The sequence below is a fragment of the Cynocephalus volans genome, chromosome 5 (genome assembly GCF_027409185.1).
Source record: "Cynocephalus volans isolate mCynVol1 chromosome 5, mCynVol1.pri, whole genome shotgun sequence".
Lineage (NCBI taxonomy): Eukaryota > Metazoa > Chordata > Mammalia > Dermoptera > Cynocephalidae > Cynocephalus > Cynocephalus volans.
In genome coordinates this window covers 88,697,039-88,841,217 of record NC_084464.1, presented here as the reverse complement: position 1 = coordinate 88,841,217, position 144,179 = coordinate 88,697,039, and the positions used below count along the sequence as shown (strand labels likewise).

Here is a 144,179-nt window from a genome sequence, read left to right as displayed (position 1 = left end):
TTAAAAGAATAATTGTAATCATATTAAGGAATATTTCAGATAAGGGGACTGAAGCTTAGAGAGATTAAGTCCCATACCAGAGGCCCCCCAACTTCAGGTGACACAGCTGAAATTTGAGCCCTAGAAGTCTGACTCCAGAGCAAGTTCTACCTCCAAAGTAGATGTTCAACAAATACTATCTAATGGAGTTTTTTAAAAAAACAAAATACCTTTTGCCTTCCTATTTTCTGTTCATTCCAACATTCTAGATGAAAAAAAAAAATCAATTATATTTGTTTGAGTTGTATGCATTATATCAAATCGATATCAATAGTACACTGTATCACATCAAACATAATATATGAAATCAACATTTAGTAATTTTCAAAAAGTATCATAATCCCATGTACAGTGAGTGTTTGGCTCTGATAATTAAAAAAAGAAAAGAAAAGAAAAAAGCCCATTCTCAGATTTCCAAACCTTAGGAAAGTCATTTACTCTCCCAAAGCCAGCTTCCGCATCAGCTTCCTTCAATTTCCCAGTGATTCTCTTGATTCATACTCGATAAACAACATGAAATGGACTCAAAAGACACTTGGAAGAATCAATAATCATGTTGATCATTTTTTTAAAAAAATTCAAGTGCTTAAAACATTAAAAATAAAATATTTTTCTGTTTTGGCTACATGTATACATTGTTTTAGTATCAATATGAATCTTGACACAGGTGATTTTCATAGTTTTAATCGATTATTGGGGTATATACAGGAAGTCAATATTGGATAGAAAAAATAAAGTAATTATTTTTATTAAATTAAAAACATGAAACTTTTGAGCAGGAGCATCTTGAAAAACTGGTCTACTGAAAACAGCATTTATTTCATTGAATTTAACCCTAGGTGTTCTAAGCGCAATTTATATAGACTAGATTATTAGATAATGTACTATCCAGAGGAATGAAGACTGTCGAAATATCTTGATTTGCAGTTGTTTAAAGATAACGGTATTACTGAAAATGGTAACCCAAGGAATTATGAATGTAAACACCTGAATTAACCTCTTCAATTAATAAATGGTTGGTGTTTTGTCTTATTATGTTAGAGAGGGAGAGGAAGAGGCAGTGGTAAGAAAAATTCCATTCTAATAAAAGCCAAACTTGGAATTATGAGTTGACATTGCAATATCTGAATTTCAGTAGAATATATGATTTTAATAAAATTGTACATGGAACACTACTTTCCAGAACCTCACTACTTTTAAGGACACTTTTACATTTTGCAATTTTGGAATCCACATAAATATCAAACGGTCTTTACTTCACAATGAGGTGGTTATGTTTCATTATATACTTGCTATTACAAATATTATTACTAACCTCATTAGAAACAAATTGCTTTTTGTTGCTGTTGTTGTACTGGTTTATGCCTAGTAATGTTTTGTATGAATTTTGTTAACAGCTGTTGTTTCCTGATTCTGGATCAGTTTAAAAATTAACTTACCCAGTAATATCAACCTACCACTCTGTCACACCTTGATCTTTGTTCCTCCTTTCTTTTTTTCCTCCCTTCCTTTTCCTTCCTTCATCCATTGAACTAATAATCATTGATAGCCCACAATATACCAAAGCCTATGTTAGACAAACATCCTGCCCTCATGTTGCTTAACCTAGAGGTGTATGTGGCTATCATAAGATGCAAGATTTGCAAAACAGAAATAAGCACTGCATGGTTTGGAAGCATAAGGAGGAAGCTCTGAGCTCGAACTTGGAGGGAAGATGGAGAGTAATACACTGCTTTGAACATCAGTACCATGAACAATGAGGGAAACTGTTCAAAGGCCAGTAGATAGAAGCCAATCTTTTCCCACAGGATTGTCTGCAACCAGACCCGTTTCCTTCCACAGCCCCCAACTCATCGCTCTCCTGAGCTTGTCTCCCCTATTTAAAGCACCACTTAAAAAATGTTGCCCTTAAAGGACTAAGATCAGGAAACTGACAGCTCACAAAAGCAGTCTGCAGGCACAAGGGCTCAAAGGAACAGGCCCTAAAAGCAGAGGCTCTACTCGTTAGCCCAAACACAACTTGTTATAATCCCTTTCTGCCTTCTGTGCTTATATAATACAGGCCTTCTTCGATTACAAGACACTTTGAAGATCTCACCTTCTCCCATTACTTGTCTTCTACATAAAATGCCCACAGATGTGAGACTGTTAGAATGTGTGAGAACTGCAGCTGATAATTTATAAACCAATACTTCCTATAGTTTGAAGTTTGATGGATTCAGTGGAGTTGAAAGAGAGCCTGTTGCTGCAGGAGCACCCCCTACCGACCGCAGGAGAGGTGTTGTTAAAACCGGGGGTGGAAACTGACAGGTCTGGAAATAATATTCAACACTTATTATCTAATAACAAGTATTTGTTGACTGATGTTCTAGGATACCAGAAGACTAAGATTGTACATTGAAGTAGCCAAAACAATTATCTTTTTTTTTAATTTTTAAAACTAGTACATTTAATAATTTGTCTTCTTATAGAACAACAATCACAAGAGAAACTTGTGGTTTGGCTGAATTCAGGCATCTTGGAGGTGTTTTTTGGTGTTTTGGTTTTGTTTCTTCTCTAAATGTATCCAGATCAGGTCGTGTATCAACCGAGCAAGAATGGAATGATGCAAAGAAAGACCTAAATAGACCCTGTTCTTGCACGGGGGGAATTCAAAAGTATGACAGTGCCAGATACATCTATAAATTTAGCATAATCTTAATCAGAATGTAAATGGGATTTCTTAATAAATGTGACAAGTTGATTCTAAAGCTCACCTATAAAAGAAGACAGGATATTTTTTATTTGATCTACCAAATATCAGAACACAATACACAACTGCAGTAACTAAAACATATGATACTGGCAAAGTCAATGCACCAGAAACAGATCCAGGTGTTTTAGGGAATTTAGAATTGGATAAAGGTATCTCGTAAATTAATTGGAAGAGGATTAAATGAAAGATGTTGAGACAATTGGACAAAATGGCTATCTTAAGACATACACAAGAATAAATTACAACTAGGTTAACAATCTAAGCAAAAAAAAAATCATAAAAGCAATAGAAGAAAGAGTAGGGTGACATTTTTATAATATTAAGAGGAAGGAGGCTTTCCTAAATCTGGTATAAAGTGAGCCATAGTTTCAAGCTCCAAAAAATATGCATCTTACAATTTTGTTTAATATATTCATAGTTTATTTCCTCCTATTCTGCTTTGATCTCTTTCCTTGCATCACATATTTTGCTATTGTTACTGATTAGATATCCTTTTCTTTTTCTTTTCCTTTTTTTATTTTTAAAATTTTTTTGGAAATAAAAAAGATGAGGCACATGCAAATTCAGTTGCTTGACTAACAAATGTGGAACCATAGGCCTAGTTTCAGGAGTTCAGAGGCATTAAATGTCCTTTCAAACACTTGGACTTCCTAGAGCGCTGCCTTGTAACACCAAAGTCAAGGGTTCAGATCCCCATAATGGCCAAAAAAACCAAATACTTTGACTTCCTGACTTCCCTCAAACTAGTTCAAAACTCACAGATACCAGCTGGAGTATCTAGGTGTCTTGGATTTGTTTTACCTACTCTATTTTTTCCTCCAAAATTTATATCCCAGTCCAGAAAACTAACAATAACCAACAAAAAAAAAAAAAAAGGGAAGGAGTAAGGACTAAATCATCTTCATTTCTAAAGAGAGAACAGGTGAGAGGTAAAGAGCTTCAGCTGCAAGAAAACTCACTTTAAAGCTAATGTGAATAGACACATTAATGACCATGCTAATCTATGGAAGAAGACCACTTAAAGCACCACTGTCGGACCTGGGTAAGGATTCTGTTGAAGAAGCCACTACTTGCAATTTAATGTTCCAGTAATCACTCCATAAAAGGACCCTTGAGCCACCGTGTGAAGGAAATGGTCTAGACAGCCACACTCCAAGAATGTGCCATTGTGTGCGTAGCAGATTGAGTTCACACTCTACTCTGATTCACAAAGAGGAGCGAGTGTGCCAGTGGGCCACAGGCCAGGACGTGGCTGGTGCTCTTGGAGGGAGTGGTGGTCTGGCAACCGCAGCAGCACACCAGCTGATCCACAAATGGAGAAGTTTTGAATGAAATTAGACAAGAAGATAAATTGGACATGCTCTTTCCAATATGTGAGTGTGGACATCCACCAAATGTCAAAATTTTTCCAGACTGTCAAATTTCCAGACAATTCTGAGTCACTATCAATGTTTCTGTGAGAGATTCATTTGAGGAAGACTGTCTACACCAATTACATACAGGAATTTTGTGACTATATACACTACTACATTTTCTAAACTAAGTTTTATGACTACATTCCATTTACAGTCAGATGGGAGGGTAGAAAATGGGGAAAGGAAAAAAATCTAGATGCTTCTAGTGGATTTGTAATACATTAGAGAAAAAGAGCCTCCTGCCAATTTTTTTCCCTTAATTCAGCACAAAAGAACCTTAAATCCCCTTGTTCATGAAGAATTTAACAGTTTAATGAAACAGAGTTGGTCATTTGTCCCACACCCCAAGTTATTCAAACTCATTTCCCATGATTATCTGTTTGCTTAATACTTAAAGGAATATATTATTTGCCTACGAGTAATATAAATGCTTTTATAATTAAGGTGTTTAATCTCAATATCCCTTTTATTTTTCACATTGAGCTTGAATTTTAAAGAAGAAAATCATGAAAAATGTTTCTATAAAAATTTTCCCAAAAATTTCCCTTTTCCAGCTGTGACAGCAATAATGCTGCCATCATGGGCTTCACTAACACAAAATTCTCTTCTCCATCAGAACAAACAAAGGATTAAATAAAAGATGGTGATTTGGCAGCTTGCCTCTTGCTGGGACTGTGAGGAGAGAACCAAGCAGAGCTCATCTTTTGCAACTATTCCTTTTGTCTTCCATCCATTGCCCCTCATTTCCTTCTTTTCCACTTTTTTCTTTCTTACCACTCTTGTGGTAGACATTATACTATTTATCAATATTAACTTCTCCTTTATTTCCAAGAACAAGGATTACATTTCTCACACTTCCTGCACCCTGGAAATTAGGCATGACCATGTTACTAGTTCTGGCCAATGCAATATGAACAAGTATTAAAAGACATTAGAGATGGCCACTACAACAAAAATGATTCCAAACATAGACCTTTTGCGCTACACTAGCTATAAACTCCAACAGCCATGATGACATCAGTGGGTTTCTCTTATGCCTACACCTGCCTAAGGATGAATTATACAGTGTATCAGTAGGCAAATATGCTAGGGATTAGGTAGGTAGTTAGGTAGGTAGGTAGGTAGGTAGGTAGGTAGGTAGGTAGGTAGGTAGATACATACATACATACATACATGATAGATACATAGATACATAGACAGATACATAGATAGATAGATGTAGAGAGATATTTGTTACAGGAAATTAGCCTTAAGCAACTATGGGACTGATTAAACAGTCTTTGAAAGGCTGTTGTCTCTGCATCTGATGCTGGATCCTGAAGTTCACAGGATGGGCAGTCAGGAAGAGAAGATGGATGTAAAGTGAAGAAGAACAAAAGCAAACTGGAACCCACAAGCACAAGCTAGACCCCCACAAAGATAATTAAAACCCTTGTAGATTCTTGTTGCCTCTGACCTTGATAACAAGAGTGTAGGCAGAATGATGACCCACCCAAACATGTCCACATCCTAATCCCTAAAACCTATGAATGTGTTTTTTATGTAGCAAAGGGGGATTAGGGTTTCAGATCAAATTGAGGTCACTAATCAGCTGACCTTAAGAAGTACCATTGCAAAGCCATTGCTGGTTTTGAAGACAGAAGGGAACCATGAGCCAAAGGATGTGAGCATCCTCCAAAAGCTGGAAAGCCAAAGGAAATGTATTCACTTCTAGAAAGCCTCTAAAAATGAATGTATCCCTGAAGACATCTTGATTTTATCCCAGTGAGGTGTATGTCAAACATTTAACTTGCAGGACTGTAAGATAATAAATTGTTTTAAGCCACTATGTTTGTGGTAATTTGTTACAGCAGCAATAGCAATACAAGTGTCCTACAGAAAGTAGGGCCTTTTGTCACAGAGCTAAACATACCCACCGGACCCAGGAGTCAGAGAAGCAGAAGGAGAATCCAGGGGAAGATAGAACAGTTGGAGGCCCACCTGCTGCTTCAATGCCGACAGGGTGAGGCAGTAGATGAGCAGTCATATGTGGGAGCTGCAAAATAGCTACTGCTTCCCTTCCACCTCCCAAATGTCCCAAGAATTTCCCCTGTGTCCCACGCTATACAAGAAAGAGGATTCTGGGAAATTTAGTTCTGTCTAGCCAAATTGAGACATTACAAAACCATTATATAGTCTTTCCATGCCATTGACTTCACCTCTAATTTTCTTTCCTTCTTCTTCTTGTGAAAATTAATATCAAATCAATTGATTTTGAAACTTAATATTAAAATGTTTCAGTACACTCAGAGTATTTTGTTAGAACTTATATACAAAACAAAAAATTCCCCATGACCCTAGAGTACTGTGCATAAACACTAATATGAATCTTACAAACAGATTTACTTGTTCAAAGACTCAGAAAAGGTGAGCTTTGCCCAAACAAGTTCCTAATTGGATCTATGCAATTTTATAATGAGAATTTTATTAAAAAGCATAGTTTCCTGCAAATTATCACTCATATAAAAAAATTTTTTTACCCAAAGATGCAGTACGCCTGTATTACAACATGGGACTATGAATAAAGTTATAAAAAGTAAAAAGTATCTAAGTTCTAGCATCCTCTCTCCTCTGTCTGACCTGAGTGAACTTGAAAAAAATCACCTTATTTCTCTGAAATTTAATTACCTCATCCATAAAACAGGAATGACCTTTTCAGCTACCTTCAGGTCCATAAAACTTATAACTGAATTATCTATGATTTTCTGAAAGCAAAGGGAATGTCATGGAAAGAATTGTTACTATGAGGTGGTTGTTCTGAACAGGTATCTTAACTGCTTGATATGCTCACCCTCTATCCATGAAGGAGACAGCCACAAGAGTGACTGGCTAGGTAGCAGACATCAAGACCTATTTCTAAAGAATTTAACTGAAAAGAATAGTAAAATCCTCGAACATGCTAAGGTTGTAATCCCTCTATTTGAGGCAATTGTAAATCTTTGAAACACACGGAAAGGAAACTGACCTTACTTTACCCTGAAAAATTACATAGCAATATTAAGAGAACCACAGGTATGTAGTAGATCAAGAGAATGACCCTTTGAATCTTTATTGTTTTACAATGAGCTATAGTGACCTCAATCAAGTATGTGCTTTTCTGATCCACACTCTGAAAAAGCAAATTTGGACTGTAAAACATATTACAAATTTAACTTATTTGCCATATGTGTTGTCTGAAAGCAGGGGGAAAAATGCTGTGAAAACATTTAAAAAAGAAGAAGAAGAAAAAGTTTGACCACATTAAAAGAGTAAGGCACAAAAGGACAAAAGGATAATGATTTTTTTTCCCCTGAACTCCTGGCCTGAACATAAGTACTCCAAAAGTCCCCCTTACCAGATGGCTAACCCAGCCAAGGGAAAACAGCCAACTTGATTTCAAATGTGAGAGTGATTTTTTATTTAAATGAAAGGTAGAAACTGTCTCAACTTCATTATATCTAAGAGGGGAGCTCAAGTGTTCAGCATGTGGGTCTGGTTTGAGTAAAAGTTTGTCTTTTTTGAATAGAAATCATATGTAATCCCAGGCAGTGGCCTGAACCATTTGCTAATACTAATTGTTGTTGGTTGAAAGCAGAGTAGGAGATTGTTAAAGTCTTCCCTGGCAGAAACCTGATCTGTGGAAATGTACTTCACAGGAACTGTGATGAGGTTTGCAGCTGGCAGAAGAGTATGACAATGTGGCCACATGCGTCTCCATCTTCTCTTTGGCAACAGAATCAAGACTCACATGAAACAACTCTGGGAGTTAGCTGATGGTCCCAAATGCAGACTTAGCATTCTTTTCCTCCCAACCCCCACCCCCGCCCATGATTTGACAACAAAAGCTGAAGTGGGTGTATGTACCGTTTCTAAGAACATATATTTTTCAAAAAATGATTATTTAATGATGTGGCTATTTTGAACAATGATTAATATAAGTACATTTAAGATATACCATTGGCAAGTTAGAAAACCACCAAGTAAGGCCAGATGTATAAACTGACTTGATGTTTTAATTTAAAACACCAGCATCGAGTTGAAATTTCTGTCATAATATGAGACAAATCACATAGAATTTAAACACAAATTATGTTTACCCATTATCCCCAGTACCTAGAAATAATTTCCTTTTGTGATTATTATCAACTAATCTATGCATGATCAAGGTAAGTGGATTTCATTAGTTAAAACATTAAATTATAAAAGTGAACTTTTAATCTTCTGTTAGTCGTGGCAATCTTTGAGAATCCAATTATGTTCTGTGAATTATATAAGTTATCTTATGTTTTGAATGATTGTGGGATGTGTAAAATTGATGTAAAGTTACTGTGACATTCTTTTTTTTAATAGAAGTATTACAGAAATCAATAGAAATTGCTTAAAAACAATTTAGCTTTTTTGTCAATTTACTTGATTTAGCTTCTGTTCACTAATGCAAAGAAATTCACCCCAACCCCTCTCAACACTGTAGGAAATATGTATGAATCTGTCATTTCAGTTTTATTGGACATTACCCTGGCTTCATTCCAGGCAATGGAAAATGGTATCTGGGCAAAATTCATTTCGGAAAATCAACAGATAATATCAAGGAGATATTCTATAGATACTTTAGAGAATAAAGAGTGATGGGTGTATCCACTACTCATACATTTATTAAGCATTTATTTAATAAATATAAAAACCTGCATGTGGTTCTTTCACATTTGTTGGAGTTAATGCTCCCAATACTCTAACTTTTCAACCAGACATTTACTATCACCATCTCACAGAGAGGAACACAACCCAGAGATCCTGAGTAGAATTGGGACTCAACACCCATGCTCTCTCCATGACATCTAATCATCTGATAAAGAGAAAAGAAATCACAATTGCAGATCCTGGTTTGGGAATGGTCTGGAGTAATCCAGCCCGTGAAAGACATACAAAATAAAGAAATAAGAATCAGATTGTTTGTCAGTCACTTATCAAGTATCAGTCAAAGATACCTTAATATCTTTGTAGTACTATAGATTATAACCCCATGAGAATGTTGCCACTGGCTTATAAGAGAAAACCTTGTCCTGCTGCCTGGCTAGAGCTCTTTAGCTATAAACAAATAAGAAAAAAATAGTCTGTCTTTTCAAGCTACTGTTCTTTTTCACCAGATATTTTAAACAAATTATATTGTATAACTTATCCAATAAAAATATAATGTTGTTTTTAAGCAATTTTATGAAAAGGGCTTCTTGATTTGCCTTTTAAAAAACGTTCTTAGTAGAGGCAAGAGTAGATAGGCAAAAGTAATGGTCTACTCTACACAAGCATGGAAGCCAGTTCTATGGGTTTCTAATCTCCATCTAATATCAAATTTTTCCTCTAGTGAGTCCTTCTAGATTTATGGCCCAGTTTCTCCATCTACAGAATATGATTATTATCAGATATTTACCATGATGTTCCCCCTCTTCCTTTTTTTTGATGCATATTTGAACCAAGGTCCACACTCAGTCTACATGTCCTGTTGCGGGAAACTTGCCCAGACAATGGTAGCCCTTACCACCTCCTACTCCTTCAGCCCCACTAGGCTCAGCCCCTCTCCTAGAGTGGGATGTAGTTGAAGCAGGGCCCATGTTTTAGCCCCAAGGACCAACCAAGCACAGTTTCTGACATGTGATTTAGATAAATTGAGTTGATTAATTGGAACTTGCTGTTTCCATATGGTAGGTAATCCTATGTAGTAGACCAGTGCTTCTCAAACTGAATTGTGAATTGGAATCACTTGGGAGCTTTCAAAAATGTTGGTGTCTGGGTCCCACTTCTGGAGATTCTGATTTGGTTGAAGTATGGCCTGGGCATCAGAATATTTTAAAGTTCTACAGGTGATTCTAACAAGTAGCCGCAGTTGAGAACCACTGTAATGGCCAGATACTTCACAAACTGAGAAATGCTCTAAGAAATCCTATATGTAAATGGCAACTGCTATATCCTGGGTTATATTGTACAGATAGTTATTTTCCCTTCCTTTAAGGTCCCAGTCTCTGCTTTTTCAGAAGAAATAAATTGACTATTCTTTCCATGTGGGCTGCTGAATCAGTATTTAAATCAATGCAACACGGAATGCCCCCAGACTTTAAATGGGATGCATTTAGATTGTACTCTAAGCTGGTTTTGAGAAACTTACCCTTTAGGAAAAAAAAAAAATTGTTTTACAAGCCTAGAGGGCACAAGGAACATAATTTGCAATTCTCACCTACTGCCTCTGATATACAGAGAACTTCCGTGCCAGTAATCTGAAAAATGTTTGTATGTCCTAGAAAACACCACACACACACATATCAGAATTCTAAACAAATTGTGCATATATGATTTAATAGAGTAAGACCACACAGAGATGTTTTGGGAAGTCATTTACACAACTAAATTGGCATGATTCTTGAATCATAGATAACATTTCTCTGAGCTCCCTGGGCTTGTGCACCAGAGTGAGATTAGCACCTGTGGAAGTCAGCTGTAGGGTAACAGCCAAACCCCTTGATGTGGCTTACAAGATCCTCTTGTGCTGTGGCTTCTGCCTACCCAACTCTCTGTTCCTGACCAACCTCCTCATTTACCCCTTCTCCCCTCTGCTCCACTCGCAGCTCTTCTTACTCTGAGATGCCATCACCTTATGAACATGCTGCCAGCGCTGTGCTAATCCCACTGTGCTGTCATTACTTATTTATATTCCTGTCTCTGTCACTGGACTGTAAGCTTCTTGTGGAATGATCCCATGTCTTATGTATCCTTTCATCTCTATTACCTGGAACATAGTAGCACCTCAGAAAACCTTTGACATGTTGAAGTGTTGAGACTCCAAAATCCAAGGTGTTCCTGAGACCTTTCACAAGGTCAGTCAGGGAAGGTGGGAATGTGGATCCCTAGCCTAATCAACCACAGCTCTGGGTGTGATTTGAACATCCAAATCTCGAGCCAGTTTGTTAAATAATTGAAAGAAAAAAGAGAACATGAAAAGTGACTATTTGTGTCTGTAGACAGCACCAGTACATTAAAATAGCTGAAGTTAATTTATATTATTAAGTTTGACATTGTTTTAAACATTTTTGTGATGGAGAAACTTTAAAGAATCATTATATTTATGCTTTAATCTACTTCAAAAACTGTTTAGTATTGATCTAAATACTAGATCATTATTTAGTATTGATCATCTTTTTCATTTCTGACAGAGAAGGAGAACGAGGGTACATGTTAAGGTTTATGCCAAAATACTCAGGCTATTATCTTATTTTGAATTCTCTAGTATTCATTCAGCTTGATTTGCTTATCTTGAATTGTGGTCTGGTGTGGGATTTTTTACTTAGAATTTCTCACTTGTGAACAGTTAGTACCAACAAACAGCTACTTAGTACCTTTACCCCCATCCGTGGCAGAAACTGCTAGCTGACCACCAAAACTATTTCTGGTTCCTCTTGGGCAGGCGGCAACACTACACTTTCCAATCCTTTGAGGTTTGATGTGGTTTTGTGATGCTAGCCAATGATCTGTAAATGGGAATATTATGAGCCCCTTCCAATCCCGATCCATAAAAATCTCTCATACACAATCCTACAATAGCACTTTTTCTTCCTCTTCCACCAGCTTGATGCCAAGTGGTGAAATAGGCAGAGCCACAAGACTGCAGGAACCTATATCACTAAAACACCATTAGAGGAAAGTTTCCTGAAGGACTCCACATGAGTGTGAGCAAGCATTGAACTTCCACAGTGTCACACAACTGAGACGTGGGCGTACATCAGTTACAGCGCAGGTACACAGTCCAGCCCTGGTTCCCTTTCTGATCAAGCTGCACATAGTGTTGATGCAGAAGTGGATGCTGCTTCTGCCACTATTGTCAGGGAGCATCAGCACCTGTGAGCCTTCACTGCTCCTCTCAGGAACTGGTCACTCAGCAGGGAAACAAACCCACCAGAGGCTCTCCTCAGGTCCTGAACCCTTGTCCTGCCCCATCAGTGCCCTGATCACTGCAAGAACCCCTCTCTACCCCCTACTCCTCCTTATAGTTTGGTGCTGGTGGGTGGGTGGGGAAAAGGATTTGGAGTACCCACCATGTATGTACTGTGCTCTGTGCCCCTTCATACCTCCTCTCATCTTACACAACACAATACCCCATAAGGAGGTACCATTATCCTCATACCTCATGCATAAGGAGAAACTGAACACTCACACAAGGTTGCCAGCTTGTAAGTGGCAGAATCTAGATTCAGACTTGCTCTTCTGACTAGAAAGAGGGTCCCCTCATCACAGAACCTCCTGTGCTGACATACACCCATCCTACTTCCCTCTGCTGTCTCAGGAGCTGCCTTGGAACGAGCACTTCTGGGACGGCCAGTGTGGGAGCTTCCCTGTGGAAGCCAAGTCTTTTCACTGAGACCAGAGTGGGTGGAGGATGTGTAACTAGCCTCCGCATTTAAAACTTGGAACACATTTTTTCCATGGAAAAAATGTTATGCACAGACGTTCCATTTTTCAAAACGTATGCAAAAGCACTTTGCAAACCATCAAGAAGTATATAATATGCCTATAAGGAATTACTATCCTGCAGTACATTAGCACTATAATTCCGACACTTTGTGGATTAAATAGCCTTTTGTAAAGTAGTTTGAAAATTTAACCACTGAGTTACGTTGTCTCAAAGGAAAAATACATTCCAATGGCCAAACAACTGACTTACAACAGATTTTTGGAACCCAATGCATTCATAAACTGGGAACTGCCTGGATTAACATGAAGAGGACACATCATCACCATCTTCATCAAGCATTATTTATTAAGGGCAGTGCATGGGGTGAGGGCTTTAGGGTAAAGGAAAAAAAGAAGGGAAGTGTTAATCTAATTTTTTTAATGGCTCCAATTCCACATCCCCAGTTTGTGAATGACTCAAGCTGTTCTAAAATATCCCTCTCATCTTTCTCTTTACTTCCTCCCTCCCCATTTTCACTTCTCTTTTACTGTCTTTTACTTTTCTCTTGCCATTTCATTTTTTGCCTATCTTCCACATTTATTCAACATTTATTCTTACATTAGGCAAACTCTTTTCAAGGGCTGACTATACTCAGACTCTGAGATAGAGTCTAGAGATACCAAGATGAACAAAATACAGTCTTCAGCAAACTCCCTTACCAGTAGAAGAGGTGAGCATGTAAACAAATAAAATTCCTTCTAGTGTGATGAATACAGAGACATGTAGGGAATTAAGCGAGTGCTGTCTGCGCAGATATTAAAGAAGGAATTCCAGTTTCCTTTGTGCTCACGTCACATCTGCATGTCGTCTTCCTCTGTTCTTCCTGCCATATTAGTTCAACCCTTCATTACTTCTCTTCTGAACTACTCTAAAAGTGTCCTGGCCAGTCTCCTGACCTCCACCTCTCCCCACTGTAATGCAACGAATACTTGTGTACTGCTGCCAGACAAATGTTCCTCTGGGACAACATATCGTGCCCAGTACTTATCCCCCTGACACTGATACCTTTTGCTCACAGAATTTTATAATTCTTCACATTGCATTTGGAGGCCCTACAAGGTGTATCTGTAGCCATCCCCACATAAACTTCCCTCACTTGTATGCTATTGTTAGTCAAATTGACCTGCATGTTTTTCGCCAAAAGTGCTTCCTTCCTTATGCCTTTGCTATTCTGTCTTCCTCTACGGTGCTCCTCAAATCACTAGTACGAAATTCTCTGCTTCCTTCAATACTCCACTCAAAGGCCACTGACTTGCAGAGCATTTCCTTATCCCCTTAGTGATGGATCCTCTATTACTTCATTGGAGGAAGGAACCAATGTTTGTTGAACCTCTTTTATATATCAGGCACAGTGCTGGGCACTTTTCATGTAGGATCCTATTTAGTGCTCAGTACATCCAATTTTCCCACTTCTCAGATAGTGAAATCAAGAGGTAAAGGATGTGCTCCAGTGAAGGAAATGGCAGAGCAGAATTTAAACCCATGTACACCCAGACTGCAAAGCCCATGTTTGTCTCTTTCCACCAAGCCTCGTTGACTTGTTCAAGATTTCTCTTAGAGCAACAGACTTGAAGCGTGGTATGTGTACTCAGCACTGTATCTATAATATTGTGCATACTTTCAGGTCAGACACTTGGTCTTAAAGATCTTTGCATCCCAGAGTATCTACTGCCATGCCTTGAAAGCGGAAACTTAAGCAATGTGATACTGATGTGAAATTGTACAATCAGGCATGACACATGAAAGGGTTCAATAAACAAGCTCCTATCTTGTTGCCATATACAACTTAACTCATCAGTAAAGAGCCATGTAATTATATATCCATAGACACATTAATACAAAGAATTAGATATGGGATTCTCACCAGTGTAATTCTCTAAAGAGAATCTGAACAGAAATTAAAGAAATTGGCCCCTGGTGTTTGCATCTGGCAAAGTTTGAAAAGGATAGTATACTAAGTGTCAGCAAATCCTGAAAAAGTTTTGTTTATTTGTTTAGATATTCAAAGTCAGCCATTTGCCAAGACCCAAGTAAAAGACTGATAAACAAGTGTTTCTTCTCAGCCAATAATAACTTCTAATAGCATCTGGAAACCCACACCAGTTAAGAAAGAAACAAATATGCCTTTTTTCTTTCTTTCTAAGACCTCAAAGCTTGTAAATCTGGGATCTGTTTGGTAGGAAGAAAAGAGTTCCAAAAATGGGGGCCCTCCATAAAATGCAAGCCCCCTGGCAACCAAGACTTCAGATCACATACACAATCAGAGATCATGTTTATTCTTATCTCAGTGGCACAGGAACAAAATAAAGGTTGCTGCTATCTCTGTTCACATTGAAAGAACTCCATTGTGATCCAATTTTGAGTTCCGTTCAACCCTGTAAATTACTGTGATATTTTTATTGATACCATGAAAACGTACCCTCGCTTCTCTATTGTCACAAAAGCATGTTGTTGAAACACTTAAAATGCCTTGGCACACTTTAAAAGTGCTTTTTACAAAAGAGACATGAAATTAATGGTGCATTTCAGTCAACACGTCTTGCACAGTGCTTTCTTTCCCCTTCCTCAAAGCCACAGAATAAAACAAAGTAGGCCCAAACAAGACCTCTGAACATTTCTCTGATGGTAATAACATCTGGGTAGCAAGGAATGGAAATCAGTGTTACAATCTCCTCTCGTACCCTAATGTACACATGAACAGCATTACTCTAGTTTTATCATCAGAATTCACTTTTCACTGAAGTTTTAATTACCAACCCTTACTATGGCATTTCTGTGAGGGAGTTTGGTAGTTGACCTCCCATTTTCCTGCTTCTTGAAGCTTTCACTTGGTGGGCTCCAGCCTGCCCCTTTCCCTGCCTCCTCTTTTCATGTCCCCACTCAGAAAGCTTCAGGTCCAGTGTGACTGCTCACCACTCCATTGGCAACATTTTTTGAACCTACATTATCCTAACCACACAGCAGTTTCCAGCCATCAAGCACATAATCTTAGTTGCGCATTAGCCTGGAAACGGGCTTTCCCTCCCTTTGGTTATCTTATCCACAACATGTGCAAATATTACCTCATTCATCCCTGTGCTGGTTTCAGAGATTAACCCCCAAACTGTCATGATAAACGTACAATTTTAAAAAATAGTCAGTTTCCTCAAATTTTATTTTGTCAGTCATTTTAAATTTCATCCCCCATTATGACATGGCTACTAGAACTTGTCATCTTTTTTACAGTTTCATTTCCAAACATTGGAGCCAAATATGATGTCATATGTTCTGGTAGCACAGCACTTATCTAAAGGAAAAAGCTTACCCAGGGCTTTTTATAATGTTTTTATTTGTTATAATAGCACACAGAACACAAGATGGAAAACATATTTTTAAGGGAAATCAGTAAGAAACCTTTAACATTTCACCATGGAAATAATTCCTTAAATATTTCAAAAGAAAGAAAAATTTTATTCCTCAGACAGATTAAGCATTGGTTGGCAGAGGTTTTTTCATCAGCATTCAATACTGGCAAAACCATGTCATCTGTTAGGCAAGTAGCAATTTTGTCACTTTGTCATAAGCACATGCAGATATTATGGAAAGTGTTAAAAAGTGAAAGATTGTATTCCTATCCAAAGAAATTAATATTTAATCTTTTTTTAAAAAGGAAAATAAAACCAAACTAAGATTATCTTATTTTCTAATTAACACCAGTGGTGTCATATTTAAATGGCATAAATGGAAGATGATGTCGTGGGAAATGTTATGAATTTGGAAACAGAAGACCAGGGCATAGACCTCATAAAATGATATTGAGCAAATCTTTTACTTTTCCTTATTTATTAGGGATAATATTTTCTCCCTCAAAGTGCTTGGGGAACAACAAACAAATAATTCACGTGACATGCTTTGAAACCATAAAATACTATACAAACACATGGGATCACCTCTGCCAATTTTTATTCCTCACTCTTAATTTTTAGCATTATCAGAGTCAGTGCTCTGTACTCATTTGCTCTTCATACCCGCTTCTCTCCTGGCGCTGACCACATTGTAACTGCAACTACACTTACATGATTATTCCTCCTACTAACCCACAAGCTTCTGTAACTCAATTCTTCTTTGTATGTCCAGAGTCTAGGACAGTTCTGGTATATATATCGATGGAGTGATTTACTTGCTAACTGAATACTTATACAGGGTACCCAATTTTACATTAATTCATTTCCTATTTTCTTTTTTTCCATTAAAGCCCAAAGCTCTTGTCTTTGCCTCATTACTATACTGTCTATACAGAATAGTGTTAATTTTTGTTCTGCCTCTCAAACCTTCCTCTACTGTTACGGTAAATGAGGAAGCCACCAGAAGCAACAAATTTCTTTGAAATCTTAGGAATTAATATTTAAAATTTATGCAAATTTTGAATGGAAAGCTATAATATACCTGAATTTATACTGATAAAAACAATATTTTTCTCCTAAATATTTGAGTAAAATTAGTGCTCCAGATAAATGCACCTATTTGTCCATATTTAGGCTATATTTGTCTTATTCAAAGATCCAACAGAAACAATCTATGTTAGGAGTTTTATTAATGTATTAAAATTAAGGAAATTTGACCTCAAAAGTAAAGATAATTTAACTGTATATTGTGAGCATACCAATACCATTAATTAGAAATTAACTAGAAAGTCCAGAGAACATCACCATTATGTCCGGATATTGAAGAATATAACATACAATGGAGTAAGCTGATTTTTATATTTAAATCACTTAGGGAGGTATTTGTTTATTTAACATAGAGTCTAATCCTTTTTTTGCATTCTTATTTCATTGGTCTGGTGTTAGGCCCCATAACAGTATAAGAGCTCAATACCTGTGGCTATTTTTATCATTAGCTATTATAGGTTGGTGACAAAGTTATTAAAGTCATTCAGTTCACACTCCTTCCTTTGTTTTCATGCTTACCAAGCAACTTTCTCATTATAATGTTGCTTCCCATATAGACTTTTCTATCGGGAAAGAATGTAATGATCAGTGGACAGAAGTGGCTGGTCTACTAAATAGCTCTGCTTCTCATTATAAATTAATAAATTGGAATTATTATTCTTATGCGTTCTTGTGTGAATGTGATTAGTGATTCTCCTGGATTAAAATTATCTGTACTTATTTTAACATCAGATATTTTGGCCTAATGTTGAGAAACAGCCCCTGGGATGTAGAAAACTTACCAGAGACCTACTGTAATATCATTTGGCCTGTCCTAGGCAGTGACTCTTCTCTTTCTAGTTGCCTACTTCTCCAAACGGCAACACAGAAGCTTAAGGAAAAAAAAAATGTGTTTTTCCTATTGTTTTTTCTTAAAAAAAAAAAAAATAGGTCCTGAGCTTTCTCCCTCATAAAATAAGGATGACAAATAAGGATTTGGGATGAATTAAATAAAGCAATAAATATGAATGTACTTTGTAAACTGCAAAGCAGTGTTATGTATTGTTTGTTCAATGCATTTAATAAATACCTACTGGGTGCCTACTACATGCTAGGCACTGTCCTAGGCATTGAGCAGTAAACAAAACAGAGCCCTTGCCCTTACATTGATAGGAAGAGACTAATAATAAATAAATAGATCATTAGAATGGGATGATAAAAGTACTATGAAGAAAAATGAAGCAAGTCAAGGGGGATATGAGATGATAGAGTGAGAAGACTAACTGGAGATTCAATTTGATCAGAGACCTGAAAGAAGTAAGAAAGAGAGCCAGGCAGGTAAACACAGGGGCAAAGGGAATGACATGTGCAATGGTCTTGGGGAGAGGGCTTAGCATGCTTGTTAGCTAAGGGTCCTTTTGGGAAAAAACTGAAGCAAGATTTGCCTATATTCAAGATAAAAACTTTATGACAGTGGGGCCCTCTAAAAAAGAGGAAGAAGAAGTCTGTGATGGGGATCAGGGACTCCGGGGCTGGGGATGTGCCTGCTGATATCATGTGCTGAATCCTGGAAAGCAGGCATAGTTGGGAAAGAGATGACACACAGGGCGAAGCAGCAAGACTCTTATCTCCATCCTCCTTCCTGACGTTGAGGTCACCCCTGTCCCAGGGACTATGGGACTCTCATCCTGGAGAGGCAAAAAATGTCAGGAGAATGCTATAAGTGGTCCCAAGCAGCAGGAAAGGAAGGAAGGAAGGGCACAGAGGAAGGAGATGCCAACTGATTGTCACAAAAAGAAAAGAGAATTCTTGGCTAAAGGGCTGCAGATAGCACCTTCTGAGTGGATGTTCATTTATAAAAGATACACATAAGCTGCAAAATCTCTGAATTATGATTTTTGAGGATTTCCGTAGATTTTGTTGGGAAGGGTTACAAATCATTCTTTAATTCTATCTTGGTGTACTTTTCATCTTTATCTTTAAGAACACAAACAGCATTTTTTTAAATCCCAATGTGGACAATCACTTCAGAATTTGATTTAATTTCGTGACCTGAAGTAGCTATTTATGGATGATGTGTGAATCATTTGAAATGCTTTTTCTATAAATGTCATTGAATATGTTTCGTTTCCAGTTAAGAAACAACTGAAGAATCCTATGCATACTACACACTTATTTTATGCATTCTTCTGAGTTTTGCTATGTTAATCTTTGCACATGAAAAGGAAATAGACATCTCCAGATTGATACATAGCACCCTCTGCATGCAAAAAGGATAATGTTATCCATGAGGGAAACTTTTTTTAAAAGGAAGTTTTGTACATGTGTTTCTTTTGTTGTTATGCTGTTTTCATCATTTTTCATTCTGCCTGAGAGAAAGAAGGTAATGCGAAAAAAAACCTTCTATGCATCTGCCAGTCATCTCTTTTTGGAGGTCATAAGTCCTTCACCAACTCTGATGAATGTTATGGTCCCTTTCTCTCACAATTAAGACACAAAATTTTACATTCACTTTCAAGGGTTTATGGACCTACTGAAGTCTAACTATGTGCTACAGACCCAAGGTTAAGAATTTCTGCTCCAGAAGATTTCAGAATCTGGCCATGGGGGGGGGGGGGCGGCTCTTGACCCTCTATCACAATGGAGTGACATTTGCATGACTTCACTTATTTGCATTTGCTGGATTCCATTTGTAGATGAAGTTACATTAATATCTACCTTGTTAAAGAGGGAAGGTAAGACACTCTATAAATGATGATTCCTTCTAAAAAAGACAGTTGGGGGCACAAATCTTATGGTGCCCCTGAATTTGGAAAGTAATTCAAACTAGCAGGAGCCATATTGGCAACGTGTACATTTGTATTCACAAAACAATATGGAGAGTACCTCTAAGTGTATATTTCATTATATTTGATCATTGTACCCTCAAATTGCTAGAAAGCCCCATAACATAAAAACATCTACATAGGCAATTATTGAAATTTTATTTCTCTGAGACCAGAACATTAAAAGCTTGGATAGTGCTACATTTTCTCTTTAACTGACTGCCATATGAACTGTGTGATGCTTTCTGCACTGGTCCCTACTTGTAGATGATTATAAGTAGCTAGGTCCAAAGAGATACAGTTAGAATTACAGAAAAGAATATTCTGAGAGTATGGATTTTTACTTCCTGCCAAGCATTCTATTCTCATACACTCTTGTGACCTTATGGAAATGGGAACCATGAAAATATTTTCTGGCTTGGGGGTTAATCTATAGTTCACCTTCTCCAGTGTGCTCCACCAGAGACCAGATGGGATTCTAAAATGAACTAGGTTCTAACTACAAAGCACCCTTATTGCCTGAGGCAGGAGAAGGCATTACAAATATGTGTGCTATGTGGAGTCCCAGCGGGATTTCCACAAAGAGCCTGTCTGAAGGCGCATGTCCACTCTGGGAAGCTAACCACTCTGAACTTCTGAATTCTCTCTAAGCACTGACCTTGCAGCATGGGGAAGGAGGCCAATTTGAACCATGTGTACAGGCTACAGTTCAGGGCAGACTGCAGTGCCCTTGCCACACTGCCTTATGGTCATGGTCCCTGAGCCTTCCCAGATCCATGCTTGTAGGACATGTTCTCTAAACGCGTTGACAGCCTTCTAGCAAAAGCATACCTATTGTGATGGGGAAAACATGAGCTTTGGCATCACTCAGTCCTGGATTGAATTCTCACTGTACCACTTTCCAGCTGTGTGACTTTGGGCAATCTTGGAGCCTCCAGTACACCCATATATAAAAGGGGATGATTATACCTATCTTGCAGGATATTACAAATATTGAGTAAGATAATAGAGCAGTATAGTGAAGCAATCTAGTACAATGGTTAGGAGTTCTGCATTCTGTCATCTTCAGTTTCCTCATCTGTCAAATGGAAATAACAAAATACTTATATAACAGGATCCTGGTGAGAATTCAGTGACTTAATCTATATAAAGGGCTTTAGCCAGAGTTTGACACATATTCATATAAAATGCTCAGTAAATGTTCATATCATTGGATAATGCATACAAAATATTTAGCAGAATGCTATAGTAAAGTAGGAGTTCACAAATGGCAATGTTATTATACTTTTATTTTCTCCCTAAACATAGTAGGAAAGGAAAACTGTAATGTTTATTTCTATTGTCCTCAGGCAAATTAAGAATGTTTAGTGTCCTCAAAAGCATCTCTTTTAAAAGCCCTCACAGCTTCTTCCACCACGTCCAGATTGTCTCACCAAACTTTGTGTCAATTCCCAAATTTTCTGAGAATATAAGGCATAGGTTAAGGTAAACTGATTCAGTGAAAGTGAAAGAAAACACACAGGAAAGAATATCAGGCTAGGATCAAAGATGAATAACAGAAAAAAATGGAAATAGCTACCAAAACTATCCTGGTACTTCTTGAAAATCGCAACAAGAAAAAAATATTTTTTTAGTCACCAAATGAAGGATTTGTATGGTACTTCACTCAAAATAGCAATATTCATCCTGCAGCCAGGATACTTTAAAGAGGAGAAAGCCCAATTGTACACACTACCATGAAAATGATTCCAGGTGCAACGAGTCCTCAAGATTTATATAACTCAGCTCTTAATTTATTTCCTTTAATCCACACAATTTTTCCCAGCTTCTCAATTGCCAGCCACATGTTTCTCAATAAAGACTAAGGTGGCACCAAACTTTCAAATTAGATGCTGTGAGTGTGTTTCCTGAGTGCCCAATGTAGAATGAGTAGTTAGTGTTTTTAATAATCATTCTTCTTCCAATATTTCCATAGAGGAAAAAGTAAGTGTTTAATGCCAAACCTTGGTCTTCTGCATGAGACTGCTCAATGTGCACATAGTTACTAGAAAGCTGGGTTTTCAAACTCTGCTGTTAACGTCACTACCTGTATTTCAGACCATGGCAAGGAGCAGCACTGGAATAATAAGCAGCTGTCTCATGGGTGTAATCCATGGAGCATGTGGAGAAGGCAGCTAATTAAAACACAAATCCATTGCAGTCTCAGTATAGAAACATTCTTTTTAAAAAATTGTTATATAGGAATATTACTCAATGAGGAATGTGCTCTTACTATCTATGTAATGAGGAAAAACAACATGAATCTGTGTACATAACTGCAAGGAAACTAGGTCTATAATATAACAAGGTTCAGTGAACAAAACTCAAACTCAGTTATGAAAAATCAATCTTTTGATAGCAAGAAATAAGCTCTTATCTATCAGAAGTTCTACTTTTTACACTTGCCTGCTTGTGCTTCTTTACATGCAAAAATGATTTCTTATAGCCAATTAAGTAAACAGAGATGAGAAAAATCTCTATTATAATTGTTTTAAATTATATCCATAAAAAATAAACTATGTGACAGTTCAACTAGTGTACACTATTAACGCTTTCCTCTAGGAGTTTTACTGCATGTTATCAAATGACTATAAGAGAGGAAATCAAATGTCACATCACAAAGAAATGATTAAGTTTTGTAATGATGAATATGCTAATCACCCTGATCAGACCATCACACATTGTATACATGTATTGAAATACAACTCTGTACCCCATAAATATGTACAATCAATTTGTTTCAGTAAAAAATTAATTAGAAAAGAAGAAAAAAAAGAAAAATCTGGACAAGAACAGCACCAGATATTGTTGTAAGTGATCATCAAATAAGGCAAGAGATTCCATATGAACTGTAGGCTAAAGGATGTGGCTCAGGAAGTATTTCTTGGTACAAAGAGGAGTGGAAGCAGTAGAGGAACAGCTAAGTTAACCCTGCAGGGCTGTGCCACTTAGAACGCTTTTGGCTGCAAATGACAGAACATTTGGACTCATTTGTATTAAATAATAAATGCATCTAGTATCACACACACACAAAACGAACTCTTTAGACTGTAAAGGTAGTTTGTGAAAGTTTCATATGAAAAACAATAATATGAATTTCCTCCTATAACGTTAAACATTAATTTATGAAATCCTCCCTTAAAATAGCAAAATCTATTCTACATCATCAGTTCCCACTGAACATTCCAGAAAAAAAAAACATCTTGTTACCTTCTTTTTGATGTTTTTGAGATGTTTTGGTAATATAAGCAGCAGTCATTTCTCATTGTGCAATCTGTGATGATAATTTATTTTTTTTAGGGTAGAACATCCATCTGAGCAACTTTTCACAGGCTGTGTACGTGCTGTCCATGTCAATATCAGGCAGAACAAACATGGCTTATGAGCAGAGGTTAAATGAGAGATAAATCATTTCATGAACAACATACATAAAACTCTCTATTCTTCACGTATATTACTGCTTTGGCATTGTTTTTAATCTTTGCTACAGCTTAAGTTCTTTTTTTCCCCTTTCTTTTTAATATGATTCCCGCATTTTGATGTCATATGTTTTGCCTTATTCAGCCATTTGGAGTACAGGTGTGCCACTGTGTTTTTGATGGACTGTTGCTATTCCAGAGAACTCCATCTAAAACACAACTCCACACGTGTAATCCAAATCCAGAGATGAGTCAACCTTTGTGTCTTTCCTCTGGTACTTAAGATAGCTCCTTAAATAACTCTACAAAATATGGAATTAGTAACACATAATAATAATTAAAGAATAATCCTGAACTTTAATAAACCTCGATCTTCCCCTAGGAATTTTCAAGGAAAATTGTTTTTTAAATTCTGTGTGCAACCTAAGTTACAATCAAGGTTGTTACAATCAAGGTTGTCAGATTGCAAAAGTCCTTTCTTAGTGAATAAACCATCTTACCCGGGCCTTATACCACCTCTAAAATGGGAACATTTCACAATACTGATTGAATGATTTTCCAAGTCAGAACGAGAAGCTTGAGAGAATTTCCTGCAACAAAACTATTCCCTGAAGTGCAGGTCAAGCTTCTATTGATCCTGACAAGCACACAACAAAATTCTTGTTTCTTTGAAAATGTTTCAGTTTTTATCACATTAAGGAAATGACCGCTTTCAAAAAGCTTGCAATGACAAAGGAAACAGCCTGGTTTGGGGCTTAATCTGGGTATTATTTTCAAGACACACTTTGGAGAGAGTCTTTGAGTGCTAAAGCAGAGACTTTTCTCTGCCTGTGTTTATTTTTTGAACTGATGCAGTTAAGAGGTGATTAATGACAAAGATGCTGAAAGAAAGGGAATAAACGGAAAGACAGGTGTCATATTCCTTGTGCTCATGTTTAGCGCTTGCACAGCCAATTCCATGCTGGCAAATTTGGCACTATGTGGGTGGCTGCCTGACTTCAAATGCTCAGCTGCTCTGGCTCCTGGGGCACTGACAGATTGTCTCCTCCACTTCAGAACCCTCAGATGATGAGTCTCTAACCCTTTAAACAAAAAAGGCTGAGCACCACGTGGTGATTTAAAAGTGCTATCAAAAAACACAAGGACTTTATGAAGAGCATCCATACTTCACTCCGTTGCACGGTGACAGCTCCTTCTATTGTTTTTGTTGTTAGAAACCTCCTTGCAGTCTGTACCCTTTAATAGAAGTACAGCCCCAGACTAACAGAAGTTTAAAGCTGGGAGGAGTTTACAAACTATCAAGCCCAAACTTCTCAGAGGATCAAAATAACACATGTGAAAACACTTTGTAAACTGAAAAATCCTCCCTAAAAGTAATGTGTTTTATTTTGGAGATAAGGAAACCAATGGCTAAAAAGTTATGATTTTTCTCTTATACTTGTTAGATAGGTTGATAGCTAACTGCATGATCAATTTTAACACTTTCATGCAAAGTTTTTATTACATAGTTTCTATAATATTTAAAATTAGTTCTTGAGTTCCATGACTTTTATTTGAATTAGGAATTCAGGACTTAGCACAAACAGTCTATCTTACTAGCAATACATGATGATATTTCAAACAAACAGGTGTTGACCACAGCCAAAACATTTCTATATAGGAGACCACAGAGTCTGGCCTAATGCAAGTGGAAATTAGTAGCCAATATTATATATTTCATAGGACAAATAGACACATTTTTGGCAAGCTGTTTTCCTTAGGTAAAAATGAGAGTCTGAGGTAAAATGTTGGATAATATTTAAATACCAGAAGTCTCCCAATGCCTTTGTCTAAGAGTATTTGCAATCCAAAAAGCAGAAAGCCATAGGTGGCTTCCCAGAGTGGAGCCATCAGATTTCTGTGCTTGACTCTCTGGGTCCCTAACCTGACAGAGCCACAAGGTACTGAGAAGCAAGTGCCAGGTCCCCTTCCCACAAGGCACCACACAGGGAGGCACAAGAAAGAGATAGAACTGCCCAGCCAGCTTGGTCTCACACCAGGCACTTGATACTGCCGTGGCAGGGAAGCCAGAAAGCATCTCTACCTCTACACTTTGGGCCTATCCATGGTGCTCTCAGGTTTGAAGGAGTGGAGGTGAAACCATTGTTCATTTATTTCTGGAGACCCCGCAGCATCCCCAACGTCATAGAACCTAGGACTATACTAGAAAAACCTACTTGTGCCACAGGGACCAGCTCAAAGAGGTCTGGCTAACAAGTGGAGCCTGTAGAGCTGCGGGACCTGCTGGGGTGTCAGCCGAGCCCACCATTCTGTCTCCCTCCTCATCTATGCGTGGAATGTCACCCAACCCTCTGCATAGACAGTAGTATTCTCAGCCCAAATGCACTCCAGTTCTCCACTAAAATCCCTCCCACCACTGCCACAGAGCCTCCTGGCTGCTTATGACATGTTAAAGAAGAATCAGAGTGTTGATAAGTGAAAAGAGAAGTTGAGAAAGTCAGACAGAAAAAAGGAAGGAAGTTTAGCAGAGTTGACTTCACTTGTACCTAAGGAGCAAATTATATGCCATATTATAATTTGACTCTGTAGCTTCTCCACAGTTTTAATCATGGACATTGGCAATATAAGAGGAAATGGGGGGAGTGATTTTCAAGTTATCAAATGAATGTGAAATGTAAGACAATCCTCACATTTTAAACAGTGAAACTGAAATACAGGGTGCTGCAGTGACATCCAGTGCACCGAAGACGCCAGATGTCCACGATCTTGGATTTCAGTACCTGGCCCCCTTTTTATTTGTTTTCTTTTACAATGTGGTGATGCTGGGGATGCATAATGACATGTATTCAAGCTCTGTCAAAAGCTATTGATGACTAGTGTCAGTACATCAGCCACCCTCACCTTCCCAGTTAGACTCTGCCTGGTATTCACCAGGCTAAGATCTGGCAAACCCACCCCAGGAATCAAGTGGCAGAACTGGAGTAGACTTTGTCTCCTAAGTCCACCTGGGGGGACTCCACCCACCCTCTGCTCCCACAATTCTCCTCCGTTTTAATAGCTGAGGGAAAAGACTGCATTAAATTACTCCAGTGTCATATTGGGAAACTTAAAACAAATATCCTCTTTTATAACTTAAATTTTGTCCTGATTTACCTTCTAAGCTCATAAAAGGGATGGAAACTGGTTAAGATGGAGCTCACACATTACTAGAGAGCGAATATCTCTCTCAGTGTGGTGCTCGGGATAAACATACATTCACATTCTGTTTATTGTACTTCAAAAATTTTTTTAAAAGTTTAGCGTGGGGAAAATTTTTCTAGCTGTATTTAGAGAGTGACCTGAGATGTGGGAAAGTTGTCTATTGCTTATGTTATTTTTTTCACCCACTTTTGAATTCTTTGAGGCTCCATTTCCCCTGAGCTAAGCAGAGCTTGCCACCCACCTTGGCTCTTCCTGCCTCTGCCCCAACAGAACCTCTTTGTTGTTTTATCTAATCAGATTCAGAGGCCCTGCTATGGTTGGCCCGCTTGGACTTTTCAAGGAGGTTATATTTCTTATTTCCCAGGCTTCAGAAGAACTAAAAATAACTGGGTAAAAATCTTAAAGGCAAAGCTGCTCTATCTGCCAGCATTATAAGGAGATAGGATCAGGTTTAATCAAAAGAGAGCATGTCTCTGTTCTTCTGTGACAATGAAAGCAAACTTGTGTCTGATACCAGTTTGTTAGCTAGAGCCTCTGGTTTACTTTATGTTCATATTTAATACACATTTTTTTTCTTATTTGCCCATTAAAAATATCCATACTAACACCTATGTTTTCATGAGCATCTTAAAAATGAAACTGTCCTTGAGTCATGTTGGCCTTTGCCTTTGTGTGTTTAATAATAATAATAATGATAATGATAATAAATTTTAAATGGCACCAGTAGAGTGTGTTCTGCCTATTGAGAACATTTGGCCATTATCACCATTTGTATACTTACAGCCCATTTCAGTCTTAAGCTAATTCTTTTACCATTTAACGTAGAATCTCATCCAGAAACTTGAATAGTATATGGCCCTAAGACTCATTATGAAGGATTTGCTAATCAAGACAAGCAGTCTTCTTTTCAGGGGGCTTTGCCAACAGCAACCTCCGTCTTTATGTCTTCTGAAGATGGATTATGACCATGAAACATGGGTGAGGGAACATCTGTCATACATGAAAGATAAAATATATCTGCCTTTGCTTTTTCGTGTTTTATTTCTTGGAGCCATAAAATATTAAGAGTCTAAGTCAGGGGAAAAAGTTCAAAAAACGGAGTTTGTATCATTAACTTTGCTGCTAGGGCATCAGAGGAGATATAGGATTTCACTTCTGAACTTACAAATATGTGAAACTAGAGATTATGAAAATAAATATTTAGCCATATTCCTAGTTGTCTTTTTGTAAAGGTTAACAGTTTCATACTGAATCAAAAGCAAACAAACAGTGGTGAATTAAGAACTTTGTTCAAACTGCTTTCTTTGTCCTGTTCATAGTGATAATCTCGTCTTAAAAAACTAAGCAATAAAAAAAGATAAAAGGCTCTCCAGGATAATACTAAAAAGTGTCATTGTTATTTGAAAGCATTTACATGCACCGTGGAAGTTTTAGTAATAAGAAAGTCATCTTGAATTTAACATATAAATATAAATATATTTATATATAACACATAAATATAAGTAGCTGAGTTCAATCATCAGGTTTTCCAGATGAATTGGTTCATATATCTGAGCTAAATCATAGTCAATAAGTCAGAATAATAAAATTGTCTTCTTAAGTGGAGAGTGAGACAGCCATGAGTAAGAGTGTCAGTGCGCAGAAACATCTTTTGAGCTTCCCACACTAAATCACAAAATCACTGGTAGAGATTCTGTGTTCTCTATGTGGTTTTGCAAACATTTTTCCAATTTTGACCAATTTTAAGCCTGGTTAGGGCAAGGACAATCTCTACTCTATTCACAGCTCTCCTCCAGATCTTATCAGTTGCAGGCACATAACAGATGCTCACAAAATATTTGTTGAATAAATGAACAAAAGGAATGAATGTATGAACAGCCTGAGTAGAGATGATCTCATTTCCAGTGATATTTTAAGTGAGAAATATGAGAAACATGCAAAACTTATTGTTAGCAATGATAATATTTTACTTTCCTCTCATTCTAAAGTATTTTTCTAATCTAAAACTTTGCAAACAATGAAATAGAAAATTTAAGCTGTTATGTGCAAAACTGAAGCCTTCTGTTACTAAATAGTTATTCTGGACAAAGTTTTGTTTAAGAGAAAGAAAGGATCAACAGATTAGCGAGGAGCAGGAAATCTATTTGAGGAACTTTCTGTATCTGATATAAAGTGGGATAAAGAGAAGAGCACATGGTACAAAAAGGCTGCAAGCAACTGAGAAAATGTAAAGAAATGAGAATAGTCAACATCTCCATTATTTTGCCTCATTCAATAGCCATAGTGGTTATTTTCATTCCAAAAGTTTGTTTTACTGGAAAATGCTTTTAAAGCATAAAAGTTTGTTCCAACCATGCTAGGTGTTTGGGGACAAAAGGTACAAACACTTTTGCAAAATATTTCCATAAGTCCACTCGTGCTCTCAGATTGTTAGCTGAGAATATTCTGAAAATATTTTATGTAATTCATGTCACTTTGAAATGGAAATTTCACACACAAAATTTTTTAAACACTTGATTCCCATAATAGAGAAAATATTATTTCTTAAATATACTAAATGATTTCACATATTCAAAATCTCTCTCTTCTGTGTATACGTACCTATCTCTTCTGTATGTACATGTATACAGAAGAAGTCAATTTTGAATGGAACAGACGAACAGGACAAAGTGGCAGGTCACTTCAGAAAGTATATGCTAAGTAGGCCCATTTTAAATATCTAGGAAAATAGATCAGACCTATTTTCTTAATTACTTGCCAAGCACCTACTAGTGCCAAGTACATTAGCAATACTATCTTGTATCTTAACAATCCTGAGATAAGTAAAAAATAAATAAATAAACACATAAATAAAAAAGAAAGAAAAATACAACAATCATAATAGTTTATTTAACTTTCAAGAGGAGAGAACAGAACTAAGGCCACCAGATGTGGGAAAGGGGGAAGGAGAGGGGAAAGGATATTAACGAGAAATTGGTATAGGGCCACAAAAAATTATTACATTGTGTAATGATAAATATAGTAATTATCCTGATTTCAGCATCACATATTGCACACAGGTATTGATATTCAATGCTGTATCCCACAGATATGTGCAATCAATTATGTTTGAATAAATAAATAAAATTACATATTATCCTTGACAATTATGTCACTAATTGTAGCAAAGAAAAAAATGTAATTAGTTTTCTGTTAGCCAGGATATAGCATGTTATGAATATTAATACTATATTTAATTACAATAAAAAACACTTATACACACAAAAAATACTGTTGTTATTCTTATATTACTGATAAAGAAATTAATGCACAAGAAGGTGAAGTAACTTAAAACTCAAACCGCACATCAATAAACAACGTAAATAAGATTTTTACCTTGTTCTGGTGACAAAGACATTGTTCTTTTCACAGCAGTCCCCATGGTTTTTAAGCTGTGTGCCATGTGTAGCAGAACATTTCTGGCTGGATACCGATGAGATACCCCCCACCCACTCACTCACGCACACACAAACACACTTTTACAAATATATCTCTTTGATCCCATTTATTTGCTTTTGTTTTATATCAGGGTGAGGGACAGTAAAAGAAAGTTTAGATGGAAGGGATGGTATGGACTCATTCCCATCTGAATCAGTAGACTGGATTTATTTAAAGGGCAACAGTCAAGGCCAATGGAAATATTCAAATGTGCTTTGGGCTGTGGGGAAAATTATGGGAGAGAAGGCCCTTATGCCTACCTGTGTTGGGCACCCAGCACTGTCTGGCACCTCAGGTTAGGGAGCTTTGAGAGTGCAGCACCCTTGATGTGGACATTGGTGTCTTCATGATGGACATCATGGCAGCCATGTACCTCTTCCATATGGCTTTGCAAGCAGCTACGAGATGAAAGAGAGCCAGAGCAGCAAAGGAGAAACAAGGCAGTCCCACTGGTGAGCACAGGTAAGGAATTGGGGGGACACTTTGGAGGAGCTATATGTATCTACTAGATAAACTGATAGATGATAGATAGCTAGATAGTTAATGTATATTATACCTGGAGACTCAGCATTCCCAGGAGAATAGCAAGGGTTATCTTGGGAATTGGTGGGGGAGGCTCAGCAAGTGCACTCTGGACCTCCATGCTTGTTTCAACCAGAGCCCTTCTATTTTCAAATGTTTTATAAATTGGAGATCCATAGAACACATCATTTGAAAAAAATATTCTGCTGCTTAAAAAATGTAAATTACAAAACTAAACCAAAACACCTCTTTGTTTTTTAATTAAAATCAAATACACTTTCACAATTTATTTAAAAAAAAAAAAGAAGAAGAACCATTATAGATGAAAGAAGTTTTGGAGTAGTTTAGAGAGTGGTAGCTATTGATAGCCCTGAGGATTTTTTCCTTAGCCAGCTATCTATCTGTAACTTTCAAAGGTGCTTCACCTGAAAGAAAGTCCATATCTTTCCATCCTTCACTTCTCTGCTCAAAATCAGCTCTGTATGTGCACCTGCCTGGTGGACATCTCCAATTGCAACTTAAATTCACTAATTCAATGTATCCAAAACCTCTTTAGCTTACTTGGGCAGTGGTCCTATCACCCATCCATCTATCTATCCATCTATCCATTCATCCAAGCTAGAAACCTCAAAACTATTATCTCCTCCCTCCACCCCAGCCCGTAGATAACCCAGACCAATACATTTTGCTTCTGGACAGTCTCTCAGATCCTATTCTTTCTCTTCCTCACTGCTTCTTTCATTTAAAGCCCTCATTATTTCTTGCCTGACCATCACAATAGTCTCCTACCCGGACTCCTTGTCATGATCTCTCTCCTCCTTACCAATCTCATCACAAATAACAGATATTTTTTCATACACAAATATGATCATATCATAACATTTTTTTTCACGAAAAAAATATTTAGCATGGCATATAAGACCCTTCACACTCTAACCTTTCCAACACAAACATGAATATCTGTTGACCTGGACAGGGTCATTAGTTGCAAGAAGTATGGCTGAAAAAGCAGGAAAAGAATTTATGACAGAGTATATTGAGTAGCTCTCAGAAATCTTGGGAACAGTGGAAAAATCAAACTCAGATAAGGCAGAAAGAAAAGAAGGTTATGCAGAAAAACCACAGCCAAAAGCAAATTACAGAACCACATCAGTTAAGACCACCATTAATACCACCATGGTACTGCCACCAATGGTCCTGTGCCTTGGTACCACCAGTGCTGCTCTCTGTGGACACTAGCTCTGGATGCTGGATGTGGCGCTGGCCTCACAGCCACTACTACCCCTGGAAACATGATGCTGGGAACACTAGAAGGATTCTCCACTCAGTGTATTTTTCCACTTCTCTTGCCCCATCAAGCTGGCAGAGCCGAAGTTAGATGTCCACTCCTTGCCCAGAAAGGGAAAGGTGGTGCAGGTTGCAAAACCAAGAGGCAGCCTTTCAGCTTCATAGAGAGAGGCCAGTCATAAAAAGTGGAATCAGATGCTGGACAACAAAGAATCGACAGCAGTGCAATCCATGCTTCAGCTACTCAGGCTACGCAACACTCACCAAAGATGACGTGTTCCTTTTGCCTCTTCAAACATGGAGGTCTCAACATTTGAAAACATTGTTCCCTATTTTCTAATAAGGGGGCACATATCTATCCCTGGTCTAATGCCACCTCCTCTAGGAAGCACTGGCTTGGTACCCCTGGGCAGAGCCAGTGCCTCTTTTGTTTGTGGTCACAGCACTTTGTTGTAGCATATCTCATAGCGTGTTGTAATTATTATGTCATTTTGCCATTCTGGTTCTCATCACAACAGTGAGTTTCTCTTGGCAGGGACTGTCTTTTATTTATCTCTGTGCCTTCAGAGCCTGGCATGGTGCCTGGGACAAAATATGTCTTTGGTAAAGTTTGTTGAATAATTTTTGTGGCTCCCTTTGGAAGAATGTGTTGGAGTCTATGGGAAACCCCCAGACGACACTGGCCTCTACCGTAAGTAGCAGAAGCACCATCATCTTCCTCTTGCCCAGTGACAGGAATTTCACAAGACAGTGGCAAGCTGGAAGGTTCTCCTGGCATGGACATTGGTCATCAGCCTCATAATCAGCACTTCTCAACTCCTCAGTACTAACACTCATTATGGTGGGTGTGGCCATTGGCATCTTACTAAAGTTACATTTGTTAAATTAAGTTTGGCCTAAAGGTTTCTTCAGACATAGTGAACTGTGACCTAACTTGAAGTGTAAACAGTCTGTAACCTACTCTTGTAACAAGTAGCCGAGTCTCAGCCAATTACAGGCAGCCAACGGTTCTGTACATCACTTCCATTTTCTGTATGTCACTTCCCTTTTCCTGTCTATAAATCTTTTTTTTTCCCCCCCTGACCGGTAAGGGGATCGCAACCCTCGGCAGGGTGTGGTCCACACCACGCTCAGCCAGTGAGCACACGGCCGTCCCTATATAGGATCCGAACCCACGGCCTCTGCGCTCCCAGTGCTGCACTCTCTTGAGTGAGCCACCAGGCCTGCCCTCTGTCTATAAATCTTAACCCACCACGTGGCAAAAGTGTAGTCCCACTCAATATGTTCTGACTCTAGGGGCTGCCCGATTAGAGAATCGTTTTTGTTTTTTCTTTTCTTGCTCAAATTAAACTTTGTTAAATTTAATTTGCCCAGTTTTTAACACATTTATACCAAAGCTTATGTGCAGTTGTTTTGCCTGAACTCGTTATGAGCTGGGTAGTGTAGCAATCTGGTGAAACATTTTGCATTATTTCATAGATGAATATTAAAGCCATTTAAAAAGTGCTTAAATCCTAAAATTAATATTGTCTTTCCTGTGCTCTAAGTCAGTAAAGAGCCATTGTCTCTACCTAGATTTCACAGATTGAAAATGAGATAAAAAATTTCAAGCTCTTTAAAATAATATTGCACGATATGTCAGTATAACAATATAAAAATATGATCATTTTCAGCATGTATTATAGTTATTAAATTTCTGAAGACAATAAATTACATGCTAATTACATTAATGCTAATTACATGCTTTTAAAATTTTGATCAATAATAGAAGTAACATCTAATTTGTATTATAGAGATTAACTGAGAAGTTACAGAAAACATTTGTGAATAATATTCTTTGGTTTTAGGGCTGAGATTTTTAAAGCAATATGATTCTTCAAGGAACACGCTTGTCAGTTTTCAGCTGGATGCTTCTGGGAGACAGAGAGGACTATTATTCCTCAGGCATTTGAGAGATAGTGGGCATGAAAATTATTACACCAACATGATCCAAACTTGCTAAAAGGAAATTAAACTGAAATTGCTAACTTTGGAAAGAGAAATGACTAATAGTTGAAATGAGAAAATTGTGTGAGGAATAATTATGTATAAATTCAGGGGGAACTGCAATTCCATTGTTGTAAGAGTCAACGATATACTGTTTTTACAAGAACTTAAACTTATTGTTTCAATGCACAAGTTCCAGCTTTCATCAGTGTGCCTGGGAAGCTCTGATACTCCAGCATTCCTCAGAAATTTATTTTGATAGAATTTTTTAACTTGGGTTTTTGAGAAACTTTAAATTCCAAAAAGTTTTGCTTGGGTTCCGTCATAATGTGTTCTGCCAGTCCAGGTGTGAGAAGTATTTCTATGAAATTATTAAGATGTATGATCTGCTTGAGTACCTTAATGACTAATCTGTCTCCTTTCTCTGCTTCTATAAATTGCATTCTCATCCTCATCCAGGGCCCCTCCATTTGGTCCAGTACACCAAAAAAATCAAATACGTGAGTTCCAGCCTTAGAAAGAAATATTTTGATTCACTGTAACCTAGATAAAGAAACTACAATGGGGCCGAGCCCGTGGCGCACTGGGGAGAGTGCGGCGCTGGGAGCGCAGCGACGCTCCCGCCATGGGTTCGGATCCTATATAGGAATGGCTGGTGCACTCACTGGCTGAGTGCCGGTCACGAAAAAGACAAAAAAAAAAAAAAAAAAAAAAACTACAATGAAAGGAGGAAATTTTGTTACAACTCTCAACCCGAATCTCTGCCTTTCCTATTTTGACACTTACTTTATTATTAGAGCATTATTACTTTGGACCCCTTTCATAACATGAAATATTTATTAAAACATAAAACAACGTACTTTATTTTCATTTAAACTATTATATATCTTTAAAAGTTTACTAATTGTTCTGTATTCTGGGTTTTTTAAATATAAAACTCTCACATTAGAAATTATCCATGGAATAGGCATAAACATGTATGCAACCACACTGACAATAACTTCTCAGAAAATTAAAGCTTTTATTGCTTTTATATGATTATAAATCAATTAAAAAACATAAATGAAATGGATAATTTTAATTTTGTCTCCAATAATTTCTTTCTTCAAAAATAAATCTCTCAAGCAAAAATAACAAATTGTGAGCAAGAGTGGTACATACTTTGATGTTTCGTATGTGAGTCTTTGTACTTTTTTTTTCAAATTTCAAAAAAAGACTATATGTTTAATAGAGACAATTGGAAAATATCATAAAGTATAAAGAAAATTAAAGAAACCAAATATGTCCCCCAACTCAGATATTTTCGATGTATACCCCGTGAATTTATATATATATTATATATATAAATTATATTAAATTACATAAAATCTAAATTATATGTATTATATGTAAATTATTATATATAAATATTTGACAGAATTTGAATTACAGGTCTATATTTGATTTTTAAAATTATATCATATCCTAATATTTTAGTCTATAAAGACTAGGGAACTTTTCAAAAAACAAACAGAAAAAAGAAAATAGCCTTTTGTTCTTGAAAAGTTGCCAGAACTAGAAATAGAAAACTAACTCAGATTAGCAATGTATTCTGGTTGTATTATCCAGACTTTAATAGGCTGTTGATCTGAGCCAAAATTATACAATTCTCTCTTAATGCTCAGATGCTACTGTTCTCAGTAGCCTGTTCCTAACTGGCTTTCATTCTATTTCCTGCCAGCCCTTGCCAACTCTTCCTCCCTACTCCTGTGATTTACCAGGCTAAGGCTCCACTGCAGGGAGGGCTGGGAGTTCTCAGACCTCCCAACTTAATCCACCATGACGGTAGACATCTCTGGTCACTCATCTGCCATATTCCCAGTGTCAAAACAATCCACTAGATGTTTTGGTTCAAACAAAGCATATTTATGATAGTGACATTCTACCTCCACAGTTAAACTCTTGCTCGGACTCCTCGATGAAATATATTCTCCTACACAAAGAAGTGTGTTTTAAAAACCCAGAGTTAAAGTTAGTAATGTTAATATATAACTGCATGTCTTCTTCATTTCTTGCAATATTCTTGTTACATATTTTTAAATAAAAAAATCAATTTCAGTTCAAATTAAATAAAATCTATACCTTTAAAAGAGTATCAAGACTCAGAAACAACCTCAAAATATGGAGGTCAGAATCTCCTGGGTTTCATTCTCTCTTTTAAGAAAAAGTAAAGTATTAACATCTCTCTTTCTCAGGGGAAAAAGTAGAGGGGAACATAAATGCTACATCTTTACCTGTGCACTGCAAAACTGCTTTTCAGAGTAGGTGAATATGTTTATTATAATAAGAGGAAAGAAATTAAACTGCTGAAGAAAGCTACTTTAACTCAAGTTACATTAACTTATGAGAAAAATGTGGTAAAAACAGCAAGCCTTCTTTGGCTTTCCAAAAACATTAAGACAGGTACTTTATTCCAAAGGTCATCAACAATAGTTACCCTCACTCTATCAATTCTAAGGAACCCTATTCTGGAGCAGTAGGCAATTAGTGAAGACTTTTTATTTGTGCCAACCTCTTCAGAATTGAGATCCAAAATGAAAGAATTTTCCCACTGATATATTTTTCCATATTGAAGAATCATCCATTACTAGACCCTGGGAGGCAAGAGAACATGTGGGTTGACACTGAATATGTTAGCATGAAAGAGATTCCACACTTGCACATCCGTCGTGGTACTACCTTACGTATTTGGTCATCATTGCTGTCATTGAAATTAAAGAGAGTAATAAGGGATTATAATTACTCCTGCCTAGAGATAATATACTTGCCCATGCTCAGACCAGAGAACAATCTCTCTACCTAATACACTGGGGTGGATATGAGGTGGCAGTAGTGGGGAGCAGGAAAAGGAAGCATCATCCCCACACGCATGACACCCATTCAAGATGTATTAACACTTACAAAAGTTTTAAGTTGTAACTTAAACCATTAGATAATAAAATTGAACAAATAGACAATAAAGCCAATAGTTCTCACCACCACACACTGGTATGATACACAAATTAGTAACATAATCCCTGACATTTCTCCCCTCAAAAAGTTTATGATCTGGTGAGGAAAAGGAGATAGAGAAAGATCAATAAACAAAACAAAAAAAAACCAAAAAAGTTTTTAAAAGTAAATAAATAACTTTTCTACTAGAGATATAAACAAAGAAAGCTATTGTTTCCAATTTGAAGTATCAGAAGGTCACTGAAAGCTAGAGCGTGAGCATGAGATAAACATGAACTGGATTGTTCTTTAGTTCCTTCTGCAGTTTTCCCAAAGTAAAATGGATTCCTTGAATAAGGCAGCGGTGTTACAGAACTGATGCTGCTCTCAATATTCCTGATGATTATATGTGGAATAATGCAGGTGGTGGATTATTCAACATTTTCCTTCCTCTGGCTTTCACCCTCAGAACCAGTTCATTGCTCATTAAAACCTCCTGCAGCGGGCAAACAAAGGAGGAAGGAAAGGAGATGAAATTCATTTTGGAACTTGTTAGAAGCACTGGTGAAAGGTTTGGTAGAATTGCAGAAACAGTCTCTTTATATTTTCTTTTTCTTTCAAAGAAACCTTGTTTTTCATCAATGAGATTTATATGGTGACTAGAAAATGTACGTGTGCTTTGACTTTCTGGATAAAGGAATTCTTCAAGAAAAGACTTCATGAAAAAAAATCAAAATTTTCTTCCATTTTATATTAAATATAATTTATATTTTTCCTGTTACAACTGATTATGTAACTAAAAACAAGCAAAAAATTGAGTAAGATATTTCTCAGCTAACAGAACATAACAACATTTGCCTAGGTAGCAGAATCTATTTTCGTGACTAAATGCCATGTTTTCAAATCAAAATTGATGGGCCTCAAATATTTTAATGAATTGAGCAAGTATGAGCAACAGAAGTGCAAAGCTATTTTTAAAAATACCCACATAATTATTTTAGAATCTTTATTATTATCAAGAAAGGAGCATGAATTAAAGTAATAAAATCTCTGGTTAAGATTTCTCAAACCCCAGATCCTGATAGGTGCTCCTTGGCCTCCCCCTCTTTCTATCCCCCACCACCACCCCTCCATGGTCACCGCAGGTAAAGAGACTGATACCAGACAGGAACAGGCTGCACCTAGAAGCAGAATGGGGGCGTCCAAAACTTGAGAGCCACTAGAAGATCAGAGAGTCCACCCCATAAGGCAGAAGTGACTCAAAAAGAGGACAGAATTGAGCGGCGGAACAATTGCATGAACATTTGTGAAGACTAAGGTTTGGCTGTTTTAACAAATAGTCAATTAAAATGGATTCCTCTACTTAGTTGCATAGTTGTGTTTTTATTATTTTTAAGGCTTTTTGGGAGCTGAGGCTCCAAGAGAAAAACAAAAAATGCCTTTTTATATCCTATATTGGAAGAAAGGTCCAAATAATGATAGGTATCGAATCATCGTTTACTGATACACTGCAGGATGTGCCCACAAAGAACCACCACTACACAAGAGTGAATCTATATTGAGTATTATTATGTACAAGGCACTGTTCAAAATTTTTACATGTTTTAACTCATTTTGTCCTCACAACACTATGGTGTAGATGCTATTGTTTTATCTGTTGAATCAATGAGGAATTTGGGATGGGCAGTGTCACATTTAAATCTAAATTTTTTTGAGTAAGTTAAATATAATTTCTCTCAACTAAGCCCACCCACCACAGGGGTTCCCCTTTTGCCCTCTGGTGGCCCTGCTGCAGGCCAGACCCAGAGCTGCTGAGAGGCAGCTCAGCAGGCCACAGGTGCTGGTAACACCGCACTCCAACTCAGTGGAGAGGATTTTAATCATCCACTGTCAACTCATGTGGGGTTTTTTTTCCTCATTTATTTTTTAATTGTGGTAAAATACATCTAACTTAAAACTTACCATTTTACCCATGTTTAAGTGTACAGTTTAGTAGTGTTAACAACAGTCGCATTGCTGTGCAACCAATCTCCAGAAATCTTTTTGCCTTGCACAATTGAAACTCTACACTCATGATATAACAACTCCTCATACTCCTCTATGCTAAGCTCCTGGCAACCACTGTCTCTATAAATTTTATTACTCTGGGTACCTCTAATGAGTGGAATCAAACAGTATTTGCCTCTTTGTGATTCACTTACTTCATGTGCCACAGTACTTTTGAAAACATAACAAACTATACTAATACAAAACTATTAACAATCATTTTACAAAGAAGTTTTAAAATTATTATATAAAAAAGAACAATGACAACTGGTAATTTTGTTTTTGTAACCCAAATGCAAATTATTTTAACTTATTGGTTTTTTGCTTTTCTAATAATTTAGAGAAAGAAAAGTTTTAAATCAATATATGCTGCTTATGTCTTAACCAAAGTACGTATCAATAGTAGATATTTAAAATACAATTTATTATTATCAGTAAGAGAATTGAAACATTTTGCCTCATCAGTTTCTCAGATGTAAAGTTTATGTGACACAATTTATTATGTTTAAGCATATGCTGTGTTCACTAAGAAATACATTCCAAGAGACTTCTAAGTTTTAATTTCATTTATCTCCTTTCTTTTTTTAAATAAGTGGAATACTTTTGTTGACTATAGACCCCACAAACCCAACTGAAATTAAATATAACATTTATATTTTCAAGACAAGTGGTGAATAGTACTTGCATTTTAAATTTTATTCTCAAAATAAAAATGGAGAGCACCAAAGACAAAGCCCGAGGTAACTGTAACTCACCAGATAATTTTATTCTCAAAAATTATATTTCATCACTCAACAGAAAACCTAAAGTATATTGTGACTTTTCTTTTTTTTTAAGCCTTACTTCTTAGTAAGAATAAGTTACAGTTCAAATTTCAAACGAGTTTATTTTCAACTAAGCTCAAATTTTCTGTTCTACGTTGTCCTTTCATGACCTCTGATGGTGAAAGTGTAAACTGACATTACACATACCAACAGAAATAATGCCACAAATTCCATTTACCTTGTTATTGAAGAAACTTTCCCTTCTTTTCATATGTATTTACCTTGAGAATGTAATAGCATCAATTATTCCACAATATAAAAATAATGTTGGGCAACTTCATACTACTTAAGGTGTAAAAAAGGCCCTCTTATTCACAGCCTGTAGATCTCTAAATATATGTGCACTTTACATAGCCGAATGAACATTTTAGTGATAGAGCAGCTTACTAGTATGCCTACCAGCTCTTAAATGTAAATTGAATAAAGAACAGAGCTTAGATAACTTGAAGCAATTATTTTAATTTACAAAATCACCAGTCTTCCCAGATCTCTATATGTATGAATAATAAAGCAAAATTGTATAATAAAACCTGAATTATTTATTTATTATTTCAACTTAGTTAATAAGATTACTGTTTAGGACTGAGTTTCTCCCCAAAAGGCTTTCCCACAGGTAGTTTATTTAGGAATATGATCCCAGACAGCAGGAATAATGAATGGAAGGAGTAAAAGCAGGAAAGAAAAGAAAGCTAAAACAAGAATGCCTTATCAAATGACTATGGATATGACCAACCTGTGCTGGATTCAAAGATCTTCTAAGTCACCTTAATGAAATTCATAAGGAAAAAAAGAGAATATCATTTCTCCATGGGCTTTTATCCCTCCTGAGTGACCCCTGGGACATTGACCATTGCATGACCACTTGTATGTTGCACATGTGTGGCAGTTCAGTGGACATTCCACAGTTCAGTATCAGAAAAGTTCCAGGCAAGGAAGGGAGAAACTCACACCTTGGCCAGCGGTGAGGATCCTTCTAGCTACACCTGCAGAAAGCTGGTCACAGTCTATGAGAACTGGTTGTTGAAACATTGAGTATGCACAGTAAGAGACGAAGCCAAACGGACTTGAAGTGATGCATAGAGTGGTATCTGATACAGTATGGACTTTGCACTACTCAGATCCATCCATGCATCATTAAGTCCAATCTATCACAGAGTCCTCTTCAAGGTGGTGGCCAGACACAATCTCTGCAAGAGGGTTGTGAGAATACCTACAGTCCTTTCTACTATAGCTGGTCTCAAGATCTTGAGAGTCATCAGAGCTCTCTTCCACTCCCCATTCTAGACTTCTCTCACCACTGACAAGCATCTCAGCTGATCTAAGGTTGCTTGCCTGGTAGAGTGACCCAGACCTTCTTTCCCCAGGCTTGTTTTGCCCTTATCAGTTGTACTTGCCATATTTGCCCATTCACCATTTTTGCCTTGCACAAAAATACCAGGAGATGCACCAATAAAGTCCCTGGATATTCCTCCCTGCCTCCATTATGTAGTAGTAACACTGGCTCTTTACATTAGTAAGGGTAGATTAACCTTGCAAGTTTATTAATGTTTCCTTTTACTTGCTGCTCCAGGAATGAGGAGCCCAAAGCAACGAGATTATAGTCAAGTTCTGTGGAACTTTTACCATGTCCTCTGGTAGGAGTGCTGAATTAGAGGTCCTGATTCCTAGACAACTTCTAATCCAGCAGAGCCTAAATTTTTAGGGACAGGAAGTACAAACCATGAAAATGTGTCACTAGGAGCAATAGTGAAAGGGACCAATTGTGCCCCTCTGTTTCTGAATCCATATACTCTAGCTACAAGGGACACAGAACCATATGTCCACCATTGATACAGCTCACATATCTCATCCTGTCCCCAAACTAGGACTTTAGCTGAACCTAAATGGAATGTCAACAGGACATTCCACTATTGTGTTAGGTCATCTGCTTCCAGGTTATGAGGTGCATGGTAATCCCAGTGGACTCTGCAGTCATGCACCCATCGTTGCACCACCTTTGCCATAAAATGAACTCCTTGGACAGAGGCAATGTTGTGGGAGACCCCATGCCAATGGGTAAGCCATCCAGTAAACCCTCATTTGGGGGTTTTGGTGGAGGCTTTGTTGGCAGAGAATACAAACTCATTGTCATATGAGGTTTTAATTCCAGCAAAGAAGAATCGTTGCCATCTCCAGGGCAACAAGAAGGGATTCAATAAAATTAATCTGATATTAAATGGCTGGCTGGTCTTTCTGAGGGATGATATATCAAGGACTCTTGCTGACAGGTTGGGCATTCAGAAGGGGGCAGTGGCTAGGTCAGCATTAGGGAGAAGGACCCCATGCTGCTGTGCCTATGAATAGCCTCTTTTCCAGCCATAGTAGCATCTCTGTTCATGGGCCAATTGTCCAAGCAGTGGGGTCTCTAAAGGTTAAGGAGAGAGTATAGCTCACATCCACAGAGCAAACTAGCCCTTCTACTTGGTTGTTGAGATCCTTCTATTTGGAGAATGCTCTTTGGTGGGCATTAACATGAGACACAACCATGTGCATGCTATGTGCCCACTCCCATAGATCCATCCACATGCCTCTTTCCTCAAATTTCCTTGTCTCTGATCTTTTGATCTTGCTTTATCAAGGTCCCTGACTAAAATCCAAATCATCTGTCACTGCCTAGTAATCTATGCATACACTATATGCAGTGTAATATCTCAGGCCACTTCTACATCCATATAAGTAATTAATAAAGTGTTCTGCTTAGAACCTTTCCCACTGGGAGGATTTCCCTTTATCACATTCCTTCAGGGATAACTTTGAGTATGGCAGTAGAGTGACAACAGTCTATTTATGCTGGCATCAATATATCATTCTAATGCATATGTGAATCAGGCCAGAGTTTTTTCTCCTTTATCAATTGCTCATAGAAAATACCCACGAAGAGGTAGGAATAGGAATTTTTATGAGAATTGGAAAAAGACATTAGAGCAAAAGAGGTAGTTGTCATGGGAGTCTTGCCCACCCATTTGGGTGAAGTACATTACTTGTGCATTCTGTGCCTGCTCAGGCATAATCCCAAATGTACGATTTCCACAATACAGTGGGTTTCTGCTGTGCCCATTTGATGTTAGAATTGATGAAGACAATAATTCTTAGCTCAATATTGATATCTCTAGTTAGGTAATCACTTGGTCATTTAATTTCAAGGCATTTATGGTCAGGCCCTCAGTCTCTGCCAAGACTCAGTAGCAGACCAGAAATATTTGAACCGGCAAGTAGTTTTCAGTAGAAAACACGACCTTCTTCTTAAATCCTAGTGATCTGTCTTGTGACTGTCCAACTGGGACTTTCCAGGGAATGTTCAAAACATCCTTATTCACCACATGTATTTCCAGTCACTCTCAGATCTGCTGGGTCCTATGGTGCAAGCTTCCAGCAAGCTTGCATTACTGCCTGGACTTGCTGCAAAGCCTTCTATTGTTCTGGGTAACATTCAAGTCCAATAAGTGGGTTGGTATAGTACTCTCAAGTACAATACATGCTGCCCCTAAAATCTAAAGAGGTCCACCGAGTGCCATGCCTCTTTCTTGGTAGTACGTGCCAATGTGTGACAATTTGTTCTTCACCTTTATCTTTTTTATCACCTAACATCTCATCAGTGTCTCTAAAGACATCTTAAATCCAAAATATTTATTCTACTTCGTTTGCATATTTTAATAAAATAAGCCTGAGTTCTAAGAAGTCCGTTCAGTAAGCTAGTGATGTGCCACACAGCCCTGTCAGTAAAATTATTTGGAGGCAAACACCCTCAGCTTATGAATATTTATTTTTAAATTAATACATTTACAGCAATTAGTCTACCAGTATTAGTCAAATTTTAATTTCTTAATTTTGAGACAAAAATAAATTTAAAAGTTCCAATATTTTCTTCATTCGCCCTATGGATCATCTTGCTCACCACCTGAGGTGTATGAGTGCAAATTTGGAGACTCTAAAAAAATTGATTTTAGACTAACATTGTTACATAGGCATAGCCTAATCATTTTCTAATAATTAGATGAGTCTAATCTACATTTAGATGTGCTGAAAATCACAATTTTGTATATATATGAAGATAAACACATATTCATACTTAACTATTTCTCTAACATGCTGGTAAACTCATATATATCTATTACATTGATATATATCTATTAATATGCATATGTAGAAATTATGCGATCATCTGGGTTAAAAGATTATGGTCTAAAACAGCAGTTTTAGACAGCAGTCTGGAATTTTGGAGAGGTCAATCAGAAGCCAAAAAGTGAAGGGAGAGGGCTCAAAACCACCAGTTACCCTTATCTCAATGATAGCAAACCTGCTTTTATCTGTTTTACATGTTGTGCTTCTCACAAGATTTTCCTAGAAGAAAGGGTTCTGAGGCTAATATATATGTGTGAGTTGACATGAAGGAGATTTAACATACAAGAAGCTTATTAGTACAGACGGGTGGGAAAGCAACCTACTAGGCTATGGAATTGAAATCCCTCATTATCTCGTACCTAGATAGAACAGGGGTGAAAACATCTTGATATTCACGTGCATACATTACCATCTATATGTCACAAGGAAGCATTCATTCAAGATCACAAATAAAAATCATGTATCTTTTAGAAAGGCAACAAATCTCTACTAGCAGTTGGGGGAATTGTATACTCGGTCATTGCTCTGCTGGTACTCAAGCACAGGCTAAGAAGCAAAGTCAGCAAAATGCCTTCATGAGATAAGAAATATAAAAATTTTTAAATGTAGAGGGTTAAAGGAAATATACTATTACCAAAATAATTTTCTAATTTATTTTTAGAATTAACTATTGTATACTGAATTTACTTAAAATAAGAAATTGTGTATTATAGATTTAAAGATGATTTCACAAGAAATTATTTTCTCTTTAATTTTTCATTATTATATCAAATTTGACACACAAGTGAGTAATCACTATAGATAAAAATGAAAGATTACTTTTTTGTTTTAATTGAAGAAACGTGGGCTCTTCTTTATAGTATTTTGCAATTATTTTTTTACTTTTTATTTGTAAATAGTAATAGGCTTGCAGATAGTTGGAAAAAATAATACAGAGGTTATTTGGCTTTCACCAATTTTACATGCACTCACTTGTACGTGTGTGTGTAATTCTGTGCAATTTTATCACCTGTGTATCTTGCTGTAACTGCTACCACAATCAAAATACAGAACTACTTCATCACCACAAAGATTTCCTTTGCTAACTCTTCATGTCTACACTCACCCAGTGATATTTCATTGTGGTTTTAATGTGCATTTCTGTAATGGCTAGTGATGTTGAGTATCTTTATGTGTGCTTATTTGCTATTTTCCTACCCTCTTTGGTGAAATATCTGTTCATGTCATTTTCCCCTTTCCTAATCGTATGGTTTGCTTTTTTTGCTATTGAGTTTTGAGTGTTCTTTATATATTCTAGATAGAAGATCTTCGTCAGATATGTGGTTTGCAAATATTTTCTCTTGGCTTTTAGTTTTTTTCATCTTCTTTAAGTATCTTTCATAGAACAATTGTTTTTCTTTATCTTGATGGAGCCAAATTTATCAAATTTTGTGGGGTTTTTTTGCATTTAAGTAATAATTATAAAACTATGTTGTTAATTATCTTATTTAGAAGCATTTCCAGATTGTTAGGATTACTGACTTATCCTCTGTGGCCATAAACTGGGTTATTGGAGAATTATTTTTTAAAAGTTTTATAACCTAAGTCACCGTCCATGCCCTCATAATATGATTTGTAAACTGCAGTTCTGCATAGCCTAGGGAAAGATAAAATACATACATCTGCCTATGTTTCAGTAACATTTCAATCCTTATAAAGATGACTGCATACTTTCTCGATATTCTATTATGGATAATTATTCTTATTTTGCTTGGGGAAAAATTATAACAGCTAAAACTTTGAACATTAGACTTCATATGTAAAAGAATTTTTTAAAATTTTAAGTAATTAAAATAAAAGTAGGCAGGATATGGACAAATGGGAAAAAGTAAACAATAACAATGACAGATCAGATGAAAAACAGAACAGGGTAAGCCATTAAATTTAATTTTCATATGGCCAAAACAACACAATTTCTTTTGTGTCTTCCCCATTATCTACATTAATAAAGCAAATCCCCCCATCTGGAAAAAAAGGTAAAGAGGCAGGATTTTGTTAAATGGAAATACTGTGTAACTAGGTCTGATTCAGTTTTTCTCCTTAATCCAGTCCCACAGTACCCTAGGTTTTCACCTGTCGGGCAAAATCTCAGATCCTTCTGCCCCTTCCTGTGCAGGTCGCAAGTCAGGTAATTAAAAGAAGAATTGGGCAGCTTTATGCATGGTAGACATACTTTTTATTCTTCAGATGTAAGCCTCACAGACATGCTTTATTCTCCCAAGACAAACTCAGGCTCTGCCCTGCTGACCCTCCATGATCTGCCCACCAGGAGTTCAGAGCAGATGTCTCTTTAGACTCTTAGTACACGATAGCGGCCACCAGCCAAGCATTATATAATTACAGCAATTATACTGAATCAGTAAATGGGCACACAAGCACAGTTACACTACTTCTACAACTTACTACTCAATGTGCTGAATCTTGCCCATTTGTAACAGATGTAAGGTGAGAGATCTTGACTAAACTTTTTCTGCTTTCCTTACATCACCCCGTGTCACACTGCAGGTCTTGGCTGCAACTATGTTGTCAATGTTGACTAAGCTGTACTGTTTGCTATGAGAAAATGCCATAAAGGCTGGGGTACAGTTCTCATCCCCTAGAACCTCACTGGGGAGCTGAAAAAATGCAAAATGTGTATCAAAATTCATATCATTCCAGAAAACAGAAAAACATAAGAACAATTATGTAACAGTTATGAAGAACTACCAAAATATGAATCTTTGATCTTATTTAAAGTGAGTTAATTACTAAGGTAGCCAACTTACTTTACCATCTCATTGACATTTTAGCTAGATACATATTTACCAGGGGAGTTAGTATTACACAGTGTTTAAAATTACGGGTCACGAGGTCAATACATCAGAGTTGGAATATTGGATCTGCTACTTCTAAGTTACTTAAACTTCATAAAGTTACTCTCTAAACCCTACTTTAATTTTTCTCAGATGGGGATAATACTATCTACTTCAAAAGTTAGTTAGGAAATTAAATAACATTGTAAAAATGTATACAACAGTGTCCAGCACAAAGTGTTGCTTTGCCTTCCACGGATTTGTCATCCCTTTTCCCCTGGGTGACGGAACCACCAAAGATTACTCAAAGCCCGTCTCTTCTGAGCAGTGAGAAACCCTGAAAAGGGGTTAATCTCCCAGAACCCTCAAGACAGAGGCATTCCTTCCATTTGGGGAATTAACCACGAATTGGGGTTCTCTTTCTGAATTTATTTTCCAGCCCAGGAAGTTACAGGAAGAGACATAGGTGAGGTTATAGTTTTAACAAGTTTTAACAATAGAAGCTGGTAACATTCAGTAAAAACAAGCCAGATGATATTCCATAAGGCAATTAAGTGATCCACTAAAAAGGCTTGATCTTAGCAAACATTCCTTCTCCCCACACAGCTTCCAATATCTTTACATATCAATCAGTAACTTGTCTGTCTTTGAACCAGCAGCCTTGCTGTGTTACACGTCTTTATCTTACATCAGAGACTATATAGCCTGGGGAAAATTTCCTGTTTTTTGTAAGGTCAATATTTGAAACTGCAAGGCTTTGGAAAACCAGGCCCTGTGAAGTACATTTGCTTTATGCATACTCTACATCAAGGGTATGCACCTGTTCTCTCACCCACAGGCCGGCTATGGATTCCTGCTAAGGCTGTTAAACCTTATGTGGAACCCCAAACCAGACGAGGAATTGAATCTGATCCCAAAATCTAAATGCCTTGCCATGGCACCTTAATCTATCTCACTGGGGATGGTACACATCAGACCACCAGTAATGAAAATAATGACAACAAACTCCAATTGACCTGGGGTAAATTTAAAAACTTCAACAGTCAGTAGCTTTCAATAGTTCAGCACTTAAGCTCAGTAATTCATTTGAGAAACAAAACTAACCTAATATCTACCTGTTTAACTAGATGGTCTCAAATTTTCTGGCATCGACCTGGTTATCTTAAACAGACTTCTAAATTCTCTCCTAGTCTCATCTGTGTATTTCTTCACAAAATGCTATGGTAGAAATCTATGCTATTTTCTTAAAAGGAAGAAAGTCTTCTCTGCATCTTCTTGAAAAGGCTTGCATACTTTGCTTTACAATGTAAATTTGTTATTTTGCCTTCTTTAAGACAGGGTGAGGCCTCACCAATAAGTCTTTAAAAAAAAAAACACAATCTAAACCTGATTGTCCTTTTTACTATTGAGCTTTTTTTTTTACATCTTGAACAAAACCTATAAGATCCTTGTTTGTTCTTGTTGTTTATGTCTGCATATATCCATGTGTAAGATGTATGTCATGTCTATATGTTCATGTCTGTATGTGTAATCATGTTATGTACAGGGTACCAAATTGGCTTATATTGCACACTCATTAAATAAGTATATTTTTCAAGTTTATGTGACTTAAATTTTCTAAAGTTTTGATAAATATATTTTCAAAATATGATTTATACCTTTTACCTAAATTTGTCTCTAGGTCAACATGTCTGATTGTTATCTCAGCTCTGCCTCCTGGCCATGCTGGTAGAAACAATATCTTTTAGACATTATCTTTGTAAATACCGCCCTCTGTCTTAAGCTCCATGTGGCTCTAAATGCCTCATGGAAACCTGGGACCCAAAATAGCTAGTGAAAGGAGACCTATGCCCAATATCACATAGGCCCTAGTTAACATTAACAATAAGGGTATAGATCTAATACAGCAAGTTTTTGTCTGGGAAACCATAAATATGTATTTGGTAAAAGTAGCTAAAACTCAAACTGGGCTTTGTATGATTTGCTCTGATAAATGGATGCCTATTTATTAACCTGAATGTATAAAAATGTTCTTATCAGCACACATCATTGCCTGGGTTTACTAATCAAATAGGATTACTAGAGGTCTTTTCACTTGACTGCTCTTAATACAAAATTGTAAAAGGTTTTCTTTGTCCCTTAGATAACCGGTTTAAGAAAACTTATTTCATGATAATTTCTTGTGCTCTCTGCCTTTGAAACCCTCTGTCACTTTGGTTTTATTTTTGTAATAATTTGTGATTTTATTCAACTAAGTTGTTTAAGCCTTTTGTTACTTGACAAAGCTTTCCAAAACTGTAAGCCCAACCTTTTTGGTTTAAAATAACTTTGAGGAATTCCAAGGACTCTTGAGCTTCTCAAAGGATATATAAAAAATGTATCAAAACTAACTGTCTTAATAAATTAGACTATATGGGAAAGCATTGTCAGTACTGAAGGAGTTATGGATATGTGTTCCAAAATCTTGTAAGGTTCTTAAATAGCTGTGTCTTGATATAAATGCTGCTGGTCACAATCTTGGTTTAATTATAATTTTAAAATGTTATGTTTTCAAATATCTCATGAAATACTCTGATAGGTACAGTTTCCTGACAAACTTTAAGTTCATAGCTTTAAACTAAAGTTCCAAAATTTTAATAAAGAAACTGATGGGTTTGTGAAATTGTTCACAAAGTTCAAAACAACAAAAGTTAATTAGTGGACTAATTAAAAAGAATTATGGGTTTTTACAATTTCCTTACTTTGAAACACTGCTGGTTCTCTTAATGTCTTGTTTTCCAAATGTAAGAAAACTCTCTCTCTCTCTTAAGCTATCTATAACTAACAACAGATTGGTAAAATGCCATTTAAAACAGAGATAAAAGTATTTGTTTTCTCCCTATTTGATCCCCCCCCCCGAATTTAACAACTTCAAGTATTCTTATGATTATTACGGCAACGTGGCTATTTTTACAAATTCAATGAAAATTAACTATCTCTCTTTATAACAGGATATAATTTGGAACTTTGGATATAAGAGAGCATGTCTCACTTCTAAGTGCTGACCCCTCGTTCATGTTGCCTTAATTTGGCCTAACTGCTGCTTCATCCTGCTGTTCATCTTTCCTGCCTGACGTGGGACACAAGACCACCTGGGAAAGAGCCTTCCCAACACCGAGGGATTTATACAAAAAAAAAAAAAAATAAGACCGTCTCAATCAAGCTATTGATCATTAATGCTTTTATGAGGAATGCCTTGATCATAAAGGGGGAAATAATGTCTTCTCTAAAAAAGCAGTTCTCTAAATTTTCTTGGCCTTAAAGAGGGTGTTTGTAACTTGGATGAGACATCCTGTTCTTGAACAAAAGCCTCTTAATTGATCAAAAATTTTACAAAAGACTAGATGCTCTGAAAACAGTAATGTCCTGGACAGGTAAACATTAACAAACTCTCTGTATTCAGAATCAACTACTTTATGGAGCAGAATCCCTTTCCGGAGTTTCAACAATTGGTAATTACACCCAGTTCACAGCACCTGGAATGATGCCGATGCAGCCACTCTGAGATGATGACATCATCAGTCCTCACCTGAAGTAAATTAAAAGGACTTGCCATGCTAAATGATACCAACTTTGCTTTAAATGCTTTTGTCTTAACTGTGAAAACCTGATATATAGCTTTGGCTTTTTCTTGTAAATAAATAAAATGGGGGGAGATGTAGAGTATGCTAAAGGAAATGTACTTCACAGGGCCTGGTTTTCCAAAGCCTTGCAGTTTCAAATATTGACCTTACAAAAAACAGGAAATTTTCCCCAGGCTATATAGTCTCTGATGTAAGATAAAGACGTGTAACACAGCAAGGCTGCTGGTTCAAAGACAGACAAGTTACTGATTGATATGTAAAGATATTGGAAGCTGTGTGGGGAGAAGGAATGTTTGCTAAGATCAAGCCTTTTTAGTGGATCACTTAATTGCCTTATGGAATATCATCTGGCTTGTTTTTACTGAATGTTACCAGCTTCTATTGTTAAAACTTGTTAAAACTATAACCTCACCTATGTCTCTTCCTGTAACTTCCTGGGCTGGAATATAAATTCAGAAAGAGAACCCCAATTCGTGGTTAATTCCCCAAATGGAAGGAATGCCTCTGTCTTGAGGGTTCTGGGAGATTAACCCCTTTTCAGGGTTTCTCACTGCTCAGAAGAGACGGGCTTTGAGTAATCTTTGGCGGCTCCGTCACCCAGGGGAAAAGGGGTGACAAGTCTGTGGAAGGCAAAGCAACACAAAGTAAGCTCTCAATAAATATTAACCATTCATTTGATGACTATTATCCTGTAAAAAAGGTATAACAATTCAATTGAGTATCAAAAATTTAGTGAGTCCCCTACCAAAATTTAGCATGATATACTCTTCAGTCCTGTAAACATAAGTCCTGCAGAATTGCACACAGGTACAAATCAGGGATCACCAACTCTTCAGGCACAGTAATATTCATCCTCCACCCCTTATACCAAAGCACTAATTACAAGCTCAGTAGGACCAGAGGATTAAATTCTGTAATCTAGCTATAAATAATTCTTGGTGAGTGAGAATGAGAAGAGGCTATAGAGGTGAGTAGTGCCAACCATATCATACAAGTCCTTATATATGTTTGGATTTTAGTCTAAGTACAATAAGAAATCATTGAAGAATTTTAAGCAGTGGATTAATCTGATTTACATTTTCAAACCATCAATTTACTGTGTAGATAATGCATTAGAAGAGAGTAAGAATAAAAGTAGAGGGGGGAAAGGAGGAATTGGTAAAGGTACATGAAAATCAACTACATTGTATATTGATAAAGTAAAAAAAAAAATAGAAGTAGAGAGACTTCTTAGGAGACTAGTGAAGTAGTTCAGGCCTTGCACTAGGACATTAGTAATTAAGATATAAAGAAGTGAACAGAATAAAGATGTATTTTGGAGGTAGCAGTGACAAGTCTTATTGATGTATAGAATGTGGGGGAGAAAGAACATCCATATTTCTGTCCTGAGTGACTGGATGAGTGGAGGTACTTCACAGTGTGATAGGAAGTGTTAGAAGAAGAAGAAATCAGTATGGGAAAAGGGCAGAAAAGCAAGACTTCGACTGAGTTAGAGATGCTTGTGAGATATCACACAGAGATGTGATTTGGGTAATTTGGATTTAGGACACTAGAGTTCAAAAGAGAGTTTAGAACTGGAGGCATATAATTGAGTCGTAAGTACACAGATGATTTATAAAGCTGTGAGGATTAGATTGCCTAGGGTAAGAATGTAAAAGATAAGAAGACAAAAGGAGAAGATAAAAGAATCCAGAAATGAGCCCTAAGAAATTCTAACATTAAGAGGTCAAGTAGAATAGATGGAAGAACAGTGAAAGACTCTGAGGGGAGGCCATAAAAGTAGAAGAAAAAGCAAGAAAGGGAAAGTGCACAAGCATATCAATATCAAATAATATTGGGAGATCAAGTAAGTTGATGTCTCAGAGAGAGAGAGATCTATACATCTACCTACATATCATATATATATATATATATACACATACTTTTTTTTTTTTTTTTTTTGTAATTTAGCAATGTGGAGAAAATTGGTGATACTACCAAGAACAGTTTTAGCAGCCTGGTGGAAACTGGATTAGAAGGTATGATGAAAGGGAGGTAAAGTCGAAATAGTTCCTCAGAAAAGATTGGCAGGCAAGTTGAGGAGAGAGTTGAGTTCAATCACTGGGAAACAGAATGAAGAGAGTATTTTGGAAGCAGCATTTTACCTGGGGGGAATCCCAGGGCATGTTCAAATGCTGTTAAGAAGAATCCCACAGACAGCCAGAAGTTGAAGATATGGGAAGAGTAGGAAAGGACTAGTGGAAGAAGACTAGTTAGAAGAATGAGTAAAGGCTCTAGATCATACCTGGGCAGACAGGCCTTTTTTATAGGAGGTGGTACATTTCCTTCATTGCAACAGGCAATTGACAGACTAGGTTGAGTGGAAAGATATACAGATTCAGTGGAAAGATAATGAAGAAATTCCAGCCTTATAGGATCTATTTCTTAAATGAGGTATGAGAGAAGACCACCTGCTCATAATGGACATGTGATGTCAGGGAAAGAATAAAGGCAGAACGGGACAGAGCCAGGGTGACCAACTGTCCTGGTTTGCATGGGATCAAGAGGGTTCCTGTGACTCAGGGCTTTCAATAATAAAACCGGGAAAGTTTCAGGCAAGGGACAGGTTGCTCATTTTAGAATCTGAGCAGGGTGGGAGAGGTACAAAGTAGTTTTTGTATAGAGTAGGAGCAGAACTTACTAGAGAAAAAGTAAGATGGCTGGTGTTGAATGCCCAGTCAATGTTGATGACCATGAATTTATAGCATAACTGTATATTGAGTAAGACTTTGACTTTAGACCATGAATTGTGCCTCAAGAGGAAAGGTTCTCAAACTTTCTCGGTTCATGGTACTTTGTGTCATAGTAATTTTTTCACCACACCCCCTAAGCAATTGTCTGCTCTGCTTTTCTTTCTGCTGCACTAGACCAAAGACTCCATTAGGGCAAGGAGTATGATTGTCTTATTCATTTAGCACATATTAGAAATAAAAATACAAACGGAATTGAACTAACTTGTAAATTGCAAGGATTAAGTTAAATAATGGACGTGAAGCTCCTATCAAATGTTTGATAAATGGTAGCTAAAAATATGTCATTCATATTTGCATCGCAGAGCACAGGTCCTGGCTTGTACGCATTTGGATCTCAATAAATACTTTCTGAATGAAATGTTCAGGCTGGAGATGAGGTCCTGAGCTACGTCCGCCAGAAGCGGACCCCCTCAACTGTTGTCGATTTTACTTTCATTATTCTAAATGCTGTCCTGTGAAACTCCAGTTTATGCTGTCTTTTTTTTTTTTTTTGTAAGGAATAGAAAACAAAAAAATCCAATAAAGTAACTGTAAAATGCCGCTGTAGAATGGGATTTTCAAAGGGGAAACCATAGAGATGCTTTGAGATGAGAAGCAATGTGCTTGTAAGAACGTCGGGGTGAGTGTACTGTACAGTATTTTCAATTTCTTGTCCACTAGGTGGTGGATCAAGGTGGTGGAACTAGATGGTGATCCCCACCCTGACCAACAGAGTTCTTTCTCACAGGTTTGCATTTCTCTCAGGACGCCCACACAGGGCTTTGCGCTTGAAGGAAATCCAATAAATTCGACTTCTCAAAACGTCTGCTTGGAAAACAGAGCGTTCAATTGACGGGGATGGGGAAAGTTGGGAAGGGAAGACGCGAAGTGCGGAAACACAAGGGTAGGGGAGCTAAACTACATTTCCCAGGAAGCCACGGGCTAGGCCTACAGCCCCCATTACGCCTGCGTTCCCGCTCTCTAGTAACCCGTTCGCTGCGTCCGCTTTTCCAAGGAGTGCGGAGAAAGCTAGGGAGGGCGTATTAGTGACGCAGCGACGACTCTCACCCAGCATGTTATTGTGCTGAGCGGCGGTGGTTCCAACCTTCGCTCGTAAGGAAGGACACTAGGAAGCTACTTGCTACCCAGCTGGGCCCACGAGTCACGTGACCAACCCAGGTCATGTGACTCCGGAGTCCGGCGGCTGAAGGCCGTTACCCGGGCAACTGCTGGGCCCGCACAGACCTTCCGGGAAAGCGCGGAATTCAGAGGCAGAGGTAGGTGAGGCGTGGACCCTTGCTTCACATCCCAGTCACGCTGGCCGAGGCCGTGCCTCAGACGCGGTCCTCAGGGCTTTAGTTTTACGGGCGGTTCCCCTCCTCCGCGGGGGCTGCACTGCAAATGCGTCTTTGTCTTCCCGCCAGCTCCCCAGCCCGCCCTTCCTGGGGCTGGGACGCCGCCGGGCTGAGACCTTTTAGTGGAGTCCGCCTCTCGCCGAGCTGTTGGGGCCAAGACCTTAACCGCACCCACCCTGAGCAGATGGAAAGTGCTAATGAGGGGAGATGTTATTCTGCCGGTTGGGCAAGGTGCCGTCCGGATCTCCAACTCCAACCCCTCTCCCCCGCCCCCGTCCCACCTCTGCAAAGGAAAGCTGGGGGTTGAGCTGCCTCGAGGAGTTAAAATCCAGGATCCAGAGCAGATCTATTGAGTTCGTTAGGGGCGTAGGGGAGAACTTTGCGTTGTAAATCACTGGATTCCTCTTAAGGTGTTCAGTGCATAGGTTTTGTTGGCCTTCCCTCGCCTCAGAAGGAACGTAATTCGTGCTGATTTGTATACTCCGTTAACTTTATAAGTATTTTTTACATCATGTATTCTGAGTCTTCCTCATAAATTCTATTCATCTATGTCTGGAAGCATCTCCATATCTGGAAACGGTCTATTTTGCAAAACTGTTAATATGATGTGGCAAAATAGCTGGATGATAAGGGAGTACAAACTCTGTTCTGTACTTTGCAAGAAGGAAATGGTCTTTGAATTCACTAATTTATAATTTTTAAGATTGTCTATGAGGACCTGGTTTGTGTTTGAAAGGTATGAAGTAACACACACACACACACATAAACATACACATATATGTATAGGTTTAGGAAATATTGTGACATACACATATATGTATAGGTTTAGGAAATATTGTGGAGACCACCCTTTAACAATTAGATATTAACAGATAAAAATGTAATTCTGAATCCTGAGTACGAGGCAGACTGTCAAAGCTGCTTTTCCAAGTCAGTTTGCTTAATGAATTAGGAATCTCTTGACCAGCTTACTGGTCATTAATTGATCGTATATACTATCTCATAACAAATACCTGAAATTTAAGTCTGGTTTTTTTATGATGTGATGGATTTCCTCAAAAGATGTTTATGTCTCTTGTCATTTAGTGTTTCCGATGTTGTAAAAACTTTAGAATGTTTACTTTGGGAAGTGAAAATTATTGATTATGGCTCACTATTCCAAAGAAAAGCTGGATGAGGAGTTTGAACAGTTTGTGAAAGAGGTAAGTTTATACTTTTAAAAGCTATCTTGTGAATTTTTCTCCTTCAATAAGAGTAATCCTTCACTTCTCTCTTTCTTGTCTAAGATACAGTCAGTTCTACCACACTCTGTCAGCTTTGCCTCTGGATATACTGGTTATCCCTTTCATTCTCTTCCTTTTCACTGCAGTTCCCAACTAATATTCCAGCATTTCTTCCACCACACGGCAACTAGAATCATCTGTTACATAAATCGGACTCTTTTCCTCCCCAGCATAAAACACTATTGATCTCTTATCACATGAAGAATAAAATCCAAACACCTTACCATGGTTTATAAAGCCCTTCATGATTGTGCTTATGTCTACTGCACTGATCACTCTTTCTCTTCATCCACTTTATTTATTTATCCAAGAGCACCCTTTTTTCTCTCTCAGACATATCAAGCACATTTTACTTCAGGGGCTTTGCACTAGCTGTTCCCTCTGCCAACAGTGCTGGTTCCTTATTCTTTACCTGGTTGAAGAGCTCACCTTCCATATCACCACCTCAGAGAGGCTTTTTCTGTTTAACCAGTACAAGTAACTGCCAAGTAGTAAACCATGTGAGTAATTCTTTGTATAGCACTTAGCATCATTGATTACTATTCTTGTGTGAGTTTATTTTCTGCTTTCCATGTTAAGAATGAATATGGTCTACGATGCGATAGCAATGATATGTTCATTGCTATATCTGCAGTATCTAATGCTTAATAAATATCTGCCGAATGAATAAATGAAAGGGTTACACCACATTCTATGTATTTATATAAATGGAGGGGCCTTGTAGAGAATTCTGGAGAGTCACATTTAAAACTGTTATACTAAGAAAAGGGAATTTGGTATAGTAGAAAGAACTTCAGTTTCATTATCTGTCTCATAGGAAAAATAATGCCTACTTTGTTGGATTGTTTTAAGGATTTAAAAAAGCATCTACCAGTTGCCAGGATGTAACAGGCACTCAAGATAAGTCTCACTTCCCATTTGAAAAAATGATTTTTAAAATTTCAAATGTGGGCACATTTTGAAAATTAAATTTATAGGAAGTATTTTGATTGTAAAAGGTAAATAGCAGTACAGGCCTTTTAGAAAAAAATTTTTTTTTTTTCTAGCTCTCATTTACTATCCCTCTAACACACACACACTCCAACACTCTAGCTCCACTTTTTCCCCCCTCACCCCTCTTCTCTCCCTTTGTTCCCCTCCCTCTCATATTCATCTTTAACTCATAAAAACTCTTATCTCATGCTAGAAGTTTGGGTAAGGCAGTGTTTCATTTTTAACAACGAAAACCATGATTTTAGAGTTATGGCTACTTCTTTGGTCATTGACAAACAGTTTGTTCAGAGATATAGTTTACACATCTTTGTTTTTAGAAGAGTGGTGAGACCAAGTTTTTTTAAATAGCTTTATTGAAATATAATTCACATACTATGCAATTCACTTATGTAAAGTGTACAATCCAGTGGTATTAGAGTTACACAGCCAACACCATAATCAATTTTAGAACATTTTTATCACCCCCAAGAAGAAACCCTTATTTGTTAGCTGTTACCCCCATCTCCTTTTCTCCCCTCCCCCAACCTTAGGCAACCACCAATCCACTTCCTGTCTCTAAAGATTTGCCTATTCTGGACATTTACAAAAATGGAGTTCTACAATGTGTGGTGTTTCGGGTCTGGACTCTTAGCATAATGTTTTCAAGGCTCATCTATGTTGTAGCATGTATTAGTACTTCATTTCTTTTTATAGCTAAATGATATTCCATTATATGGATATACCATATTTTGTTTATCCACTTAGCAGTTGATGTACATTTGGGTTCTTTCCACTTTTTGGCAATTATGAATAATGCTATGAACAGTCATGTACAAATTTTTGTGTGGTGTATGTTTTCATTTCTCTAGTGTACATTGCTTACAAGTGAAATTGCTGGGTCATATGGTAACTCTTATGTTTAACCTTTGAGGAACTGCCGGACTATTTTCTAAAGTGGCTGTGCCATTTTACATTCCCACCAGCATTGTATTTATTAGTTTATTAGGGTTCTAATTTCTCTATATCCTTGCCAAAACTGTTATTATCTGAGGACCAGCTTTTTTGTTTTGTTTTTAATGACAGTAGGCTGGAAAGCAATGTGGAAGGTTGTTGAAAATGAGAACATCTACTGTGTATTAGACAGTAGGGTGGGTACTCTTCATTTCTTTTTCTGATTTTTGCCACAGCCCTGCAGGGTCAGTGGTCCTATGAATATGTTACAGATAATAAACTGAAAAAAATGTGGGGAGGAGAGAGAAATGGAACATTAGAAAGAGCTGCAACTAACTAATTTCAGAAATTCAGATGGCATAAAGAATATTTTTTCTTCTTCCTCCACTCCTCATACCTGGTTGTTAGTGAAGACAATGAGTTATTTGTGAATATTTTAAAACTGACGTTTTTACAAGTCTTTGAGTTATAGTTGTTTTGTTTGGCAGGTGGAAGAGAGAGAGAGAGAGAGAGAGAGAGAGAGAGAGTGTGTGTGTGTGTGTGTGTGTGTGTGTGTGTGTGTGTGTGTGTGTGTGTGTGTGTGTGTGTGTGTCCTCCCAAGTTTAAAAGATCACTCAGGTAACAATAGTCTACTTGGGAGACTACATAATATAGTGGGAAGTGGACAGGATTTAATCAGAGTTGAATCCCACTCAGTAACACTTAGTAACAACTTGGGCAAGTTGCTTAACCTCTCTGAGCTTCAGTTTCCTCGTCAGTAAATCTCTGCAGGATTATTTAAAGATTAAGTGAGATAAATTGGGTGTAGATCCTGACATAGAGCAGGCATGTAATATATGTTGGTTTCTTCCCCCGAAAAAGTGTGTAGAGTGAGAATGAAAAAGGATCAAGAGCATAGTCCTGGAAAAGTCTCATGTTAAAGAAATGGGCAAAAAGAGCCAAAAGCTGTTTAAATAGATGGGTAGGAGTGGCCACAGCTGAAGAATAACCCAGAGGAAGTGATGCAGCCAAAGTCAAAGGTAGAGCATTTCAAGAAGTAAGAGTTGGTCACCAGAATGCAATCAGAGAGGATGATTGACAGTGGTCCCTTATTTGTGGCATTTAGAAGCCCTTTGGTGCCTGGAAGAGAGCTCTTTTGGGTGGGAACCAGATTTTAAGGGGTTAAGCAGTGAACTCAAGCTGGTATATAAAGGAAAAGTGATAACAGAGTAAAAGGGAGGTAGAACTTTTCCTGTTTTGTTTTGCTTTTTTTTTTTTTTTTTTAAGTAGAGTAGATTTGAGTGTTCATTCTTTCATTCCACAATTGTGCTAGCTGCTATGCAAGGCACTGGAGATATAATGCTGATCAGGTTTATAATCTGAGTGAAGCAGGGAGAGTAGAGAGAGGAGGGAGTGAAGGTAACAGAAATGAAATGGGATAACCAAGGAAGGAAGAACCTGCAGAGGAGAAGGGACCACTCTGCAGATTCTGCTTGGAGGGAAGGAAAGAATTGTCTCTTCTGAGAGAGAAAAGTGGTGCCTTCACAGGTGAGTTTAGAGGTGGATTGAGGGGAAGTAGGTGGTGTTTGAGTGAAGGTCTTTATTTTTTCAGTGAAGAGAAAGGCCAAATTACTGGCTGAAAGGGATGTGGGTATTGGGTTAGAGTAGGAGATCTCGAATTATAGTAAAATTTGGACCAGAAGAGTGAAAAAGGACAAATACAAATTTATTAGAGTCTGTTAATCATTGTGACGAGATTCCGATTTCTCTGATCAACACCACCGTCCCTCTCCACCCCTGAAACTCAGTTCTTTCTCGCCTTTGAATTCTGTGTTCTTCTGGAGTGACGCTAGGTAATTTTGATCAACCGTCATTTATTCTGAATCCCTAGAGAATGTCTAGAAGATAGGATTGTATTCTTTTTTCCTTTGCTGAATGAGAAAGATCAAGTTTTCTTTATTTCTTTGCTATTGTTGTTCTTCTAGTTTACTTGTTTAATTCTGGACGTGGGATTGGTGTTCAGAGATGTGTGCTTGATTTTGAAGTTATTTTGGCCACGTATGTTTAGAGGTGTGAACTTATATGTTATTGTTGAAAATACTGTTTATCTATGTGATAGCTGAACTGTGAGAAAACTAATAGAAACATTTTTAGAGATGGATCTAGGATTCTCGAATTTGCAATGTATTTTAAAATTCACAATATCTGATTCAGCTTTCAGATGATTCTTTTGAAAATTCAAACAAAACACCTGGACAACCTAAAAAAGAAATGAAGAAGGAAGATACAGTACCTTGGTGGATGACTGAAGGCGATTTTGAAGATGGTGGTAAATATTGCTAATTTTTAGTTTCAAATTATTTGACCACAAGGGGTCAGTCAAGACTTTTAATTCTGGATTTTGTTACTGAAAATAATACTAATACTGTGGATTTTTGAGGTTTGAATTGATTTTCATATTCACTTTATTAGATACTTATTATGTAATTATGAATCTGTGTTTTTGCATTATCAGGTTATTTTGCATTGAGGTAATTTATATTTACTCAAAGTTGATGAATAGTTCAGGAATATTTATATGTTATAATACTGTTTAATGGTAAATTGATTTAAGGTGATTTGATAAAATATTCTGGCAGTGTATTAATGCCATCACATTGGGAAGATTTTAACACATCTATAGATTTTGATATCACATTTTGTTAATAACAGTAGTAAAAAAAATATAATTTACTGCTTGATGGTATAGACCCCATTATTGATCCTTTCTGCCACACGTTTATACCTGTTTCAGAACTATTCCTAGTCACATTTTTACAAATGCAAAATTACTTTCTTGAGTTTTTCTTACAATATATAGAAAGTATATGTCATATATGGTATACTTACTATGTATGATACTGCCATACCAATAAAAAAAAACCCAGACTGCTATTTAAGTGCCTGCATTCGCACTACTTTTGGATCAGTGTTAAGCACAAATTTGTAAATTGATAGAATTTCTGTATCTCTTCTCTGGGGTAAAAATTTACCTGAGGCTTTTGTTTTTTCCCCATAAAATTAAGCCTGGATTCCTTAGTATGACCATTAGGGCTCTACATAATCTGACTGAAACCCTCTTTTCTAGCTTCATGTGCTCCAGCCACACTCAATTATTTCTTTTCTCCTGGAAAACCTTAGGCTCCCATGCCTCTCAGCTCATGCTTCCTTGCCATTAGCAAGCCTGTCTTCTCTTCCTTATTGTTCAGTAAAGCTTGGCATCATCACTTTTTGCAATCCTTCACTAACTCTTCTAGCTTTGTTGTCAACACATTTATTTTCTCCTTTGTTTTGATATCAAAACACCCATAATAGAACTTACACATTGTGTTGATAGTTGTAGCCTATAGGTTGGGAGCTTTATGGGTCAGGAAACACTTCTTTTTCCTTATATCTCCTTAACAGTAAATAATAATTGTATTTAATACAGGTTGAGTATCTCTTATCCAAAATGCTTGAGACTAGAAGTATTTCAGATTTTGGATTTTCTCAAATTTTGAAATATTTGCATATACACATTGAGATATCTTGGGGATGAGACCCAAGTACAAACCAGAATTCATTTATGTTTCATATATGCCTTATACACATAGCCTGAAAGTAATTTTGCTTGTTATATAATATTTTAAATAATTTTGTTCATGAAACAGTTTGTGTACATTGAACCGTCAGAAAGCAAAGATGTCACTATATATGAGGGAATTTCAAAAAATTCATGGAAAGTGGAATTAAAAGATAAAAATAAAAAATATAAACATTATTTCCTACCATAAGCTCCATCAAGTTCAAGACACTTTTGTACATTTCCTTAATATACAGCATAAAGAACAGAGAAGTGACTGTCAAATCTACTCTAACATTCATTTACAGGTTGAACACCCCTGAGCTGAAAATCCAAAATCTGAAATGCTCCAAAATCTAAAACTTTCTGAGTGCTGACATGATGCCACAGGAAGAAAATTCCACACTTGCCCTCATATGACAGGTTGCAGTCAAAACACCGGTGCCCAACACACAGTTTATTTAGTGTCCCCAAGGGAAAAAAAGCCCTCTCAGCCCTCATCAGCTGTTAAATATATACATGAGGTGTCTTTCAAAAGGTACACAGAAAATGTGTATTATGAAAAAACTATGCATGGACTGCAAAATTTCTTTGTGCCAAAATAAACTCATACTAACTTGTTATAACATATCTGAACAGGATCTAATTTGAGGCACCAAGAAGGGTAAGACATCAGTTTGAAAAGAGAACCTATCAGAGTGACATGAATTCTGCTAGGATTGAAGCAAGAACAAATATCAAGCTTATGGTGAAGCTTGGGTGGAAGAATGATGAACTTATTGATGCTTTACAGAAAGCTTATGGGGATAATGCCCCAAAGAAATCAGCAGTTTTCAAATGATAACTTATTTAAGAAGGGATGAGATGATGTTAAAGATAAAATTCACAGGCAGCAGACCATACACGTCAATTCGTGAGAAAAAAAAAGTAATCTAGCTCATGCGCTGATTGAAGAGGACTGATGATTAACAGCAGAAACAACAGGCAACATCTCAATTGGTTCAGCTTACATAATTTTGACTGAAAAATTACAGTTGAGCAAAATTTCTGCTCGTTGGGAACCAAAACTGTTGCACCCAGATCAGCTGCAGACAATAGTAGAGATTTCCCTGAAAATTTTAAACAAGTGTGATTAAGATCCTAAAGCATTTCTTTGAAGAATTTTAACAGGAGATGAAGCATGGCTTTACCAGCATGATCCTGAAGACAAACCACAATCAAGGCCATGGCTCCCAAGAGGTGGAAGTGGTCTAGTCAAAGCAAAAGCAGACAGGTTAAGAGCAAAGGTCATGGCAATGGTTTTTTGGGATGCTGAAGGTATTTTGCTTGTTGACTTTTTGGAGGGTCAAAGAATGATAAAGTATGCTTATTATGAGAGTGTTTTCAGAAAGCCAAAGCTTTAGCAGAAAAATGCCTGGGAAAGCTTCACCAGAGAGTCCTTCACCACGAAAATACTCTTGCTCATTCCTCCTGTCAGACAAGGGCAATTTTGTGAGAGTTTTGATGGGAAATCATTAAGCACTCACCTTACAGTTCTGATTTGTCTCCTTCTGACTTCTTTTTGTTTGCTAATCTTACAAAATCTTTAAAGGGCACCCAACTTTCTTCAGTTAACAGTGTAAAAAAGACTGCATTGACGTGGTTGAATTCCCAGGACCCTCAGCACTTCAGGGAAGGACTAAATGGCTGGTATCTTCTACCTTATTGAAAAATTCAGTACATTTTTTCTTAAATCTGCAAACCATGCAACAGTGCTAAAGTTTGCATGTGAAGAATTGTTTTTAGAATTTTTTCTCCTTGTGGTGCTTGAAAAGGATATTAAAGGATGAAATACTATTGGAATTGTTGACAAAAATTTGGAATTTAATTAGCATCAAAGCCTTTTTTCTAGAAGATAATTAATCAGAGCAGTAATATGCAAACTCACCCTAAAGGGAAAGAATAGCTCCTAGACAAGAAATACTTGCATGTAGCCTGACTAAAGGTATTAATATTTTTTTAAAAGAATGTATCAATCAAAAATAGATTTGATTCATAAAAGAAGCAAAGAAGGATAGTCAAGAAGCAGACTTTGACAGTATCCACTTAAACACAGGAGAGAGTGTTTTTCTGCCCCAGGAAATAACCTGATTCCTGGTTCAATCACAAACATTTATTGAGTTCATATTATGTTCTCTACTAAGCACTAGTATACAAAATATGATTCCTGCCATTAAGAATATAGAAGTTTCTGAGACAGAATTGAACAGCCCTCTTGAGGAAAGGAATACATTGCCAATATTAGATAACATTAAATATTAACATTAAGGAACTTCTGCATTATAATTTTGCTTTGTATTTCAATTGCCATAAGGAGGGTGAAATGTTCTGCCTAGATGGTAAAACTGTTTGATCTTCTTTCTGGTTATACTTCTCATGAATAACTGAACTGGATCTTGGTTTCTGTTGTATTAGTCTCTAAAGAGCCTGGTTGGTGTGAGTCATGTCTCAGAGTCCAGCTTCAGAGCCAGGATGAGTCCCTGGACAGTTGCTACGTGGCACCCCAACCATGGCATGTACTTTTTCATTCGAAGTGTCTGTGGATATATGTCTTGTTTTTCTGCAGCTGTGTGGAAGTTACTGTTTGATCCAGTAAAACCATTATTCACACAAAGCCATAATATAAATTGATTCTGAACCCTTTCCAAGAGGACCCTAGTTAGGAAATAGAAGTTGGAATTTGTGACTTCCTCATAAGGCTTCCTTCTAACCAGAAGTGATGATTTTTACCTTTTCCATTTATCGGGTTTTTTACAACAAATAATAGTAAAGAAACTTTGATATTGTATAACTTTTCCAGTGTTTTCTAGTGCACTTGGAATAAAGAGCAAAACCCTACCCCTGGCCTATGAGGACAAGCATGATCTGACTATTGACTTTCTGCTGTAGGCTTATTTCTTTCCAGACTCACACTCACTCTTTGGGTCCAGCACTGCTGGCCTTTTTTCATCATCAAATGTGGCCTGCCATTGTCGAGTCTTTGTACCTCCTGTTTCCCCTGACTGCATTCTCTCCCTTGCCCAATTCACCTAGTTATTTCCCACCATCCTTCACATCTTAGCAGAAGTGTTACTTCCTTACCAAAATATTCTTGGATTTTCTAGTCTTGGTATGGCCTCCACCACCATTAATATTTCATATATTTCCTTCAAAGCACTTAGGTTTATAATTTACATTTAACTGTCCTCTGTGGTCACTGCTCCTTCTCCAGTAACCTTCTCCAGTTACTGTTCTCTTTCCCACGTCTCTTGTTCCATTAGACCTGGAAAAGGGGTAGGTTGCTCTTCATTGCTTCTTCCAGACATTTCTCCCTCCAACTTCCTTATGAACCACATCATCAGACTACCCACTACCTCTCCATGTTGCAGTTATCTACTGATCTCTGGGTTATTCCTCCTCATTCTTCAAAGATTTTAGCTCCTGCTTCACTGTCAGTCTCCATTTCTCTCCTCTAATTCTTGGTGACTTCATCAACCATGTAGCTAATCCTTCTAACAACCTGACTTCTGAGTTCCTTGAACTAATTTACACCAAAAATCTTGTCTTCCACCACATCATAGGCACCTACTCCCTCTAATAGCTTCTCAGGTCACTCTTTATAAAAACTAATGACCCACAAGTTGCCCCACTTCCCCACCCCCAGCCCTGTGCCCTGTGCCCTGACTTCTCTGGCCTCTCAACTTACACTACCTTTCCCTTGCTCGTGCCACTATAACTGCAGTGGCCCTCTTATTCTTCCCACGTGCCTGGCATTCTCCTGGCTTAGAGGCTTTACACTTGTTTCCTCTTCCTCCAGATATTCACATGGGTTGGTCCCTCACCTCCATCACGTCTTAGCTCACATTTTGACTGGTCGGTGAAGGCATTCCTGACCACCCTATTTAAAGTTGCAGTGCCCTGTGCTTTCGTATTCCCTGTCTTATTTTATTTTTCTTCTTGGCATTTATCATTTTCTAATGTACTATTTAATTGTAACATACTTATCTTACTTATTGCGTGTCTCTATTCACATAAATATAAGCTTCACAAGAGCAGGGAATCACCAGCATTTATCCCCAGCATTTCGAACAATGTCTGGCCTGTAGTACACACCAATAAACATTTGTTATTAAGTCTGCTTCTCCTATTAGACTTTAACCTTCATGATGATAAGGGCCTTCATTGTATGGCCAGCAGTAACACTATACTAGGCACATAGATTGTCAAAAGATCTGAAGAGAATAGATGATATTCAAAACCTTTACAGTATGAACATAAATTATACTTCTTGCCCAGGGTTCATGGAACATTTTTAAAACTTTTTATTAAAAAATTTTTGAGACATGTACAGAGTGAAGTAGAATGTACCCCCTTGCAGTGAATTGAATGGCCCCTCAAAGTCACTGAAGCTTAATCCCCACTGTAACTGTTGAGGGTAGGAAATCCTGTTAATGGTAATTGAAAGGTGGGGCCTTGAGGCAGTTAGATTGTGAGGACTGTACTCTCGTGAATGAATTGATCCATTCTTGGAATAATGGAGTGGTTCTGGTGGCTTTAAAAGGAGAGTGAATGAGGAGATTAGTTGCTTTCTTTCTCTGCTCTGCCCTTCTGCCATGTGAGACCCCTGTGTTTCTGTGACCACCAACAGGGCCTTTACCAGATGTGTTCCCTGGACTTTGGACTTCCTAGCTTCTGAAACTGTAAACAATAAATTTTGTTTTTGTATAAATTACCCAGTTTTAGGTATGTATATTATAAGCAACAGAAACGGACTAATGCACACCTTGTACCCATTGCCTAGCTACAACGGTTATTAACTAATGGCCAGTCATGTTTTATCTACATCCCCACCTGTTCTCCAACCCCCCAACTGGATTATAACTGAAACAAACCTCCAACAGTGTATCACTTCTATTCACAGATATTTCAAAGTACTTTTCACATAAGGACTCTCTTTTTAAAATATAACTATAATAATATCCAAGAAATATCAATCATTCCTTAATATCATCTTATATCTTATCAGTCATAAAACACTTTTAATATGTTTAATATATATTAGTCTCAGAGAAGATTTCAAATTCCAAAATACTGTGATTATGATAGCCTCCCCTTCCCCAACAATACACACATATCCTGATATGATAATCTTTCCTGCAGTGAGCCACTGTTTCCAGTGTTTCAGAAATTATGACTTTGAAAGATCTTTTAATATTTCCATCTATTTTCTTGAAATATTTACACTGAGAAAGGAGCTTGTCTAGCCCTGTCATTGTCCTTAATTGTTCCTACTTTTCCCCCTTGTGTTTTATTATACTGGTTCATGCCCTCCACAGTCTATTTTCAGTAGTGTAGAGTCAAGCAACAAAAATACTCCAAAAACAGAGGGAGTAAGGCAGAAGATATTTTTTAAAATGGTGTGGTATACTATATTAAGTACTTGTAGTTCAAAGAATTTTTAAAAATCTTGTCTCATCATGCAAATTTTTGAAATATTCTACTTAATATGCACAGCACTCAAATAGAATTATTTTTCTTTTGTGAATTTTAGGACTGATAGATTTTTATTTAGTAGAGCACATTTATTTTGTAGGTACTATGCACAAAATTAGCATAACAGCATAATAGTTGGCATAGTGGTCAAAACAATTCTCCAAACATAAATATTCAACTATATTAAATCCTATTCCTAGGACTGCTTGGAACAAATGTAAGCTATTTGAAAACAAAGAAGACTTCTCAACCTGTTATGGAAATAGATGAGGACTCTGCTGAAAAGATTCAATTTCTTAAGAGCAGTGGAACCTCTATCTTAAGTATTGACAGCTTAGAAACAAATGGTAAGAAATGTGAGGGATATGAGTTGATAAAGTATTAATTATTATGCTTATATTTAGAATTTTTCAGAAATTAACTCATTACTGTTTTGGAGACTCCTTTACTGAAGCATGTAGACAGATTTAATATCTTCCTAGAGATTTAGAATTAGAACTCTAGAGAAGGCTTTTTTCATTGATTTGATTATGAATCTATATTTGGTGGGTAAGACATTAAATAAAATATTTATAAGCATTTTTTAAGTTTGCTATGTAATATGAATAAGTGCATTATTAAAATGAATTTTATCAAAATTCTGTATATTAATAAAATATAAATGTGCTTTCTATTTAGAGCTAGTAGCTTCTGAGCTCAATCATAGTATTCTTGGATTGGGATTGGACACATTAGAAGAACAAGAGGAGAAAGAACAATTTTTTGCCAGGCTTGAGAATGGCTTGACATCTTCCATTGATTATTCAAGATTAAATAAGGAATTGGATTCTAATGACTCCACACATTTTAAATCTTTACAGAGGTAAAGTAAATACAGTATAAACTATTAAATGATTTTTGTGTTTTCTATATTTTTGGAAGGTTGGGCATGGACTTAAATAGGGAAACTTTATAACAGGTAAAAATAAATCTTATTTTTTTTAACTTTAACTCTGTTTAACTGTTCATTATTATAGTGTAGGTTTTTCTTATGTTTTAACAGAATATGTTGATCTGTATTTGAGAGCCCACTCTGCCTCTAAATATCTGATATTTCATACTTCAGATGCTATTGAAGTATAGTACATTGCCAGCAAGTTCTTACTAGGAAAGTAATTTATTAAGTGATTTTCCACAGATAAAGTAAATAAGAGAGTCCAGGTTACTATTATAAACTCAGGAAAAAAGAACAGAAAGGGAAGAACCAGGGAACAAAGACAAGTTTGGTCTATGTCTTACCTCTATGCGTGGTTGACCCTGGTGATTATCAGGAAATCTCATTTATCCTAGAAATCCTACTAGTTGACTGTGCTGGTTCTCTCTTTAGTAGACCATTGCCATTCTCAAGACCTCTGTGTAACCTGAGGCCTTAAATTTCCACGGTTTAGTTATCCATGTAATTTTTTTTTTTATTATGAATGGAAATCAGATTACAATTTTATTTAGGATTTTGAGAACATGATAGTATAATTAAGTTCAGGGTCAGGAGCATTATAACCTCTGGTTATTAGAGTGCCTAGTCTCTTCAAGGTGATTAGTTTCTTTTACAGGATGAAACAGTACATTTACTGTTATGAACTGTGCAGGGTCTAAGCTTTATACCCTACTTGCTAGCAAGTTAGCCTGGCAGTTTTATGGATGTTGACAGTAAAACACAAGATTCCTGGGTCAAAAACAAAGGACCTTATTCCTTCAACAAAAGCAGTACCCAAATGTCAGCATTTGTTTGCATCAGTTCCCCATGTACCACTTAGTCCCATGGGGGCAGGGCAAAGGATCCATGATGAATGTCTGCACATGCAGTGGGTTGTGTTACAGGAGATGAACATTGGGCTTGGGGAATCTACCACTTTTATAGTAAGTAGAAACAAGCCTGCTCCTTGTCTGGGTTTAAATATCCCATCTCTCAAAATGGCTTACTGCAAGCATAACCTGGAGAAATGGCTTGGTAAAGAAGGGTCAAGGCTTTGCATCTTGGCATACTCAGCAAGAACATGCAGGGACACTCAGGGCCCATGGTGATTGCCTCTCCTAACAGTGACAACACAAATTAAGCATGCACTGGTTTGTTGGCCACAATTTTTTGCCCCTTTGCAAATATTTCTTAACTTTTTGTTATTTTTTTAAACAGTATTCTTAACTATTAATACTTCTGCTCTAGAACAGGCTGGTCAGAGTACGGCATAGCAATGAGTATGCAATATTAGGTGTTTGACACTATTGTTGTTATTATAGTCTTATAGTTTCTTAGGTCTGCTAATGATCTCACTAAAGACAGGGTTGATGGACTTAAAAAAGGTAGAACTGATTCCTTGATTTGAAAGAAAGCAGTATATGAACTGATTTATCCAATATAGTTAAAACGTGCTCAGGCTCCTTTGTCCCCTTACTGAGTTTTTCTTGGTTTAAGGCTCCTATTCAGCTTCCATTTCAGGATTAAATTGCTTATTAGGATGTTAATGCTGACCTTGGCATTTTTTTCTGGCCTCCATATAGACTTCACTGTTTCTCATAGTTTGTGGTCAGTTCCTAATCTTTAGTGTAGAAGGTATCAGGGTCATGAGAACATGTATACATGTAAATGCACACATTTATATATAAAATTGTGTGTATTTGCATATAAATTTAAGAAATATGACTTTTTTTCCTTTTTATTTCTTTTGTAGCTACAATTAGTCTTAGGCTTTGAGGATCCTTTATTTTCAAAACAATTTTCTTACAGCTCTCAAATCCTTAGCTGTTGATAGAACAAGAGTACTTGAGAAGAAATATGTAATTTTTAGAGATTCTTAAAAAATATACACAGAGTTACATGAAAATGTGTTAGTAACATATAATGCTAAATGAAATAAATATTTTTTTCAGTAATCAAGCCAATGTTGAACTAACTGAAGATAAACATGAGGATGAATCAAAACATAAAGAACTGGCAGGTAATTTTATTGATTTTAAAGTGTATAATATTTGAAAAGATAATAGAGCTTTTAATAAAGACATTGATAAAAGAAAAATAATTGAAAGGAAAATTATGTTGCCTTGGAAAGAGCTTTGAACAGGTAGAGTGAAGTAATCTGAGCTATGAAGCAATTGTTAAAAGTGAATTACTGCCTTATTTGTTGAGAGTGTGCAGTGGACCAGTTGGGAAGATCAAAAAAGAGTTTTTATGCCAGGATTGTGGGAATCTGTGAAACCAGGACAAAGACCTCCAAAGTGTGGTTGTAGGGTATTATACCTTTTTCCATCTTTTGACTTTTGATCTGTCTGTTTAAAATGGTTCTCTCGTAGACTGCATATGGCTGGGTTTTGCTTTTCTGTCCAATCTGACCATTTTTGACTTTTAATTGAAGTGTTTCTACCCCTTACAAAAATGTGTTTATTGATATTGTTGTTTACAGTTTTGCCATTTCTTTTCTATCTTTCCATCTTTTTGTTATTGTTGTTGCTTTTGTCCTTCGTTCTATTATACTGAGTATTTATGGTGTTCCATTTTATTTCTTCTTTTGGCTCTGTAGTCATACCTTTTCGTTGTATTTTTTTCTCAGTTGCCCTGATTCACAATATATATCTACCTTATTAGAGTCTACTTTCAAATAACATTGTATCGAGTTATTTATATGATCTTTAACAACAGTAAACTTCCCCCAACCATATTGCTATTTTTGTCATGTGTTTTTCTTCTACATGCCTTAAAAACCCCACAATGCATTATTATTGTTGTTGTTGTTGATAAAACAATGATCATTTAAAAATATTTTTAAGAAATATAAAAAATGTATATTTATGTAAAAATTTATATTTTCCTCATATTTACCATTCTTAGTGCTTTGTATATCTTTGTATAGATTTGAGTCTCTACCTAAAGAACCTCCTTTAACATTTCTTGTAGTGCAGGTTACCACAAGGAACAAATTCTCTAGGCTTTCATTTGTCTGAAAATATATTTTGCCATTGTTTTTGAAGAATACTTCTGTTTGATATAGACTTTTAGGTAGAGTTTTTTGTTGTTGTTTTGGACACTTTAATGATTTCCTTCTATTGTCCTCTACCTTATTTCTCCTGAGAAGTCACTGGTGGTTCCTATTATTGTTTTTTATATATATTGTATCTTTTTTTCCTCTGTTTTAAAGATTTTCTCTTTATCTTCCTATTTTGGCACTTTGATTATGATGTGTGCTTTTCTTGTACTTATCCTGTTTGGAGTTGGGTGAGGATCATTGATCTGTAGATTTATAGTTTCCTTCAAAATCAAGAAATGTTTTGGCCATTAGTTCTTCAGATATTATTTCTGCTTCCTGCCCCTGCCCTCTGTCCCTAATTACAAGTATAGTAGAATGCTAAGTTTTGTCTTAACAGGGCACTAAGACAAAACCTGTTCCGTTTTTTTAAAACCTTTTTCTGTGCTTCAGTTCCTATTGCTGTGCCTTCAAGTTCACTGATTTTTTTCTTTAACCTCCTGTTAATCCCATCCATTGTTGTTGTTCTTTTTTTCTTTAAAAGTTCCTTTTTTTTTTTTTTATCTCTTTAGTATCTTTCCTCATTATGTTCATTTTTTCAAGTCCTCAATGTTATGCATATTCTATAGATACCAATATTTGTTCATTTCTGGGACTCTCTGTTGGCTGCTTTTTTGGGACAGTTTTTCCTGCTTCTTAGGAGTCTAGTAATTTTTTATTGGATTTTGTGGATTTTACATTGTAGAGTGTCTGGATTTCATTTTCTTCTTTTAAAAGTATGCTAGATGGTCAATCCTGCCATTTGATTCTTTCAAGGCTCTTCTTATGCTTTGTTAGGGTAAGTCTAGAGTAGCCACTCTAGGTATTGTTTAACCCTACTACTAAGGCACATCCCTTCTGACATTTCTACTGAATGTGCCTAGTAATCACCAAGGTCTTTCCATTCAAGCAGGTTAGAGCTCAAATATCTCTCTGCCCTGTGTGAGTTCTGGAAATTGTCCAGCCTGCAGCTTTCCAAGTTGCTCTCAGTTCATCCTACACCTTAGCTTGGTATTCAGCAAAGCCTCAAGGGGCCCCCTATGCAGATTTCTGGAGTACTATTTCTACATAGTTATCTCCTCTCTTGATTGCTGCCTTACAACTTCTAATTACCTCAGCCTTTTTGAATTCTTACCTCTGTCGACTGTCCTGATCTCTTCCTCCCTGCTCAGCACTCCAAAATATACATACCTTCAGCTAATTGTAGGGCTCAGCTCACTTGATTATATTTTAGGAATCATGTTTTTTTGCTGCCAGTTGTTTAATGTCTGAAAATAGCTGTTTCATTTATTTTGTCCAGTTCTAATTGTTTACAAAGGAGGTTAAGTACAATCCTTTTAACTCCAACATGGCAAAAGAGAAAGTCCTTTAGATCATACTTAAATTAAAATTTGCAACTAAATTTGCCAACAAAGGGTGAAAAATGTCTCCCGAAGGGATCTTTTAGATCTTTTACATTGAATTTGGTTTACTTTATCTGAATTTTAAGGACATTTTTTATTTATGCAGGTATTTTCAAAGTTATACAAGGGTAGAGAATATAATAATATAATATACCTTGACTGTGTAACATCTTCCTGCCAAAAAGGTCAGAGTGCTATAAAGTAATATTCTCATTATATATATGTATGTGTACAAAAATTCTGAATTCTATCCTTAAACTAAAAAAAAATGCCCTAAAATATGATTAGCCTAATATTCTCATTGTTTTTCAAACAATGTGCAAGAGCTTGGGTGTTGTTCTCTCTGATATTTCTCATATGAGAATCATCTTCTTAATTTGATTTTACTTTCATTTTTTTCTTTTTTTTTTTTTTCCAACTGAGACCACCTCAGCTTTCATTTTTATGTAAACTTAATTTGCCTTGATGTTTGTTTCTGAAATCACTGACATGGTCTTTGCCTTTCCTTTATTTCTTATTTCTTTCCTTTTTCTCTGTGTCTACCAATGATATTTTCTTCTTACTTTGAACCTACTTTATCCATGACAAATTCCTGAAGAGGGGATTGGTCATTCATATGTTGGATGGTAGTTTTGCCTACAGGCTGTTCAGTTACTTAATGAAAATAACAAAATGTACTTTTTAAAAATGTGCATTAAAAGGCCAGCCTATGGCTCACTTGGGAGAGTGTGGTGCTGATAACACCAAGGCCACGGTTTCGGATCCCTTTATAGGGATGGCCGGTTAGCTCACTGGGTGACCATGGTGCTGACAACACCAAGTCAAGGGTTAAGATCCCCTTACCGGTCATCTTTTAAAAAACAAAAAAACCAAAACAAAAACGTGCGTTAGATTAGCACTTTTCCCAATCAGAAATAGTATTCGGCCTTATTAACTTTTGATTCAGATTAAGTGATAGACTAGCTATAAAAATACTAACAATAATTACTGTTAGTAAACATAATAGGTGACACTTATATACTGTATATTATATATCAATCACTGTTTTAAACACCTTAAGAGTTTATCTTCTCAGCAACGCTTCGAGTTAAGTGCTATTATCATCCCCACTTTACAGATGGGAAAAATGAGGCAAAGAATATGTGAACTGCCAACAGCTCTACAGCTGAAAGTAACAGAACTAGAAATTGAATGTAGGCCTTCTGGCTCCAGGTCATGCTCTTAAGCACTATGCTGTACCACCTGAACTGTTTCTTACACTGCTGTCTGCAGTCACACACACACACACAGTACAGCCCCTTCCATTGAGTCCTAATTTGCAAGTTGTTGTCTAAATTCAGTGTCATATTCTTCCATATCTCTTCTCTCCTTGTTCATCATCTTTTCTTAAGCAAATCTTATCTCTGAGGTTACTTATCTCTGATTCCAACCTAGAATATTAAAGTGTCAATCTTCTTATATTGGCCCTAGTTCCTAGAAGTACATCTGATAAAAAGTAATTGCTCATAACTGTTTTGTGAATTTAATGTCTACTAAAACTTAGGAAATCACACTTTTTCCTCGTGTGGAAGAGAAACAGAGTTGACCTTCTCAGCCGCGGAATATAGATATTAACATAGTTAACCAACTAACCTAGCTTACCTGCCTAAGTTACAATACCCATGTTGTTCCAACCTCATATTTTTTATGAGCGAAAAAGGAGACATTTTTGTACCCAGATCTCACCAGAAGCATCCTATTTAACTTCCAAGCCCTTGCAAATTTTTTCCCAAACTTCCAGTACACTCAAGTTGCCCCCTCCATTCTAAGAGAAGAGTAAGAGACAGACATTCTAGAAGCAGACTTCCTAGTACCTCATGCAGTCTTTTTCCCATCAGGCCATCCTGTTTCTCAACGTAATATAATTTTTTGAAATACAAATAAGATTATGTTTGTTTCTAAAATGTCAGTTCCACTCTGAAAAGGCTGTTCCCCTTCTACAGCCCTTAGATTTCAATCAGTCCTTTGATTTAGGAGCTATAGACAAGAAGTTAAAAATTGATGAAGAGATCCTGGCCAAATAATCCCTGCCCCACCCTCCCCATGGGTACACCTTTTCCTTCTGCTGCAAAGCCATTGAGATTTAATTTGGGGGCTTTAGCCGAGAAGTGCCCAGAATTGGGAAATAGCAAAGGTCATGTAGCATATAGGACCAGTATTTACCTAAGGGAAGGGGTCAGAGATAAGTGTTTCATGAGTACTGTTTAAATCTTCCAGTAGAGGGTATGATCTTAAATCATACCTGCAGAGGCCAAAACAAGCACCTTAAAATAAGCAAAATCCAACCTTTTCAAGAGTGTCAGCATTTCATAAAAGTTCTGCCTTTTATAAGTAATCAGTTGGAGATTTTTGTCTTTAGAAAAAAATATATTAAAAGTTTTATTTTAAATGTAATATAAAATCTTTAGGACAGCTCTAGAAATGTTTAGTTGGTTAATAATATAGAAGATTAAAATTATAAAACGCTTAGAACTATTTGAAAGTACAAAAAGTACTAAGACAGTCTTACAAATTAAACTCATTAAATCTTTGCAAAAAATATGTTCTCTAAAGGTACCTTTATGTTAATATTTCAATAAGTTATTCTCATACAGACGTCTTCCTTTGGAAATCAACAGTCTTTTCCTGGAATTTGACTTTTTTGACAGTATGATTGTTGTACTTTTTAAAATTATTTTCTTTAGAAAATTACAGTGATGATTTTGAAGATGAAGAGGACATTGATGCACCTTTGATTACTAATGATGTAGAGACTCATTCCAAAGAAAATCTCAAATCAGAAAAAATAAATGTACCCAAACAGGTATATACATCAATTATATATTTGACAGTTTTGTAGTTTCTTTCATCAACTTAGCCAACTGTTGCCATATGAAGAGTTTGAAATCTGGTGTTCTTTATAGTCTTGCTCGTTGTTGTAAACTTGGTCTCTGAACACTCAGTTAAACACTTTACCTCAGGATGTCAATTCAATATAAATTTTAATGAAAAAATCATGCCAATTGATTTTATAAGGGATTTCTTTCAGCAAATAATTTCCTTAAGTTAAGCTTTAGAAATTGAAAACTTAATTAAAAATTCAAAACTAATTTTTAAATAGTTATATTGAAATACACTTTTTTGGATAGGGCTTGTCCCTGTACTACAGCAAATACCCCTCCTTAGTATTTATGGTAGTGGTGACATTAATGTCTGAAATTTATTTGGCTAAGATAAGGAATTACATTATTGCATTCATATTCAGTGGTGCCGTGGTCTGTTCTCTTATTTCCCAGTTCTTATGGACACTTGTTCAGGGCTACTACTACATATTGCATTCTGTATAGAAATTATCTTTGAAGCTATCTAATAGTAGGTAGGAAGACAATTTCTATTTGTTATTTTGTTCTTGATCTGGACAGTCTCTTTTGGGAATGCATGTTAGAACTAGATGTTTTGAATGTGTATGAAACCATAGACTCTCTGAATAGAAGAGAGAATGCTTTATGTATACCCAGAATGCTTTCTGGGTATACATAAATACTTTCATTTTTAAATTTACTTAGTACTTTGTCCTTGTGTATCTATATGTCACTCATAAAAAAATCAAGAGGAAACAAGAAAAACAAGATGACTTTAAAGATAACACAATGATTCATATGACCTGATGAGTATCCTTAGAAATTTAATGGTATTTATATTTGGAATATGACAATTACAGTATTTTATGAAAAAAATTAATAGGTAAGTAGAAGCATGATAGTGCACTACATTAAGGAAGTATAGCCTGCTTGAAAATGTGTCATCCTAAATGTGGAAGCCTTGTACAGAGCTGCCTCGGTAAGAATCAAAATAGGAAGGAATTAAAGCTCTGTTATTACCGAAGAACCCTACACGTTGCCTAGCCAGGTGGGAAATATGGGTGATACTAATTAGAAAACTTATTCTGAGGGAAACTATAATATTAAAGAATTTCATCTGTCTTGCATATTGGTGGCCCACCCTTCTGAAAATTGTGTCATTTGAAATGTAGATAAAACAATGAGTAGAAGTTGTATTTAGTCATTAATTTTGAACAATAAGAGAAAAATGGTATTGTTGTAATTGCAGGACTCTTATGTGAAGTCACCCTGTTATCCTGAAGTTCAAAACACAGGAGAATTTTTGAGCAGGCTAGATGAGCCTGGCACCTAGACACTTTAAGCAAGGCTTTTTCGGGCCTAAATTAATTTTGTTAATTGCCAAAGTCCAGAAGAGATTTTGAGAAGTTCTCTCAGAGCTACAGTCTGTCTAGTCTTGAAAAATTATTGTTGATTGAGAGTGGTGAAGGAACCCTAGAAAGTATAGTTCCCGATCTTTTCATAATGGAGTAAAGCACTGGTTTTCAAATTTTGTTACTGTTTGCATTGTGGTCGTTTTACATAATTTTGTTATCAAAACATATGATCATTTTCTTCTTTTAATTTAGGAAGAAGAGAAAACTGGCATGCTGGCTAATGGTAAATGTAATGTATATTCATGTATTTTAGTTGACAAAAAATTACTCTGTTCAGAATTTCATCTATATTATTCTGAATAAATTGCTGTCTTTGTTTTTAAATATCTCTAAGGAATTAAAGTTCATAGCTTTTCTCAGTAATGTGTCTCTTATGCCTATCTTGAATCCACCCTGTTATATTTGAGGATATTTCTTGTCTGTTATTTTTCTAAGGCCCTTTGCCTTTCACATATAAATGTACATTGGAAGAAACCTATGCTTGTTATATACTAGGGGCCTTCAAAAAGTTTGTGGAAGGATTCATATTATCTTTTCATTCAGTTTTCCACAAACTTTTTAAAGTACCCTTGTGTGTGTGTGTGTGTGTGTGTGTGTGTGTGTGTGTGTGTGTGTGTGTGTGTGCATGGTGGGGGGACGTGCATGTATATTATATACTAAGGGACTTCAAAAAGTTCATGGAAGGCTTCATATTATCATTTCATTCAGTTTTTCCACAAACTTTTAAAAGTATGCTCCTGTGTGTGTGTGTGTATTTATATTTATATATCGTGTTTATTTTATACATATACACACATATATTACATCATGCTTGTTATATATATATATGAAACCATGCTTGTTATATGTATATTAAACCATGCTTATACATAAATAAGATTATATGCTATTTGTTTTGTTTTTATATGCATTGCAGATGATTAAAATATTTTTATTAGATCAAAAGAACCACACAAATTGCTCTATATTCCTTATATTTTTTCTTTTGTATTCTTCCAGTTGTGCTGCTTGATTCATTAGACTCTGTTGCAGAGGTCAACCTTGATGAACAAGATAAGGCAACAACTAAGCCAAAGGCCCTAACAGAAATTACTGATAATGAAATGACAGGAACAGGTAAAAGTGTTTGAAAATCTTACTATTTTCTGAATATGGACTTTTTGACTAATTGACTTCATTTCTAGGAAAATATATGTAATAAACATATTGACAATAAAAACTTTAAATGTCACATTTTTCTACTATATTTAACAATTTAAATAATCGCAACTAGCTAATGGTAACATTTAATGCTAGTAGGCCAAGTAAAGTTTGATTTTAAATAAATGTGTATTAATAAATGAATGAATGCTGTTCATACGAGTGTAGCACTGTAGGTGAATGTTAACTAATTTTCTGTGACCCTCCTGAGTATTCAGTTAAATTTGCCATTTGTAGGAGAAATGGGACTTTGGTCTTATTGTGCTTTTCCAAGTTCCCTCTCTAGGAAAATGATAGGTCACGTTCCAAGATTCGGAAATACCTAAGACCAACTATACTTTCCTAAACCTTATAAAGGTCTTTGAGATAATGCCTTTTTAAACTTTTTTAAAGCAGTAAAAACCTTATCTCTCATTGAAATCTTATGTAGAACTCTTTACATAGGTAAAAATGGTATTTTATCAGTTTAAAAATATAAGCTCACATTTGTAACATTTACCTGTGAAATTAGTGAAAACAGTAATCATCCTTTAAAATTTTTGATATTAGGAGTTATAGAGATTTATTACATTCTCATGTCACCATCAGCCTTCCAATGTGTTTGTATATTTTGTTTTTATAAAAATATTCTTGATTTGCCCACAAATATTTGCACATGGGAACTTTTTAATTAACTTGCTTTGTAGTCTCAGGATACTGGTCAACTAAGCCAATTCAGACAGTTGGGAGAAAAATAGCAATACAAGCCACTAACCAACTCTAAACATCAGCTAGCATTTTATTTTTACTTAATCTTCTATTTCTTTTTACTTTTCTAATGAGGTATAATTTACATATAGGAAAGTTCATGTATCATAATTTTGCAACTTGATGAATTTTCAAATACTGAAAACATCCCTGTTACCAGCAACCTGATTAAAAAACAAAAGAGGACCCAACCATAATGTCCTGTCAAGTCTTTTGTTTCTAGTCACTGTCCTTCCAAGAGTCACCGTTGTTTTGACTTGTTTCATCCACTTCCACTGTAAAATATGAATATAAAAGTCAAAAAATCACAACTATCTATAAGACATAATTTTCCCATGAAGACAAGTTACTCACTCAGTTGTTGCCCAATTGAGTATTCTGCTATGATGAAAGCATATGCTGAGCACATGTCCCTTGCTTGGCCTTACTGCTGTTTATTTAAGTAACCATGTTACGTATCTGCTGTGATAGTCTGTCTGCTTACACAATTTTCAGTAAGTAGACATGAATTCTTTTGACAGACCGAGGTAGAACTACAACTTTTCAAATCAGCAGTATGTTATAGGAAGTTCATATATGTGCAGGATGGCAAGAGAAACTTTATTCTAAGATGTGCATGAAAACAAGTAAAGGAAAAGGCAGAAGTTGCCAAAAATATTACAATTCCATAATGTCTTTAAAATACTACAGTTCTATAAATGGCATATTTCAGTGTGCAGATTAGGTTCTATTATAATTTTTAAGTTTTAAAGCATGATTTAAAATGGAATTTCAATCAAACATCTGTGGAACCCATGATTTTCTTTGGAAAACTATGATTTTATGAAACAGTATGAAAACTATTGCTGTAGGTTATAAGAAAAACTCAAAAATAAAAAATGTATTGCTGAAAGTAAAGATTTTATTGAGACGATTCAAGCAATTATGTGAGGGTACTTCAAAAAGTTTGTGGAAAAATAGAATTAAAAGATAATATGAAACTGTAAACTTTTGAAATACCCTCTTATAAAACTATAGTTTTTTGGTCTTACTTCTTAAATGATATTGACTCTGAAATAAATTCATTAGTCAATTACTGGAAGGAGTAGAGTATGAATGTATTATCATGTAGACTTGGATTCATATTCCCAGCCTTGCCATTTATCAGCTGTATAACGTTGGATAATTAATACCTCTAAGCTTGCTTCTTTGTCTTTAAAATGACATCTTGTGATGGTCATTTGAGATAATATATAGTGCCTAGTACATTGTTAAGATTCAATAAGCAGTAGCAATTCTATGGTTGTTGTTGTTATCATTTATATCAACCCTCTGTTAATTTTAAAAGCTATAATAAAGAACCTGAAGGCATATAGAATAAACACTTAGTGGCTGTGGGGTGTTGAATTTACCTAGTATTTCAAAAATACACTTGAAAGTCTTGAAGTTATCATTTGAACTTTTAAGAACTGAAAAATTCAGAGTTTTTTTTGTTTTGTTTTACCATGTGTTTTGTTTTGTTTTATAATGTTTCTTCTAGCATAAAGCAGGCTTTGGTAAAACAATGTCCAAGATTGTCTTTTGTTAATAATTATTTATGAAATTCTTCGTGCTTTGTTGTATTAAGGGGGTTAGTATATATAAAAATGAGGTTTTCCTGACACCAGGCCAGATCTCACCTTTCTCTTGTCTCATGGGCAAGTCTTGTTTTGTGCTTTGGCTGTGTGTCTGGAGTAGTCACAGGATGACAGTATTGCTCCACGACACTAGACCCTTTTCTCTGCAAAATAGGATTTGACACTTCTCAACTTTCTAAGGTTGAAAAGTATAGGGGGCTTTGACTTGTAATAATATATAAAATAATCACATACAGTCCTCTCTTTTTAATGTAAAAGGCATATAAATGAGTCCTTATCATTAAATGCATGAAAAAATTTACATGATGCTGAAATTATTTTTAGTATGACTTGTATTAATGACTCAATTTAGGAGAAAAACACTTTTCCTTCCTGTTTTCTGAGCAGCCTCTAATACCTCTTTATCCTCCATTTTTCTCACTTTAAGTCATTTGTTTTTCTTTTTTTTTTTTTCATTCAAAATATTTTAACATTTCCTTGTACATATTTGTGGGGTGCAATGTGTTGTTTTAATACATGCATATACTGCACAATAATTCACTTAGGGTAGACAGCATAGGTCATTTGCTTTTCTGCATGTTTACTCTGCTGTTGCTTTAAAGCCTGGAACCTCTTCTTTCTGATAGCTCATACCTATTAAATTAGGTATGAGCATTCAATACTGCTGTGCTATTTACCATTGACGTCATTTTTTCTATGTATACACTATATATAGAGAGGAGAGAAAACACCTTCTGCCTTTCTTTTTTTCATAAAAATTAATTCTCTCCTTCAGTCATGCTACTTTGAGTCTAGCTACTGGTTTAGGGGAAATACTAGGATCACTTTAAAAGGCAAGACCTTTTTCTTTATGTCCTCTTGGGAAAATTTCTGCCCCTTAATTGTTGACAATTCTTTTCTAACAGTACCCGCCATTTTTTTGTTCTTAGTTTATATAAGCAAAATTGTTATTTATTGGGTGTGCTCCAAATAGCAGTGGTGACCTGAAGCATTAGCTACAAAGACATCTCATTGTAAGACATTCTTACACAATCTTACACGTAGCTCTTGGCTACCATTTACGTTTAGAGTTGAAAATAGCCCCTCAGAGTTGTACACTATATGACCTACAGTGTATATAGAGGAAGATGAGGCTATATATACTATTTAATTTTTAAGCATTAATTAACCATGGGTATCAAGAGGAGACTGGTCACCTATTTCTCTTCTTTTTTTCCACTCTTCTATGACTCATTTATCTAATTTTGAAAATTCCACTGATAGTAATGAAAGTTAGAAAATATTCATAAAAATCTGAGCTTATTATTGTTGTTAGTTTCTTCAAATTCTTTATACAATTTATGTCAGTTGGTGAGAAGAGAAGGTATTAAGGGAAGGAAGAATGAATGATGACAAGGTTTCTATCTTGTGTGACTAAGTAGCAATGCCATTAGCTAAAATAGGAAATACTGGTAGTAGAACAAGTTTCGGTGGGTAGTATGAAGGTACTTCAAAAAGTTAGGGGAAAGATGGAATTAAAAACTAATATGAATCTTTCCATGAGCTTTTTGAAGTACCCTTCTATAATAAATTCAGATGGGAATATATGTGACTTACTTATAGGATAATCTAAATATCTGTTAGGGAGTTTGATTTTCGGAAAAGAGGAAAGGACAGAAGACAGATTTAGAAGTCATGAGCATATAGGTAATAGTTAAAGCTGAGGTTCTTGATGAAATTAGCCAGGTCAAAAAAAAAAAAAAAAGGGGGGGGATTAAAAAAAGGGCTAAACGTAGAACCCTGAGATGAGCCATGAACCGTAAGTGATGGAGAAGTAGCCATCAGAGTGGTAGAAATAAGAAGAAGAAGAAGAGATGCAGGAGAAACAGTTACCAGGAAAAGGACGATGTCAAATATCTCACAAGTTTGAAGAGAACTAAAGATGGATGGATTTGATCATTAGGAAATTGCTTTTGATTGCAGCAGCTTTAGCAGGACGTTGGAACACATTTGAATTCCAAAGTAAGAGGAATGAATTGCAGTCGAAGAAATGCAGATTACAACATAGTTGGTGGTATGGGGAAACAGAGAGTGAGAGAGTGGTAGTAGGAAGGAGGGGGTAGAACCCTTCAAAGGAATATGTCAGTTTGGTAAATTTAAGAATGCGTAGTTTTATCCAGTGCAGAGGAATTCATTAAGGATAGTAGGGAGGAGAGGACAATAATTAGTGAAGTTAAATTTGACAGTTACCATGTCAGGACACATCTCACTTGCTGAAAGAGTTATTGAGCCTGCTATGGAGCCATACTAGTAGGCTGTAGCTACGAATAACCTAGGTTCATACTTACCTCTACTTTTATAATGTTGCTGTTTTTCTATTCTTGACAGATTAAAGAATGATATTAGTGTTTCATATTTCTCATCTTTGTGATGTAATTATACCTGGGGATTACATTTATTTCAACAGGTGTTTCTTATGGACAAAGCAGTAGTGACATTGAAGCCCTACATGAGGCTTATTGTCATATAGCCCATTCTTTGGGAGATGCAGACGAACAAAGAATTGAAAGTTACACAATGGAAAATATCAAGAGCCCAGCGAAAGATCATCCTCAAGAAAATGAAGAGTCTTCAAAAAACACCTCTACTACTGAATCTGGTAAAGGTAGATAGATTAGGTAGGTAGGTAGGTAGGTAGGTAGATGGAATTTTTCAGTCGTTTGAGATCCTCTGTAAATAGTTTCCAGTATAGTATAGTTTAAATACAATTTGCTGTGGTGATTGTTTCTCAGTCTCAACTTAATTAAAGGACTTGTTCAAATGAAACTTGGGAATCATTGGTTTAATTATAAAGTTGGAGCTGAGCACAGTAGAATTTCAGTTCCTCCTCTAATATGCCCTAACTAAATTAAAAAATCACTTAAGTTGATACTTTTTATTTTTTTGCATGAACATGTATAAAGGTGTTTTTTAATAAGGAACAGTATTTTGGGATCAACTAAATACATACTTAGCAAGGGTGTATATGTAGAAACATATTTGATATTGATATTTGATAAATATCAAAGGAGGTTTTCCTGACACAAGCAAGTTTTCAATGGAAAACTTGGTTTATTGCATGTGCCATTTTGTTAACTATATGAACTAGAGAAAATGTAATTTTCGTGGTATTAGACAGGTAAATTAAACAGTTTACATAACATTTTTGGTTTCTAATTTAACTTTTTTTTCCCTTTGAGATTTGCCCACAGTAGAGGAGCTGATGAAACCTATCAGAATAGATTCCTTTGGGGTCAGTGGTTTTGATTTACAACCTGTCAGGTATGAGTTTTTTGGAACATATTGTGCCGGTCAATGGGTTGGTTGAATTTTGTTTATCTATTTGTTTTGTCATTGGAAACTTTTACAATCATTTGTTCCATGTAATCATTCCTAGCAAGTGATTAATGGCCAATAATATTAGATCATGTGAGTTTACCTGTTAGTCACTGCTCTCTTCTTTTTATGTTTGTCCTCAGTCAATTAATTTATCAAAAGTCTTCTAGAGCTAAAAGGTTAAAAAAAAAAAGAGATCTCCTAAAAAAGTTGCTGACATTAAGTAGTCTTAAAACTTTTCACTGAAAAGTATGATCTCTTCAGCACAGGGACAGTTGATTCATGATGAGGGGGAAAGTGAATTTTACTCTGTGTATGAGTGATATATTTGCTTTTTTATAAACCAGTTTATTTTTTTTCTTTTTTTAAATCTTTTCTATTTTTCACAATTTTTTCAAGTTTTATTGAGGTATAATTTGACAAAAATAGTATATATTCAAGGTATACAATGTGATGATTTGATATATGTATACATTATGGATTGATTATTACAGTCACATTAATTAACACATCTGTCACCACACAGTTGCCATTTATGTGTGTGTGGGGGGGTGAGGACTCTTAAGACCTATTCTCTTAGAAGATTTCAAATAAGCAATACAGTATTATTAACTGCAGTCATCATGCTGTACATGAGATCCCTGGAACTTACTCCTCTTGTAACTGAGAGTTTGTACCCTTTGATCATCTCCTCAATACACCAACCCCCATCCTCTGGCAACCACTATTCTATCTTCTGCTTCTGTGAGTTCAACTTTTTAAGATTCCACATGTCAGTGAGATCATACTTTGTCTTTCTGTGTCTGGCTTTTTTCACTTACATAATACCCTTCAGTTTCATCCATGTTCTCGTAGATGAAATGACAGGATTTTCTTCTTTTCTATGGCTGAATAACATTCCATTGTATACATATATATCACATTTTCTTTTTTTTTCCTTTACCCTAAATATTAGACTTTACTTTTATAGTAGTTTTAGGATAAACCAGTTGGTTTTTACTTAGTCACAGACTGGCCATTGTTTCACAGGTTGAGTTCTGTGGTCACAAGAGAAATGGGCTTCTTGAAAATGCTCCAGCTCCAACACTGTTTAGTGGAAGGTTGTGTAGCCCACTATCATTCTTCAACACACAGAGTAGCACATCACAGTATCCTTGTCATCAAACAACTCTGCATTTGTGTAGCACTTACAGTGTCACATCCAGTATCTCACATAATCCTTACAACAAGTAGGACATCTCTATCCCATCATTCAAGTGATGAAACTGAGGTAAAGCCAAGTTAGTGGTGGAGCTCTCACAAGAACCAGATGGTGATGATAACAGCTAACCTCTATCTCATGTTTACTGTGGGCAGGTACTGTGCAAAGTTCTTCACGTATGTAATTTCAGTTAACCTTACAGCAACTCCATAGGATATAGTACATTATTATACCTAAGTCATGGACAAGAAAACTGAGGTTTAAGAGGTTAAAATAAATAAATCCATTTCCCAAGGTCATACGGCTATAACCAGGAAACACAAGCAGTCCATGTACTTAACCACTTATATTGTCAGATCTGATCTCCGTCAAATATTTCTGTGAAATAGCCCATTATCCGTTCATCTAGTCATTTGTTCATTTGTGTTTTCAACAGCCACATTTTGAGCCCCTTCTTCTTCTATAGGTCCATCATGTAAATCCACTTGCAATGATTTCTCAACCTTTTTCTACTTTATGCTAATTGAGAGAAAATGATATAGTGAAGCTTATGCATTTTAGCATTCACTTTAATGCTAAGTCTAGTATTCTTGCCCTAATCTGTAGTGCTAGTTAGTATTTTTAAAGGGGATATTGTGCTCACTCATCATTGATGTTTGGGGGTATGTTAATGTTACTGAAGAGATTTTCATACACATCTAGTATCTCTATTGTTATAGGTAAAACCATTTTAATAACATTAATTCTAAAACATAGGTTTTTACATTTGTGTTTAAAAGCTGAAAACAGGTATATTTACATTAAAGGCATAACAATAATTATAGAATGTCAGTAATGTGACCTTTAGTACAGACATGCAAAAAATCTTTAGTAAGATGTAGGGCAAATAATCCTAGCTGCTGTAATAGATAATCCTTGAAATCTTAGTAAGTATACAACATCAGCAATTTACTTCTTGCTCATATTACCATCCCATGTGGGTCAATGGCATTGGGGCTCTGCTCTACACAGTCATTTAGGGACTTACACTGCTTCTCTCGCAGCACATAGCTTTAAGGTTGTCATGGCATCATCCAGCTAGTGGATAGGAAAGAAAGAGAATAGTTTAGCATGCTTTCTTTTAGCTGCCTCGACACAAAAGTCACATCACTTCAGCTCACATTCTTTTGGTAAGAACCAGCACATCTAGTTAACAAGGCCCAAGGGTTTACTTATGCACCCAGGAAGAAAAGTAAATGAGTTTGGTAGATATCTAGCTTGTCTCTGCCAGACTATACCCATCTAACAACCAAATATCCATTTCATTCTTCTTCAGACACAGTCCCACTCATCCCCTCCCCAAAGTAGACAGCCCAAAGTCCCACTCAGGACTCTGCACATCTGAAAGGCCACGATTTCTAGGTGAAGCACAGTCCTCCCCATAGTCTCCATTATCCACCAGTGGATGAGTTAAAAAGACAAGTTTTATACTTCCTCACCTCCACCCAATATGAAATGGTGGAACTGCAACACATACTTCCATTCAGAAGGGTAGAGTACTATGTGAGGAAAATACAGCAGTCAGTGTTGCAACTTTGAAAACCACTGGAAAGACCTTGTAAAGACCCCCCTAACTTGGGGATGGGAATTTTCCTTGATTAGGCCAATATTCTGCTCTTAAGGAAGAACTACCTTATTTTATATATGTAGATAATATGTATATATTATTCTGTATAGCCCCTGGTTCCATTCCTTGGAGGATTCTTCTTGTATGTTATAACCATTGCCCACAACCAAAATGGGTTTTTGGGGAGGGTATGCCCATCTTGGGGGATACACTCCTCTCTCAATCCACTTCCTGCCTGCAGGTAGTTTTAAGGCTCCCAGTCACTGGGTTTTTTGGTTTTTTTTTTTTTTAATAGGTTTGTGGTTTCTTTGGCATTACAGTTCCTTCAAAAAGTTTAGTAGACTTCTGATCTGTTTACTTCCATTCAGTTCCATGTGCCAATGGCCAAACTTAAAGTTCTTTGCTAGAAAAAGTTTTAAATCTGCTTTATGTCTTTGTTTACTTGTCGCTCTGTTATTTTCTCTTTATTTATAGATGTCTGGATATTTTGGGGAACAATAACTTTAAGTGTGAAGTACCACCCTTAATATGATCTTTGACAAGGCTGAGTCACTCTTTTCAACTGAGAGAGGTCTCAGAAGATCTTGCTTTTTCATGTCATTTTTCAGTGCTGAATCAACAGGTTTAGACACAGATCTGAACCCAAGGGCTCTGAGTTTCTAGACTCATTCTGTTCCCTTTCAATTCTACTTAAAAACAAGCTCATTCTATCCTGAGTTCATCTACCTTTTTGCAATATCTTTTCAAAAATAGACACTAGTAGCCAGTACTTATAACTGTGTTCTCTCCAGCCATTTCTCTTAGTACTCCAGGTTCAGCAGGCATCTGGTCTGCCTTATGAGCTATTGTAGGTGACAGTGTAGCAGTTGTTTTGCCACTGTAAAACATAGATTGCTATCATATCACTTCCGCCTCTGATATCAGTTTCCTGCACCCAAAACCAGACCACTAAGCCAATGATACATATGTTGGGTTCTTGTCACCAGAGCATTCTAAGGGCAAGAACTAGTAAATGACCCTGTATAGACAGATGCAGGGTGGCAGGGAAATGTGGTTTAGTTAGTACCCAGCAAGAGCAGGAAACAATTTCAGTAAGCATCTAGCCAGGTTCTGCTGCTGTGAAAAAGGAAAGAACTGTAATATTTTCTGATGATTCCAACTACTTTAGGAGTTTCTAACAGTTACTGAGAAGCCTTACATGATTAAATGGTAGCCTCAAACTGTTCTTTAATCTTGCAAATTGTAAAATTAAACGACCTGTCTTAGCTGTTTTTTGTTGCTGTAAACAAAATATTTGAGGCTGGGTAATTTATAAAGAAAAGAGCTTTATTGGCTCACAATTCTGGAGGGAGGGAAGTCCAAGAAACATGGCACTGACATCTGCTTTGCTTCTAGTGAAGTCTTTTGTGCTGTGTCATAACATGGCAGAAGGTCAAAGAGGAAGTGGACAGCAGCCAAACATGAACTAATCCAGTCTTGCAAGAACTCATTCACTACCTCGAGAATGGCACCAAGCCACCCACAAGGGCAGAGCCTGCATGACCCAAACACCTACCACTAGGCACCACCTCTTAAGGGTTCCACCCCCAACACTGCCACATTGGGGACCAAGCCTCAACATGAGTTTTGGTAGGGACAAACCATATTCAAACCATCGCATGACCTAATTGACCCTGATTAAATAATTTGAAGATAACAGTTCCCATATTTTTGGAGCCCATGTAGTTTGGTGACATTTAACTATACTTAGAATTTTTCCTCAAAGGTGTATTTTCCAGATTTTTAATATCTAATTGTTTGAATTGTCACATTTCATTTAAATACAGTCATGCATCGCTTAACAATGGGAGTACATTCTGAGAAATGTGTGATTAGGTGATTTTGTCATTGTGCAAGCATCATAGAGGTATACAAATCTAGATGGTATAGCCTATTACACACCTAGGCTCTATGGTATAGCCATTATAATCTTATGGGACCATTGTCATATATATATGGTCTGTTGCTGACTAAAACATCCTTTTTTGGATGTTTTGGCACTTGAGTAAATTTTAAACTACAGAAATTATTTTATTTTAAAATCCTAGTGATTTTTCTGTTTTACTTTAAAATTTTTCCTGTGTTGTAATGAAATGCATGCCTGTAAGTATTTATGTTCTATGCCTCCTTGGTGTGAATTACAATTAGTTCTTTAGTTTCTTCTAGAAACGTGTAAAATGTTTTTCCTGCCTCAAATGCATGTTAACTTTATAAGAAGTTATGGATAAATGATATGTTACAAAAAATTTATATAGAAATTTGTATTTCATTTTTCTTACACAAAAACAATCTTAGTCTTGTTTGGTTTGGTCTTTCTTTAAAGTAGGTCTCAGAGTCACCTGTGTAACCCTTCATATTATACTGCATTAAAATTATCTGAAATTAAAAACAAGTATATGATACCATGTGAGTATTCATAGAGTCGCAAATAATGTATTTAACATTAGTTACTTAACTTGAATAGTTACAACTCATATATGTTGTGTGTGTGTTTATAACTGATGTTTGAGGAGTTATTACAAAGGGTTCATTCTCTGTGTCCTGTTTTGTTTTATAGCTCTAAGAAGGTGGCTGATAATAAAGAAACTGAATTTGTTAGCCCTTTATCGCTTAAGATGAACCCAAACATGTGTCAAGACCAACAACACGTAAATCAATTTTTTGAAAAAAGTGATGAGAATGTGGTTTTACAAAAGACAACAAATGTGGTCATGGAAAATAGCTGTCCAAAAGTAACTGCTATGGAAGAACAGATCAACAAAACATATCTTGATATTTTAAGGAAAGAAATATCTGTTAATCCTCCATTATTACCTCAGGATGACAAAATTAATAAAGTAAGTATTTATAATCTAAATTGATTTGATATATTGAGAAACAAAATTATGTAAAGTATATGCGTGCTATTGATAAGTGCATGATGCTTAAGCTAGAGGGACTGATTACATACTAACCTCCACAGTAGATCCTGAATATTTATGGGTGATATTTATTACCATACCCTCCAGTCCCCAAATTTAAACATACCACTATAACATTAGCTTTCTTTTAGAAGCCATTCTTTACATTTCTCTTTCTTCTTTTTTCTTTTTTTTAGTAAATATAGTCCAGAATTTTAATAGTATAACAAAATTAAGTTTATTCATTATTACAGTGCTCATTGTTCACTCTTTCCAATAGTTTGCATTGTAGGTAAGTTGGCATTTTATAGGGATGCTGTTAGCAACTGTGAAGAAACATGTATTTCACTATTCCTTTTCCCTCTATTCTTGATCTATTCTGCTTTATAATTCCCATGATCCCAATATCCTATTTGTATTTTACAATTTTGAATTAATGTGTTTACTGTAAGTCAGTTGTTTGTGGAATAAGGCCAGGTATTAATAAATTTTTGAAAACATCTTGAGAAATCTGGAGGAAAAAAGTTAATATGCTCTCTTCCATGTTTATTCTGGTAATTACGTATCTTGCTTTCTGGCAGTCTATTTTGCTTTATTATTTTGCTTTACTTTGTTTTAATGCTAACCTTGAAGGTATGCTTCAAAATACTAAAATTCTGACGAATTAGAGAATTTTACTATAATAGTTTGCCTTTTACAAACTACATTATTTAACAATCACTATCATTTTGCTATTTGTTAAGTATTCATTTACAACAGTAGTTGAAGTTCAATTAGATACTAAAGAGTTTGTGCTTGTTGTATACAGACTTTTAGATCTCAACTCAGTTCAGGAGAAGAAGGGGCTGTAATTGGTAAACAGGTACCAAGCAAGAAGGCTAGAAGTGCACCTCCTTTGTTTAAAAGAAAACCCCAGAGTGGATTATATGCATCAGTTAGAAGCTCAGGCTATGGGAAACCCAGTTCACCACTCAAGATTATTTCTACTCTTGAGAAGAAAATTTCAAAGGACATAAAGAGCAAAAACTTGAACTCCGTTCCCATCTCAAATCAAGCTAGGAAAAAAGGTAATCATATACTCTTTTCATAATAGAATTCCATGCATATAGTATATCCTTTTAGTTTCCTTGTTTTCATGGAAAAGAATTAATCTTAAGGCCTGCATTCATTTTCTAACAGACACAATTTACAAGAGGTGACAGGGCTTGACCCAAGGTAGTGGTGGTAGAAATGATAAAAAGTGGTTGGATAAGGATATAATTAGAAAGCATAACCCAAAATCAGAAGAATTGGTTTTGGTTTGCTAAAGTTTTTGGCTCAAGCAACTGGAAGAATGGAGTTACTGTCAGCCAGGATGGGAAAAGCTCTGGTAGACTAGATTTGGGAGTAGAGGAAAGACCAGTTTAGTTTTCGAGATGGTAATTTTAGTATGTGTGTTCAATATGCAAGTGTAAATGACAAGAAGGCAATTAGATATAAAAGTCTGCAGTTCAAGAGGGAGAAATGATATCATTTGGCAATTGTTATCAAAAAACTAATACAGACAGTTTTTTAAAACTAAGACTGAGACTACCAAGAAAGTGAACATACCTAGAGGGAAAAAAGCAAACCAAGGCCTGCGGTCCAGGTGTGCTAACCTTAAGAGGTCAGGCAGAAGAGGAGGAACCTGCAAAGGAGACAGAGTGAGGTTGGAGGAAATCTGAGAGCACATGGATCCTGAAAAACAAGTGAAGAAACTGTATTAAGAAGAAGGATCCACTCTGTCATTTGCTGCTGAGAAGTAAAGAAAGATGACGACTGAGAACTGATCTTTGGGTTTAGCAAGGAAGGAGGTTGTTAGTAAAGTGGACCAGCAGTTTCCATAACGAGGTGGTGTGAAAGGCAGGCTGAATGGGAGTAGGAGGGAATAGATGGAGTAGAATAGGTACTTCAAGTTGTAGACCAACCTGGAGGAAAGTTGCTATAAAAGGCAGTAAAAAATTGGGGCAGCAGCTGACGTTGAAGGGTGGGTCAAGAGAAGCTTTTAGTTTTGCTTTGCTTTGTTTTTAATGAGAGAAATGATAGTATGTTTGTATACTGTTAGAAAAGATTCAGTAGAAAAGGAAAAAAATTGACGATGTTGGAAAGGAAAGAATTGCTGGAGCAATGTCCTTGAGTAAAGGAGCTGTAATGGGATCCAGTGCACAGTGGTAGAGTTGGAAGAAAGGAACACGCACAGTTCTTATGCTCCAGGAACTGTGGAGGCAGATAGGAAGGGAGAGTATATGCTTGTAGGTGGATAGTTGTGGTGGGGAGAGAAGGTGGATGCTTTCTTCTGATTGCTTCAGTTTTCTCTGAGAAATAGAAAGTAATGTCATTATATGAGAGTGAGGATGGGGCACAGGTGTTGGCGGATTTAGGAGGGAAAAGAAGATGTGAAGTAGCCATCCAGTAGGATTAGATGATTAGCAGCCAGAAAAGTCTACTTGAAATTAGTGATCATCAATTTAAACCAAGTTGTACAGTTAGATTTACCAAGAAATATGGTTTTTGCCAAGAGACAACAATGAACTGAGAGAGAAGCACAAGGGAGCTGATTGATGGGTGTAAGAGAGTGACAAAGTGGTTAACCATGGAATTGAAGTTGAGTAATGAAGGAGAAAGGACATCTAGAGGTTGTGGTACAATGTGAAACATGTAGGATCCATAGACTGGGAGTCCTAGTGGGGATCAACAGATTGTTGGAATCCCAGTACTGGAGGCTGTGAGGTGAGAAGATGGAGATGACAAAGAGTAGGTGCCTAAGGCTGAGATTAGGGAGTGGTGGTTTTTCTGGTAATGGAAAGACCTGTACTGTGTCAATGGGAGTGAATAGCTGAGATGGAGAGAAGTTCAGGGAACCAAAAGCCAGAGGGCTGCAAGGATCACCTGTGAGTATATGAAATCACCAAGAAAGAAGAGAGAAGCAATAACGTCCCAGTGAGTGGAGAAGAAACAAAGGAAATGAGGTAGAGGTTGATAGATGACAGCAACAATATTTTTATGAGTAAAGTGAAGTAATATTCTTAAAATTATTTTCCCATATTTCAAAATTTTACAGTGTTTGTGACTACTAGAATAAAAATAAAACACATTACTAAAGTTTATATTAAAGTGTAATGATAGACCATGACTTGTTGGTTTTTATACTTTACTTTTTCTCATTAGACTATTAATTATGATTTTTTTTAAAAATCTGTCTTTTTATTGAAGAATTGCCCAGAGCAGCCTTTGTTTTATTCAGAAGAGGTGTAATTCTTGCGGGATGGTTCTTACTTCTCCAGGAAGCAGACTCTGAGACAGAGATTAGTGTACAGAAGATATAGTGATGCAGTTGGGATCAACATTGTTAGGATGAGAAAGAAGCCTAGCTCCTGGGGCTTAACCAAATAAAGGCTTCTCTTTTCAAAGAGTCCATAGATAGGCAGTTCAGAGCTGGTATAGCTGTGCAAGGAAGCAGATCCCTTTTTCTTTCCTGATGCAAAATCCTTAGAGTTTGGCTTTTGTCTTGTCAGAAGATGGCTGCTGAACCTCCAGGCCCTGTCCCTGAGGTAGGGTGAAAGGTAAAAGGTAGATGCCAGCCAAATCGTCAAGTTCTTCATCAAGAAAGTAATCACTTTCCTGAAAGCCCTGTGCAGGAAACTTTTACGTTCATCTTACTGACCAGAACTTCAATCTTGTGGCCACCCCCAGTTGCATGGAGTCCGGGCAGTCAAATATGTTTAACTGAGCAATATTGCTGCCGAAGACAAAATTAGGTCTCTGTTAAGAGGGAGGAAGAGGAGGTTGGCAGCTAGCAATACCTGCTATGTGGTTGTTTTCCTTTTTGTTGTAGATTAATTTTCTTTGGTTCTAACGCTTGTGTTGTTTTTTTGTTTTTTATTTTTAGACCAATAATTTTATTGGCATGAAGGGAATACTTGCTCACTATTTAAAATTCAAAAATACAGAAAAGTAAAAAGAAAGCAATAATTTAACCAGAAGCAACTGGTCTCATGCTGGGTGAGCATGATTCTGTGCTTCTCAACATGTATATACTTATACAGATGAAAAGGAAGTGTGAATGAATGGATAGTGGGAAGGAGAAAGGCAGACATGTATTTTTAAATGAAATATTAGGTTTAGGTTTATTTATATCTATAAGAAGAAAAAGAAACTTCATCCTAAAAAAATTGTATGTCCTAAAAGATCCCTTTAAGAAAATAGATTATGAAAACCACTCAAAAGATAGCTGTAACCATAGTGTTGTTTCTTAACTACATTTTTCAGTTTTATACATTATCAGTCTATTCTTTTAGTTCTGTGAAATATATAATAATATATCCCCCACTTACATGCCTCCTACTCATTTTCGTTTGTTTTGTTTTTACTTGTTCGAGGTATATTTGTCTTATTCTCCCCTGCAACTGCAGTTCCCCTCAGCTTTTGGATTTAGTTCTTGGTTTTGATTATTAAAAAGACTGAATGCTCTTCACCAGTCTTTTAGCCATAGTTTCTCCATTGTGGAATTATTTTGATTGATTTCTTTTTTGACTGAATTTTCTTAATGCGTTGTTTTTTCAAGAAGGGCTCATGGGCTGGAAATTCTGCAATGCTTTCATGTTTGAATTTCATATTCAAACAAATTTTTTCATGTGTAAAGGGAGAAGATACTGACCAGTTACTATTATTGAAAACAATTACTTAAGATACTTTAGTCCACTGAGAGAGTGATCTAAATTAAGAATTCAGGAAGGAGAATTCTGGTGTGAAAGGACTGGCAGACTACAGCCATGAACAAGAACAACCTGCCTTCTAAGGAAAATCATAACCCCATTCATTGGTCACAGAAATGATCCTCCAGTGATCTGGAAGGATTAAATGCCTGCCTTTACAATGACTCAAACAATTTCTTTATGAATGCTTTAAGAAATTTCTCTGGAAAACCTACATCAAACAGTCTAATTAAATATAATCATAACTCAATAAGGAAAACCTTCACATGCGGAAAAAAGATTGAAATGAAATCTTGATGAAGGACTGTTGGCAACTTGTCTCTTCTTTTGGCTTTCCTATTTTTTATATTTTCCAAATCTTTAATAATCATATATAACATTTTTAATGAAAAAGTAAGCTCTATATTTAAAAAGTTAACATCTTGAAGAAATTATTTTAAAAATATAAATTTTGAAGTTCTTTACCTCTAAGACGGTCAGATCATGTTTATTGAGTGTTCAGCTCAGGACCTGTAGTACTTGAATATGGGCCTTAAGAGTCCTTCTAGGTATTTCCCTTAAACATTGTTTATTATTAATTGAATAATAGGTTAGTCTTAGAATTATTACCACTGTTTGGTGATTTACAAGTTACTTTAAAAGCTGAAAATTGGACCAGAATATACATTAATTACATTTTTTTCTAATTTAATATATATTCCAGAGTATTATAGCAGCATTATTAAACTTTTAAAATCAAATTTAGATTAGCTGTTATAAAGTCCTCCGTGCAATTTGTATTGTTCCATTGATACTATACGAGTGTACTTCGAAAAGTGTATGGAAAGATTCGTATTATCTTTTAATTCTGTTTTTTCTCGAACTTTTTGGAGTATCCTTGTATGCATTACTTGATATGCATTACTTATAAAAGGTGTGCTCTGAAAGCACACTTAATCTGAACTAAAATGCTTCATAAAGTTATCAGCTGCTCTTTGGTTTATCATTTAGAAATTCTTATTATTGCTGTGAACATTTAAAAGAATAATTTATTTAAAAGTAATAAAGCCTGAAGTTTTCCTAACTCACATTCTCCTCACATATTTTTAGCTCCGTTTGTCATTTGACTTGAGTCTTGGGTCAATTAGCCATCTGTGTCAAATTGAGTAGAATGTTGACTATAGGTGGCAGCTCTGAGTGTAGTCAATTAACGTAGTGAATCAGTGAAACAGCTGCGTTACAATGTTGTCTGTCAGCCTATTTTGAGATCCTCATTTTATCTTAGTGTTCCATTGTATTCGTACTTATTGTTACATAATTGCTGAATACACGTTCAGCTTTACATTTGTGGTGCTTTTATCCATTGTTTATAATATTTAGAAATCTTATCTGGAACAAAACTCATCAAGCCTGCAGCTCTGGGTAAACCAGCTCCCAAAATTGAAAGTTGCCCGACTACTCCTAAGAAGTCTGAAGATCCTACAGAAATTGATTCTTGTGCTCAGTTTCAGACCGTAGGTATTAAATTTAAAATTAACATTCATAATGTTTTTATGTTCCAAAATCATATTAAAACTAAATTATAAATAACAATATAATAAATACATGAAATTTATTTTCCTTCAAGTGATATTCTAATCATTCTTGTTGTTGCATTTATTGATTTTCTTATACAGTAAAACATTATTAGCCATGTCATTTTTATTCTTTGTGTGTTGTGTTTTGTTTTTTTCCTAACCACCTTTGTTCAAATTTTACATATAAATCCACTGTAAAGAAGTAATGCTTTTCCTTAAAAGGATTCTTCAGGATACTGTTGTGGGAACAAGGAGAAAGAATTATTTATGTTTAAAAGAGTTCAGGAAGCAGAAGAAAAATGGAGGGGTGCACAGGCCCTAATTGAACAAATCAAAGTCACATTTTCAGAAAAAGAGAAAGAGCTGGAAAATAAATTGGAAGACCTAAAGAGACAACAGGAAAAAGAACTCTACAAATTGAATCAAGACAATTATATTCTTCAAGCCAAGGTACTAGACATACTGTTCAATTTTTTCTTTCATTTAGTAAAAAAAACAAAACGAAAAGACCTGTACTCTCTTCTAAATGTCTTGTCATTCTTGGTTCCTGGAGCTGTTTGCCTTGATATTTTGCTGTGTAAAATATGCTATAGTTCCATAAAGTGCCTCCTTCCCTGAGAGTGTGAACTAAACTCCTTGGGGGGAAATCTAAATTTAAATTAGCTCAGTTTGATGGTTTTCTTCTGTTAGCCATCCTTTTAAAAACAAATTGGTTAGTTCATTGTGACCTTCAAAGAAATCAAAGTTTCAGCAAGAACTGCTACAGAAGGTCTAGACTCAGAGAATGTCATTATGTAGCATTTCTGAGTTACCTCATTCACCAGAACCATCAGCATAAAACATCACTGTGCTAATTCAACTGGAGTTACATTACATTCCAGTGTGGACAATATTATAAGACAGTTTTGAGTCTAAACACCTTGAGTTTTCTATTATTCTTCCTCACTTCTCACTTCATCATTTCCTTCCTGAAATAAAACAATTTCTGCATTTTCTCAAAGTTAAGTAGCTTTGAAGAAACAAGCAAAAATCAAAGATGGTTACATTTTGGAAAAACAACTGATCCTGTCACTGGAGAAAAATTGAAGCAAATCCAAAAAGAAATACAAGAGCAAGAGACACTTCTTCAAGGATATCAACAGGTATGGCAATTCTTCAGTTCATGGCCAGTTTGCTCTTGATCCTTTAATTATAAAAATAAGGCATATTAAAATATTTCTGTGCTAGTTTAACAGGTAATGGGAGTTCTGGCAAATATGAGGAAGTAATAATTTGTATATTTTTCATGGGCAGGATTCAAGTGGCTAAAAGAGCATGGGTTCTGGATTCAAAGAGTCTGCCTTTGAGTCTTAGCTCTACCACCTGTTGTACAGCCTTAGACAAATTACTTTGATTCTCTAGGCCAGTTTCTTCATCTGTGAAATGGGAATAATAAAAAAAGCACCTCCCTCATAAGGTGATTAAGAAATTGAAAGTAAGACAGGACAAACCATCCTTTTAGCAAGTACACTCTTGGCCTGGCACACAATAAGCAATCAATGAATGTTGCCTATTACTATTTTTAATATTCAAGTCCATTAGAAGCTATCCTGTTTTTCTTTAGTTTTCTATAATGCTTTTCAGTGGTAATACTTATTAGCTAGTTTTGCTATTATATTCAGAAATATGAACCTGAAATCAATTGCTAATGCTGTAAGGATTAGAAAAGAAAATTTGAATTTAATGTGGAAAGATCTGTGTGTCCGTATAGAGACAGATGTTTGTAATGTGTCCTGGAATCTCGGTGATGCTCCTTGACAGTCAGCCAGGACAGCTTTAGGGATCTGCAGCATAAGACTGTATCCTCATTCCCTGCCTCCCATGCCCGTTTTTCTTACTCCTTTCCCCTTCTCCTTCTCTCTAATAGCATTCTTCTCTTTTGACGACTATAGCCTGAGCATTGTCACCCAGAACATCCAGCGAAAACATTGCCAAGTCAGTGATTAAAACGTTTGCTCTAAATGAAGTGGACTGATTTTGCAGGACACACTGCCCTTGAGTTAGTGGGAAACATTCAAACTCTTTGCCTGCCAGTCTGATCTTGACATACAGAGCAGGGGTTTTAAGGAAATTTCACAGACCCATAAGCATGCCAACCACTCCCTCCCGCAAAGATAGTACAAAATTTATATATCTAAGTATTTGGGGGGGGGGGGGCAGGAAGTGCATTAATTCCGCAGGTATTTAAGCACAGACCATCTGCCAGGCACTATCTCAGACACTGTGAGACAGTCCATAGTTTTCATTAGATCCTCAAAAGCCCTTGGTTTTCATCAGATTCTTAAATTTAAAGGGGTAAGAAAGAGCATCTAAGCACAGATTGGTACCTTCTCTTCTCCCTCTGATCTCAACTGGTTTGAGTCATTCTTTAACTCAAATCCCATGGTGGACTGGGTCTAGTCTCTGCTCTGCCTTGTCCTGACAACTTTCAGAAGTACCCTGTCTTTAAATTCCCCACTTAAAGTCAGTTTCACATATAAACATGAACAGCACTGTGGCTACATCTAATTACCTCACCACTGGAAGCCAGCCTTCCAGAATCTTCCTCCAGCAGTGATTTTTTTTTTTCCTTTCTTAGACTAGTCACATTAAAGTCACAGAAGAGGATGTAAAGAGTCCCACTGGGCCTTGCCACCTCTGGTCCATGCAGTTGGGATGTAAGGATTCCTTCAGCCACTCTTCTGCTTACTCCTGTGAAGTGCAGTCAGTGCGTTATACTGACATTAGGGTCTTTGGCTTTGGGAATTTTTGCAAGATTTTTTTTCCATTAAGCATTTTAAGCATTTTGGAAAGAATTGTTTTAATGTTTTGCATACTCCAAAGCTGAAGAAATTTAAAACACCCTAGAAACTTTTAAAGTATTTATCTATTGTGAGCATATATGTTATATAAGTACTACTGACTTTAAACTAAAATGCAATTTTCTGTTTTTAAAAGGAAAATGAAAGGTTGTATAATAAAGTGAAAGATCTTCAAGAACAAAACAAGAAAAATGAGGAGCGAATGTTTAAGGAAAACCAGAATTTATTCAGTGAGTTAGCTTCCTTAAAGTAAGTCCTTTTGATATTCTTAAAACCAAATATACTTAGATTGTGTCTTAGCATTTTATCATTATATTAATAATACATTTATTTTTACTTTGAAATAGTAAAAACTTATTTTTACATTTATTTATTTTCATTTGTACACTGATTTTCAGTTTAATAACTTTTAGGTATTTAACCTATAAAGGATTTTTCTTTGGGTACTAAATACTTTAGTATTCTCAGCATATTTATGTTGCGTTTGACATCAGTTTCAGGAAATCGAATATACTTATGCAATATTCCTCTGATCAGTCATTAAGCCTGAGATGCTTAACCGTTTCTTAAAGAACCATGTGATTAATAATAGTAAAGAAAATACCATGCAGAATCACTTACTGTCTTAGATCAGGTTTCATAGAAGCAGAGCCTGGGACGGGGATCCCTTAGAGGTGATCTACTGGAGGATAACCCTCAGGGGAGGAGAAGCAGGGTGGGGGAGGTCGGGGGCAGGAACGGAAGTAAGAATGTGGTCTTGGCTGGAGACTGGCTTCATGCTGCTCCCACCAGGAAGCTCTGAAGAGTAGTACCACAGAGTTGGTCCTTGCTTGTTGTACCCTGGGAAGGGGACAGTGACTGCTGTTTTGCTGAGGGCATTTCTCCAGAGAGGGAGACACTGGTGAATTGTTACCAGCCAACAGTCACCATAGCAGGACAATGGAGAACCGACACCTACTTAGGAATCCTATTTCAGACTAGAAAATCTTCTGGATATTACTACCTCCACCTTTAACGTATTATGTGAAAAAGCCGAACCCACAAGCGTGGACAAGCTAGGGTACTCTTCTTTTAAGAAATGACTACTGTTTGTGCATCATTTCTCATAAGTGCCTAATCACTCAGATACGACTGTTATCAGAAGTTTCTTTGACCATGAATGTCACCATATTTATTCATGTATTTCTTCCATTTTTTTTGTTAGATAACCTAGGGCATAAGAGGCAAGGTGTAAGAGGCAGGGCCACCAATAGCTCATTCTGATCTTTCATGTAAAATAGAAAAAGGAACACCCTGTAGCAGACAAAGCTAGAAGCTACACAGGGTGACAAGCAGAGGGCACCTTTGTGTAAACTTTTTTAAAAAATTGCTCCTTTGTCCTGGTAGGTGTAACCCTAGGCCAAGTGTGGTAATCTGCACAATTCTGATGAATGAAAGTAGTTACATCTGCTTTCTTTCCAACTGCTTCAGTAGTTTAAAATAATCACATCTTTTTTTTTTTTTTTTTTTTTTTTTTGTCTTTTTGTGACCGGTAAGGGGATCGCAACCCTTGGCTTGGTGTCGCCCGAACCGCGCTCAGCCAGTGAGCGCACCAGCCATTCCTATATAGGATCCGAAACCGCGGCGGGAGCGCCACTGCGCTCCCAAGCGCTGCACTCTCCTGAGTGCGCCACGGGGCCAGCCCAAAATATCACATCTTATATTCCCTGGCTTCTAAAAGAGAAGATCTATTCTAAGATCTAAAACCCAAACTCTAAATTTACCTTTGCAATGAAATAGATGGTTTCTTTAGCACATGGGGGTTAAATGACCTTATGTGGATTTCTAAACTTCTTGTATAATGTCTCTGGAAAAAACAGAAAGATTGAATTTAAGGTCCAAGTAGTAGACTGTGTTTGGTTTTGTTGGTTACTTTCCGTGTGTAAGATTGGCAATTTGTGTTTGTCAGAAAGGGATCTAGCATGATGTGCAAGGAGTACAATAACTCCATAGGAAAAATGCAGCACATCTTTCTGGGCCACTGATTTTTGTCTCTAAAAATTGGGAAGAGATATTTTTATATTGTGAATAAACCAATAATCTTAGGATTTCAATTCTTTTAGAGTAAATACAAGCATTTCCCTTAAAGTATACTTCTATTTTAGCATGTTAGTATTTTAATCTTTAGATTAAATACAATTTTTGTCTTCAGTGACTGATATAGTTCATTCATTAGTTTTTAATTTTTAAGAATTTAATATTTTGTATTGAAAAGAGCACCTTGTAAAAAATATATATTTTTATCTGCAAAATAAATCAGAGAACAGATGCACAAAAGTCGTTTCCTGTCTCAAGTAGTCGAAGATTCAGAGCCTACCAGAAATCAGAGTTTTACAGACCTGTTAGCAGAACTACGGATGGCACAGGTAATTTGCATAAGGATTTTTAATTATTAGGAATAGTAAAGATTATTACAAAAATTCCCATATGTGCAAAAAATCTGTTTTTGTAATATATGAATAAGATCTATTTATAAAGTTCATACCATTTAAAAATTAAGAAGAAATATCTAAGATTAGCATTTAGTATATACATGACCTTAATATAGAGGAAATGATGTGATACTAATTTTAGATGACATCTTCTTTATAATTCATCCTCTCATCAGGCATTTATTACATGGAGCCATCAGAGGCATAACTTTAGGACATGTATGCCTTATTTCAAGCAAATTCCTCTTTGGAAAGTGCACAGCTTAAATAGAAAAATAGTTTGGAGACAGTTGTTTACCTTGAAACATTAGTTGGCTTTTTACCTGTGTTCCAAAGTGGATTGTACACTTCTAGAAAGCAGGGACTGTATCTTACATGTATTTGTATCCCATATACCTAACACAAAGGTAAATGCAATGCTATTCTGTACTTTTTTTCTTTATTTGTATTAAATTGTATTATAAAGAATATGGCCTAGAGTTTTCAAAAGCAGTAGTTATCTGTGGGAGAAGTTTTAGAATTTGGGGCAGGTTAATTCTATTTTAAACAGAAATATTACATGAATTTCATGATTTTTATCATCCCACGCTAGGAACTACATGCTTATAGCATCTCCCAGTCATTGTAACAATGAAAACTACTCTGCCACATTCTCAAACATCTCCTATGAGGAACAGTTACTTCTCCCCTACCCTCCCATTAAGAATTGTAGCACTAAATTTAAAAGCTTTTTCAATCTGTTTGAATGATTATGTAAATTAGAAAAATTCCAATTACATACCACTTTTTAATAAGAAATTCACTATTTGATATTATGTAACATAGAAATCTAATAAACATACTTTAGTTTAATAGTTGATGTTTAACAGGTTTTTGTAGTATTAAATTCATTTTCACATATGAATCTGTTGGGGAACTTTCTTTGAATGCATGTGTGTATGTATATATAGAATGACTAGATACATCAGTAGGCAGATAGAATGAAACAATGAATGATAGGACACGCCCCTTTTGTCAGTGTACCTCAAAAATTAGCAAGTTAAAACAAATTAATTTTGCCATATTTTACGAAGGCTTGGAAGAACATGATAAGGTTTTAAGCATAGCATTAGCTTCATTTGAAGGCTGTTGTTAGTGACCTTTTAAAAGTTCTGTTTTGAATGTATTTTTATGACAAATAGAAAACTTAAAAACTTTACTGCTAAAAACACCAAAGAAAACTGGATAAAATGTAAGAAACATCTGGTAAATGAATAACCAAGCTCTCAAGAAAGTAAGGGAAATCTCCAGGGCCCAGAAATAAGGAGGGATAAAAACCTCACAGTAAGCATTTGCCCCTCAGGCCACCAGTTCAATAACCACGAGGTCTGAGCTTTAACAGCAGAGTGCAAACAGAACACCTTCAAAGGACCACATCTTTCAGTAGAATAGTGGACTAGGAAAAAGTCCACCCACCTTCCTTTTAAAAGACTGAAATGTCAAGAAAGCTTTTCTGTCTTAACGTCTCTGGGTGAGGAGGCTAAAAAGGTGTCTTCAGCTCAGTGCTCGTGCTTTACTCGTTGTTCAATATAAATGTCACCTCTTCTGCCTTCATTTGTGTTTTAGTATTTGAATTAATACTACCTGCCATGCTGAAACTAAAAAAATAAATAAATAACATAAACAGTGGTCCTGAGTCAATGATGACCTCTGATGTATCTAGAAAAAACAAATGCAAAACAGTCCTTAGATGTTTTGCATTTAACCCTTAACCCAGCTTACACAATATTCCCACAGATAAATCCTGCTAATGATGTGCTCACAATGCAAAATTACAAAACCCAAAGAAACAATCTGCCATCAGCAGGTGTGAGATGATTTACAGTTGGATTAGAACCTCAATAGAATTATTGGATAGAAACCATAAAATAAATAGACTTAAAATGATTAAATATACAAAATTAATGAAAAAATGTGAGAAAAGAGCAAAACAGATGAGGCAAATTTCAGAGAAAAATAAACAGAGCTCTGGAAGTGAAATGTAATCCTGGAAATTAACTAAGTGGAAGAATTCAATAGATGGTCATAAACAACTAAAGAAAAAATTAGTAAACTGAAAAGATAGATCTAAGGAAGTTAGAGTGAAACAGAGAAAAATAGAGAAATGGAAAATATCAGAAATACTAAGAAATATGAGATGCTGTAATATATATTTAAATCTTTCTAGTAGGTAATGGGTGAGAATTTTCTAGAAGTGATAAAAAAAAAAGATGAATTCTCAAATTCAGTAGCACAGTGAGTCCTGCTCAGGACAAATACTAAAAATCCACATCTAGACCTATCATCATGAAGCTACCAAAGGCAGAGAAAACCTAAAAGAAATCAGAAAAAATATATATATTTGTTTAAGATAATAGTGAAAATTATTTGGGGATTTGTTTCTTTGTGCAGATACTGAAAGATGGAATGTAAATATACTTTATTTTCATTTACTTTGGTATTCCGAATTTAAATAGGTTTAGGACAAAAATTATTCGTATTGGGATAAATCTGTTATAATTTCATATCAAGTATATTTGTGTACAGTCTAGTTTATACCTTAAAAATTAGTACCCGTTAGTGTATTCTTAAAATGTCAGTTGGTTCTTTTTAGTAAAGTATGAATGGAAATATAATAAAAGCTAAGGTCCTGAGCCCTTTCCTTTTAGTATCCCAGGGTCAGGAGGAGAATGGGGCTGACTACAATTCATTGATTCAGTCAACCTTTACTGAACACGTGCCATACATCAGGCACTCATCTAAGCATTGGAGATACAGTAGGTAAACAAGAAAAACACAAATCTCACTCACTAGGAACATATATTCTAGTGGGGAATACAGACAATAAGTAAACAGATAATTATAGCTAGAAGTAAGTGCTGCGAAGAAAATAAAAATAGAAAATAAGGGGAGGTGAGGTAGAGATAAGGCAGCATTTAACAGTGTGGACAGGGAAGCTCTCTGAGAAAGAGGTGTTTGAGTTGACAGCTGAAGAGTAGCTGCATCCAGCCATGCAAGGATCAATTCTTCCAGCCAGGGGAAGAGTAAATGCAGGAACTCTGAATCAGGAATGTGTTTGTAACCTTCCAGGAGCAGGAAGGGCCTCCAAAGCAGAAGTGGGTAAGGACAAGGGTGGTGGAAGATAAGGTCTGAGAGGCAAGCAGAGAACTCCCTGAGTGTCTGCACAATAACTTACAAGGGAGAGAAATTACTTGCCAGCCAAATACCCTGCAGTCCACCGGATTGGCATGGGGCATACTGGCTTTCTTGAAGGTGGGCAGTCTCTGTCCAAGGAAATATGCAAGCCTGGAGTGGCCATCCATGTAAGCATAATTGCATGATTGAACTCAAGATGTTTAAAGTTACTTTGAATTCTAAAATTTTGTAATTCTGTGAAGTAGACACTCCTAGGGAGCATTTCTAAATTGATTGAATTAAACAAAGTATTTGCAGAAAGATACTTGAGCATCCAAACACTTGAAGATCAGTGTTCTCCTGAAAAGATATCTGTAGATCACATAGAAGATTAAACAAGAAATGATGCAAATCTGTGATTCAGCTAGAAACCAAGATTATGCGGTGCTTTATAAATGCCCTTATTTTCTTTGTAGACTGAATTTTAAATTGTAAGGTAGTATAATACAAAATTTGTAAGAAATTGTTATTTTGAAGCTGAACTATATACCATGTGTACTGCTGTGAATCCAAGAATTTCTTCAGCAGTTAAGAGTTCAGTTCAATGTACATTGAGTACATGCCATGTGTTTAGTATCATAAGGTAAACAGGTAGTAATAAATCATAGTGTTGGTCCACTAATAAAGAGAAGAGGCATAAACACAAATTAACGTTATATGAAACAGAAAGTAATAAATGCTACACAAGGTACAACAACTTTGCAGGAACACAGAAGAGGGAATTGTCAGGAATAGCTTAGCTTAATTTTGAACTAAGCTTTGAAGGGTAAGTATGATTTTGTCAAGCAGAGAAATAGGGCACAGCACTTTTGAACTATTGAGAGTAGTGTGGAATGTAAGGCATATTGAGACCTTTTTTTTTTTTTTTTTTTTTTTTGGTGTCCCAAGCCTTTTCTGTGCATTTATGATACAAGAGTTAGCAAAAATAAAATCCTGCTTTCAAGTTAATAGATATTACATTTAGGTAGTGGTGAGTTCTGTGAGAAGAAAAATGCAACAGTGTGCCGGGGGGCTAGGATGGGGTTTGCTGTTTTAGAGAGGGTGGCAGGGAAGGCCTTCCTGGGCTTTTTTTGAGCAGGAATCCTGAAGAAGTGAAGGAGTGAGCTACCCAACTGTCTGGGAGTAGGGCGCTGTGGGCAAAGGAGACAGTAAGTGCAAACTCCTTGAGGGAGGAGTATGCTGGGGTTGTTCAACGACAGCCAGCAGGTCTCTGTGGCTGGAACAGATCAGGGAGGGGACAGATTTATAGTCAGTGTGGTCAGTTGTGGGCAAGGCTGACTTATGTGACACTGAAGGTCATGGTAGGGATGTTGGATTAATCCTGAGAGGAACCACCAGAGAGTTTCAGAGGACTGATATTAACCGACTCTTTACACTTCTGGCTACTGTGAAAAGTATGCACTGGACTGTAGGGGATGAGGGTGGAAGAGACAGGTTAGTTAGGAGGTTATTGCAGCAATTCAGGCAAGAGAATTAGTGAATCACTATGGTTAGTAAACAGTGAATTGGAAGGTCTTTAATGGTGTGCTGAGATGATTAGAACTGATTCTAATAGGCTATGGATTGCTATTAATGATTCTGAGGTGGGGCAGGTGGTTGTAATAAAATCAGAGCTAAGATGTAGGAAAAATATTTTACAGCAGTGTTTATGATAGATTGGGGGAAGGAGAGACTATAGCACAATTTATTGTGGTTGAGAATAACTTGCTTTTGTATTTCTTTGAATATCAAGAAAGAAAAAAACAATTTATTGGAGGACATCAAAAGACTGAAGCAAGATAAACAAGCTCTTGAAGTAGACTTGGAAAAAATGAAGAAAGAGAGGGACCAAGCCAAAGATCAGATTACTTATGCCACAGGTAGAACACTGAGCTGAAACAGTTTACTTTTATACTCATAATTCTTCTAATCTTGAATTTAAGTAATAGGAATTGAAGGGTATCATCAAAATGCTATTCCTTGGGATATACTGTAAACTTAGAAACATTTTTTAAATCAGTTATTAAAAGATGTGTGAATTTGATTGTTTTTAACAGGAATAATTGGAAGATCAATAAAAATCAAGGATTATTTTGAATCCCTGGCATTTTATGTTTAGTTGTTTACATGCCTTGTCCTCCCAGCTAGACTGTGACGTTACTAAGGGCAAGGTCAATCATTTTATCCCTGGGTTTGTAACGTTGTAGGCTATTAAGTATTTGCCATATTAACAGATAACACTGCACTGTGTTTTATAGAGAATACAAAGTAATATGGCATGGTCCCCACCAGGAGAAACAAAGGGGAGTAAGACAAGAATGCCGAAAACTTTAATGTAAGAAAAAAATTACAAATAAACATGAGAGGAATTGGAGTGCTAAAAAGGGTTTCAGGGAAGAGTGGCATTTGAACTGGGCCTTGACAGATAATAAGACTTGAAAGTGAAGGCATGAGAGGAGGCTGCTTAGTGTGCCCATGCGCACATTGTTGAGTGCACCTGTGGATTGGACCTTAGGATGGCGGAACACAGGGCTAGTAAGGTGGATCAGAGGAGTCCTTGTTTGCCAAAGTAAGGATCTTTCCTCTACCCTATTATGAGTTTCAGTGTAAGATGTGTACAAAGAAAACGACATTTTCTTTCCTCATCTATATAGTAGAATAATAATATAAGTATCCATCATATAAGTTTGTTGTGGAAAATAATACATGGTAAGCACTCACAAATGTTTGCCATTGTTGCTTTTTAATAAAATTGTAGGCATTTTTCATTTTTCTTATCTCTTGAATCCAACATTTATTTTCCTGTGGAAACAATATGATAATGAAAGTCAGTGGGAAAACAGTTGGTTTATCAAAAAGTTCTACATAGTCAACTTTGCTACAAGGTTGAAGATTTGGATTATGAGTATAGTCTCTTGTTTCCTTTCACTAACATATTAGACGAGACACTATGTTCTATACTTCAGTTGTTTTATGTCTTGTTTTTTCATAGTGCTTTTCATTAGATAGGCATTGGTTTTCATTTAAAATCTTTTACTTTAGTTTATTTCCATATTTTGAAAAATTATAATCAGGTATTGAGTTACTTTATCTACCTAGGTGAAAAATTATATGAAATAAAAATTTTAGAAGAAACACATAAGCAAGAAATCAGTCGTCTGCAAAAAAGATTACAGTGGTATGCTGAAAATCAGGAACTTCTGGATAAAGATGCAGTTAGGCTTAAAGAAGCAAGTGAAGAAATTGAGAAACTCAGACTTGAGGTAATAGATCCTATCAGAATGTAAAAATCCTATTGTCCTCAACAACAGTTCTTCAAAACATTGTTATTGTCATTGCTCTAAACTCTATTAATTAAAATAGCTGGTTTTCATTTGTGTTTCCATTAAGATATGTAATCTATTTTAGATTAGAGTGAGAATAAATGCAAGCTCCGTATCACGACCTGTCAGGTCCCCATGTGGTCTGAATCCTGCTGAACCCTGCCTGCCTGTTCAACTTCATCTGGTACCACACTCCCCTGAGTCACCCTCCTCCAGCCACACCAGAGCTCCTCTGATTCTCGAGCATGACAGGCTCATTCCGCTCGTCCCCTCGGCCTGCAGTCCTCTGACCTTCTTTATTTCCATGTCTCACTCCTTCTTCTTGTTCACATCTCTGCTCAAATATCAACTTTCCAGAAAGACATCTCCTGACCTCCTTATGTAATATGGCCACCAGTCCCACCCTTCTAGCTATTTGTTCCTATTTCTTCACTGTTTTCTTCACAACACTTGTCATGCTTATTTACTTATTTACTTTATTTATTAGCTTATCAACTATCTTCCTGCACTGGAGCATGAGCACCAGGAGAACAGGGACCTAGCTTATCTTGTTTGCTCTCCACGTCTCCAACCCTATGCCACATCTGGGAAGTGCCTGGAACTTGGGAGGAGTTCAGTGTTCGTTGAGGAATTAATAAATGAATGAATGGACTAACATGATGCTTCCCCCCAGTGCTTTTCTGTTTTAAATATGTTCCTTAACATGTTCTTTATGTATTGACAGGTTGAGAAACTGAAAGCTGAATCTGGGAGTCCATCTATTCAGCAGAAGTTACGTTTAAAAGATAGAGCAGCTGATGCCAAAAGAATTCAGGATCTGGAGCGACAAGTATGTGTTAAGGGTAAATTTTCATTAAGGTATTTTATATACAGTGTATTTTTGTTTCCTGTCTTGTTTTAGGCATTCCCACAAGAAGGAGTTGACCTGAAAATTCTTGTCTTAAAGTAACATTAATAAAAGTAATAAACAACATCATTTTATATAGTCTACGTCTTTATAAATAAAAGATTTTGTAGGCTAATGTGCCTCATTTATAAGATGGAAGACCTCCTGGTGAAAGGTCATTTTGTACCCCAGCTCCATTAGACATCTAGGAAGAAGGAAGCAGAATTTTGAAGCTCTGGCTATAGAGTTAGGATTCCTTCTCCTCACCAAAGATAATTGAGAGAAGAGGAATAAGTAAGGGAGATGCTTGAGTTGGGAACATGTTGGTAAATGTTTGGAAATGTTACAAAACACCCTGTAGACAGAACATTCAGCTCTGCCAAAGAGGTGGCTGTCATCTTGAGCCCTTGTTCACTGTTCAGGCTTAGAAATATTTATTTCATGATCAATGTGGCTGGAAGGCCTTTAATAAAATAATAGAGCGAAGCTTTTTGGAATAAAGATTTTATTCATTGAAGTAGTTGTTTTGGGAGGCAGAATTATAATTAATTTTTTTCTTTTATTTTTAAAACTTTCTGTAATGTAACATTTATATTCATAACTACATATTAAAACAAAATGAAAATTTTTAGCCTTGTTCATAAGGGAACATGATGCTGTAGTCAAGTCATGACACTTAAATACAAGACTATTATTCCATCACAAATCCAAAATTGTGAGGTCATCACTGGACTGAATATTATCCCAGTTTTATGAGAAGGAAAACTAAGCAAAAAATTAACTTTGTTACTTTTACAAACAGAACTTGTTCTTATGTCAAAGGTATGAATTGGTAGTTTGGTTTAGGGGCCAAGAAAGGGACAGGACAAAGATGGTTTGAAGATCTAGAAATATTCTAAAGTGAGTCTAATCTAGGATTGCTTTTATTTTCTTCAGTGCTTAGATTGGTCAATGTAGAAAAAGCCATGAAAAATTGTGAGAGAAAAAAAAAAAGGAACCACTTCTCCATTGGATGATTTTATTTTTAAAGAAATAATGTATAACTGAGTAAAGAAATAAAGCATGCTTAAGAACAAAATTAAGACTTTAAATGGTAATCTATATCAATTGACCAGAAATATACCATTTTTAAAAGTAATCTCTGTTTTATTAACACTTTCATTAAGTGTTTATTGGGTTCTCATCTTATATCTCTTAAAAATATTCATCATTTAATAGTATTTTGTGTAGTTGGATTGCTGCATGTGTTTCAGATCTTATTCATTCTGTTGGCATGAGCATTTCTATCCTAAAAACATTAAACCTTAATATATATTTTATAATCAAGGTATATTACAATATATTCAGAATCATTTTGGAGCCATATTCTGAAATAAACTAATTATAAAATATGTCTTTTCTAAATAGAACACAAATAAAAATGGGGTGAATTAGATACATGTTGTATTGACAATTTCAGATTGTGCACTTGTTCATGCTTTTATTTAGTGGAATATTTCATAGTTTGATTTTTAATAAAAGTTAAGAAAAATTTATTTTGCACACCTGTCACCCTGGTACCACTGACCAAAGAACAGTATTAAAAAGCAAAATTAAAGAAGATACAAATAAAATCTGATTTTTCCCCACAAATGTAATGTATATGTCAAGATATCAAAATTAGATTGAATTTTTTTTAGTTTTTAAATGAATGCATTAATTGTAAATAGTAAATATGTTAAATTCATTTTTTTTAAATGTAGTTGTTTTTAATTTATGCAGTATGCATATGTATGCATATACTTCATATGCTTACAGATAACTCAAATAAATTTTTAATACCGAAGGAAACAAAACTTTGAAAAATTTCCAGGTAAAATAAATTATTAATATTTGTATCTGCATATTTCCCAATTTATGGTATATCAGTGAATGAGCCAGCGGTTATCACAAATGAAAATATTTATTTTTAACTTTGCAAATGATGTGATCCTTAAATACCTAATATGAATAATGTTCAGTCTATAAATAGGATTTTTAGCACCAGCAACCCATCTTGCCTTAGGAATAAAGGTAGTTTTTGAGATGAAAATCATAATAAAAGCCAGCATTTATTAAGTCCTCACTATATGCCAGGCATTCTGCTAAGCATTTACCAAGATGAAAGTCATTTAATCCTTTCTTAATTGTGCCAACCCGATAAAACTGGTACAGTAATCCTCCCCATTTTACCTATGAGGCGAAAGATATTTTTTTCCCCTTTCCCAGCCCTTTTTTTTTTATCCAAAATATTTTAACATTTACTTGTACGTATTTATGTGTAGAGTATATTTCAATATATATACTGCACTGCACAGTGGTTCACATAGGGGAGGCGGCATAGTTTTGTACCCATTAGTTGACACAAGGTCCTGAAGCTGGTGGCCCAGTCTAAACAAACATGCATTAGACTGCCTTTCAGGTGCTATTTTGTTGCTTGCTCAGAGGCTAGAAAACTGTTTAACAAAGAATTTCGTGTTTTAATGTATGCTTTGCAAAGATATCTTAGCCATACTACCTTTAAAAAAGCAAATATACACACAGGCGTATATAATATCAAGCTGTAATTTCTGTGGACCCTGGTGCAGTTTTCTTATAGAATGACCATATAACATGTCATTGTTTATAGACTAAATGAAAAGTACTTAATCTTTTATGTATACTTCATTAAATGTCATCTAATCCTCCCTGCTTCCTGATTGAAGGAAGTCATTTTAAAATAAACTTTCTCTGGAGGGGGGACCTTTAGGGGAGGTTGAGGTAGGGGTGGAGATTGTTGCTGGCAGGTGCAGGTGCTTAGGAAGCTGTATGTTTACTGTAAAAAGTTTCCATATTCATGTGCATGGAAGTAATTTTTCAATCAGTAGATAGTAGAAGCACTATTGTGAGGGGGTCTGTGGAAAAAAGAGGGGAAGAGCTTTATAGTTAAGAAGAATGTAATACAATAGAAAGTCTGAAGAGGTATTCCAAGTGAATGTAAGTAGATTTCTATAAATTAACCAGTAAATTAGACATTATACTATAGGGGTTTTTTAATCAGATAATTTCAAATTTTATATCCCTAGATTAATTCGTGCTTCTGTGCATTCGATTTAGTCTGAAGACATGCTATAAACATCTCTGAAATCTAAATATGACTGGTGTAGCATAATCTGTTTATACATTAAACTGCTTCATTTTACATATACTTGTGATCTTACATATGTTCAAAAATATTTTAATAGGTTAAGGAAATGGAAGGAATTCTAAAGAGAAGATATCCCAATTCTTTACCCGCTTTAATATTGGCGGCATCTGCAGCTGGTGATACAGGAGATAGAAATACAGTGGAATTCATGGAAAAAAGGATAAAAAAACTAGAAGCCAATCTGGAGGGCAAAGATGAAGAAGCAAAGAAAAGCCTTCGTACCATGGAACAACAGTTTCAGAAAATGAAGGTAGGTGCAGGTTAGCCATGGAAATGGAGCTGAGATGGACCATGGGGGCAGAGGCTTCTTAGATCTCAGTTTAACAAAGAGCTCTGAACATCCTTGCCCACAAACCTTTACCACAGGCATCAATGGGTGCAAAAGAAACCTAGGTTCATCCTACGTGTTGCCCTCTTTCAGCAACTTTTCTTTTTATTTCACACATAGAGTGGAAACTAAGTCATGAAAAAGCAGAGTAAAACACCCCTAATGTGTATTTAGCATAAAATGAAAAAAAGAAATTACCATGGTTAAAAATATTTTCACTGAAATTTAACTAGATTATGGTGAGAGGATAAGACAGAAGTATACATTCTGGGGGTTGGAATAGGGGACAGGCTCCCAGAAATTTCCTGCTTTCTCAGTTTTCTACTCCTTCGTGAAACAGGAATGAATCATAATATACAAGAACAGACCAAGTATGAAACAGGACATGATTACTTAATTTACTGGGGGGTTTTTTTTGTTTTTTTTAAAGATGACCAGTCAGGGGATCTTAATCCTTGGTGTTGTCAGCATCATGCTCTCCCAAGTGAGCCACAGGCCAGCCCCTTAGTTTACTTTTAAGTATCTGTTAAACACCCGGTTTCTGTCAGATCTATGCTAGCTAGATGCTTTCACAAACATCTCAGCTCATCTGTGTAATCCTTCCAATCACTTGTGAGAAGTAGAAATTGTTAGCCTGTTTTACAGACGAGGGAACTGAGATGTTCAGAATTTAACCCTCTTGCCCAGGGTTCCACTGCTGGTGAGTAGTAGAGCGAGGCCTCAAATCCCAGGCCTCTTGCCCCAAATCCTATACCACACAGCTTTTAGAATGCTGATTTCACTCCCCCAGATTTCTATCCTGAGAGAATCAATACATGAAAGAACATTAGATTCCAGAATCAGTAAGAGGTTGACAGCCTGGCAGTAGAGGCCCAGTAGTTAATGTCACACCAAGGAGGTTGGGTTTTCTGTATTCCACCTGCTTTTTCAAATCTCTCAGACCCTGCCTGGTTTACTTTCTTCTCTCTCTGTCCTAAATTCAAATGCATGTTCCTTTAACTACCCAGTTTTCAACCACCCTTACCATCTTCAGCCTGTGCCCCAGTTCACCCATCTCCTTCCTCCCTCCTCCACTCATGGTGCTTTGTGTGTCGGAAGGAGACCGCACAGTTGTGAGAGTGTGCCATGCAGCTATGTGGGTATCCAATCTCATGAATTCTCTCAGTGCTACTTGGAAGCCTGTACCATGTGGCTGATCAGTTCTCTCTTCCATTTTCCTAAGCATTCACTCCAACCGTTCATCAAGTTTATTTGCCCTCTCCTTTAGCCCTACCTACTTTAGCAGACCTTGCCCCGTATATGTAGATGACTGTAGTATAATGGAAAAGGCAAAAGCATTAGAGGCAGACTGGCCTTCAATGTATGCCCAGTTTCATCATTATAGCCTCATGACTTTGTGCTAGTTACTTAACCTCTCTGAGCCTCAGTTTCCTCATATGTAAAAGAAATAATAACTGACTTATTGCCAGTTATTCACTTTTACTCCTAAATATCTTCCAGTTTTGCTGTTTCTTCTCATCAACATGTCACTATACTATAACCATTAATAAAAATGACCTGGATTACTGCAGTAACCTCCTGACTAGTCGACACATACCCACTTTGCCCCATCTTCTAACTCTGACACTAAAGCCAAGATTATATTTTCATATCTCTCTGTCTTCTACATCCACACACACACACACACACACACACCCAAACCCCCACACCCCTTTGTCAATACCCCTTCTACAACTTCCTGTTGCTCTTAGGATAAATAAATGACATATTTATCCACAGATGGCCAGCCTTTCCTTCCTCTCCAGTGTTTTCTCACATCATTCTTCCGCTGTCTAATCTTACTGGCCTGTTTCTCCTGCTTGCCATGTTTTCTACAGCCACAGAAATTTGTATACTCTCTTGCCTCCGACTGGTAATGCTCTGCCCTCTACTTTCAATAGTTAAGGTGTTCTTGTCCTTCAGATCTCTGCCCAGGCATTGCTTCTGCAGTGAAACCTTCCCTGGACTCCCTGGTAGGTGTAATACCTCTTCAGGCACTCTCAGCCCCATGCATCTCTCCTTCATTGCATCTATCACAATTGTAGCCATTTGGGTTTAGAGGTCTCTCTCCACGTCTACATTCTGGACTGCATGATGATTAAGGCTGTTCTGCTTTTACACACCATTGTGTTCCATCATTCAGCAAGGCCTGGCACAGTAGACACTCAATAAATATTTGCCTTAATTAATCCCTAATTCATAGGGTATTGGGAGGATTGAGTGTCGGAGTATATGTAAAGCCCTAGTACCGTGCCTGGAGTATAGCAAACACTCAGTAAATGATTATAATTATTAATATTCCACTGACCAAATAGAGGCTCTCTCACATTAATTCTAACCCTCTACCCCATTTTTATGTATGTAAATCTACAATCTACCCACCCTAACTTTCCTTTTTGCAATCCCCTATCACCCCACACCTGCCCCCCACCCCACTGCCTGCTGCTACCTGCTTTCATTTCTGATTCTCAGTACACATCAAGCATTCCATCTCTCTTTATATTTTCTCTTTCTACTTCCAAAACATCCCTGCCTCCACTTATCCCAAATTTACATTCATTCCTCAATACAACTTAAATGTGCTGTCTCTCTGCAATCTGCTGACCTTCCCTCAGGACTGCCTCGCTCCCCCTACACCTTCTGCACCATGTTCATAAGCCGGTTATTGCAACTAGCATAGGACACTGTAACTGTTGCCATGTCACTCTCCTCACCAGGCTGTGAGCTATTTGAAAACAAGAACTGAGTCTCTTTATCTCTAGAACATAATGCCTGGTGCAAAGTCACAGCTCAGTAACTATTCGTTGAATGAATGAGCAAGCACAATTGGTGCTTCCCTCCGTGGAGTAAACTGTTTATTTCATTTGTGATAGTAAAGCTCTAGTATACAACTTCCAAGCTGTCTTACTCCCTATGAGATTAATAAGTTGTTAGAAGTTTGAAAGTGTGCTGTTTCTCAAAGACTTCAATACCCCCAGTTACTTTACCTATTTATCTTCAAAGAGTGTGTTTGACAATTTACATGAAGAAGGTATATAATAATAGGCTTAATTGTGAGGTTTAAAATAAGGTTTGGGGTATACAAGAACATGTGTAAGTTAATATTTATGAAGCAACATATCAGTTATGGAATTATATAACATATATCAAGAATATATAATTTTATGCCCTTCAAAAAATAAGACTAACATACATTTCACTCACTCAAGGGACACAGATACTTGGAGACACCAGAATGTATAATGAGTGCCCGAATGAAGGACTAGGTAGGACTCAGTAGAATGCAGGGCTTCAGTAACTAATGAAATATTTAGCATGTGTTTGGCATTACATGGATTCTTTTCTTCAGATTCAGTATGAACAGAGACTGGAAGAGCAGGAGCAGCTACTTGCCGACAAATTGAAAGAAGCACCCCAGCAACATCATGATAACTCCAGGGTTAAAGCACTAGAGAAGGAACTCAGTGACATTAAGGAAGCCCATCAAATCACTATAAGAAACCTTGAAGCTGAAATAGATGTTCTTAAACATCAGAATGCTGAATTAGAACTCAAGAAAAATGATAAAAATAATAAAGACTTCCGGTCTATAGAATTCCAGGTGGAACAGGCTCATGCTAAAGCTAAGCTGGTAAGACTCAATGAAGAACTGGCTGCAAAAGGGAGAGAAATACAAGACCTCTCGAAAACCGTGGAGAGACTTCAAAAGGAGAGAAGAATGATGTTGTCTAATCAGAACTCTAAGGGCAGAGAGGAAATGTCTGCCAAAAAGGCAAAGAAGGATGTTTTGCACCCAAGTAAAGGGAATGCTAACTCCTCTGGAACCCTGGATGGCAAGCTTTACCAACCACATACTTTCACTGATTCCCATATTTCAGAAGTTTTGCAAGAAAACTGCAGATTGAAAAATGAGCTAGAGGGATTAATTTTGGAGAGGCATGAGCTGAAGATAAAATCTGAAGCAGCAGTAAACCAATTTGAAAATTCCATGAAAAGGTAAAATTTTAAATTATTTATAAACATATGGGGACATAAAAAGATAAAAATTAAAAAATTACAAGGTGTATTTCCTTCAGTTAATTAGTTTGATCCTGAACTGAACTCATAACTGAATTTTAAGAAACTGTGTTACATTGCTCAGCATAGATTTATTTCAGGGTAGGGTCCTCCTAGAGGCCCAGATTCTGATGAACCTGAAACTCCATGTGGGTGCAAACCAGGTTCTTATGTTGAACAGTATTGTCTTTCTGCAGGTATCCAAATGATGTTAATAAGCTGACCTGTGGCCCTTCTTGCAAAGGAATGCCATCATTTATGGTTGCTATAGGTCACAGATTACTGTCAGAAAACAGCTGTTATTGGGCCGACCCCGTGGCGCACTCGGGAGAGTGCGGCACTGGGAGCACAGCAGTGCTCCTGCCGCGGGTTCGGATCCTATATAAGGATGGCCGGTGCACTCACTGGCTGAGCGCGGTGCGGCCGGTCACAAAAAGACAAAAAAAGAAAAAGAAAAAGAAAACAGCTGTTATTAAAATTAGTTGACAGTCTAAGGGGAAAAGTTCCTCTTAAAAAATAACTCTTCAAACACACCTTGTGATCACACCCATTCATGCCTCAAGGAGCTTTTAGATTCATCCCTTTCCTCCGAATCGCCAGCTACTGTCCACCACTGTCTCTTTCCCCTGAGCCTTCTTACATCCTCAGATCTTTCTTTCACCTGATCAAACCAAGTTAACAGTCCTTTCTCTGTCTTTCAGTGACTTTTCCACAAGTGATCGCTTCTCTTATTTCCACCTCATTTCCTCTTAAGTATGGCTGTCATCATCACCACTCTTTTAAGCTGGTCTCTCAATAATGACCTTGCCCAGTCCACTGGTGCTCTCTCTATCCTCATTTTCTTTGGCAATGTTGATTATACTGCCTTTTCTGAAATGGTTTTCTCTCTTAACCCCTATGACTTGGCAGCTTTGACTAAAAACTACTTTGTTTTACTGACTTCTGACTCCTCCCTCACCCAAAATCTGGCTTTCTACCACCATTCAGTTCTTTGAGGCGGGCCAGTTAGCTCAGTTGGTTAGAGCATGGTGCTTGATGACACCAAAGTCCAGGGTTTGATCCCTGTACCAGCCAGCCACCAAAAAAATAAATAAATAAGTTCTTGGTTTTCTGTTTATTCTGTATTTTTCTCAATTGCTAAACTTATCTGTTCTATGGTGTCTATAAACTGTGACTCCTACACTTACTTTTAAAGGCTTATTCTCTTCCCTGAGTTCAGATGTTAAACCTACAACTATTTATTGGATTGCTTCTTTTGGAATCAACAAATACTCTTTTTTACCAGTAAACTAGTTCCCCCTCCCAAGTTCCCCAGTCCTATCTATGATCATAAGTATTTCAATTGCCATGCCCAGTTTTACCTTCTTTAGTCCTTGGATTCACAGGCTATAGAGTGCCTTCTTATAAATATGTCTCATTTTGCTTTCTTCCTTACTGTAGTAAACCAGTGCAGCCTACCTAGTTCACACTATGATTTTTCCACCCCTGTCTCCCTGACTTTTGTTTCTTACCTCCCAATCATCTTGCTAAAAAAACCTTTAATATTCTTTAAACACCCCTGTAGCTGAGTCACTATGCCCTCCAGTGACTCCCAACTTCCTTAAATATCAAAACTAAATTTCTCATGCCTTTTGCTCATTTGTGTTTCAAATCCTACCTCCACCACAGAACACCTCTTGGAGCTTCCCAGGAAATTGCCTGCTCCCGCCCCCAGCTCCTACACAACTGATAATATGTACCAAGAAAGCATTACTCATACGTAGCCGTGTAGCCCCTTGAGGACTGATGTAAGATTATGCTTCTTGTGCATCCCCGCAGCCACCTGGAGTAGGAGCAGAATGAGCATAGGAAGCACCTGTCAAGTGCTTGTGCTTGACTCATCCTGGCAACCATACTGCTTCCAAACTGAAACTTCATTTCTCCAGTTCTGAATATGATAGTAGGATGAAGCTGTTGGGGTAGAATCATATTCTTTCCTATAAGTAATTTAAAATTCAGGTTTTTTCCATAAATTTTTCTGTGCATAATTTTTCTAGTTTTTCTCAGATAGCTCTGGGCCTGAGAAGTGAGGAGTAAATTTTCTTAGTTCTAGATGTAGGCTGTTTTTTTATTATAATTCTGTGATATCATGGGTGCTTTAGGTTTTCGTGCTTTAGATTTTCATGCTTTTCCTAGAACATTAATCACACACTGTTTCTATGGGAAAATATTCATATAGTGGAATAAGCAATTGATAACTTTGCCTGTAGTTTGGGAATTGCCATATTAACAGTAATCAACACTGATTTACCAAAATATGTGCTTTGAGTAAAATCCTTGTCATTTTCAAATAGTTCTTCCAATAAGAAAGAAAATGTTTATTTATAACTTCACCATTTACTAAACTTCATGCTGGCCGGTTTGCTCAGTTGGTTAGAGCGTGGTGCTGATAACACCAAGGTTCAGTGTTCAACGCCTGTACCAGCCAGCCGCCAAAGAAAAAAAAACCACCATTTACTGAACGGCTTCTGAATGGGTAAATTTTGTCACAGAGACAAATGAATAGTCTTTTACATTGACATTCTAAACAAATTAGTTGCAGATAACTCTTACGTCCTGAGAATTACTATAAAGACCATTTTATTCTCACAACTTACAGCTATCCCTGGAGTCATATGTATGGACCAAAAATTGATGAATGCTGCCTAGACACAAAGCATTGGAGATTCTAAAGGGAGCAGCTGTGATTATTCAAATATGAATCTGAGCAAGAAATCTGAGTTTATCTGAAAAGATAAAATGTCAGGCACTTTGCTTTAAATTCAAACAGATATTTTGGAACCTTAGATTCCCTCAGAATGTGCAGCTTCAGGCTAGGGATAGAGTGAAAGGCCCAGACTTAGAAGTCCAACTCTTCTGGGCTTGAACCCTGGCTCTACAACTTACTGATAAGGGACCCTCGATGTATCACTCTTTCCTAAAGTCAAGTTTGCCCTTATAAAGCTCAGTAAATAATAGTGAGCTCATGGAGTGGTTGTAAGAACTCATAGGCATTAATGTGTAAAGTACCTGACATTTAATAATCGGTGCCCTCTCTCCCTTTGCTTCTTTAATTTCCAGGCTTCTTACACTATTATTGTGCTATCTATCTCTGAATTAGAGATTGATGAACTACTCTTACGTGTGGTTTTCTTTCATTTGCCCTGTAGGGTCAAGGAAGATACTGCAGCACACATTGCATCTCTCAAAGCATCTCATCAAAGGGAAGTAGAGAAACTCCTTTGCCAAAATGCAGTAGAAAATTCTTCTTCCAAAGTAGCTGAACTAAATCGTAAAATAGCAACTCAAGAGGTAGATGACAAATCTGTTTTGATTTTTCTTTGACTTTAGCAATGTGATTTTTTTTTCCCCAGGACTGTTAGCAGAACCTTATTTCACTTAGAAATGTTTTAACTTCAGTTTTTTAGGTTGATGATAGAAATGGGAAATTATTGACTTCATTTTCTTTTTATCGAAGAGACTACCATTGCCATATATTTAACTTTTCTACTTTAAAATTATATCCTGTAAATAAGCGTTTTTACTATTTTGTCCCTACATTTCTCAAGCAAATCTTCCTCTACGTAGGTTGTAACAGATGGTTGAGGTGTACTTCTAATGGGGTTGGGACTATAGTACTTGAATTTGAATGTTGAACCTTCTTCCTTCACTGCCAAGTCCCAACTCACAATAATTATCCTCAGGCTTCTTCCTGCACATTACCTTTCATTCATTGAACAAATGATAATTCAGGTCTATAGACAACCAGGCAATGGGGATAAAATAATGGAAAGAGAGATATATAAAGCTCTAGCCCTCATGAAGCATAGTCTTCTAGGAATTATGATGCCAAATTGTAACAACTTTTCAGCATTTCTTCAAGTAAATGTGTCTTCCTTCTTGAATAATAGGTATATCTTCTTGGAATATCTACTGTGTAGCCCATCTTCTGTGGTGTTAGTAGGTTGAAAAGCAACATTAAAAGAATTTTTTACCTCCAACCTACTTGCAAATGGTGTATCCAAGAAAAGGAAAAATAAAAAAGAATGTAGCAAAATGTTAGTAGCTGGTGAATCACATTGAAGAATATATTAAGGTTGATTGTACTCTTCATCTTTTCTGTAGGTTTTAATTTAGAAAACAGGCTTGGGGAAAAACTTTAAGAAATAATTATCTCACCATCATCTCTCCCACCTATAATTATTTAATACCATCTTAATTAAAAACAAATCCCTCAATTGGGGAAGTTTGAATATGGGCTAGCTATTAGATATTAAGAAATTATTGTAAATTTCTTAGGTGTAAAAATGTCATTGTGGTTTTGTGAGACATGCCCTTATAAGGAGTTGCATGTTGAATTATTTGAAATATTTAGGGGGCGATATGTAATGAGGTCTGTAACTTAATTTCAGATAGCTCAGAAACAAAGGACTGTTAATACTTTGAAAAATATTTAAAGTGCATTTCAAAAGTAACAATCCATACAGCCTTGCAGATAACCTCACTGGCTTTTTCTCCCATGGGAGGAGGGTGTCAGAGGGCAGTTGTGAGCTTTCTATCAAGTGATTTTGTGATGAGGAACATCTGGGAGAGATGGGAAAAGTAGTGTCCTAATGCCATAGTGCCTTACATATGTTACTTTCCCAGAGTTATGAATGTAATGTGAAATTGAGTTAAATGGAAGTCAGCATAGTACGATCATTCAAACAGTAAAAGGATAATATTGTCTACTTTCTTCTAAATGTTTAGACTTTATTTTAAAAGATATTTTTCAGTCATGAGTTGACTTTCTTATATTTTTCAAATAGTGTTCAAGGAGAAGCTTTATTAACTCAGTACTTCTAACAATTTCCTAGGTACTTATAACACATTTCCAAAGTCAAGTTAATGAACTGCAGAGTAAACAAGAGTCTCTTGCACTTTCTCAAGTTCGAGAAGAAATCCTACAGAAAGAGGTAAGAAGTAACCAAAATATTGGGCTAAAATAAGTTTCTTAGGCATTTCAATTATTCTTATTTCTGTGTAAATTTAAATGTATAAATAGACATAAGTATCTATTACATGTCAAGGAAATATTAGTAACTTGCTTAAGTCTGCTTTCCCCAGATGAAGTTCAAATAGTAAGTCATTATGTCGTTTATGTTTTTATTTGCCATGGAGATTGTGTGGGCAGTGGGGATATGGGATGGAAGATGTTTGGTTCTTTTGATTTTTTTAGGGGGTAAAATTCAATAGTTAAGGTCATTTCTTTGGTGTCAGGAAAAAAAAAATAATTTTTTCTTCAACCCTTATGAGTTTAGTTGAGACAGACCCCATAACAAAAGAAAGATGAAAGAAGAGAAAAACAAGTTTCTTAACATGTGCAACACACAACACTGGAGAAATAATGCAAAGTAATTCAAAGCAGGGGCTCAGAACTCTCCAAGCTTTGGAGGGATTTGGGCTAGAAGTTGTGGGATAAGAGATTGGCAAAGGGAGAGAAAAGTGTAGATTACAAGCAGAAAACAAATTTAAGTACATTGTCCCTTATTTCTGAGAATACGTCAGTTCAGTTAAACAGTTGTGTCTCATTTCAGGAGGTGTTTCTGGTGGGCTCCCATCAAAGTTAAGCAGCTACATGGTGATTTAATAAGAGGCATCCCTGTGGAAACAAAAGAAAACAGAGTAATGGGTGGAGCAGTCTATAAACTAGTTTGAGTCTGGAGGACAGCCAGTCAAGAAGACTTCTAAGTGTTGGGCCCAAAGCATCTTTTGCAAGTACGAATGTCTCCAGTGTTGTCTGAGTGGCCCACACAGCAACAGGCATGAAGGTCGTCCATGTGAGTTGTAGTGATGGCCGTTTATATCAAACAGCTTCAGCTTGTTTGGGGGCTTCAGGAAAGGGGCAGTTTTAATTTTTAGTGATTCCAAGACAGAAGGGTGGGAGAAAAAAATGAAAACATTAGTTTGGAAAATTATAGTTAGATATTGGAGGAAATTAGAATTCTGGACCCAGGCCAAATTACAGGTAAATAATAAAACTCAAAGACAATGAACAGCACTGACATCCACACGTGTTATAGTTTTCTACTGAGACGCAGTTTCATTCTCTCTAGTCACCCCCATTTCTATCAAAGATAATAATGATAAAATCAGTTTGCAAAAATAAGTCTAGTCTCATTAAACTTGGTTTGATTATTTACCTAAGTACAGAAAGAATAGTGATTGACCATATAGGCTCTTTAAGTCTGCTTTTCTGGAATTTTTTTTTTTTGGTGGCTGGCTGGTACAGGGATCTGAATCCCTTACCTTAGTGTTATCAGTACCACGTTCTAACCAAGTGAGCTACTTTGCTGGAACTTTTAATGAAGAATCTCAGGTTGGACCTTTAAAAGCCTCTCCAGTCTAGAAAGCCAAGAACTTGCCATCAGATTTTGCCTACCATACCTATAGATTGTGGTGAAATCCTCTCTTTTCCAGGTCCCCAAAATATCCTGAGGTTTTGGACCTGCCAGGAAGCAACATTACTTACTCATTTAAAGGGGAACCATGTATGTGAGGTACCAAGCCATGAAAATAAGAATACCCACTAATAGTTTCTGAAGGGATAGGTAGAAAAAGAAATGTTTCAGTTCTGTTTATAAAAGTGTGATTTACCAAATTGCTGTAAGCTACAGATAGCTTAAGAAAAAAGACAAAAAGTTTTCTTAAATCTGGAAAACAAAACATTAAGGAACCAGCAGTGTTCCAAACAAAAAGGCCAAAACAACAACAAAAAAGCAGCAAGAATAGTGTTTGTGAAAACAGTATTTCAGGTCTCCTACAAAATGTGAGACACCTCCTGTCACAGACCTGCTAATCTGTGACACCAAGCAGGCGTTACTGGGATGAGACTTTCCCAACACTAACCAAGCAACAAAGATTGAGATGCCAAAGTCCCCTTAGGGACCAGGACCTCTGAGAGCTGGCACAGCCAAACAAAAAGCATGCTGCTTGTCACGTATGTCTCCCGTTCCCACCCTATCCAACTGGCTGACACAAGCCAACACTTACACCCCCAGCTGGCAAAGACCAGAGACAGTGCTCTCACTGGTCACAGAAGCCAAGCTCTCAGGACGTAAGGCAAAAGGAGAACCTCTTTTTTTTTTTTTCTTATTGGGGACATACAACAAAGTTTTTCTAAACAGTGGTCTAGTGAGAACTGAATTCACCAGTCTGTGAGACTGACTCAAACAGTGTTATAAGACCTGTGCCTGTGTTCTACCCTATGATTCTCCTTGTGACAAATGACACAAAAGACAAAGGAAAACAATGGTCATCTCTGACAGGCTAAAGATCAGTAACCAGTAGATACCCAAAACCAAATCCGTAAGTGTCACAAATTCAAAGAACTAATTTTTACAATTTTTTTTCTTCTGCCAATCTGAATTTAGAAAGGAAGGAATAAGGAAAAATTTTACCTTCTTTCTTAACCAGGTACAGACAAATAGATCTAGAAAAGCCGACTTTGGTAAAGGACTTGAATCTTTATTCAGATTCCCTAGAGACAACTGGGAGGATTAATGCTGTTATTGCTTTTTCCCCCCATGTTCTGAAGTTAGTATATGCATTTTACTGGTGATTAGTGGGATTTTGTTTTGTTTTTAACCCATATAAATATCTTATAAAACTTTCAGAAACTATTCAAGACTGACTTCTAATAGGAGCCCAGGGACTATTGTGGCCCACTCATAAAATTATCAAAATTATTATAACATCTCAAATATTCTACAGCTAGCTACTGTTATTTCATGAACAAATAGAATGATCATAGGGTTTATAATAAGATCTAGGTTTAAATTCTTGACTTGCCACTACAAGGCTTACTAGCAGGTTCAAGTAAACATTTAGAATCACACAGCCACCATAGGCCACACTTGGTATGCTGGAAGCAGGGCAGGAAACAGCATGCCAGTAAGGCTGCATGAGGCGTTTCTCTTCAGTGTGAGTAGTGCTCACAGCAGTTTACACAGCTGTGCAGGAGCTGTCCAGGTGATGGCACAGATGCAAGGCAATAAGACTCACACCTGGCAGGTGGAGGAACCACCTGGCTTAGCTGCCCCATGCTCCACAAAAACCAATATCTCTTATCCTAACCCACACACACAATTGTCCCCTGAAGGACATGCCCAGTTACAAGAGTCACTGCACTCAGGAGTCCCAAAACTATGGCTTCCTATGAAGTATTTCAGTTCATACAAAGTCCTCCAAGCCTAGGTGATTCCACCAAGCAGTGTGCCTGGTACACAGCTGGTGGCCATCTCTGTCAGCAGAGGTGGAAATTTAACTGAACCCACGGTCAGTTTCTCATGCAGATGGGAGGAATTACGTTTATCTTTTACCCAGAGCCACTTGCAGGTGTCTTTAAACTCTCTCAGCCTCATTTTTTCAGCTGTCAAATGGGATAAGACCTACTTCCAGCATTCTTCATTTATTCATTTAATAAATAGTAAGCACATGTCAATCACTGTTATAGGCTTTTGGGATATTTTAATGAATAAAACACCTGAAGTCTTTGTCCTCCAGGAGCTTACATTCTAGCCTGTGGGACAGAAAAATAATTCAAATGGATACATGGACTATAATGTCCCCTATCTAACTACCTTTGCATCAGAACTGGGTCACACACCCACCCCTAAACCAGTCACTGCCAGGGGAAACTGAACAGCTCTAATGGGATTAAACTGACCAAAATTTACACCAGTCACACAAATATCTGAACAAATATCAGGCCCTTGCCAGCAAAGAAGGAAGGGTTGGCTATTTAAGAGGCAATGCCCAGGATCTCTTTCAGTGCTATCCCGATTAAAATCTAAACCCTCTGGATTAAGTGTTCACAATCACTAGCCATTTCTCTACCAAAGGGGCCGGGAAGACTCATTGTGCCAATAGTTACAAAACAGGAAAGGCACATGAGATTGAAAAGTACACGGATACAAGCAGACCAGGCTCGTTTAAAGTAGTAAATATAGCAGTAATTTTGTGGTTCCGTTTGAATTGAAATATGTAGTTTGTAAGATTATCTACTCACCTGTAAATAAGAGAACAGAGTACAAATATCTCCTCTGAGAAGTGGTCTCTGGGCTGCACACAGATTGTCTGAACTCCGCCATCTGAGCCACCTTCTGTGTACAGTCAGTGATACCTGTCTCTTCCAGTGGAAAATCATGTTTCACCCACCTTAGTGACATGATCTGGGTGAATCACTATTCCTCTTCAGTAAAATAAACTATTAGGAAGATAACAGTTTTATTCATTAAGGAATATATGCTTTCATACTTATTGGTGTTATTCATTTCTGTCCCTGTTGAGCATGGATTCAATACTCATATTGAAATATTCACTTTTGTTTTATACTAATACATATTGATTCGTATTAGAAGGTATAAAAATCACATGTAATCCCAGAGGTATATTTTGCTATATATGCTTTTATGTTTTTTCTCTTTATACATATAGAGATAGAAATAGTGTGGTGATGTGTTTACATGTGCACAGTTGCAAATACATGTTTGTTCATGTATGTATGCACGTGATTTTTAAAGCTTTTTTTAACAGTATATATAAATATCTTTACATCAGTCTTTATTAGCACTTTCGTTATACCATTTTATAATAGAAGAGTTATAATAGTAATAATTGGTGTTTAGTCTGTACCAGGCACTGTTCACCATGCTTTACATGCATTCTTTTGAATCTCACCACAACCCAAAAGTGTAGTTACTATTATTTTTCCCATTTTCTAAATGAACAAATTGATGCTAAGAAAAAAGAAATAACTTGCCAAAGGTTACCAATCACCATGTATAAAGTGCTAGCATTAGAACCTAAGGCCTCTGATTTCTGGTCCCAGGTTCTTAATTACTATTTTTTATCACCAGTCCCCTATTGTTGGCACACATGTTGTTTCCAGTTTTTTTTTTCCATAGTATGCAAGTAGGAGGAAGCATTTTACTCATGCATCTTTGTTTATGTATCCAGTTATCTCCATAGGATAATTCATTAAAATGCAAGAATTTAATATATATACTTTAATTATATTCTTAAAGGTGCTTTTAGTAGGTACAAAGAAAATTTCCTCTATTATTTGTCTAGAGCCAGATTTCTAAATTTATGCAATTTACCAACAAATGTTTCTGTATCACAGAAAGGTGAGTTAATTAACTCATGAACAATTGTTAAACACCTCCTGTCTGCTGTGCACAGCTCTGGGTGCTAGGAATACTGAAGAGAACGAAGTAAACAAAAATCCCTGCTCTTGTGGAGTTTACACTTTATGTGGGGAGTCAGACAATAAACAAATACGAGGTTTAATAAGTAAAATTAACTGAGACGACATCTGTTAAGTGCTTAGCATAGTGCCTCACACATAAAAATATTGTGACTCACTACTCTTTGTCCTTTAAGACTCAATTGAAACACAGCTACCTTGGGAATCCCGCAGCCCACTTACCACCTTACTGCTCCTTGGCCATCTGTCTGTCATAGCACCTCATATTAGAATTCTCATTCACTTGACTGCTCTTTCACAAGATCAGAACTCCCCAGCTACTGTACCAGGAATGGGTTACAGGTGAATCACAAGATAGCAATGGCTGGAAATGTTATATAATGACAGATTCAAAATAATTTTTCAACCATTAAAAAGTTTACAGAAATTGAAATGTTTGCCCATTCTGTGTATGACTGTGCCTCTGTAAACTTTCTTAGCTCAGTAATCATTTTTTGTTTTTTATAATAATTTTTAGTAATCATTTTAATGTAAGATTTCTGTGCCCACCACCCATATTATTCCCACGTGCTATAAAAATATCACCGTTTTCTTTCTGGGCCATGGTATAAAAACAGAGGTATTGTACTAGACTGTGTCTTTCATCTCTGCATCCCCACATCCTAAGACAGCAGCCAACACAGAAAGAGCTCATTTCTTCGTTATATCTACTTTGTATGCATACATTTGTTTGTGGAATGAACTACTAAAAATTACGAAGTGATAGGGCCATAGAGAATTACAAACAGAATTACAGGGAGTTGACAAAAGAATTTATTAAATTCTTTCTGTGCATTGGGCACTATACTGTGTTGGGTGCTTTAAGTGTAATTTTTTTTTATTCCTATGAGTAATTAATACCTTGTAGCAAAGCGGGATGCATCAAAGAAAGTGCCCAACTTAATTTTGAGCTCCACAACCAGATTTGGCATGCATGGGAGGGAGGAGGTGGTCCAGTCATCTGGAACCTCTTAGAGTGTGAGGTCACCTCGGAGCTAGGATGAACCTTTACTCCTTGGACATAGAGTAATTAATAGCTTTCATTCCCTAACAATTCAAAATGCCTCTTATAGAGAAATGTTATACAAATGTTCATTTAAGATTACCCTGTTAAAAAAAATTATTTCTCTCTGATCATAGTTTTTTTATTTTATACTTCAATTTTAGATTACAAAACTCTTAGAAGAATTGAGAGAAGCCAAAGAAAATCATACACCAGAAATGAAACATTTCCTGAGCTTAGAAAAGAAAATTAAACAGATGGAAATGAGACATGAGCAAAGGGAGCAGGAACTTCAACAGGTAAAGTTTACTTTTATGTGCTTTAATTTGCTATAGTTTTGTCATCCCTAGCAAAAGTTACTTTTTAAAATATTTCCATTGTATTTTGATCTTGTTAATAAATTTATGGCTTTTAAGAGAAAATAAGACTTTAAATCTCAAATACTTGAAGATTGGTTTGCCTTATATCTGGAGAAAAAAAAAAAACTTGTGTCATGTACTTAATTACTAGTGGATTCTTAAAAAGTCATACATCCTAGGAGCAGGGCTTTGGGAACAAGGTTTCATATTGAAGTCATTCCATGTTTATAAGAAATAAACATATTAAAATATCATTTAAAATATTATATACATAGCACTAGTAATATCATGATTACTATACTTAATTACAGATATACAAATTAAAAATAACAGATGTAAGGACAGAATATGCTTTTAGGCACCTGCCTCAGTGCAGATACTTCGCTTTGCTTGAACAGTGTATTAGTTTGCTAATGCTTCCATAACAAAATATCATAGATAGGGTGGCTAAAACAACAGAAATTTTCTCACAGTTCTCAAGGCCAGAAATCCAAGATTGAGGTTCTAGTCAATTTGGTTTCTGGTGAGGGCTGTCTTCCTTGCTTGCAGACAGCCTCCTTCTCTCTCTGTCCTCACATGGCCTTTCTTCAGTGCATGTACACAGAGGAGAGAGAGAAAAGGCAAGAGATCTCTTCTTACAAGAACACTAATCCTATCAGATCAGGGCCCCACCCTTATGACCTCATTTAACCTCTTTGTATTTTCTTACTCCAAATACAGCCTCACTGAGAGTTAGGGTTTCAGCATCTGAAGGGAGGCAGGCAAGAGGGGGGTCACAAAGATTCAGTCCATAACACAGTGTGAATTTATATATTCTCTGAAGAAAATACTACATACATATAGAGCTTTCTGGTTGACACATATTCCCACAGAAACCCTGGATTTGCCTATTTGGCATTGTCTCACTTTAGCTCTTTGAAATTATTAAACGTTCTTCACTCCCACTACAAACTGTAACAGGAATGTGGAATTTTTGTATTTGCAGATAATACAGCAGACACGCCAAGTAGTAGAAACTGAGCAAAACAAAGAAATTGAGAAATGGAAAAGACTAGCACAGTTAAAGAATCGTGAGCTGGACAAATTCCGCACAGAATTAGACTCGATATTAGATGTTCTCCGAGAGCTGCACCGGCAGGGAGTGGTTGTGCCAGTTGCTTTTGCAGATGAAGTGAATGCGCCAGAGTATTACTAGAAACTCAGATTTCATATGACTTCATTGAGAGGCCTGAAGATGGGTGGGATTGTACCTCTGTCAGAAGGACGGCTTTTGACAAACAAGAAATCCAGCACGTGGCCAGAAAGAAAACACCAGAGCAACAATTTAAAATAAATTACCCTTAACCAATAAGGAAAAAAGAAAAATCATGGTGTATTTTACTGAAAATCATTAACCAGTCACATTTTCAATGACTTACAACAGACAGACAGGCTCCTTTATGTCAGATGATTATAATTAGCAAGATTTATTTTTAAAAGTCTGACTTTTTGAAAATGAAATTGCACATACTCTGCCACATTATTATCAAGCAAGTGTGTATTCTTAATTTTCTTTGTGATAGAAAAACAGCTCCTCTTTCTCATGGAAACAGGTAGAGGAATGTGAGTGTAGTGGAGGGACAGAATCGTCAACTGTAGATCTTCCATGGTGACTTAGAAAATTGTAGCTTCTGTACAAGTAGACAGTGAATTCTCGTGTTCTCCCAGTAAGTGGCTTTTTTGGCACCTGACATATGGTGAAAAATGCATTTCACAAGTAATAGGGGAAATTTGATTTATCCATTGTTTTAATCTTTTTAGCTGCATCTCTTAAATGCCAGTCCTACTTTTTTGACACTCTAAAACTAAACAGCATATAACATTTTTACTTTCATTTAAAAAGTAATGACTATTGGAAAAAAATTACAAACATGCATAAAAGTAGCCAGATTGTTATTTTATTTTACAGTTCCCATTTCCAAAAGCAAATAGCAAATATATGACAGAGGTAAGTCAAAGCTGTAGCCACTTTGTTTTCAAATGTTCTAGCCTAGTACTGTCTAATAGGAGTATAATGTGAGCCACATAGATAATTTTTAATTTTCTAGTAGCCACATTTGAAAAGGTTAAAAGAAACAAGTGAAATGAATTCTGATAATATGAGGTACTTCAAAAAATTCATGGAAACATTAGTATTTCAATTCTATTTTTTATGAACTTTTTGAAGTGCCCTCATAGTCTAAAATGTTATCAATATAAAATTGAGTCTTTGCATTTTTTCATGTTAAGTTTTCAAAATATATTTTATATTTAAACAGCATATCTCAACTTGGACTAGCCACATTCTAAGTGCTCAGTAACCAAATACCAATATGTGCAATTCTAGGATAATAATTACAAAGTAAAATGCTTTTTTATAAAGAACAGGTGAACTAGACCTTACCTTGGTGAAATGAGCAGTAAATTTGAGATGTGGAAGTTGTTAAATATAAGGAATGTAATTATTGTCTTAATGTCCAACATTTTTTAATGTACCTTTCCTAAGAGGGTAGTAAAAGCATTATAGTTTGCTATTTTTTTTTAATCTGAAGGAAATAATTTATTTTGGTAATTATTTGAGTGTGCTTTTGTGTTTCTTTTATCTGCAAGCCTGTCTTAATATATAGCCGCACTCACCCATTCCTCACTTTGTCCTTTTGACTGACTCTCTATCCATGGGCCATTCATTCCAAGCACAAACATTGTTGGTTCTGAAACACAAGGAAGTGCAAACATCAAATAATTACTTACAGAAAAGGTACATCCTATTTTGATGAGGATTCTATATTGTTTTGGAATAAACTGTGCACATGACAGGTCTTCAGTTCCATTTACAGATTAGAGATACATAAGTACCATCAGAGCTATTTGTTACAACTAAAAACCTCAAGACTATACTTTCAGGGATCATTTCTATAGTTTACAACTAAAAACCTCACCAACCACACCCCATTTCTTAGTTATTGCCATTAGGGGCCAGGATGAGAACACAGAAGATGGACACTTTTAGCTTGTTTTGAATAGGAAGGCTTTTGTGAAGATTTTAGCTCCAGAAATGATTGATTCTCTCCCACTGTGATGGTTAATTTTAGGTGTCAACTTGACTAAGTCAAGTGATACCCAGATAGCAGGTACAGCATTATTTCTGGCTATGTCTATAAGGTTTCTGGAAGATACTGCCATTTAAATCAGTGGACTGAGTAAGGAAGATCCACCCTCACCAATGCGGGTGGGCACCGTCCAAATGGTCGAAGGTCTAGAGAGAACAAAAAAAGCAGTGGAAAGGCAAATTCACTCTTCTGGAGCTCGGACATCCATCTCCTGCCTTTGGACATCAGAACTACAGGTTCTCTGGCCTTCAGACTACAGGACTTGCACCAGCAGCCCCCCAGGTCCTCAAGCCTTTGGCTTCAGACTGAGAGTCACACCACTGGCTCCCCTGGTTCTCAGGCCTTTGGACTTGGACTGAGCTATGCTACTGGCTTCTCTGGTTCTCCAGCTTGCAGACAGCGTATTGTGGGACTTCAGCTTTCATAATCACGTGAGCCAATTCCCATAATAAATACCCTCTCATCTCTCTCTCCCCCCTCTCCCTCTTTTTGTCTGGGGAATCCTAATACAGATGTTAGTACCAGGAGTGGATCTAGAGGAACAGAATTTTTATGATAAGTTTCCTGAATTGGTTTGGGGGTTTCTGGAATTTGCTCTCTAATCCGATTAGATTTCAAAATGCTAAGAACACTATTTCCAATATTACAGAGAAACTGGTAGTTCATGCCATGAACTGTTTGTGGAGATAATGCAGAATACCTTCTTTGGATACTATAGATCAACCACTTATAAGAAGCAAGTAACTAGTGACTCAGTATATGATACTCTCTAAACATTTGTGGGAAACTAAGGAATGTAATGACATTTGTTGGTCGCCTCTAATGTTACTGGACAAAGTAATCAAAGAAAAGATGAGCTCAGGGATTTGAATTCTTGGCTCAAGTACTGCATAAATGACCTAAGTTTGCCCCAAGGGAGAATCTTATCTCCAGCCACAGGGCTGAAATTGTTGAAATCAAACACAATTCCTCATCATGCAGTAGGCTGAATTACAAAAATAGTTGAACTCCCAGCATCACAGGGTGTCTACTGTTAGAGTTACGATGTTGAACAATAGCAAGAACAACAAAAAAAATGCATAGCTATAAATTTAACCAAAGAGGTGAAAGGTGTGTGCACTGAAAACTGTTGGTGAAAGAAACGAAAACACTGATGAAAGAAATTGAAGAAAACACTAATATATGGAAAGATACCCTATGTTAATGAATTGAAAGAATATTATTAAAATGTCCATACTACACAAAGCCATCTACAGACTCAATGCAACCCTTATTAAAATTCCAAAGACACTTTTCACAGAAATGGAAAAAATTCTAAAATTTTTCTGGAACCACAAAAGATGTTGAATAGCAAAAGCAATCTAGAGCAAAAAGAACAAAGCTGGAGGCATCACATAGTTGACAACAGAATATACCACAAAGCTATAGTAACAAAACAGCATAGTATTGACATAAAAACAGACACATGGACCAATGGGATAAGATAAAGTGTCCAGAAATAAACCCACACTTTAATGGACAATTCATTTTTAGTAAAGGTGCCAAGACCACACTATGGGGAGAAGACAGTCTCTTTGATAAATGGTACTGGGAAAACTAGATATCCACATGCAGAAAAGTGAAATTAAATCCTTGTACCATATACAAAAATTAACTCAGATTAAAGACTAAATATAAGACCAGAAAATACAACTACTAACAGAAAAGATAGAGGAAAGCTCCACAGCATTGGTCTGGACAATGATTTTTGATTGACCCCGAAAGCACAGACAACAAAAGCAAAATAGGCAAATGGGATTGCATCAAACTAAAAAGATTCTGCACAGCAAAAGAAAGAGTGAGGAGATAATTTAGAGTGATGAAAAAAATTTGCAAACCATACATCTGATAAGAGGTTAATATCCACAATACATAAGGAACTCAAATAACTCAACAGCATGAAAACATCCAATTAAAACTGGGCAAAGGACCTTGGAGAGGGTTAGAAATCTTGATTCCCATTTGATTTTTAGAATAGGGTTTTTAGGTAATGCATGTATGGTACAAAAGTCCCTGGCCAGAGGGCAAAAGCCCATCTAATCAATTCTAATCACTGTTTAGGGATGGGGTTATGTACTTTGACTATTTAACATACTGATTGCTATTAAAAGATGTTGAAAGAATTGATGTAGGGAAAAATGTGAAAAAGTGTTAGCTAAGGGCAAGCTGTTCGTTGGTAGAAACTTTAGAGACAATTATAAGAATGTAACTTTTGCTTAAATCATTTGGGGAGAGGTTATATTTTGGATTAGATAATGATCACAGTCTGATCAATTTAGCTTGTCACAAACTGTTCTTTGGAATGTCACCTTGTTAACTTAAATGATGTTACTAGTTTTTATTGTTTAAGCTCTGCGTAGCCGTAGATAACTTTTGTCACGTTGCCCATGTCTTTGTGTCCTTTTGAAATGATTGAATCAACTGATTTTTCTTGTGAAACTTCCTTGTCTTTACAGTAAAAACAGAAGCTAACTTTGAATCGGGGCTCTACCCAGTTTTCTCCTTCTAACAGAAGAGTTGCAGAGGTGCAGTCCCTTTGGGCTTCTCATTGCTTCGTGTTGCTTTGAGTAATCCTTTTTTGCATCTCCATTACAGGACCTAAATAGACATTTCTGAAGACATAACAGATTCTCAGAAGTAAAGAATAGTATAGTGATTACCAGAGGCGGGGAAGGGGAAGGGTGAGGAGAGGAGGTTGGTCAACGGGTACAGAGTTACAGTTAGATGGGAGGAATATGTTGTGGTGTTCTAGGGTGACTATAGCTAATAATAGTGTATTGTACTAGGGTTCTTCAAAAAGTTCATGGATTCATATTTTTCCACAAACTTTTTAAAGTACACTTGTATTTCAAAATAGCTAAAAAAGAGAATCTTGAATGTCTTCACCACAAAAAAAATGATAAATTTTTAGGTAATAGATTTGCTAACTACCTGGTGGGGATTATTATACAATATATGCATGTATTGAAACACCACACTACCCCACAAACACATACAATTAAAAAACAAATGGGCAACAGGTATAACAAAAAGTGCTCAACATCACCAATCCCCTCTCATATATATATTATATACTATATATATATATATTATATACATACTGTATTCTATTGGTTCTTTTTCTCTGAAGTCTAATACACCCACCTCCACACCAAGTCATGAGACATCTTCACCCATAGTGCTTCCTGGTGGGACCTTATCAGAATAGATCACTTGCTGCTGACACCTCTGTTTTTGTATAGAGACTTCTGCTTAGATTTACTACTTGTGAGCCCATAACATTCTAAAACTAGCATCTACTCATACAACCTTAGAAACCTAGGCTTAGTATTGAGGTTCTATTCCAAATTGCAAAAGTCCTAAATTTGTTACTAAATACTAAGTAGGTAAAAACAGGTAATCTTCTTTCCCACCCATATCTACTGAAGGCTCTAATTAGGTCCAAAATCTGAAAGCACATTGTTCAATGAAGAGATTCTTACTCAGAAAAAGATGGACATTTTGTAGTTTTATGGCTATTCAATGGCCATTCTGCTGTGAAGAGCTCCTTAGCAATGAATGTTGGAAAGAGTAAAGTTTGAAAGTTTTCTATTCCTTCCAAGTTACTAATAATTCTAGATAGGTTCTTCAAAACGTTAGTGGAGAGATTCATATTATTTTTAAATTCCATTTTCCATGAACTTTTTGAAGTATCCTTGTATTTTAGTATTTGGATCCATTAACCTTTCAGTTTCCATAGAAGAGTCTTGAATCAAAAAAAAGTGTAATTTCTTAGCACCTGTCTAGTTTGATAAGGGATTAGGTCCTAGCCCTAAGTAATTAGTTTCCTCTCCTCTAAACCATAGTAGATCCATTTTTCTCTTTCTAGGTTTTCTGAAAGCTTCAATCACAACCTCATAGGTAGTACTAATAGAGGGAAACACTCTTCTGTCCCACCTACATCTACTTCATAGGACTCTTGTGAGGATGAAGTTTGCTGAGGGCAACATTAATCAGGGGAAGTCTATCTATAGGAAGAGGAGAGGCATCAGGTTTCTTTAGCTGAATAAAACGAATTGTTAGTAAATTCAGATAAAAGAGAAATAGAGTAGACTTTGCAGAGAAGTAGACAAAAAAATGAGAGGATAATTGTACAAGGTATGCATTTTTGGAGCATAAAAGTGAAGAAGCCAAGAACACAGCAGGAGTCCAACCAAATGGAATTAGTCTCAGTAAAGTGTGCCCTGCACTTGAAGGCCCCTGCATAAAACCATTATGTGGCTCCAGAGGACAGATAATAGAAATAGAACTGCACATGGTCTATGTAACTCCCTCCTGGAGAAAAATCTGGAAAGGATTTTTGGAGAAAGACTTGTGAGGTAGACAGAAGTGAAGTCAGGAGAGAAAGAAATTTGAGTTATTTATAAAAGGGTAAAATTGAGCGTGCTTTTTGGAGAAAATTGTGTGGATTGAAGCATCTTGGATTTTTTTCTTCTACCAGCTTTGGCTGTCAGTGTAATTAATCCTATATTTGCATGTTCATGTCTTCTTTCTTGTTTTGCTCATTATCATGAATAGGTGAAAGGAGCCCTAGTGAGAAAGGCAGGCACTCACACCCCTGGTTTGGAATCAGAGCCTTCACAGCAGCCCAGCCTCTTACACATAGTAGGGGCTCAGTAAGTTAATTATCTGTCTTTGTCCCTTGACCTCCTTCTACAAATACAACCCACTTTTCTCCCAATCCCCAGAGATCCTATCTACTTTCACGGCACAAATACCACTACCAGAAGGATAACATTGGATCTACATCTCTACCCTTTCTCTCTCCTGAATGCCAGCCCCTATTTCTAATTCCTGAAAGAATAACCTGCTGTCCTCATAATACTCAATGTTTAAAACCAGCTAATTCTTCCCTAAAACCAGCTGCCTACTCCCCTGGGTTTCGACATCTCTAGACAGCCAGTTTTAAACTTTGACCTACCCTCCTCAACTTGGAGTCACCTACCTATAGCCAATTTCTTCAAAATAATGCTTATGTCTGTCTCTCCATTTCCACTGCTACCACTGTGACTGAAGCCCTGTCACCATTTCACTTCCTGCTCTTACAGTAGAGGTTTTACTGACTCCTCTACCCCAACGCTCTGCTCATGCCTAAGTATTGCCAAGTAATTCTTCCTAAAATTCTGCTTGATACACACCACCTGCCCACTTCATTCTATTGTTTTTGAGGTGTGTATGTCAGAATCTTTACCCTACCTTCAAGGCACTACTCAGTCTAATGCTAGCCTTCCTCTCCACACTCCATACCAGGGATTTAATCTCATACATAAATCCTCCCTATATTAGTTTTCTGTTGCTGCTGTAACAAATTACCACAAAGTTTAATGACCTAAAACAACACAAATTTATCATCTTGCAGTTCTGTAGGTCAGAGAACCCACAGAGTTCTCACGGGCTAAAATCAAGTTATCAGCAGGACTGTGTTCTTTTCTAGGGGTTCTAGAAGAGAATGTGCTTCGTCGCGTTTTTCAGCTTCTAGAGAGCACTCACATTTCTTGGATAGTGCCTCCTTTCCTCCATCTTTATAGCCAGCAACTTCGCATCTCTCTGAGCATTCTTCCATGGTCACATCGCCATCTGACTCTAAACTCAGCTGGGAAAGTTTATGTGATTAGACGGGGCCCACCTGATAATGCAGAATCACTTCCCCATCACGAGTTCCTTAACCTAGTCATATCTGCAAAGACCCTTTTGCTGTTTACAGTAACAGATGGATATCTTGGTGGGGGCAGATAGCAGTATTCTACCTACCACACTCCCCTTCCTTCAAACCAATCTACTAATCTTCTAACCATGCCATCTCTACTATCACTTTGCTTATGCCCTTCCCCTTCCATTTGACCATCTCCTACCACTTCCTTTTTTCACCACACCACACCAGGTGTCCGTGATCACATTCTTCTGTGATTGGCACATATATTCAGCATCTAATGTCTAACCATTGTTCTCATTGTATACACATACACACACTCAAATGCACATATCCCTTGTGTGTCCATCTTTTTATCTCCCTAGGATATTCCAGAGGAATCAATTTCATGATGAGGATGATGATGATGACAATGACAATGACGACACAGGCCTTTCATGGACTCTGAGAAGGAGGGAATCATTGCAAAGCTGCCACAGAAATAGGCTTAAAGGCAAATGACTGTGTTTAACAGAATCAACTAATAGTTAATCACTTTTGAATTTTATGTCACTGTATTTAAGATTTTAATGTGAATTTTCTTTAACCGCTAATCAAGATTCTATTTTAGGACAAAAATTTGAGAGCATTTCTGTCTTCTAACAAACTGTCCACAGCCTTTAAACATACGATGCTTTATAAAGATTAGTGCTATGCTGCAAATAAACAGGATTCATGTAATCTCACCTGATGAATGAATGTGGAAAGACTAAAATAGAAACACAAAAAATCATGTGTCCTGAGCCTTAAATTGCTCAGAGGAGAAACCTGTGAGCAAGGTGAGTGTCACATTAGCATGATGCCTGCGTGTGATAGGAAAGCTGATTTCCCTGCTCATACAGTTATTCTGCTAATTTGTTAGGTGTTAAAACAATTTCCTTTTTGTATTTGGGACAGTTTAGGCCCTACAAAAAGCAGGCTGAACATATTTCCACGCTACCAAATAACTGGGCTGATTCTCTCCCCAAAGAGGGACATGATTATACTCCATGCCAAAATTCTTCCTGAGAACAGTAAGCTTTTGGAGGGTGAGGGCACAAGAGCAGTTGCCTCCAAAGGAGGGCTGAATAGGGCTGGAGGGGACCAGAGGAAATATGGTAGGTCTGAGCTGAGGTACTGCTACTCAGACCTAAAAGATGTCATTGATATCTTTTAGGATGGCATTCCCTCGAGAGTTCAGTGATGAGGGAGGACGTGAACAATAAGAGCTTCTTAAGACACGGCTGCATATAATTATCACCACAAGTCAATCAGAGTACATTTCGATATTTGAGAAGTAAAGATCCCATTATTCTTTGAAAGTGGAATAGTAGCAATAGAAATAATAACAACTTAGAGATCTTGGAGATAACAAACAATAGAATAAATGATTCTAAAGCTGTTAGATTCCTTGACAATACCCAGGAAATGACCTATGTATCTTCGGCAGGTCTCCCTTAATACAATGCTCACTCCTGCATAGTATAAAACTAGTTTTTTCAGCAGAGAGAACATGTCAAGTTTCCTCATCTTGAGAGGTTTACTGCATGACAGGAAAGACCAGACATGTGCACATAACCAAACATGAATAAATGCGATAAGAATATTGTGAGCTGTGAACTGAGCACAGAAGTAAGGAAGGGAATTTTTAAAACTGATTCTAAAATTCATATAGAAATGTAAAGGATACCAAATAGCCAATGCAACTTTAAACAAGAACCAAGTTAGAGGACTTAACATTATCTGACTTCAAGACATTATAAACTACAGAAGTCAAGAAGTGTGGAAATGGCATAAAATAAGCAGATAGAACAATGTAACCGAATAGAATGTCCAGAAATAAACCAACACGTATATGGACAAGTGATTTTCAACAAAGATGCAAAGGCAAATCAGTGGAGAAAAGATCTTTTCAACAAATCCTGCTGGAACAATTAGATCTCCACATGCAAAAAAAAAAAAAGAACTTTGGTCCATATATAAAAATAACTCAAAATGGATCATAAACCTTAATGGAAAACCTGAAACTATAAAACTTCTAGGAAAAAATATAGGATTATAACTCTATGGCCTTGGGTTGGCAAAGATTTCTTTGACATGACACCAAAAGCATAATCAATTAAAAAAGATTATGTATGGCTTGGACTTGATCAAAATGAAGAACTTCTCTTCAAAGACACTGTAATGCAAATAAAAAGATAAGCCACAAACTGAGAAACTTTTTGCAGGCAATATATCTGATAAAGGACTTATTTCCAGAATATAAAAAACACTCAGAAATAATAAACACACCAATAAAACAATAGGCCAAATACTTGAAAAGACACTTTCACCAAAGAGATACAGATGGAAAACATACATATGGAAAGATGCTGAATACCACTAGTCATTAGAGAAATATGATTGAAAACCACAATGAGATACCACTACACATGTATATTAGAATGGAAACAGGGCTGGCCCGTGGCTCACTCTGCAGAGTGCGGTGCTGATAACACCAAGGTCACGGGTTCGGATCCCATATAGGGATGGCCGGTTCGCTCACTGGTTGAGCGTGGTGCTGACAACACCAAGCCAAGGGTTAAGATCCCCTTACTGGTCATCTTTAAAAATAAAAAAAAAAAAGAATGGAAACAATTCTGAAAACTGATGTTATAGCATATTGGCAAGGAAGTAGAGAAACCGGAGTTCATATACATTCTGAGTAATTTTAAATGGTGCAACTATTTTGGAAAATGGTTTTGCAGGTTCTTAAATGTGTAAACACCTATCTGCCATATGACCCAGACATTCCCCTTCTAGGTACTTAAAAAATAAAAGCATGTATTCATAGAAACACATGTAAACAAATATTTATAGCATTTTATTTGTAATAGCCAAAATTATATATAACCCAAATGTCCATCAACAAATATATGGATAAATAAAATATGGTATATTCATACAATGAAATATTACTCAGCAATAAGAAGGAATGAACTATTGACACATAAGGCAACATGGACAAATCTCCAAATAATCATGCTGAATGAAAGAAGCCAGGCAAAACAGAGCAGGAACTACATGATTCCATTCATATAAATATCCTGAAAATATGAACCAAGATATAATGACAGAAAGCAGATCCGTGGCTTCAGGGGAAGGGGTGAGTAGGGAGGGATTATAAAAGGGCACTAGATGATTTTTATGTATGACAGATATGTTAATTATTTTGATTGTGGTGATGGTTTCTTGGTACATGCATACATGTGTCAAAATGTATTGTGTGCCTTAAATATGCAAAAATTATTTTGTCAAGTGTACCTCAAAATTATTTTAAAAATCCAATTCACAACAGACATAAAGAATGATTGCGTATTATAATTAGATAAATAAGCTAACTATACTGATCTAAACACCACACTTGTACAGAATTATTGAAAATCAACATTGTGCCCCACATGTGTGTATAATAAATTATCTAAATAAATAAATAAGCTTTTGTCTTAAAAAAATTTTTTTAAATTTAGTCCTGACCCACATCAGTGCATGACTGAGGTGAGATGATCAGCCCCTCACCCTGTGTGCCTAACAGAGGAAAGTGGGAAAATTCTCTTGTGGAAGATAACATTGTATGTAGCATCAACGGATTTTTCCTATGCAATGTCTGTCGAACAATAAAAAACATCTAGGCATGCAAATTGTCAAGACCATGTGATTGATAATGTGAGAATAAGAAACATTAAACAATAGATGCAAACCACAGATGATCTAGGTATTAGAATTGGTATAGTCATTTATAACAACTATAAAACAATTACTTTTAATATACTCAAGAACATAGAGAAAATAATGGCCAAAATAGAAGATATTTTTAAGAAGAATCAAACAGATATTCAAGAACTGAAGAAATGAGTGTGCTTTCAGTTCCGGAAAAATTGTGAACTGAGCTAATTTGAATCCCTTTTAAATAAAACTTTTAGTAATGCTGAATAAAATACAATAACAAAGTAATACAGAGCTAAGTATGAAGGAAAGAGAAGTATTAGGTGACAAAAATAAAGAGAAAACTTAAAGCCAGGATGGTAAGCTTATGAATTGGTGCCACAGTTACTTGGAGGGGATAGAATTATAATATCCATTCTGAAAAAGGGTTTTCTCCCAAAACGTAGAGACTTTCTTGGTTTACTGAAACTCCCTGCGTAAAGTTATGGAGAAGACTGCCTCTTCTGTGATGGGGAGGAAACAGAGGTCATATAGAGCTTTGAGGTCATTGTAAGGTCTCTGTCTTCACTGAGTAAAATGAGAAGCCATTGCAGGGTTTTCAGGAGAGAAGTAACCAGACTTTACACTTAAAATGATCATTTAGACCTCTTTGTTGAGAGTTCTTATAGTGGGGTTACAAAAATTAATTTAGCACAGGGGCAGCTGAGTGCCTAATGAATGTCACCCATTATTGTTTGTAATGGGTGCTGGTAGTGCCCCCACCCAGAGTCCTTCACTAGCCAGTGCACTGATCCCAGCTGCTGGGGATGTCGGCCAATGCCCTCTTCTCTCAAGAATTGCCCTTGGTCAAGGGAGAAGCCACCTTAACCTGACTGACTTGGGGCTGCAAAAGGCCATGCCCCTATCTCAAGAGGGGACCAACTCTGTGGTGGAATTTGTGCCCCAAATCTACCTGTGAGATCAGAATGAGGCTAATCTCCAGCCGAGATAACACTCTTGCCAGCTTTCCTTCTGCCCTAGCTGCTTCCCTCACTCCCCTTTTTCTGATCGTTTGCCTCCAATAAGTCACTCCGACAAGAATCCTCACCTCAGGCTCTGCTTCTGTGGAAACTGACCTAAGACACTGTTGTTACCATATCGTCTTTTGACTTATTATCTCTTTAATGAAATTCATCCTCACACATTTTACTTGAAGCCAGTCTGGTGCTTCCCAGCTCACATCGGTAGCTCTTAGGCTCCGTGAGTGCTATAGCGGCAGGCTCCTGTGTACCAGCCCTCTGACACTTACACTGGACACTATTCTCTTATCCAAGGAGGTACTTTTGCAATAAACTTTAACGTTGTGTTATGTTGAAGTTTTAATATCTATCTTTATTAATTTTATCATGAATGCATACCCAAGGTGATCTGGGTCAAATCAGCTTCTCATTATTCATTTAAAAAGCAAACCATAATCTCATGGTTCCCCAAACCCCAATTCTTACCCCTGAAGTAACACAATGCAAACTAGGTCAAAATCTCCTACACATACGAATCAAATAGAGTTTCTCTACTTGAGAGAAACTCAAATATACAGCAAAAGAGGCAGAATAGGAGGAAGAAAAACTTTTGCTCCGTAGAGACCAGATGGAAAAGATCCTGGAAATGTAAATACATCTGTCCTGAGTATCTCTAGCTTTTATGATCTAGAGCTGTCTCCAAGGTCCCGGAACTTATTTTCCCTTGATCTGGTCCATTTCCAACCTGAGCCAGTTCACCCCTCTTTGGGCAGCCTGGTGGTCCCCTGCTCCCACAACGTCACCATACTGTGCCCGGAACTCCTACTCCTGGGCTCCAGCGATCCTTTGATCCTCCAAATAGCTGGGACTACAGACACGCACCACTGAGCCTGGCTATTTCCCCTTAAAATGTAAACACATACCTCCTAAGTCAGGCATATTTCTTTGGTTTTCTCTCATTCACTATGTAGTTGTAAATTAACTTCCCAAAGTTAGCTCTTAGCCCAGGATCCCTAGCAAGATTTCTTCAAAAGCCCCAACTCTGTAGAAAAACAAGAATATTTTCTCTACGCCCCACACACATCTGCCTCAAGAAGCAGCAGAGGCTGCCAACTCACGACCACTGATCACAGGCTGACTGAAGCCGCCTCCCTCAAGATATCTAAAAGCCTGGCCTAGCCATAAAGACTTCCTATTTCTACCATACACCATTTCTGGGAGGCACGATGGATTCTTGTTCTACTGCTTAGTATTTCAGTAGATAATAAAATAGTTCACATACACAGCGTATGCTTTGGCAAAGTCTTGGCAGCTTTCAGAAGGAAAGCAACCCATTGAATTTAACCTGAGGTGGGTGCACAGCGTCCACCTGAGCCCCTCCATCTCCTCCTCCCCCTGTGACTTGAGGGCAAGGAGAACTACATCAATTTCTTATTGCTGCTGTAACAAATACCTAAATATGTGGAATTGGGCAACAGACAGAAGCTGGAAGAATTTTGAGGAGCATGATAGAAAATGCCTAGATTGCCTTGGGCAGACTGTTGGTAGAAATGTGGATGTTAATTTGTTAGTGAGGACTCAGAAGGAAATAATGAGTGTGGTAGGAAAAATATATATCTCATATAATACCTAAATCATCATAAACAATATTTGTAGAAATGTGGACATTACAGGCACTGCAGGTGAAGCCTCAGATGGAAATGAGGAATGTGTTATCGGAAACTCAAGAAAAGGAGATCCTTGTTACACAGTGGCAGAAGACTTAGGTGAATTGTGTCCTGCAGTTATATAGAAAGCAAAATCTGGAAAAAACGAACTCAGGCATTTAGCTAAGGAGACTGCCTAGCAAAGCATTAAAAACAAGGTCTGGTTTCTTCTTGCTGTTATAGTTAAATGCAAAAGGAAAGAAAGAAATTGAGGGAAGAACCATTAAGTGAAATGGAACCAGGATTTGATGATCTGGGAAATTCTTAACCTGTTCATAATGCAAAAGACACTAATACTAGGAGATTCACTGTTAGGAAAGCATGCTCTGGAGAGAAAGAAAAGGGTAGGACTGGACAACCCTTGCTAGTGTCTTGAAAGGAGCAAAAAGTTCCTTTTTGTATTAAATTACACAGAGGGCTCTTTGAAGAGATTAGGAGTATGATTCATGAACCTAACTGAGCAGAGGTGAGGAATAGAGATGCGGCTATTCAGAAACGATTTGTGGAGGAGCCTCTTGCCTAATGGAATGAATTCCTGTAACATATCCAGGAGACCCATAGATACTTGAAATGGCACAGCAGCAGAAACACTGCCAACTTGAACTTAACGGGACAGGGAGAGGACAAGATAAAAGAATGCTGTCAGACTCCTAAAATTCTACATTCAGGAAACAGGCTGATGAAACCACTCAGCTACAAATGCATTGTACACTTCAAGAAAAAGGAAGGATCACTCCAAGGATCACTCCAAGGAGCCCAAACAATAAAGCCACAAGCCACAGATTATTTCCAGGCCTTGCAACCTAATAGAGTTCTCTCAGTTGAATTTTGAAATTTCTTGAGATTGGTGACTCCTTTCTTCCTTCCAGAATCTCACCCATACCTGATTTAGATGATTAAGGTAATGAGATTTGGGACTTTGAGCTGGTAAGATTTGGATGATATATTGCACTTTGAGTTGATGCTATCATGAATTGAGACTTTGGAGTATATCAGCGTGGGGTGAATGTATTTTGCATGTGGGATGGATATGAACCTTTGGGCCAAAGGGAGGACTGGCAAGCTAAAGGCCCCTCCAAACATGTTCACATCCTAACCTCTGGAACCTACAAATATGTTAGCTTACATGGCAAAAGGGACTGTGCCAATGTGATTATGTGAAGCATCTTGAGATGGGGAGATTATCCTGGGTAGTCCAATGTAATCACAAGGGTCCTTATAAGAGAGAGGCAGGACAGTCAGAGACAGATGTAAAGTGGAAGAGCAGGTCACAGTGATAGAGAACCATGAGGCAGGAAGTGTAAGCAGCCTCTGGAAGCCAGAAAAGGCAAGAAAATAAATTCTTCCCCGGGGTCTTCTGATGGAACACAGCCCTGTTAATACCTTGATTGTATCCCACTGAGACTGATTTTGGACTTTTATACTCTAGAACTGTAAGAGAATA

General features: G+C 36.6%; 1 protein-coding gene and 1 pseudogene across 1 annotated transcript; both read left to right on the top strand.

The window, feature by feature from the left end:
• Nucleotides 1-54,346: 54,346 nt before the first annotated feature.
• Nucleotides 54,347-129,348, top strand: CEP162 (centrosomal protein 162). Its single transcript, XM_063097486.1, has 27 exons — nt 54,347-54,389; nt 55,554-55,669; nt 59,867-59,981; nt 66,965-67,111; nt 67,443-67,626; nt 69,669-69,736; nt 74,922-75,040; nt 76,685-76,715; nt 77,492-77,608; nt 82,502-82,693; nt 83,274-83,355; nt 88,813-89,092; nt 89,964-90,222; nt 95,248-95,381; nt 95,667-95,894; nt 96,446-96,586; nt 98,421-98,533; nt 100,584-100,689; nt 105,701-105,827; nt 107,047-107,210; nt 107,995-108,099; nt 111,399-111,611; nt 115,078-115,724; nt 118,973-119,114; nt 120,659-120,757; nt 127,258-127,392; nt 128,438-129,348. Exons 2-27 carry the CDS (start codon nt 55,613-55,615, stop codon nt 128,645-128,647), a joined length of 4,215 nt encoding a protein of 1,404 aa, XP_062953556.1. The 5' UTR covers nt 54,347-54,389; nt 55,554-55,612; the 3' UTR covers nt 128,648-129,348.
• Nucleotides 129,349-130,358: 1,010 nt separating this feature from the next.
• Nucleotides 130,359-130,446, top strand: LOC134379426 (small nucleolar RNA U3; annotated as a pseudogene).
• Nucleotides 130,447-144,179: the final 13,733 nt, after the last annotated feature.

What these genes read in the sequence shown, in the direction of transcription:
- CEP162 (XM_063097486.1), top strand. Translation starts at nt 55,613, where the DNA reads ATGGCTCACTATTCCAAAGAAAAGCTGGATGAGGAGTTTGAACAGTTT. An exon ending in TTTGATTTACAACCTGTCAG is followed by an intron (nt 83,356 to 88,812) that starts GTATGAGTTTTT and finishes TTTGTTTTATAG; the next exon opens with CTCTAAGAAGGTGGCTGATA. An exon ending in TCAGATTACTTATGCCACAG is followed by an intron (nt 105,828 to 107,046) that starts GTAGAACACTGA and finishes TTATCTACCTAG; the next exon opens with GTGAAAAATTATATGAAATA.